General features: G+C 38.0%; 1 protein-coding gene and 1 pseudogene across 3 annotated transcripts; both read left to right on the top strand.

The window, feature by feature from the left end:
- Window positions 1-41,838: 41,838 nt before the first annotated feature.
- Window positions 41,839-43,343, top strand: LOC147340679 (E3 ubiquitin-protein ligase MARCHF5 pseudogene; annotated as a pseudogene). The gene has a single exon (XR_015159498.1). The product of XR_015159498.1 is annotated as an E3 ubiquitin-protein ligase MARCHF5 pseudogene (transcript).
- A 37,342-nt stretch (window positions 43,344-80,685) lies between these two features.
- On the top strand, window positions 80,686-140,102 carry CYSLTR1 (cysteinyl leukotriene receptor 1). 2 transcript variants are annotated; one of them, XM_086388523.1, is made up of 4 exons: window positions 80,686-80,804; window positions 81,048-81,195; window positions 132,942-133,027; window positions 137,937-140,102. In XM_086388523.1, exon 4 carries the CDS (start codon window positions 137,964-137,966, stop codon window positions 138,984-138,986), a length of 1,023 nt encoding a protein of 340 aa, XP_086244649.1. In that variant the 5' UTR covers window positions 80,686-80,804; window positions 81,048-81,195; window positions 132,942-133,027; window positions 137,937-137,963; the 3' UTR covers window positions 138,987-140,102. The 2 variants fall into 2 exon arrangements, 1 of the variants encoding a protein (XP_086244649.1); XR_015159269.1 differs by lacking the exons at window positions 80,686-80,804; window positions 132,942-133,027; window positions 137,937-140,102 and adding an exon at window positions 103,676-103,788 and having other exon boundaries at window positions 80,915-81,195.
- Window positions 140,103-144,179: the final 4,077 nt, after the last annotated feature.

The following is a 144,179-nucleotide window of genomic DNA, read 5'->3' as shown; positions in this document are numbered from 1 at the left end:
CTATAAAACTCTTAGAGGAGAACATAGGCAAAACACTCTCCGACATACATCACAGCAAGATCCTCTATGACCCACCTCCCAGAATATTGGAAATAAAGCAAAAATAAACAAATGGGATCTAATTAAAATTAAAACCTTCTGCACAACAAAAGAAACTATAAGCAAGGTGAAAAGACAGCCTTCAGAATGGGAGAAAATAATAGCAAATGAAGCAACTGACAAACAACTAATTTCAAAAATAGATGCAATTCCTGCAGCTCAATTCCAGAAAAATAAATGGCCCAATCAAAAAATGGGCCAAAGAACTAAATAGACATTTCTCCAAAGAAGACATACAGATGGCTAAGAAACACATGAAAAGATGCTCAACATCACTCATTATCAGAGAAATGCAAATCAAAACCACAATGAGATACCATCTCACGCCAGTCAGAATGGCTGCTATCCAAAAGTCTACAAGCAGTAAATGTTGGAGAGGGTGTGGAGAAAAGGGAACCCTCTTACACTGTTGGTGGGAATGCAAACTAGTACAGCCACTATGGAGAACAGTGTGCCTATGCACTAGCAATGAAAAATCAAAAAGACAAATTAAGGAAATATTCACCATTGCAACCAAAAGAATAAAATACTTAGGAATAAATTTGCCTTAGGAGACAAAAGACCTGTGTGCAGAAAACTATCAGACACCGATGAAAGAAACCAAAATGACACAAACGGATGGAGAGATATACCGAGTCCTTGGATTGAAAAAATCAATATTGTGAAAATGACTATAGCACCAAAGTGATGCCTTAGGAAGCATCACTATGAACAAAGCTAGTGAGGGTGATGGAATTCCATCTGAGCTACTTCAAATCCTAAAAGATGATGCTGTGAAAGGGCTGCACTCAATATGCCAGAAAATTTGGAAAACTCAGCAATGGCCTCAAGACTGGAAAATGTCAGTTTTCATTCCAATCCCAAGGAAAGGCAATGCCAAAGAATGCTCAAACTACAGCACAATTGCACTCATCTCACATGCTAGCAAAGTAATGCTCAAAATTATCCAAGCCAGGCTTCAACAGTACGTGAACCTTGAACTTCTCAAGCTGGATATAGAAAAGACAGAGGAAACAGAGACCAAATTGCCAACATCTGCTGGATCGAGAAAGCAAGAGAGTTCCAGAAAAATACCTAATTCTGCTTTATTGACTACGCCAAAGCCTTTGACTATGTGGATCACAACAAGCTGGAAAATTCTTAAAGAGATGGGAATACCAGACCACCTTACCTGCCTCCTGAAAAATCTGCATGCAGGTCACGAAGCAAAAGTCAGAACTGGACATGGAACAATGGACTGACTCCACATTGGGAAAGGAGTACAAGTCTGTATATTGTCACCCTGCTTATTTAATGTATATGCAGATTACATCATGAGAAATGCCGAGCTGGATGAAACACAAGCCTGGAATCAAGATTGCTGGGGGAAGTATCAATAACCTCAGTATGCAGATGACACCACCCTTTATGGCAGAAAGCAAAGAAGCACTAAAGAGCCTCCTGATGAAAGTGAAAGAGGAGGTGAAAAAGCTGGCTTAAAACTCAACATTCAAAAAATGAAGATCATGGCATCCTGTCCCATCACTTCATGGCAAATAGATGGGGGAAACAATGGAAACAGTGAGAGACTTTATTTTCTTGAGCTCCAAAATCACTGCAGATGGTGACTGCAGCCACAAAATTAAAAGAGGCTTGTTCCTTGGAAGAAAAGTTATGACCAGCCTAGACAGCATATTAAAAAGCAGAGACATTGCTTTGCCGACAAAGGTCAGTCTAGTCAAAGTTATGGTTTTTCCAGTAGTCATGTATGGATGCCAGAGTTGGACTATAAAGAAAGCTGAGCACAAAGGAATTTATGCTTTTGAACTGTGGTGTTGGAAAATACTCTTGAGAGTCCCTTGGACTGCAAGGAGATCCAACCTGTCAATCCTAAAGGAAATCATTCCTGAATATTCATTGCAAGAACTGATGCTGAAACTGAAACTCCAATACTTTGGCCATCTGATGTGAAGAGCCGTGTCACTGGAAAAGACCCTGATATTGGAAAAGATTGAAGGCAGGAGGAAAAGGGGATGAAAGTGGATAAGATGGTTGGATGGCATCACCGACTAGATGGACATGAGTTTGAGCAGGCTCCAGGAGTTGGTGATGGACAGGGAAGGCTGGCACGCTCCAGTCCATGGGGTCACAAAGCGTCGGACCCGACTGAGCAACTGGACTGTACTGAACCCAGAGCAATTTACAGATTCAGTGCAATCCTTATGAAACAACCAAAGGTATTTTCCACAGACCTGGAACAAAAGAAAAATCTCACAATTTGTGTGGAAACACAAACGACCCTGAATAGCCAAAACAATCTTGAGAAAGAAGAATGGAGCTGGAGGAATCATCATTCCTGATGTCACACTATACTAAAAGCTACATCATCAAGACAGTATGATACAGCCACAAAAACAGACATATAGACCAATGGAATGAGGTAGAAAACCCAGATATAAATCCACACACCTATGGACACCTTATTTTTGACAATGGCAAAAATTACAATGGAGAAAAGACAGTCTCTTCAACAAGTGGTGCTGGGAAAACTACCTGCCACATGTAAAAGAATGAAATTAGAAAGCTTCCTAACACCATACACAAAAATAAACTCAATCTGGATTAAAGACCTAAAAGATCAGAAACTATAAAACTCTGACAGGAAGACACAGGCAGAACACTGAATGACTTAAATCACAGCAAGATCCTCTATGACCCACCTCCTAGAGTAATGGAAATAAAAACAAAAACAAACAAATGGAACTTGCTGTGCTATGTCGCTTAAGTCATGTCTGACTCTTTGTGACCCTATGGACTGTAGCCCATCATGCTCCTCTGCCCATGGGATTCTCCAGACAAGAATACTGTCATGGGTTTTCATGCCCTCCTCCAGGGTATCTTCCTGACCCAGTGATCGAACCAGCGACTCTTGCATCTCCTGCATTGGCAGGCAGGTTCTTTACCACTAGTGCCACCTGGGAAGAATGGGACCTAATTAAACTTAAAACTTTTGCACAACAAAGGAAACTAAGCAAGATGAAAAGACTACCCTCAGAATGGGAAAAAATAATAGAAAATGAAATAACTGACAAAGGATTAACCTCCAAAATATACAAGCTGCTCATGCAGCTCAATACCAGAAAAACAAACAACCCAATCAAAATGTGGACAGAAGACCTAAACAGACATTTCTCCAAAGAAGACACACAGATGGCTAATAAACACATGAAAAGATACTCTCAACTTCACTAATTATTAGAGAAATGCAAATCTAAACTACAATTAGGTATGATCTCACACAGATTAGAATGGCCATCATTAAAATGTCTACTAAGAGTGAATGCTGGAGAGATTGTGGAGAAAAGGAAACCCTCTTGTACTGTTGGTGGAAATGCAAATTGATAGAGCCACTATGGAGAACAGTATGAAAATTCCTTTTAAAACTAGGAGTAAAACTACCATATGACCCTGCAATCCTGTTACTGGGCATATACCCTGAGAAAGCCATAATAAAAAAAAAGACGTATGTACCCCAGTGTTAATTGCAGCACTATTTGCAATAGCTAGAACATGGAAACAACCTAGACACCCATTGACAGATGAATGGATAAGGAAGTTTTGGTAGATATACACAATGAAATATTACTCAACTATAAAGAGTAATGCATTTGAGCCAGTTCTAATGCGGTGGATGAAGCTAGACCCTACTATACAGAGTGAAGTAAGTCAGAAAGAGAAAGACAACTATTGTATATTAATGCATTTATATTTAATCTAGGAAGATAGTACTGATGATGCTACTTGCAGGCCAGAAAATGAGACACAGACATAAAGAACAGACTTTTGGGCACAGTGGGGAAAGAGAGGTTAGGATTACTTGAGAAAATATCATTGAAACATATACATTACCATATGTAAAATATATAGCCAGTGGGAGTCTGCTATATGACACAGGAAAACCAAAGCCAATTCTCTGTGACAACCTAAAGGGGTGGTACGAGAAGTGAGTTGAGAGGTGGTTCTAGAGGGAAGGGACATATGTATACCTATGGCTGAATCATGTTGATGTATGGCAGAGACCATTGCAATAGTGTAAAATAATTATCCTCTAACTAAAAAATAAATGTGGTAGTTCCATTTCTAATTTTTAAAGGAATCTCCATAATGTTCTCCATAGTGATTGTATCCATTCCCATCAACAGTGCAAAATGCCTCCCTTTTCTCAATATCCTCTCCAGCATTTATTGTTTGTATACTTTTTGATGATAGCCATTCTGACTGGTGTGAGAGGACACTTGATTATAGTCCTGATTTGCATTTCTCTAATAATAAGCGTGAGGGCTTCCTTGGTAGCTCAGACAGTAAAATGTCTGCCTGCAATGCTGGAGACCCAAGGCAAATTGGAAGTGGTCAAACAGGAGATGGCAAGAGTGAACATCGACATGCTAGGAATCAGCAAACTAAAATGGACTGGAATGGGTGAGTTTAACTCAGATGACCATTATATTCCTGCGGGCAGGAATCCCTTAGAAGAAATGGAGTAGCCATCATGGTCAACAAAAGAGTCCGAAATACAGTACTTGGATGCAATCTCAAAAACTTCATTTCCAAGGCAAACCATTCAATATCACAGTAATCCAAGTCTATGCCCCAACCGGTAACGCTGAAGAAACTGAAGTTGAACGGTTCTATGAAGACCTACAAGACCTTTTAGAACTAATACCCAAAAAAGATGTCTTTTTCATTATAGGGGACTGGAATGCAAAAGTAGGAAGTCAAGAAACACCTGGAGTAACAGGCAAATTTGGCCTTGGAATACAGAATGAAGCAGGGCAAAGACTAAGAGCGTTTTGCAAAGAAAATGCACTGGTCATAGAAAACACCTTCTTCCAACAACACAAGAGAAGACTCTACACATGGACATCACCAGATGGCCAACACCAAAATCAGACTGATTATATTCTTTGCAGCCAAAGATGGAGAAGCTCTATACAGTCAACAACAACAACAACAAAAAGACCAGGAGCTCACTGTGGCTCAGATCATGAACTCCTTATTGCCAAATTCAGACTTAAATTGAAGAAAGTAGAGAAAACCAGTAGACCATTCAGGCATGACCTAAATCAAACCCCTTATGATTATACAGTGGAAGTGAGAAATAGACTTAAGGGACTAGATCTGATAGATAGAATGCCTAATGAACTATGGACAGAGGTTCATGACACTGTACAGAAGACAGGGATCAAGACCATCCCCATGGAATAGAAATGCAAAAATGCAAGATGGCTGTCTGAGGAGGCCTTTCAAAGAGCTGTGAAAAGAAGAGAAGTAAAAAGCAAAGGAGTAAAGGAAAGATATAAGCATCTGATTGCAGAGTTCCAAAGAATACCAAGAAGAGGTAACAAAGCCTTCCTCAGTGATCAATGCAAAGAAATAGAGGAAAACAACAGAATGGGAAAGACTAGAGATCTCTTGAAGAAAATTAGAGATACCAAGGGAACATTTCCTGCAAAGATGGACTCGAAAAAGGACAGAAATGGTATGGACCTAACAGAAGAAGATATTAAGAAAAGGTGGCAGGAATACACAGAAGAACTGTACAAAAAAGATCTTCACGACCAAGATAATCACGATAATGTGATCACTCACCTAGAGCCAGACATCCAGGAATGTGAAGTCAAGTGGGCCTTAGAAAGCATCACTAAGAACAAAGCTAGTGGAGGTGATGGAATTCCCGTTGAGCTCTTTCAAATCCTGGAAGATGATGCTGTGAAAGTGCTGCACTCAATACACCAGCAAATTTGGAAAACTCAGCAGTGGCCATGGGACTGGAAAAGGTCAGTTTTCATTCCAATCCCAAAGAAAAGCAATGCCAAAGAACGCTCAAACTACTGCACAATTGCACTCATCTCACATGCTAGTAAAGTAATGCTCAAAATTCTCCAAGCCAGGCTTTAGCAATATGTGAACCGTGAACATCCAGAAGTTCAAGCTGGTTTTAGAAAAGGCAGAGGAACCAGAGATCAAATTGCCAACATCCACTGGATAATGGAAAAAGCAAGAGAGTTCCAGAAAATAAACATCTATTTCTGCTTTATTGACTATTCCAAAGCCTTTGACTGTGTGGATCACAATAAACTGTGGAAAATTCTGAAAGAGATGGGAATACTGGACCACCTGACCTGCCACTTGAGAAACCTATATGCAGGTCAGGAAGCAACAGTCAGAACTGGACATGGAACAACAGACTGCTTCCAAATAGGAAAAGCAGTACGTCAAGGCTGTATATTGTCACCCTGCTTATTTAACTTATATGCAGAGTACATCATGAGAAACGCTGGGCTGGAAGAAGCACAAGCTGGAATCAAGATTGCTGGGAGGAATATCATTAACTTCAGATATGCAGATGACACCACCCTTATGGCAGAAATTGAAGAGGAACTAAAAAGCCTCTTGATGAAAGTGAAAGAGGAGAGTGAAAAAGTTGGCTTAAAGCTCAACATTCAGAAAACGAAGATCATGGCATCTGGTCCCATCATTTCATGGGAAATAGATGGGGAAACAGTGGACACAGTGTCAGACTTTATTTTTCTGGGCTCCAAAATTACTGCAGATGGTGACTGCAGCCATGAAATTAAAAGACACTTACTCCTTGGAAGGAAAGTTATGGCCAACCTAGATAGCATACTGAAAAGCAGAGATATTACTTTGCCAACAAAGGCTCGTCTAGTCAAGGCTATGGTTTTTCTTGTGGTCATGTATGGATGTGAGAGTTGGACTGTGAAGAAAGATGAGGGCCAAAGAATTGATGCTTTTGAACTGTGGTGATGGAGAAGCTTCTTGAGAGTCCCTTGGACTGCAAGGAGATCCAACCAGTCCATTCTGAAGGAGATCAGCCCTGGGATTTCTTTGGAAGGAATGATGCTAAGGCTGAAACTCCAGTACTTTGCCCATCTCATGCAAAGAGCTGACTCTTTGGAAAAGACTCTGATGCTGGGAGGGGCTAGGGGTGGGAGGAGAAGGGGACGAGAAAGGATGAGATGGCTGGATGGCATCACTGATTTGATGGACGTGAGTCTGAGTGAACTCTGGGAGTTGGTGATGGACAGGGAGGCCTGGTGTGCTGTGATTCATGGGGTCGCAAAGAGTCGGACACGACTGAGCGACTGCACCGAACTGAACTGAATAATAAGCGATGTTGAATATCTTTTTATGTTTTTCTTTGTCATCTGTACGTCTTCTTTGGAGAAATGTCTGTTTAGATCTTCTGCCCGCTTTTTGATTGGGTTGTTTGTTATTCTGGTATTGAGCTACATGAGCTGCTTTTATATTTTGGAGATCCAACAATCCTACTACTGGGCATATACCCTGAGAATACCGTAATTGAAACAGATACATGTACCCCAATGTTCATTACAAAACTTTTAATAAAAACTAGGACATGGAAACAACCTAGATGTCCACTGACAGATGAATGGATACAGAAATTGTGGAACATATATACAATAGAATGTTACTCAGCTTTAAAAAAGAAGGCATTTGAGTCAGTCCTAATGAGGTGGATGGTCCTAGAGCCTATTGTACAGAGTTAAGTAAGTCAGAAAGAGAAAGACAAATATTGTATATTAACACATGTGCATGGAATCTAGAAAAATGGTATTGATGGACATATTTGCAGGGCAGCAGTGGAAACCCAGACATAGAAAACAGACTTGTGGATATAGTGTGGGAGGGAGAGGGTGGGACAAACTGAGAGAGTAGCACTGAAACATATACTTTACCATATGTAAAACAGATAGCCAGTGGGTATTTGCTGTGTGACAAAGGGAGCTCAACCCAGTGCTCTGTGACAACCTGGGGGAGGGGTGGATGGGGTGGGAGATGGGAGAGAGTTTTGCAAAGGAAGAGACATATGTATACCTGTGACTGATTCATGTTGATGTATGGCAGAAACCAGCATGACACTGTAAAGTAAATATCCTCCAACACAAATTTTTAAAATAAATATATAATTTAAAAAAAAAGACTATTCACCAACTTAATCTGATGTTTATAGAACATGCTACTCAATGAGAGAGAAATACAAATTCTTTTCGAGTGTACATGAAATATTTACCCCCAAATGAACCATGTTCTCTGTCATGAAACAAAGTTTAACCAATTTAAGAGTATTGAAGTCATATAACAAATGCTGTCTAACCAAAATGGAATCAAGCTAAAAATCTATTGCAAAAAGATATCTGTATCATGAGTATGGATGTCCTCAGAAAATTAAAGTTGGGACAACCATATGATCCAGCAATCCCACTTCTGGGAATGTATCCGAAAGAACTGAAATCAGAATCTCAAAATGATTCCCAAATATGTATTCCCATATTCATTGAAATGTTATTTACAATAGTCAAGATAGAAAGACAACCCAAGCATCACAGGTGAATGGATAAACAAAATGTGATGTATACATACAATGGAACATTATTCCACTTAAAAAAGAAGAAATTCTGCCATTTCAAACAATATGGATGAACTCTGAGGACACTATGCTAAGTGAAATAAGCCAGTCACAGAAGTACTAACACAGAAGGACATTTAAGTGACAAATCTCACTTATATGCGGTTTCTAAAATAGTAAAGTTCATACAGGCAAAGATTATGATATGGATTGCTGGGGGCTAAGGGTTAGGGAAAATGGGTGATAATTTTTCAAAGGGTATTAAAGAACTGGTTGTGCAGGATGGATAAACTTTGGAGATCTGCTGTATAACATAGTACCCCTGGTTAACAGTATGGGATTGTACACTTCAAAGTTTCTTAAAAAGGTAGATCTCAGGCTAAGTCTTCCTACTTCAAAAAGCAAAAAGAGATAAAAGAACACAAGAACACTTCAGAAGTCTTGGATATGTCTATTACCTTGATTGTAGTGATGACATCACAGGTGTTTGCATGTGTCCAAACATATCAAACTGCATACAATAAATATATGCAGGTCTTTGTATATGAATTATACCTCAATAAAGCTGTTAAAACACACCCAAAATATAGTCAAAGAGAAAAAGGGAAAGGTTTTCACTAATTACAACATCCGGAATGAAATAGGAGACAACAATGTAGACTCAAGAGAAATTAAAAATATGACAAGGGAATATTATGAAAATTTGCACGCAAAAATTTGAAAACTTAGGTGAAACAGATGAATCCTATGATAGCAAGGCACAAGCTATCATTGCCAATACAAAAAGAAACAGATAAAATGAATAGCCATGTGTCTCTTCAAGAAATTTAATTCATAATTAGAAACATTCCTAAAAAGCACAGAGGAATAGATTTAGAAGATACAAGAAATGTTTAATAAGGAGCTAGAAGATTTAAAGAACAAACAAACACAGATGAACAATACAATGACTGAAGTGAAAAATACACTGGAAGAAATCAATAGCAGAGAAACGTAGGCAGAGGAACAAATGAGTGAGCTGGAAGACAGAGTGATGAAAATCACTGCCACAGGACAAAATAAAGAAAAAAGAATGAAAAGAAATGAGGACAACTTCAGAGACATCTGGGACAATACTAAATGCACAAACATTCACATTATAGAAGTCCCAGAAGGAGAAGAGAAAGAGAAAGGGCCTGAGAAAATATGTGAAGATATTATAGCTGAAAAATACCTTAATATGAGAAAGGAAACACTCAAATCCAGGAAGCACAAAGAACCCCATACAGGATAAACTCAAGGAGGAACATGCAGAGACACATAATAATCAAACTGACAAAAGTAAAGACAAAGAAAAAAATTAAAACAACAAGAGAAAAACAACAAATAACATACAAAATACTCCCTATAAGATTGTCAGCTGATTTTTCAGAAGAAAGTCTTTGGGCCAGAAGTCAGTAACATGATATGTTTAAAGTGATGAAAGGCAAGAATCTACAACCAAGGATATTCTACCCAGCAAGGCTCTCACTCAAATTTGAGGGAGAAATGAAAACCTTTACAGACAAACAATAGCTAAGAGAATTCGGGACAACCAAACAAGCTCTAAAACAAAAGCTAAAGGAACTTTTCTAGGCAAGAAAGTGACCAGCAATGTAAAACAACCTTGTACACATATAAACTTCTCTAACAAAAAATTCATGGGACCAGCAAACCAAAAAAAAAAAAAAAAACCAGATACACAAAAGAAAAAGAAAAGGCAATCTAAACACAAAACCAAAGGTACTAGTCAAATCACGAGAAGATAACAAAAGAAGAAGGGGAGATAAAAGACCTACAAACACAAATTCAAAACAAGTAACAAAGTGGCAATAAGAACATATATTTTTGGTTGAAGCATTAAATCCATTTACATTTAAGATAATTATCACTATATATTAAATAATAACATATAATAAACATATACTGAAAATTACCTGAAGTTTAAATAGATTAAATGCTGCAACCAACAGACATAGACAGGCTAAAGGACACAAAAACAAGAGCTGTATATATGCTGTCTACAACGGACCCACTTCAGATCTAGGGACACATATAGACTGAAGGAAAGGGGAAGGAAAAAGGTATTCCATGCAAATGAGAATAAGGAGAAAGCTGGTGTAGCAATACTCATATGAGACAAAAGTGACTTTAAGATAAAGACTGTTACAAGAGATGAGGAAGGACACTACATAATGATCAAGGGACCAATACAGTAAGATATAAAAATTGTAAACATATATGAGCCTCAATGTATAAGAAAAAAGCTAACAGCCATAAAAGGGGAAATCAACAATAATAGTGGTAACTTTAACACCCCACAGAAACCAATAGACAGATCATCCGGACAGAAAAATCAACAAACACAAGCCTTAAATGACACAATAATCAGATATAATTACTTAATATTTATTGACATTCCACCTCCATGGATCACAACCTTGTTGTGGTGAAGGGGCTTGCATAACTCAATGAAGCTATGAGACATGCCATGCAGGGACACCCAAGATGGACAGGACATAGTGAAGAGTTCTGACAAAATGTGATTCCCTAGAGAAGAAAATGGTAACCTGCTGTAGTACTCTTGACTGGAGAACCCTCATGGACAGTAACAAAACCCCAAAAGATATGATGCCAGAAGATGAGACCCCTAGTATGGAAGGTGTCAAATATGCTACTGGAGACAAGAAGAGGGCAATCACAAGTAGCTTGAGAAATAATGAAGTAGATGGGACAAAGCAGAAACAATGCTCAGCTGTGGATGTGTCTGATGATGAAAGTCTGATGCTGTAAGAACAGTATTGCATAGCAATCTGGAACGTTAAGTCCTTGAATCAAAGGAAATTGGATGTGGTCAAGCAAGAGATGGCAAGAGTGAACATTGACATCTTAGGAATCAGTGAACTGAAATGGACAAAAATGGAAGAATTTAGTTTAGATGACCATCATATGTACTATGCCCATAGTACTATGGGAAAAAATTCCTTAGAAGAACTGCAGTAGCCCTCATTGTCAACAAAAGAGCCTGAAAGGCAGTATTTGGGTGCAATCTCAGAAAAAAACAGAATGATCAGTTAGTTTCCAACACAAACCATTCAACATCACATTAATCCAAGTCTATGCTACAACCACTGATGCTGAAGAGCTGAATTTGACTGGTTCAATAAAGACTTACAATACCTTCTATCAGCTCAGTTCAGTTCAGTCACTCAACCATGTCTGATTCCTTGCGACCCCATGAACCGCAGCACGCCAGGCCTCCCTGTCCATCACCAGCTCTCGGAGTCCACCCAAACCCATGTCCATTGAGTCGGTGATGCCATTGAACCATCTCATCCTCTGTCGTCCCCTTCTCCTCCTGCCCTCAATCTTTCCCAGCATCAGGGTCTTTTCCAATGAGTCAGCTCTTCGCATCAGGTGACCAAAGTATTGGAGTGTCAGCTTCAACATCAGTCCTTCCAATGAACACCTAGGACTGATCTCCTTTAGGATAGACTGCATGGTGCTCCTCACAGTCCAAGAGACTCTCAAGAGTCTTCTCCAACACTACAGTTCAAAAGCTTTGGCGCTCAGCTTTCTTTACAATCCAACTCTCACATCCATACATGACCACTGGAAAAACCGTAGCCTTGACTAGACGGACCTTTGTTGGGAAAGTAATGTCTCTGCATTTTAATATGCTGCCTAGGTTGGTCATAACTTTCCTTCCAAGGAGTAAGCGTCTTTTAATTTCATGGCTGCAATCACCATCTGCAGTGGTTTTGGAGCCCAGAAACATAAAGTCAGCCACTGTTTCCACTGTTTCCCCATCTATTTGCCATAAAGAGATGGGACCAGAGGCCATGATCTTAGTTTTCTGAATGTTGAGCTTTAAGCCAACTTTTTCACTCTCCACTTTCACTTTCATCAAGAGGCTCTTTAGTTCTTCTTCACTTTCTGCCATAAGGGTGGTGTCGTTTGCATATCTGAGGTTATTGATATTTCTCCTGGCAATCTTGATTCCAGCTTGTGCTTCTTCCAGTCCAACGTTTCTCATGATGTACTCCGCATAGAAGTTAAATAAGCAGGGTGACAATATACAGCCTTGACCTACTCCTGTTCCTGTTTGGAAGCAGTCTGTTGTTCCATGTCCAGTTCTAACTGTTGCTTCCTGACCTGTGTACAAATTTCTCAAGAGGCAGGTCAGGTGGTCTGGTATAGATGACTATAGATGTCTTCAAAAGAATTGGAGATATCAAGAGAATATTTCATATAAGGATGGGCATGATAAAGAATAGAAATGGTGAAGACATAACAGAAACAGAAGAGGTTAAGAAGAAGTAGCAAGAATACACAGAAGAACTACCAAAAAAAAAAAAAAACAAAACTGTCTTAATGACCCAGATAACCATGATGGTGTGGTCACTCATCTAGAGCCAGACATCCTGGAGTGTGAAGTCAAGTGGGCCTTATGAAGCATTACTAAGAACAAAGCTATTGGAGGTGATGGAATTGCAGCTGAGCTGTTTCAAATTCTAAAAGATAATGCTGTTAAAGTGCTGCACTCAATATGCCAGCAAATTTGAGGAACTCAGCAGTGACCACACCACTGGGTAATGTCAGTTTTCATTCCAATCCCAAATAAAGGAAATTCTAAAGAATGTTCAAATTACTACACAATTGCACTCATCTCACAGGCTAGCAAAGTAATGCTCAAAATTCTCCAAGCCAGGCTTCAACAGTACATGAACTGAGAACTTCCAGATGTTCAGGCTGGATTTCAAAAAGGCAGAGGAATCAGAAATCAAACTGTCAACCTCCACTGGATCATAGGCAAAGCAATCTACTCTGCTTCATTGACTATGCTAAAGATTTTGACATTTTGTGTCACAACAAACTGGAAAATTCTTAAAGGGATGGGAATGCCAGACCACCTTACCTGCCTCCTGAGAAACCTGTTTGCAGGTCAGGAAGCAACAGGTAGAACCGTACATGGAACAACTAACTGGTTCCAAATTGGGAAAGGAGTACAACAAGCCTGTATGTTATCACCCTGCTTATTTAACTTATATGCAGAGTACATCATGCAAAATGCCAGGCTGGTTGAAGCACAAGCTGGAATCAAGATTGCCAGGAGAAATATCAACAAGCTGATATGCAAACGATACCACTCTAATGGCCAAAAATGAAGAGGAACTAAAGGATCTACTGATGAGGGTGAAAGAGGAGAGTGAAAAGACTGGCTTGAAATGCAACACTCAAAAAAGTAAGATCTCGGCATCTGGTTCCATCAGTTCATGGCAACTAGAAGGGCAAAATGTGGAAGCAGTGACAAATTTTATTTTCTTTGGCTCCAAAATCATTGCAGACGTTGACTGCAGCCATGAAGTTAAAAAAACACTTGTTCCTTGGAAGGAAAGCTTTGTCACTACAATAAAAAAAAAAAGAGAGAGACATCACTTTGCTGACAAAGGTCAGTATAGTCAAAACTATGATTTTTCCATTGTCATGTATAGATGTGACAGTTGGTCCATAAAGAAGTCTGAGTGCTGAAGAATTGATGCTTCTGATTCTGCTGAGAGGCCCTTGGACTGCAAGGAGATCAAAATGGTCAATCCTAAAGGAAATCAACTCTGACAGTTTATTGAATGGATTGATACTGAAGCTGAAGCTCCATTATTTTGGCCACCTGATGAGAAGAGCTGATTCATTGGAAAGGCCCCGATACTAGAAAGATTGAAGACAAAAGGAGAAGGAGGTAGCAGAGGATGAGATGGTTGGATAGCATCAAAGACTCAGTGGACATGAGTTTGAGCAAACTACAGGAGATAGTGAAGGACAGAAAAGCCTGGCATGCTACAGTTCATGGGGTCACAAAGAGACTGGCATAGTGACTAATAATAACAGCAACTGGACATTCCATCAAACCACCACAATATTGTAAAGTAATTAGCCTCCAATTAAAACAAATAAATTAATTTTTAAAAATAAATAACAGTCTAAGTAAACAAGTAATAAATTTATATTATCTCAAATTTTACTTTACAATATTATATTGGCTTTGCTATACATCAACTGAATACACTTTATTCTAAGGTGCACATGGAATATTCTCCACTTATCAGGATAGATCACATCTTAGTCCACAAAGAAAGATTCAGTAAATGTAGGAAAATTGAAACCATATCAAGCATCTTTTCTGATGACAATGTTATAATGTTGAAAATCAATTACAGGGGGAAAAGTTTAAAAGCACAAGCATACAAATTGGGAAATTATTTGTTCTAGTTCTGTGAAAAATCCCATTGGTAATTTGATAGGGACTGCTTTGAATCTGTAGATTGCTTTGGGTAGTATAGTCATTTTCACAGTATTGATTTTCCAATTCAAAAACGTGATATATTTCTCCATCCGTTGGGGTTGCCTTTGCTTTGTTTCACGAAGGCCTTAACAATTTTTTACTTACAGGTCTTCTGTCCTCTTAGGTAGGTTTATTCCTAGGAATTTTATTCTTTTTCTTTCAATTGTGAATAGGATTGCTTTCTTAATTTCTCTAAAAGATTTTTTTGTTGTTAGTTTATAGGAATGCAAGGGATTTCTGTGTGTTAATTTTGTATCCCATGATTTTACTAAATTCATTGATTAGCTCTAGTAATTTTCTGGTGGCATTTTTAAGGTTTTCAACATGATACCTGCAAACAGTGAGAATCTTTACTTCTTTTCCAATCTGAATTCCTTTCGTTCTTTTCCTTCTCTGATTGTCATGGCAAAGAATTCCAAAACTATGTTGAATAATAGTGGCAAGAGAGGGCACCCTTGTCTTGATTCTGATTTTAGAGATAATACTTCCCATTTTTCACCAAGGAGAATAGTGTTTGCTGTGGGTTTGTTGTATATGAACTTTATTGTGTGAGATAGGTTCCTTCTATGCCCATTTTTTACAGTTTTTATCATAAATAGATGTTGAACTTTGTCAAAAGTTTTTCTGCATCTTTTAAGATGATCACATGGTTTTTATCTTTCACTTTGTTGATATGGTGTATCACATTTATTGATTTGCATATATTGAAAAATCCATGATTTCCTGGGATAAATCCCACTTGATTAGAGTGTATGGGTCTTTTAATGTTGTGTTTGATTCTGTTTGCTAGTATTCTGTTTAAAATTTTTGTATCTATATTCATCAGTGATATTGGCGTATAATTTTATTTTTTTGTGATATTGTCATCTGGTTGTGGTATCAGGGTGAAGGTAGCCTGGTACAATGAGTTTGGAACTTCTTGGAAGAGTTTGAGAAAGACAGGTGTTAGCTCTTCTTTAAGTGTTTGATAGAATTCACCTGTGAAACCATCCGGCCCTGGGCTTCTGCTCGTTGGAATATTTTTTAATCTCAGTTTTGTTTTCTGTGTTTGTGATTGGTCTGCTCCAGCTTCCTATTTCTACATCACTCATTATTGGAATGTTGTACTTATCTAAGGATTTATCCATTTCTTCCAAGTTTTCCATTTTAGAGGCATATGGATTCTTGTAGTAGTCTCTTATGGTCTTTGTATTTTTCCATTATTCTATAATAACTTCTCCCTTTCCATTTCTAATTTTATTAATTTAAGTATTCTCCCTTTTTTTCTCATGAGTCTAGCTAATGGCTTTTGTTTATCTTCTCAAAGAACCAGCTTTTCCTTTTATTTACCTTTCCTACTACTTTCTTTTTTTTTTTTCATTTATTTATGCTCTGATGTTTATGATTTCCTTCCTTCTACTAAGTGTATGGGGAGGGCTTTGTTCATCTTTTCCTAGTTGCTTGAGTTGTAAAGTTAGGTAGTTTATTTGATGTTTTTCTTATTTTGTGAGGTAGGATTGTATTGCTATAAACTTCCATTTTAGAATTGCTTTTGCTATATCCCATAGGTTTTAGGTCATCGTGTTTTCACAGAACTGGAATAAAAAATTTTACAATTTTTATGGAAACACAAAAGACCCCAGATAGCCAAAGCAATCATGAGAGAAAAAATAGAATCAACCTTCTTGGTGGCAGACTATACTAAAAGCCACAGTCATCAAGATAGTATGGTACTAGCACAAAAGCATAAATATAGATCAATGGAATGAGACAGAAAGCCCAGAGATATACCCACACACCTACGGGCACTTTGACAGAGGCAAGAATATACAATGGAGAAAAGAGAGCCTCAATAAGTGGTGCTAGGAAAACTGGACAACTACAGGTAAAGAAATGAAATTAGAACACTTCTGAACAAAACACACAAAAATAAGCTCGAAATGGATCAAAGACTTAAATGTAAGACAAGAAACTGTAAAACTCATAGAGATAAACATAGGCAGAATACCCTTTGACATGAACTGTAACAAGAGTCTCTTTGATCCACCTTATAGAGTCAGAGTAATAAAAGAAAATTTTTAAAATTAAAATTTTAAAACTTTTTTAAATAGCTAAACTTAAAAACCTTGAACAGGAAAGAAAAATATGGACAGGATGAAATGATAATCCTCAGAATGGAAGAAAATAATTGCAAATGGAGTGATTGACAAAGGATTAATCTCACGTAGTGCAACATCAGAAAAACAAACAACCCAATCAAAAAATTGGCCAAGGATCTAAACAGACATTTCTCCAAAGACATACAGATAGCCAATAAACACATGAAAAGATGCTCAACATCACTCATTATTGTGTTCTTCAGTTGCCCAGTTGTGTCCAACTCTTTGCCACCCCATGGACTGCAGCATGACAGGCCTCCCTGTCCCTCACTATCTCCCAAAGTTTGCCCAAGTTCATGCCCATTACATTAGTGATGCCATCCAGCCATCTCATTCTCTGACACTTTCTTCTCCTTCTGTCCTCAATCTTTCCCAGCATCAGGGACTTTTCCAATGAGTCATCTGTTCACGTCAGATGACCAAAATACTGGAGCTTCAGCTTCAGCATCAGCAACAGTCCTTCCAGGGAATATTCAGGGTTGATCTTCCTTAAGATTTGACTGGTTTGATCTCCTTGCTGTCCAAGGGACTCTCAGGTGTCTTCTCCAGCACCACAATTTGTAATAATCAATTCTTCAGTGTTCTGCCTTCTTTATGGTCTAATTCACACAACCATACGTGACCACTGGGAAGACCATAACCTTGACTATATGGGCCTTTGTCAGCAGAGTAATGTTTCTGATTTTCAACACACTGTTTAGGTTTGTCATAGATTTCCTGCCAAGAAGCAATTGTATTCTGATTTCATGGTTGCACTCACCATCTACAGTGATTTTAGAGCCCAAGAGGAGGAAATTTGTCACTACTTTTCCCCTTCTACGTGCATGAGTAATGGGACTGGATGCCATTATCTTAGTTTTTTTTTTTTTTTTAATATTTAGTTTTAAACTGGCTCTTTCACTCTCCTCCTTCACCCTCATCAAGAGGCTCTTTAGTTCCTCTTCACTTTCTGCCATTAGAGTAGTATCATCTGCATACCTGAGGTTGTTGATGTTCCTCCTGCCTATCTTGATTCCAGCTTGTAACTCATCCAACCCAGCATTTCTCATGATGTACTCAGCATATAGTTTAAACAAACAAGGTGACAGCAGACAGCCCTGTCGTACTCCTTTCTCAACCATGAACCAATCAGTTGTTTCTTACAAGGTTCTAACTGTTGCTTCTTGACCCGCATACAGGTTTCTCAGGAGACAGGTAAGATAACCTGGTATTCCCATCTCTTTAAGAGCTTTCCACAGTTTGTTATGATCCACACAGTCAAAGGCTTTAGTGTAGTCGATGAAACAGAAGTAGGTGTTTTTCTGGAATTCCCTAGCTTTTGCTATGATCCAGCAAATGTTGGCAATTTGATCTCTAGTTCCTCTTCCTTTTCTAAACCCATCTTGGACATCTGGACATGCTTGGTTTGCATAATGCTGAAGCCTAGCATGCAAGATTGTAAGCATGTCTTTACTATCATGGGAGATGAGTGCAATTGTCTGATGGTTAGCACATTCTTTGGAAACTGGGATGAGGATTGACCTTTTCCAGTCCTGTGGCCACTGCTGGGTCTCCAGATTTGTTGACATATTGAATGCAGCACCTTGATGGCATCATCCTTTAGGGTTCTGAATAGTTATACTGGAATTCCACCGCATCTACTAGCTTTATTAACAGCAGTGCTTCCTAAGGCCCACTTGACTTTGCTCTCCAGAATGTCTGGCTCTGGGTGACTGATCACACCATCATAGTAATCTGGTTCATTAAGATCTTTTCTGTACCGTCCTTCCATGTATTCTTTCCATCCCTTCTTGATCTCTTTAGCGTCTACTAGGTCCCTACTGTTGCTGTACTTTATTATGTCCACCTTTGTGTGAAATGTTCCCTTGATATCTCCAATTTTTCTGAATAGATCTCTAGTCTTTCCCCTTCCATTGTTTTCTTCTAGTTTTATGCTCTATTCACTGAAGAAGGCCTTCTTGTCTCTCTTTGCTGTTTTTTGGAACTCTGCTTTTAGTTGGATGTAGCTTTCCCTTTCTCCCTTGCTTTTCATGTCTCTTCTTTCTTCAGCTATTTATGAAGTCTCCTCAGATAACCACTTTGCCTTCTTGCTTTTCTTTTTCATTGGGATGGTTTTGTTCACCATGTCCTGTACAGTATCATGGACCTCCATCCACAGTTTTTCAGGCACACTGTTAACTAGGTCTAATCCCTTGAATCTACTCATTATCTCCACTGCATATTTATAGGGGGTTTGATCTAAGTTGTACCTGGCTGGCTTAGTGGTTTTCCCAACTTTCTTTAGTTTAAGCCTGAATTTTGCTATGAGACGCTGATGATCTGAGCCATAGTCAGCTCCAGGTCCTGTTCTGGCTGACTGTATACAGTTTCTCCATCTTCAGCTACAAAGAATGTAATCAATTTGATTTCGGTATTGACCACTTGGTGAAGTCCATGTGTAAAGTCATCTCTCGTGTTATTGAAAAAGGATATTTGCTAATACCAGTGCGTTCTCTTTGGAGAATTCAGTTAGCCTTTGCCATGCTTCATTTTGTTCTCCAAGGCCAATCTTGCCGATTACTCCAGGTATCTCTTGACTTCCTACTTTTGTATTCCAATCCCAAGTGATGAACATAACAGTTTTTTTTTGTTTGTTTTTTGTTTTGGTGTTAGTTCTAGAAGGTCTTCTAGGACTTCATAAAACTGATCAACTTCAACTTCTTCAGCATCTGTGGTAGGGGCATAGACTGTGATGTTGAATGACTTGCCTTGGAAATGAACTGAGCTCATTCTGTATTTTTGAGGTTGCATCCAAGTGCTGCATTTCAGACTCTTTTGTTGATTATGAGGGCTACTACATTTCTTCCATGGAATTCTTGCCCACAATAGTAGATATAATGGTCATCTGAATTAAATTTGCCCATTCCCATCCATTTCAGTTCACTGATTCCTTAGATGTTGGTGTTTATTCTACCATTTCCTGCTTGACCAGTTCCGATTTACCTTGATACATGGACCTAACATTCCAGGTTCCTATGTAATACTGTTCTTTGAAGCCCTGGATTTTACTTTCATCACCAGACACATCTACAACTCAGTGTCATTTCTGCTTTAGCCCAGCTGCTTCATTCTTTCTGGGGCTATTAGTAGTTGTCCTCTGCTCTTCCCCAGTAGCATACTGGACAGCTTCAGATCTGGGGGACTCATTTTTCAGTGCTGTATATTTTTCTCCTTTTATGCAGTTCATGAGGATCTCATGGCAAGTATACTAGGGTGGTTTCCCATTCCCTCCTGCAGTAGATCATGTTTTGTCAGAACTCTCTGTTATGACCCATCCATCTTGGGTGGCCCTACATGGCATGGCTCATAGCTTCATTGAGTTACACAAGCCCCTTCTCCCTGACAAGACAGTGAACTGTGAAAGGGATCCTTGTAGCAAGATCCTCTTTGACCCACCTCATAGAGTAATGGTAATAAAAACAAAATTTAAAAAATGGGACCTAACTAAACTTAAAAGCTTAGAACAAGAAATAAAACTATGAACAAGATGAAAAGACAATCCTCAGAATGGAAGAAAATAATTACAAATGGAGCAATTGACAAAGGATTAATCTCCAAAATATACAAGCAGCTCATTCAGCACAATATCAGAAAAACAACCCAATCAAAAAATTGGGAGAGGATCTAAACAGACATTTCTCCAAAGAAGACATACAGATGGCAAATAAACACTTGAAAAGATGCTCAACACCATTCATTGTTAGAGAAATGCAAATTAAAACTATAATGAGGTATCACCTCACACAAGTCAGAATGGTCATCATCAAAAAACCTACAAACAATAAATTCTGGAGAGAATATGAAGAAAAGGGAATCCTCTTTCACTGTTTGGGATGTAAACTGATAAACCCATTATGGAAAACAGTATAAAGATTCCTTTAAAATCTAGGGATAAAACTACCACATGACCCAGAAATCCCACGACTGGGCATATGCCCTGAGAAAATCATAATTCAAAAAGACACATGTACCCCAATATCCATTGCTGCACAAATTACAATAGCCAGGACATGAAAGCAATCAAGAAGTCCACCAATACATGAATGATTAAAGAAGTTGTGATACATGCATAGAATGGATATTCTGGCATGCTGCGATTCATGGGGTCGCAAAGAGTTGAACACGACTGAGTGGCTGATCTGATCTGATCTGATCTGATGGAAAGGAAAGAATTTGAATCAAGTTTAGAGAGGTGGATGAACCTAAAGCCTGTTATACAGAGTGAAGTAAGCCAGAAAGAGAAAATCAAATATTATATATTAACACATATATATGGAATCTACAAAAATGTTACTGATGAACCTATTTGCAGAGGATAAACAGAGACACAGGTGTAGAAAACTGACTTGTGGACACAGTGGAAGAAGGAGAAGGTTGGACAAATTGAGAGAATAGCATTAACATATACACAATACCAAGTGTGAAACAGATTGCTCGTGGTAAGCGGCTGTATTATACAGGGAGATCATCCCAGTACTCTGTGTTGACCTAGAGAGGTGGGGGTGGGGGTGGGAGGGAGGTTCAAGAAGGAGAGTATATATATGTACTTATACTTAATTCACACAGTTCTACAGCAGAATCCAAAACAACATTGTAAAGCGATTATCTTCCAATTAAAAAAAAATTTAAGTGCACATACAAAAAAGCTAAACTATATGTAACAAAACATCCAATGAATCACTGAAGAAATCAAACAAGAATCAAAAAACACCTAGAGGAAAACAACAGTGAAAACACAATGATCCAAAACCTATCAAATAAAGCAAAAACAGTTCTAAGAGGAATCTTACGGCAATATAATCTTACATCAGGAAACAAGAAAAATCTCAAATAAACAAAGCTAATCTTATACCTAAAGCAACTAGACAAAGAAGCATAACTAAAACCCAAAGTTAGTAGAAGGAAAGCAATCATAAAGGTGAGAACAAAAATAAGTGAAATAGAGATAAGGAAAACAATAGCAAAGATCAATGAAACTAAAAGCTGGTCCTTTGAGAAGATAAGTAAAATTGACAAACCTTTAGTCAGACTCGTCAAGAGAACACATAGAGGGATAAATTCAATAAAATCAGAAAAGTAAAAGAAGTTACAATGGACACCACAGGAATACAAAGGATGATAAAAGGCTACTAGAAGAAACTATATGCCAATAAAATGGACAGCATAGAAGAAATGGACAAATTCTTAGAAAGGCAAAACATTCTAAGACTGAAACAGGAATAAAGAGAAAACATGAACAGTTCAGTTCAGTTTAGTCGCCCAGTCATGTCCAACTCTTTGTGACCCCATGAACCGCAACACGACAGTCCTCCCTGTCCATCACCACTGCCAGAGTCTACCCAAAGCCATGTCCATTGAGTCGGTGATGCCATCCAACCATCTTATCCTCTGTCATTCCCTTCTCCTGCCCTCAATCTTCCTAGCTTCAGGGTCTTTTCAAATGAGTCAGCTTTTTGCTTCAGGTGGCCAAAGTATTGGAGTTTCAGCTTCAACATCAATCCTTCCAATGAACACCCAGGACTGATCTCCTTTAGGATGGACTGGTTGGATCTCCTTGCAGTCCAAGGGACTCTCAAGAGTCTTCTCCAACACCACAGTTCAAAAGCATCAATTAAATTCCTTTTAGAGTTTATAAAATCCCTTTTTTTTTTTTTTTTACTTTTCCAATTTTATTGAGGTATAATTGACATATATCACTGTGTAGATTTAAGATGTACAGCAGAATGTTTTGACTCACATATATTGTGAAATGATTACCATAATAAGTTTAATCAGCATCCATTACCTCTGGGAGTGGAAATAAGGAGTAAGGAGATGCCTTAGGAAGAGAAAAGGCATGTGCCAGAATTCAGTTAAGCATGTTTGTTCAAGTAAAACGCGGGTATACCTGTGGCGGATTCATTTCAATATTTGGCAAAACTAATACAATATTGTAAAGTTTAAAAATAAAATAAAATTTTTAAAAAAGTAAAAAAAAAATCGATACCACGTACAACATTTAATTACTTATGTACAAAGTTCCCCCAAATTAAATAAATCTAAGAAAACATCAAAAAAAAAAAAGAAAGAAAATCCTATTGCACAATACCTAAAATATCTCCAAATCAAATAAAGCCCATCATTGGAAATTAAAAAAAAAAAAAAAAGCATCAATTATTCGGTGCTCAGCTTTCTTCACAGTCCAACTCTCACATCCATACATGACCACTGGAAAAACCATAGCCTTGACTAGACGGACTTTGTTGGCAAAATAATGTCTATGCTTTTCAATATGCTGTCTAGGTTGGTCATAACTTTCCTTCCAAGGAGTAAGCGTCTTTTAATTTCATGGCTGCAATCACCATCTGCAGTGATTTTAAACATAAAGTCAGCCACTGTTTCCACTGTTTCCCCATCTATTTCCCATGAAGTTATGGGACTGGATGCCATGATCTTAGTTTTCTGAATGTTGCGCTTTAAGCCAACCTTTCATTCCTCTCTTTCACTTTCATCAATAGGCTCTTTAGTTCCTCTTCACTTTCTGCCATAAGGGTGGTGACATCTGCATACCTGAGGTTATTGGTATTTCTCCTGGCAATTTTGATTCCAGCTTGTGCTTCCTCCATCCCAGCGTTTCTCATGATGTACTCTGCATAGAAGTTAAATAAGCAAGATGACAATATACAGCCTTGACGTACTCCTTTTCCTGTTTGGAACCAGTCTGTTGTTCCATGTCCAGTTCTAACTGTTGCTTCCTGACCTGCATATAGGTTTCTTAAGAGGCAGGTCAGGTGGTCTGGTATTCCCATCTCTTTCAGAATTTTCCATAGTTTATTGTGATCCATACAGTCAAAGGCTTTGGCGTAGTCAATAAAGCAGAAATAGATGTTTTTCTGGAACTCTCTTGCTTTTTAATGATCCAGCAGATGTTGGCAATTTGATCTTTGTTCCTCTGCCTTTTCTAAAACCAGCTTGAATATCTGGAAGTTCATGGTTCACGTATTGCTGAATCCTGGCTTGGAGAATTTTGAGCATTACTTTGCTATTGTGTGAGATGAGTGCAATTGTGTGGTAGTTTGAGCAATCTTTGGCATTGCCTTTCTTTGAGATTGGAATGAAAATTGACCTTTTCCAGTCCTGTGGCCACTGCTGAGTTTTCCAAATTTGCTGACATATTGAGTGCATCGCTTTCATAGCATCATCTTTTAGAATTTGAAGTAGCTCAACTGGAATTCCATCACCTCCACTAGCTTTGATAGTAGTGATGCTTCCTAAGGACCACTTGACTTCACATTCCAGGATGTCTGGCTCTAGGTGAGTGTGAGTGATCACACCATCATGAATATCTGGGTCATGAAGATCTTTTTCGTATAGTTCTTATGTGTATTCTTGCCACCTCTTCTTAATATCTTCTGCTTTTGTTAGGTCCATAGCATTTATGTCCTTTATTTAGCCCATCTTTGCATGAAATGTTCCCTTGGTATCTCTTATTTTCTTGAAGAGATCTCTAGTCTTTCCCATTCTATTGTTTTCCTCTATTTCTTTGCATTGATCGCTGAGTAAGGCTTTCTTATCTCTCCTTGCTATTCTTTGGGACTCTGTATTCAAATGGGTATATCTTTCCTTTTCCCCTTTGCTTTTCGCTTCTCTTCTTTTCTTGGCTATTTGTAAGGTCTCCTCAGACAGCCATTTCGCTTTTTTGCATTTCTTCTTCTTGGGGATGGTCTTCATTCCTTCTCCTGTACAATGTCACGAACCTCCATCCATAGTTAATCAAGCACTCTATCAGATCTCGTCCCTTAAATCTATTTGTCACTTCCACTGTATAGTCATAAAGAATTTGATTTAAGTCATACCTGAATGGTCTAGTGGTTTTCACCATTTTCTTCAATTTAAACATGTACAGACAAACAGCAAATACTGAAATTGAACCTGTAATTAATAAACTTCCAACAAACAAAAGTCCAGGACCTGATGGCTTCACAGCCAAATTCTGTGAAACATTTAGAGAAGAGTTAACATCTATATATTTCTGAAATTTAAATTTCAGAGGAATAAACATCACAAGCTCATTCTATGAGGCCAACATCACCCTGATACCAAAACTAGATGATGATATCACAGAAATTTATAAGCTAATATCGCTGATGAACATAGATGCAAAAATCCTCAACAAAATACTAGCAAACAGGATCCAACAACACATTAAAAGGATCATACACCGTGATCTAGTGGGATTTACCCCGGTGATGAAAGATTCTTCAGTATATGGAAATCAATTAATATGATATATTAAGAAATTGATGAGTAAAACCCATAGGATCATCTCAATAGATGCAGAGAAGGGTTTTTACAAAATTCAGCACCCACCTATGATAAAAACTTTCTTGAAAGTGGCCATAAAGGGAACTCCAACATAATAAAGGCCATATGCAATAAACCCACAATAAAGATTATTCTCAGTGATGAAAACCTGAAAGCACTTCTTTAGTATCAAAAACAAGACAAGGATGTCCACTCTCATCACTATTATTCAACATAGTTTTGGAAGTCCTACTCATTCAATTAAAGAAGAAAAGAAGCATTCAAATTGGAAAAGAAGTACTACTCTCCCAGTTTGCAGATGACATGATACTATACATTGAAAATCCCAAAGATGCTACCAGGACACTACTAGATCATATCAAAAAATTTGGTAAAGGTGCACGATACAAAATTAATACACAGAAATCTAATCAATATAGGGAAAATGAGTATACTACCCAAAGAAATCTATAGATTCAATGCAATCCCTATCAAGCCACCAATGGTATTTTTCATAGGACTAGAACAAATAATTTCACAATATGCATGGAAATACAAAAAACTTCCAATAGGCAAAGCAATCTTGAGAAAGAAGAATGGAACTGGAGGAATCAACCTGCTTGACTTCAGGTTCTACTACAAAGACACAGTCATCAGGACAGTATGGTACTGGCACAAAGACAGAAATATAGATCAATGGAACAAAATAGAAAGCCCAGAGATAAATCCCTGCACCTATGGACACCTTATCTTTGAAAAAGGAGGCAAGAATATACAATGGAGAAAAGATAATCTCATTAACAAGTGGTGCTAGGAAAACTGGTCAACCACTTGTAAAAGAATGAAACTAGAACACTTTCTAACACCATACACAAAAGTAAGCTCAAAATGGATTAAAGATCTCAACGTAAGACCAGAAACTATAAAATTCCTAGAGGAGAACATAGGCAAAACACTCTCCGACATACATCACAGCAGGATCCTCTATGACCCACCTCCCAGAATATTGGAAATAAAAGCAAAATTAAACACATGAGACTTATTTAAAATTAAAAGCTTCTGCACAACAAAAGAAACTATAAGCAAGGTGAAAAGATAGCCTTCAGAATGGGAGAATATAATAGCAAACAAAGCAACTGACAAAGGATTAATCTCAAAAATATACAAGCAACTCCTTCAGCTTAATTCCAGAAAAATAAACGACCCAATCAAAAAATGGGCCAAAGAACTAAACAGACATTTCTCCAAAGAAGACATACAGATGGCTAACAAACACATGAAAAGATGCTCAACATCACTCATTATCACAGAAATGCAAATCAAAACCACAATGAGGTACCATTTCACGCCAGTCAGAATGGCTGCTATCCAAAAGTCTACAAGCAATAAATGCTGGAGAGGGTGTGGAGAAAAGGGAACCCTCTTATACCGTTGGTGGGAATGCAAACTCGTACAGCCACTGTGGAGAACAGTGTGGAGATTCCTTTAAAAAATGGAAATAGAACTGCCATACGACCCAACAATCCCACTGCTGGGCATACACACCGAGAAAAAAAACAGCAGGATCCTCTATGACCCACCTCCCAGAATATTGGAAATAAAAGCAAAAATAAACAAATGGGACCTAATTAACCTTAAAAGCTTCTGCACATCAAAGGAAACTATTAGCAAGGTGAAAAGACAGCCTTCAGAATGGGAGAAAATAATAGCAAATGAAGCAACCGACAAACAACTAATCTCAAAAATATACAAGCAACTCCTACAGCTCAACTCCAGAAAAATAAACGACCCAATCAAAAAATGGGCCAAAGAACTAAATAGACATTTCTCCAAAGAAGACATACAGATGGCTAACAAACACATGAAAAGATGCTCAACATCACTCATTATCAGAGAAATGCAAATCAAAACCACTATGAGGTACCATTTCACACCAGTCAGAATGGCTGCGATCCAAAAGTCTACAAATAATAAATGCTGGAGAGGGTGTGGAGAAAAGGGAACCCTCTTACACTGTTGGTGGGAATGCAAACTAGTACAGCCACTATGGAGAACAGTGTGGAGATTCCTTAAAAAACTGGAAATAGAACTGCCTTATGATCCAGCAATCCCACTGCTGGGCATACACACTGAGGAAACCAGAAGGGAAAGAGACACGTGTACCCCAATGTTCATCGCAGCACTGTTTATAATAGCCAGGACATGGAAGCAACCTAGATGTCCATCAGCAGATGAATGGATAAGAAAGCCGTGGTACATATACACAATGGAGTATTACTCAGCCATTAAAAAGAATACATTTGAATCAGTTCTAATGAGGTGGATGAAACTGGAGCCTATTATACAGAGTGAAGTAAGCCAGAAGGAAGAACATAAATACAGTATACTAACGCATATATATGGAATTTAGAAAGATGGTAACAGTAACCCAGTGTACGAGACAGCAAAAGAGACACTGATGTATAGAACAGTCTTATGGACTCTGTGGGAGAGGGAGAGGGTGGGAAGATTTGGGAGAATGGCAATGAAACATGTAAAATATCATGTAGGAAACGAGTTGCCAGTCCAGATTCAATGCACGATGCTGGATGCTTGGGGCTGGTGCACTGGGACGGCCCAGAGGGATGGTATGGGGAGGGAGGAGGGAGGAGGGTTCGGGATGGGGAACACATGTATACCTGTGGTGGATTCATTTTGATATTTGGCAAAACTAATACAATTATGTAAAGTTTAAAAATAAAATAAAATTAGAAAAAAAAAAGACAAAAAAAAAAAAAACAGAATTGAAAGAGACATGTGTACCCCAATGTTCATCACAGCACTGTTTACAATAGCCAGGGCATGGAAGCAACCTAGATGTCCATCAGCAGATGAATGGATAAGAAAGCTGTGGTACATATACAGAATGGAATATTGCTCAGCTATTAAAAAGAATACGTTTTAATCAGTTCTAATGAGGTGGATGAAACTGGAGCCTATTATACAGAATGAAGTAAACTAGAAAGAAAAACACCAATACAGTATACTAACACATATATATGGAATTTAGAAATATGGTAATGATAACCCTGTATGTGAGACAGCAAAAGAGACACAGATGTATAGAACAGTCTTTTGGACTCTGTGGGAGAGGACGAGGGTGGGATGATATGGGAGAATGGCACTGACACATGTATAATATCATATATGAAATGAATTGCCAGTCCAGGTTTGATGCAGGATACAGGATGCTTGGGGCTGGTGCACCTGTGGCAGATTCATGTTGATGTATGGCAAAACCAATACAGTATTGTAAAGTAATTAGACTCCAATTAAAATAAATAAATTTATATTAAAAAAAATTAATACACAGAAATCTATTGCATTCCTATACACTATCAATGAAAGAGGAGAGAGTAAGAAAATAATCCCATTCACCATTGCATCAAAAAAGCCAAATACCTAGGAATAAACCTCCCTAAGGAGACAAAATATCTGTGCTTCAAAAACTATAAGATGCTGGTGAAAGAAACTGAAGTAGACACAAATAGATGGAATGATATATCATGTTCATGAATTGGAAGAATCAATATTGTCAAAATGACCATACTATCCAAAGCAATTTACAGATTCAATGTCATCCCTATATGATTACCAATAGCATTTTTCACAGAACTGAAGCAAAAAAAAAACTGTACAGTTCATATGAAAACACAAAAGATCCCAAATAGCCAAAGCATTATTAAGGAAAAAACCTGGAGTTGGATGTATTATGTGCTCTGGCTTCAGACTATATTAGAAAGCTACAGTTAGCAAAACAGTATGGTACTGGTACAAAAGAGAAATATAATTCAATGGAACAGATAGAATGTCCAGAGATAAACTGACAGACCTATGAACAACTCATCTATGACAAAGGAGGCAAGCATTAAAAATGGAGAAACTATAGTCTCTTCAATAAGTAGAGCTGGAAAAACTGGACAGCTACCCGCAAAATAATGAAATTAGAACACTCAAACTCAAAATAGATTAAAGACCTAAATATAAAGCCAGACACTATAAAACCCTTAGAGAAAAACATAGGCGGAACACTCTTTGACATAACTCTCAACATCTTTTTTGATCCACCTCCTTGAATAATGGAAATAATTTAAAAAATAAACAAATGAGATCTAATTACACTTAAAAGCTTTTGCACAGCAAATGAAACAATAAAAAAAGATAATAACCCTCAGAATGGAATAAAATATTTGCGAATGACAATGGATTAATCTCCAATATGCATAAACAGTTCGTGCAGCTCAATATCAAGAAAACAAACAACACAAATCAAAAACTGGACAGAAGATCTAAATGCATATTTCTCCAAAGAAGACATACAGATAGCCAAGAAGCATATGAAAAGATGCTCAACCTCACTAATTATTAGAGAAATACAAATCAAAACTTCAGAGAAAATTCCAGGCCCAGATGGTTTCACTTGTGAATTCTACTGAACATCTAAGGAAGAAATAATACCAATTCTACACAAAACTTCCAGAAAATTTAAGAGAGGAAAGGACTCTTTCCAACTGATTTCATGAGTTTAGAATTACTCTAATAGGGAAACTAGACATAGATATTACAAAAAAGAAAACCATAGACCAGTATCTTTCATGAACATAGTCACAGAAACTTGTAATAAAATTTTAGCGAAGTGAATTTAGCAATATATAAAAATAATAATATATCATATATCATGTCTTATCAAGGCTTGTCATCTTGGGAATGTGAGACTTATTCAACATTTGAAAATCAATGTAATTCTCTATGCCAATAGACTAAAAAAGTTGTATTTATGATATTATCAAAGATGCATAAGAAGCATTTCACAAAATTCATCCACTCATAATTTTAAAATACCTCTTTCAAGAAAGCAGTTCAAGGAAACTTTCCTGTTCTGATAAAAGTGAAGTCATTCAGTCATGTCCAACTCTTTGCGACCGCATGGACTGTACACTACCAGGTTTCTCCAGCCATGGAATTTTCCATGCAAGAGTACTGGAGTGGGTTGCTATTTCCTTCTCCAGGGGATCACCATGAACCAGGGATCGATACCAGGTTTCCTGCATTACAAGCAAATGCTTTACCATCTAGTGGAATTAATAACGCAGTTTAGCAAGATTTCAGGATGCAAGATCAATATACAAAAATCAATTGTATTTCCACACACTATCAATGAAAGCATAATTTATTAAATTTTTATTGGAATATAGTTGATTTTCAGTGTTGTGTTAGTTTCTCCTGTATAGCAAAGTGAATCAGTTATACATTTACATATATTCACTATTTTTTAGTTTTTTCCAATACTGATCATTATAGAGTATTGAGAAGATATCCCTGTGCTATGCTTGTTCATGCATGCTTGACTCTCTGTGACCTCCATGAACTGTAGCCCACCAGGCTCCTCTGTCCATGGAATTTTTCAGGCAAGAATACTGGAGCAGGTTGCCATTTTCTACTGCAAGGGATCTTCCCAGCCCAGGGATTGAACCCGTGTTTCTTGCATCTCCTGTATTGGCAAGCAGATTCTTTACCAGTAGTGCCACAGGGAAACCCAGGTTCTAGCTTTGTACTACACACTAGGTACTTATTAATCACCTATTTCATACTATATAATGTGTACATGACAATCCTAATTGCCCAATTTATCCTTTACATTAAAAAAGTATAAATTTAAATGCTATCTATAACATGAAAATGTAGAATACTTAAGTGAAAATCTCACAGAATATATGCTGAATCTGTATGCTAAAAAAAAGAAATACTTCTGACAGAGATAAGCCCAAATAAATGGAGGGGAAAGAAGTGTCAAAGGATTAGAAAACTACATTTTCAACACATCACATGTCCCCAGATCTGTCTATAATATTCAATATAAGATTAAATCAAAATCTCAGCAGGACTGTTTTGTTGTTGTTGTTGTTGTTGTTGTTTTGGTAGCATTCAACAAACTGGTTTTAAAATTTATGTGTAATGGTGGTTTAGTCACTAAGTTATGTCTGACTGTTGCGAGCCCAGGGAGTATAGCCTGCTAGGCTCCTCTGTCCATGAGATTTTCCAGGCAAGAATACTGGAGTGGATTGCCATTTCTTTCTCCAGGAATCTTCCCAATCTGGGAATCGAACCCAGGTCTCCTGTATTGCAGGCAGATTCTTTACCAACTGAGCTATGAGGGAAGCCAAAAAAATATATGTGTAAAGGTAAAGAAATTAAAATACCAAATGCAGTTTCAAAATAGAAAACAACAGCTGAGAGATTCACAATACTTGATTTCAAGATTTACAGTACAGCTATATTAATCATAACAGTGTTGTGTTAGATACAATTAGATCAGATTGTATTAGATACAATTAGATCAGATTGTATATTGATCAATAAAACAAAATAGAGTCCAGGAATACATCCACACATACAGTCACTTGAATTTTCGCAAAGGTTAAAGGCAATGAAATGGAGAAGGATAATTTTTCAATAATTGGTATTTGAATTATCAATGCATTCTTCACACCTTATTAAAAACTGAAAGTGGATTGTAGACCTAAATTTTAAACATAATCATCTAGAAGAAAACATAAGAGAAAATGTTATGACCTTTGTTAGGCAAAGATATTAGATGCAACACCAAAAGAGTATTGTATTAAATTTTTTATATGTTGTTGCTATTGCTAAGTCACTTCAGTCATGTCCGACTCTGTGTGACCCCATAGACGGCAGCCCACCAGGCTCCCCCGTCCCTGGGATTCTCCAGGCAAGACCACTGGAGTAGACTGCCATTTCCTTCTCCAATGCATGAAAGTGAAAAGTGAAAGGGAAGTTGCTCAGTCGTGTCTGACTCTTCACAACCCCTTGGACTGCAGCCTACCAGGCTCCTCCGTCCGTGGGATTTTCCAGGCAAGAGTACTGGAGTGGAGTGCCATCGCCTTCTCCGTTTTATATGTTGCTGCTGCTGCTAAGTCACTTCAGTCGTGTCCGACTCTGTGTGACCCCATAGACGGCAGCCCACCAGGCTCCCCCATCCCTAGGATTCTCCAGGCAAGAACACTGTTTTATATGTTATATTTCATCAAATGTTAAAACTCCTGGTCTCTGAAAGTTACTACTTAGAAAATAAAAACACAATATCTCAGAATAACATATTTACCAATTACTTATCTGACACCTTTCAGTATCATATCTTTTTGCCTTTTCATACTGTTCATGGGGTTCTCAAGGCAAGATTACTGAAGTAGTATGCCATTCCCTTCTCCAGTGTACCATGTTTTGTCAGAACTCTCTACCATAACCCATCCATCTTGGGTGGCCCTACAAGGCATGGCTCATAGTTTCATTGAGTTAGACAAGGCTGTGGTCCATGTGATCATTTTGATTAGTTTTCTGTGACTGTGGTTTTCATTCTGTCTGCCCTCTGACTGATAAGGATAACAGGCTTATGGAAGCTTCCTGTTGGGTGACACTGACTGTGGGGAGCGCATGTGCACTCATCTCACATGCTAGCAAAATAATGCACAACATTCTCCAAGCCAGGCTTCAACAGTACATGAACTGTGAACTTCCAGATGTTCAAGTTGGATTTAGAAAAGGCAGAGGAAACAGAGATCAAACTGCCAACATCTGTTGGATCATCAAAAAATCAAGAGAATACCAGAAAAACATCTGCTTCTGCTTTATTGATTATGTCAAAGACTTTGACTGTGTAGATCACAATAAACTGTGGAAAATTCTTCAAGAGAGTTGGGAATACCAGACCACCTTACCTGCTTCCTGAGAAATCTGTATGCAGGCAAAGAAGCAACAGTTAGAACCAGATATGGAAAAATAGACTGGTTCCAAATTGGGAAAGGAGTATGTATATTGTCACCCTGCTTATTTAACTTCTATGCAGAGTACATCATGCAAAAATGCCAGACTGGATGAAGCACAAGCTGGAATCAAGATTCCTGGGAGAAATATCAATAACCTCAGACATGCAGATGACACCATCCTTATAGCAGAAATCAAAGAAGAACTAAAGAGCCTCTTGATGAAAGTGAAAGAGGAGAGTGAAAAAGCTGGCTTAAAACTCAACATTCAAAAAAACAAAGATCATGCATCCAGTCCCATCACTTCATGGCAAATAGATGGGGAACAATGGAAACACAGTGAGAGACTTTATTTTCTTGGGCTCCAAAATCACTCCAGATGGTGACTGCAGCCATGAAACTACTTTGCTGACAAAGGTCCGTCTAGTCAAAGCTATGATTTTTCCAGTAGTCATGTATGGATGTGAGAGTTGGACTATAAAGAAAGCTGAGCACCGAAGAATTGATGCTTTTGAACTGTGGTGTTGGAGAAAACTCTTGAGGGTCCCTTGGACTGCAAGGAGATCCAACCAGTCCATCCTAAAGGAAATCAGTCCTGAATATCCATTGGAAGGACTGATGTTGAAGCTGAAACTCCAATACTTTGGTCACCTGATGCAAAGAATGGGCTCCTTGGAAAAGACTCTGATGCTGGGAAAGGTTGAAAGCAGGAGGAGAAGAGGACAACAGAGGATGAGACGGTTGCATGGCATCACCGACTCAATGGACATGAGTTTGAGCAAGCTGTGGGAGTTGGTGATGGACAGGGAAGCCTGGCATGCTGCAGTCCAACGGGTAGCAAAGAGTCAGACACAACAGAGTGACTGAACTGAACTGAACTATCTGACACAGGACTTGTATCCTAGAAATAAAAGGAACTCTTAAAACTCAATAATGCTGACAAAGATACAGAGCTATAGGAAGTCTCATTCTTTTCTAGTAGGAATGCAAATGATACAACCACTTCAGAAGATAGTTTAGGAATCACTTACAAAATTATATATACTCTTACCATACAATCCAACAATTATGCTCCTTGGTATTTATCCAAAGGAGTTGAAAACTTATGTCCATACAAAACCTCCACACCAATGTTTATAAGCAGCTTTACTCATCATTGCCCAAGCTTGTAAGCAACCAAGATGTCTTTCAAATAGGTAAATAAACTGATACATCCAGACAATGTACTATTATTCAGCACCAAAAAGAAATGAGCTTTGAAGAGCTATTAAAATGAGCATTAAAAGAAATGGAAGAACTGTAAATGAAAGAAGTGAAAAGACATGGAAAAACTTTAAGTGAAAAAAAAGCCAATCTGTAAAGTGTATAGACTGCATGATTTCAACTATAAGACATCTTAGAAAAGGCAAAACTATAGAAACAGTAAAAATATGAGTGGTTTCCAGCGATTAGGGAAGAGGAAGGGATGAATAGATGGAGTAGAGAGCATTTTTTTGAGCACTGAAACTATTGTGTATGATACATAGTGGTATTCACAAATCATTATACTTTTCCCAAATCTATGGAATATACAAACCAAGAGTGAACTCTAAATGTAAACTATGGACTTTGCCTAATAATTACACACTAGTGTAAGTTTAAGAATTGCATTATTCTTGTGTAAAATGTTAATAATCAGAGATGTTATGCATATTTGCAGGCAAAGAGGTACATGGAAAATTTCTGTACCTCTTAATTTTTCTATGAACCTAAAACTGCTCTAAAAAAGTCTATTTTTAAAAACACATTAATATAAAAACAAACCAATTTGCATTGTCAGCAAAAAACTTGAACAGATACTTCATCAAAGACAACATATGGATGGCAAGTGAGATTATGAAAATATGCTCAAAATCATCAGTCACTGGGGAAATGCAGATTAAAATAATGAGATATACCACTACACATATTTTAGAATGGCCAAACTTGAAAAATCTGACAATACCAAATGATAGCAAAGACTGGAACAACTGAAATGATTATATATTGCTAATGAGAATGCAAAGTCTAGGGTCACTTTAGAAAACAGTTTAGCAGTTTCTTATAAAGCTAAACATACACAGACTCAATGACCTAGCCAACTTCCTCCTAGGTATTTACCCAAGAGAAATGAAAATACATATTTACACATAAAGTACATGAGCGTTAATAGTGGCTTTCTCCAAAGTCACACAAAAAAAGAAAACCGAAAAACTGGAAACAACTTAAATCTCTTTCACCTGATAAATGGGTGAACAAATGATAGCCACACAGTAAAATACTACAGGGATTTCCCTGATGGTTCAGTGGTAAAGAATCTGCCTGCAGTGCAGGAGACAGATGCATGTTCAGTTCCTGGCTGGGGAAGATTCCCTTGAGGAGGGCATGGCAACCCGCTCCAGTATTATTGCCTGGAGAATCCCAAGGACTGAGGAACTTGGCAGGCTACAGTCCATAAAGTCGCAAAGGGTCGGACACTACTGAAGCAATTGAGCACGCATGCATACAAAATACTACAGAACAATAAAAAGTATGAACTATTGAACAACATGCAACAATATGGGTGAATCTCAAAATAGTTATGTAAGGTACAGCTGGAGAGGAGGCAATGAAGAAAGGAAGACGACCTCAACTGAGACAGGTTACCTTTATTCAGGCAAGGAGGGGCGACAGTCGGTCTAACCACCAGGCTGACCGCGAGCGGGATCAGGGAGGCTTCATATTTAAGGGGAGGTTTTTCAGAAGCTATATAGGAAGATTTAGTTAGGCGGGGCGTTCTGGGTAATCTTTAGCTGAGATGGCAGTTTGCGGATGAACGGAGAGGGGTGGCGGGGTGAGGGAGGGGCGGGGAGTGGTCCCTAGCAGGGGATTGAAAGCTCCGGCTGATGCAATCTGCTCTGAGTATCTGGGTGGGACTTGAAGTTCAGTCTTGTTTTCCCCAAGTCAGGTGGTTCAACAAGGGCCTTTGAGGTGTTTATCTCCTTTATCTAGGCCCGAGGTCTTTGAGGGCATTACCTCCTTTTTCCAGGCCCGAGGACTCCTTCAAGTTATATTAAGTGAAAGAAGCCATGTTAAAAAGGGTATATACTCTATGTTTCTGTTTACATAACATTATGGAAAAGGAAATATTGACAATATTGACCAAAAAAAAATCAGTATTTGCCAGGAACTGCAAAGGAGGGCAGCACAAAGGAATTTGGGAAGGGAGTATAGGATGGAACTGTTCTGAATCTCAAGTTTCATGTTTACATGATTGTATGACTTTTCAAAATGCACTCATAAAATTTTGCAGTATTTAATCTATGTAAATTATGCCTCAAATATTAAAAGTTTTAAATGTCAATTAGATTTTTTCAGTCTTAGGAAGTGCAGCCTAAATGCCAAAGTTAGATGTTTGGAATTTAAACATTACAAAAACAAAGGAATACAAAATCTAAGTTAAGGATCAGATTAGATCAGATCAGATCAGTCACTCAGTCGTGTCCGACTCTTTGCGACCCCATGAATCACAGCACGCCAGGCCTCCCTGTCCATCACCAACTCCCGGAGTTCACTCAGACTCATGTCCATCGAGTTAGTGATTCCATCCAGCCATCTCATCCTCCGTTGTCCCCTTCTCCTGCCCCCAATCCCTCCCAGCATCAGAGTCTTTTCCAATGAGTCAACTCTTTGCATGAGGTGGCCAAAGTACTGGAGTTTCAGCTTTAGCATCATTCCTTCCAAAGAAATCCCAGGGCTGATCTCCTTCAGAATGGACTGGTTGGATCTCCTTGCAGGCCAAGGGACTCTCAAGAGTCTTCTCCAACACCACAGTTCAAAAGCATCAATTCTTTGGCTCTCAGCCTTCTTCGCAGTCCAACTCTCACATCCATACATGACCACAGGAAAAACCATAGCTAAGGAGGTAAATCCTAAATAGAGAACTCCGTTTCATATCTATTTTCTTGTCCAAGTCCAGTCAATTCTCATACACAGGTATTTTTGCTTGTTTAGTTCCCCTTTATTTCTCCCTTGATTCAAACTGAACTATCTCTGAATTCCCATAACCACCAAGGATACAGTGGATCTTTATCTTTTCCCTAAGTCAAACAGAGAGAAATAAATGCCTATATACGCAGACATAAGCACACACAAACGCTGAGCTTCAGACTCAGTATCCAGCATAGTATCTTGTTCCAGTAGATATTAATATTCTTGGTGATGTTTTTGGGTACCACCAGCTCTTCTATCCTTTCCTTACAAAAAAGTATGCTGTCTTCTGACTCTTCATTTTTGATCCTGTTTTAGCTAGTACATACACTCTACTTTCTCTCTGTCCAAACCTACTATGCTGCTGCTGCTGCTAAGTTACTTCAGTCGTGTCTGACCCTGTGCGACCCCATAAACAGCAACCCACCAGGCTCCTCTGTCCCTGGGATTCTCCAGGCAAGAATACTGGAGTGGGTTGCCATTTCCTTCTCCAATGCATGAAAGTGAATAGTGAAAGTGAAGTCACTCAGTCATATCCAACTCGTAGCGACCCCAAGGACTGCAGCCTACCAGGCTCCTCCGTCAATGGGATTTTCCAGGCAAGAGTACTGGAGTGGAGTGCCATTGCCTTCTCTGAAACCTACTATACTTTGCTCTTAATATTTAAGACTAATCACGAACATGTGTAAACTCCAAATCAGTATACTGCCAGCAAAGTTCACCAGAATACAACCTAGGAAAATATGAAAGAAAAAAGAAAGATTTTTTCCTGCTACAAAAAATGCGAGATTTAGTTGTCAGTGTTTGTTCACATTTTTGTTTTGTTTTCTTTTGCTTTGTTATATATACCTCTATGGCTTCCTGTGAACTAGATAGCAGCTGTGGGTACACATCAAAGATACCATCTGTCTTAATAAGGCAATTATCACTTGAATCACCCTGATGCCTTACTGCTAGTGAGCAATGCTGAAATGTCAAGAAAACTGAAAAACTGTCAAGCAAATGAGACATTTTTTACATGATATTTACATATCAGGAAGTGATAAGATCTCCCTTTTTAGCCACTATGACTTGCCAACAAACATGTTAAAGAGAATAAAGAAGATTTAGAAGAATGGCTTAATTTTTAAATTAAATTAGAATTTAAAATAATAGATTAACCTTGCATTTAAGCTACAATAACACATATTCTGATTTCAGTGCTCTCAGTGGAACAGGATCCAAAAATAATCAAATTAATCCAGAATATATATACCCCTCTGGAAAATCAAATTAAAAGAGGAGTAGCAACAAGGGCTAAGATAACGTCTTTTTATTTTTACTACTCTCTCCTGTACTGGAAGCATTTGTTTGCAAATCTGACAAAAGAAAATAACAAAGAAAGAAATAACTGCAAAGAAGAGTTGTAAAACTATTTGTTAAAATGCAAATTGACAGGAAAATGAAGTTTAATCTTCACTCCATCCAAAATCTCTTGAGAGTGTTAGGTAATGAAAAACTGTAATACAAAACCAGCATAAGATAAAACAAAGAGGGAATATAAATGCTGAAGCTCAGCTTGCTTACTTGAACATGTGAGGGTCAGTACAGTCTACAGTAAAGACTGCATCTTGACAGTCAAGACAATGTGTGGTACTTATTAGTCCAAATTAAGAGTATTGTGAGCATCAAATGAGATACAAATATGAAAGAACTATAAACTTAAAGTAGTATGTCAATAATATATCGAGACTAATGATTATTATTAGTTTATACTGGAGTCCCAAAATTCTATTTCTCTAAAATTACCAAACAAAATCAGAAATTATAATAAATACAAAAGGAAAAAAAAAAAAGAAACTAAGTACCCTTTAGAGTTACCTTTTTTTCTAGGTAACAGAGAATTCTTTATCTTATTTTCATTTCATTTTCATTTGTTCTATAAAATAGAGTAGGAGTTACCACTTATATTTTACTAGTACACTAGCATCTGTCATCTACTGGGTCAAGACCCTAGACTAATTTGTTATACTTTGTGATTCTAATACTCGGAATATTTTATCTCTGAGAACAATTTACAACTCTGTTTGAGGTGAGTAAATGTCTCTACCTTTTGATTAGTAGAGTGAGACCCAAGAGACTCAAGCAGTTCCCATACAGTGAATTCAGAGAAAAACTTAATGAAAAAATAACCCACAGTGGTAAAAGAAACTGAGACTCTTTGAGCCTTAACTATCTTTCATTAGTGGGTTTAGATTTCCATGAAGACCTGATAATGGCTCAGTTCAACACTTCAGACTCAATTGTCAGATTGGACATAGTCTAGAAAGGAGGCTGGCCTGAAGAAAGTCCTAACCCTTACTCTACCCCTTATAAGCTGAATTACTTTAGGGAAATCAAATTTCCTTCTGGGTTTTTCTCCCTTTAATCTATAAACAAAGGGACACAAAGTCATTTTAAGCTCTAAAATTCTACCTTTTGACTGGATTGGTGAGTGTCCGTTTCCTTCTCCCACTCTGTGTGTCTTCTCCTGAAATAATGCTCTTAGCAAACATGTGTGACTTTTCCCTGACAGAGAAGGACTGCTTTTCTATTGTGAATATATAATTCCCATAAGAAAAGAGAAAGCCATGTAGAGAAAATGAAGTACCCTTGTGCATGTCTTAGATAAATAAACATTTGACTTACAAAAGAGTATTAGATACAAAACCTTGAAAAGCACACATAATATTTCTAGAAGACAGCAGTTCTTAGGAGAAAAAAAAAAAAACTAACAAACTTGCCTTCAGTTCAGTTCAATCACTCAGTTGTGTCCGACTTTTTGTGACCCCATGGACTGCAGCACTGCCAGGCTTCCCTGTCCATCACCAACTCCCAGAGCTTGCTCAAACTCACGTCCATCAAGTTGGTGATGCCATCCAACCATCTCATCCTCTGTCTTCCCCTTCTCCTCCAGCCTTGAAACTTTCCCAGCATCAGGGTCTTTTCCAATGAGTCAGTTCTTCGCATCAGGTGGCCAAAGTATTGGAGTTTCAGCTTCAGCATCAGTCGTTCCAATGGATGTTCAGGACTGATTTCCTTTAGGATGGACTGGTTGGATCTCCTTGTAGTCCAAGGGACTCTCAAGAGTCTTTTCCAACACCACAATTCAAGAGCATCAATTCTTTGGTGCTCAGCTTTCTGTATGGTCCAGCTTTCACATCCATACATGGCTACAGTTTCCCAACTAACTGATCTTGGGAAGCTGTAAAATTTATTTGGTTTTCTTGCATTGGTTTTTATATCACAAGAAGGTAACACAGTACTCCTGTAGCCAAAGAAGGATTACTGCAGTAGCAATAACGTCATTTTTCAATTTTTAAACTCAGTTACACCTCTTAAGAGAGCCAACCACCTACCTGATATATAGGTGACTATGTGCTGTGCGACTACAGTAACAATGGAAAGGGCACATACAAACTCTCATTCTCTCTCATCAAACTTCCTTATTGGTTTAATGCCCAAAAATGCCTGTATGCCGCAAGTGGTTCCAAAATTTTAACCTTCATTTGATCAGTAAAAGTTCCAGAGAAAAAATTTAGATGGAAGTAGGGTCTAATTATAGGCAGCCAGATTTTTATTTTACCAAGTAAACATAAAAATCAGCTGCCATTTACTGTTTGCCATCATTTCATTAAGATTAGCACCAAAAAGGTAAAGAGTACATTTTTATTTTATTTTTTTTATTTTATTTTATTTTTTTAGTTTACAATATTGTATTGGTTTTGCCATAGATCAACATGCATCTGCCACAGGTGTACATGTGTTTCCCATCCTGAGCCCCCCTTCCATGACCCTCCCCATACCATCCCTCTGGGTCATCCCAGTGCACCAGCCCCAAGCTTCCTGTATCCCACATCGAACCTGGACTGGCGATTCATTTCTTATATGGTATTATACATGTTTTAATGCCATTCTCCCAAATCATCCCCACCTCCCTCTCCCACAGAGTCCAAAAGACTGTTCTATACATCTATGTCTCTTTTGCTGTCTCGCGTACAGGGTTGTCATTACCATGTTTCTAAATTTCATATATTTTCTTTAGTAAACTGTATTGGTGATTTACTTTCTGGCTTACTTCACTCTGTATAATAGGCTCCAGTTTCATCTACCTCATTAGAACTGATTCAAATGTATTCTTTTTAATGGCTGAGTAATACTCCATTGTGTATATGTACCACAGCTTTCTTATCTACTCATCTGCTGATGGACATCTAGGTTGCTTCCATGTCCTGGCTATTATAAACAGTGCTGCGATGAACATTGGGGTACATGTGTCTCTTTCAATTCTGGTTTCCTCGGTGTGTATGCCCAGCAGTGCATTTTTAAATTAATTTCTTTAACTGGAGGTTAATTACTTTACAATATTGTGATGGTTTTGCCATACATCAACATGAATTGGCCATGGGTATACATGTGTTTCCCCCCATTCTGAACCCCTCCTCCCACTTCCTTTCCCACCCTGAATTTTTAAAATAAATACATTTATCTGGGGATGCCCTCAGCTGCGCACCGCCACCGCCGGGCTCACGGAGCTGCCCCGGGAGGCTGGGTGGCGGGTTTGCGGCTGCCACCGGACTGAGGCCTACTCTGCCACCTCTCAGTGCTATTGTCGAGGGCCCGGCCCTGACCAGGCACACCGGAGAGGCGAGTGCACCAGCTCCGCCGAAGATGCCGGACTAAGCCCTACAGCAGATGCTGGACAGAAGTTGCTGGGTGTGTTTTGCCACTGATGAAGATGATAAAACAGCTGAATGGGTGAGACCATGCAGATGCAGAGGATCTACAAAATGGGTTCACCAGGCTTGTCTACAGCGCTGGGTGGATGAAAAACAAAGAGGAAACAGTACAGCCAGAGTGGCATGTCCTCAGTGCAATGCTGAATACTTAATAGTTTTTCCAAAGTTGGGTCCAGTTGTTTACATCTTGGATCTTGCAGATAGACTGATCTCAAAAGCCTGTCCATTTGCTGCAGCAGGAATAATGGTTGGCTCCATCTATTGGACAGCTGTGACTTACGGACCGGTGACAGTGATGCAGGTTGTAGGCCATAAAGAAGGTCTGGATGTTATGGAGAGAGTTGATCCTTTATTCCTTTTAATTGGACTTCCTACTATTCCTGTCATGCTGATACTAGGCAAGATGATTCGCTGGGAGGACTATGTGCTTAGACTCTGGCGCAAATACTCAAATAAACTACAAATTTTGAACAGTATATTCCCAGGGATTGGTTGTCCTGTTCCTCGAATTCCAGCTGAGGCTAATCCTTTAGCAGATCATGTCTCTGCCACCCGAATTTTGTGTGGAGCCCTTGTTTTTCCTACTATTGTGACAATAGTTGGTAAACTAATGTTCAGTAGTGTTAACTCTAATTTACAAAGGACAATCTTGGGTGGAATTGCTTTTGTTGCCATTAAAGGAGCATTCAAGGTTTACTTCAAACAGCAGCAATATTTACGTCAGGCACATCGCAAAATCCTAAATTACCCAGAGCAAGAAGAAGCATAAAACTGCGACTTCTTGTTGTTCTGCAGTCCTCCCATTCTTAGGAGTCTGTTGTGTCGTTCTGATTCCATCATTGATGCACAGTAATTGAGACTTTTAATAAGCTGCTGCTCTCATATTTTTAAGAAATATAATAAAGCACTTAGGGCAGGGGAAACCCTCTCAGTAATCACGGAACCTAAGGATGTGATTTGTTTTCCTTGTTTTGTATGTACTTCTTTCATGGCGGTCATCTGAACCATTATCTTAGCATGGTGAACCTGAGTTTTGTTCATATTTTCCTCAAGACAGAAATGTAAAGATCAAACTGTGCAAATATTTAAAAATACACATGCTATTTTATTCAAATGCCTCTTTTGTACATGTTCATGTTCAGTGTTTTCTTAGAATTAGCAACTCAATGAAGGTACTGTGAGGATTTTTCTCACTGGCATAATTTGATTACAGGCTAAGCAGAAGTATATGTTAATATGAGGAAATGTAAATTAGTTATAAATAATTAACAAACCAAAAATGTGTGTAAACATTCAAATGATTATCTGAACAAATGCAATTTTGTTGTGTTTTTCTTAACCCATGTGATGTCCTCCAAAATGTGTAGGGTAAAAATTCACAGGGCTTCCAGATCACTTTTTCACTATTAAATTTTATTTATATAATGTTGACATCTCATAGTTCATGATGTAATTTTGACTCATGCAGTCTTAATTACTGTGTGCGTGTGTGTGTGTGTGTGTGAGAGAGAGAGACAGACAGACAAACTGACACAGAGACACTGACATCAGGTCCTTCCATCACTGGAGAAAGTTTTTTAATTCATATTTCTAGAAAATAGAACTGACAGTTTATAGTAGTTTGAGCACAGAGAACGATTTGCAGAAAATCAATAGTTATTTTACTCTCCTCTCTCATCGATTCAGTTATTCAGGTATTTGTTGGTCACCTCCTGCTTGCCCAGGCATTATGCAAAGTGCTGTGTGGGATACAGTGGTGAACACAACAGACTTGGTTCCTGCTTTTATGTAGTTTACAGTCTAATTTCAACAGACAGAAAACCAGCAGTGAGTAAACCAAGGTGAGGCCTTGAGCTCTTTGTTTTTATACCAGTCAGTGAGGAATAATTATGAAAATAAGAAGTCTTGAGCAAATATTAAGGTCATTGTTTTGTGAGATTATTATGAGGAAAAAAAAATACTAATGTTTTTAAGTTTAAATTGCTTGTCATATTGAGGAGGCTAGCACCTTAATAATCACTGTATAACTAGTTTTATATTCATTTTTCAAAAGCAGTTATTTAAGCTGTTCAGTAGTGGCCCTTTTAATGTTCAGCAATCTGAATGGTCTTGGAGTTATTTTCAGGAATTAATATTAAATTTTTTAAAGATAGTTCCAAAAACCCTATTTATTTTCTAATTCACAGTATCTAATGCATGACAATATGAATGTTCCCCCTTACCGATTAAGTGGCCACTTTTCTTTAGGATTGTAGCAAATATAGATTGAGCTTTGTTAGATTGCAATGATGTATGCTAATTTAGTAATTTAAGACTGGTACCTTTCTATAGTGTGAATGTCTTAATTTTGAGTAATAACATGAAATTTATGTGAATGACTATTGAACATTCAAAGTTGTATTTATTTAGGAAGGGGATATTTGAATGACAGCCTTATTAAGAACCCTGCTATAGTTCTGAAGGGGAAATATAAAAATCTGTGATTATATATAAAAATAGCAGATTATTAGCTATAATTATAAAATATATTGGCTTTTCTTTAATTTTTGGTATGAAAAGACTGGATATTTCCTGCATAATTTTGTTATATAGAACAGCTTTTAGCAGACTTTACTAAAGTTATACAAGCACATAGTTCTCCATTTAATACTATATGCCCAAAATGGGGGAGTAACTGCTTGGGTTTGTTTGGCATCAGGGCTTGTGAGGCCAGAGGAGCAACTCTAATCCTTTGGGGGTAGGGAGAAGAAGTTTCTAGGGCTCTGGGGGGAATTGCAAGTGCCTGGGGACTGGAGGAGCCTCAGCCTCAGGATGGAAAATTTGGAAATCTAAAGAGCCTTAGCTCAAGAAGTACCATGTACCAGCCTCTTGAGAAAGTGGCCTACACCACCCTGAAGCAACAAAATCGTAGGCTAACTAAAGTTGGGTGGACCTGGGTGGAAATCCTAATTCTGCTTTTAATAATTATTGGTATGACTTTGATCAAGCAACTTACGTCTTAGCCACGGTGTTCTTCGTCTCTGAAATATGAGTAATACTTTATTTCAGAAGACTGTTTCTAGGATTAACTGAGAAATTAAAGGAATAGAGGCACTTTAAGCTCAGAATAGCCCCTGCAGAGTAGCAGTGTCTCAGTTGCTGAACTCTAGGAAGAGGGAATGAGGTGGTAAGAGAAACACCAGGGGACAGACTAAAGGAATGCTCTAGACTTTGGGGATGGGTGGGTATATTTGTGTTTTCCAATTTATTTTCACATTGCTTTACTGTGTTATTTCTATAAATGTTAATGTTTTAAACCTCTTTTATAAAATTCAGTGACAAGTAGCAGAATTCTCTTGTTTGCAGAAATTAACTTATCTCAAAAGTGACAGAAAATATTGTTCATCATTACATGATTATCAAATGACTGTGAAGAATATAAAATTAAACTGAGTGACTTAATTAGTCACTGCCTTGCTAAAAAAAATAAATAAATAAATACATTTATCTATATTGAAAAACTCAGAACAGTATCCTTAGTTTTCTCTATTAATGTATATTCATATTGAAGAATTTTTGTAGTAGGGAACATCTCTTATAACAAATATAGCATTCAGAATATGAATAAATACTTGGGAATAAATAAGATTAGGACTTCAGATCATACAGGGAGGTAAGGTTCTACCAGCAGAGCCTTTCTTGAAAGCAGATTTGGACAGGGAGGAAAACAAGCACCTGAAGGAAAAGGACAGAGAGACAAAGTGTCTCAGAGAGGTAGAGTTTCCATAAAATGAAAGCCACAGACCACAGAAGCAAACTTTAGCTTCTTCTCAGATTTGCAAAGTTGCAGAAAGTCTCTTTTACTTGGTCATAAGACACTCAGCAAGTGTAAGACACAGGAAGCTGACTCCAACAACGGGTTTCTAATGAAGCTATATTACAAAAAGAATAAGAAAAAGTTTTAAAAGATTATGAGTTCAAGATGCTCTAGTTTAATACTTTATATCAGGTATGGAAAGATGGGTAAGATATAAATGAAAAAAAAAAGTATATATATGGAATTTAGAAAGATGGTAATGATAACCCTATATGCAAGATGCAAAAGAGACACAGATGTAAAGAACAGACTTTTGGACTCTGTGGGAGAAGGCGAGGGTGGGGTGATTTGAGGGAATAACATTGAAACATGTATATTACCATATGTGAAATAGATTGCCAGTCCAGGTTCAATGCATGAGACAGGGTGCTCAGGGCCAGTGCACTGGGATGACCCTGAGGGATGGGATGGGGAGGGAGATGGAAGGGGGGTTCAGGATTTGGAACACATATACACCCATGTCTGATTCATGTCAATGAATGGCAAAAATCACTACAATATTGTAAAGTAATTAGCCTCCAATTAAAATAAACTAAAAACAATCCTGAAGGCGTTAATAAAGACAACATAATCACTACTTCAACCTAAAAATAGCACTGTTTCTAATTAATTAAAATAGAGCATCCTGGGGGTCCAAAACGAAAAAGAAAAAAAGTACATACTGTGTCTGAAGTATGGTCTCATTTGTTAAAAACAGACACAGAGGTACACACGTGCTTACACGTGCTTCCATATGCATAGACTATTTCTGGAAGGACTCAAAAACTTAATAGCAGGGTTGAAGTGAGGAGAGATTTTGCTTTTCATTTAAGGCTCTTTTATGTAGTTTGAACTATTTGTCTAACATGTCCATCAACTACTTTTGTGACCATAGTGCCTAAGGAGTCTGCACTATGTATTATATATTAATTACACTATATATTAATTACACAAAAATAGTTGCATTTCAATACCAGTAATTTATAACTAACACAAAACCATTTTGTTTGGCCTAACAAAAAGAAACCATACGATTCTATATAGGTATGCCTAGCATATTTGTTGCAAGCTCTGAAGACATACAGCCTGGCTTCAAATCCTGGCTACATCACTCACTCACTGTGTAAGCTTAATTAAGTTACTCAATTTCTCCATACTTCAGTTTCCTCAACTGTAAAATAAGGGTAATGATTGTACTTTAGATTGTTGTGAATATTGAATGAGTTAATACATGTAAACTACTTAGCATTCAGTTCAGTTCAGTTCAGTCGCTCAGTCGTGTCCAACTCTTTGCGACCCCATGAATCACAGCACGCCGGGCCTCCCTGTCCATCACCAACTCCCAGAGTTCACTCAAGTGCTAAGTATATATTAATTACTTACTAAGCATTAAGCTAGTGTAACAAGATGCTAAATATGGTTTTGCTGTTGTTCCAGTTTAAGAAAAAGCCTCAACACCAAAAACAATGCAATAAGATCATCTAGAAAGTCTTGCATGTGGAGTGAGTGACCAAAGCTCAATTTTGCCAGCATTAGTCCTTCAGCAATGCCCAGGTTACATAAGAGAAGTCTAAGAATTCATTAAGAGTATAATAGCATAGCAGTCTAAAATTTTTATTGTTTGCCTTTTTCAAGATTTATTGAGGTATAACTGATATTTAGTACTATATAAGTTTAAGATGTACAGCATAATGATTTGACTTACATATACTGTGAAATTATTACCACAATAAGTTTAGTTAACGTTCATTATCTTATATGGATACAACAAAAAGGGAAAAAGTTTATTCTTTGTAATGAGAACTCTATTTTTAACTTTTTATTTTATATTGGAGTATAGCCGGTTAACAATGTTGTGATAGTTTCAGGGAGACAGCAGAAGGACTCAGAAATACATATACATGTATCCATTCTCCCCCAGAACTCTTTTAAGATTTACTCCTTTAACAACTTTCATATTATATAGCACTTTTAACTATGGTCCTCATATTTTACATTACATCACCCAGTACTTATCTTTTAACTGGAAATTTTTACCCTTTGATCACCTTCATCCAATTCCTTTACCACCACCTCCCCAACTCCCACCTCTGGTAATCCCAAATTTGATCTGTTTTTCTATAAGTTTGTTTTGTCTTATTTCAGATTCTGCATATGTTAGATCATACAGTATTTGTCTTTCTTACATATTTCCCTTGGGATAAGGCCCTCAAGATCCATCCAGATTGTCACAAATGGCAGAATTTCCTACATTTTTACAGTTAAATAGTATTCCTCTCTGTGTGTGTGCATGTGTGTATCACAACTTCATTATTCATTCATCCATCAGTAGACACTTAGATTGTTTTCATGCCTTAGCTATTGTAAATAATGCCACTGTGAACTCTTCAATGTAATGGTTTTGTTCTTTCAGGTATACACTCCCAGAAGTAGAATTGTTATATCATTTGAGAAACCACCATACTATTTTCCATAGCGGTTGTAACACCAACAATGCACAAGGGTTCCCTATTCTCCACATCCTCACTCAGTTCAGTTCAGTTCAGTTCAGTTGCTCAGTCATGTCCGACTCTTTGCGACCCCATGAATCGCAGCACACCAGGCCTCCCTGTCCATCACCAACTCCCGGAGTTCACTCAGACTCATGTCCATCGAGTCAGTGATGCCATCTGGCCATCTCATCCTCCATCGTCCCCTTCTCCTGCCCCCAATCCCTCCCAGCATCAGAGTCTTTTCCAATGAGTCAACTCTTCACATGAGGTGGCCAAAGTACTGGAGTTTCAGCTTCAGCATCATTCCTTCCAAAGAAATCCCAGAGCTAATCTCCTTCAGAATGGACTGGTTGGATCTCCTTGCAGTCCAAGGGACTCTCAAGAGTCTTCTCCAACACCACAGTTCAAAAGCATCAATTCTTCGGCTCTCAGCCTTCTTCACAATCCAACTCTCACATGCATACATGACCACAGGAACAACCATATCCTTGACTAGACCGTCCTCACTAGCATTTGTTAAATCTTATTTTTTTGATGATAGTGATTCTAATAAGAGTGAGGTTTTGACTTGCATTTCCCCAATGATTAGTGGTTTTGATTTGCATTTCCCTAAAGGATTAGCTATGTTGAGCACTTTTTCATAGACCTGTTGGCCATTCATATATCTTCTTTGGAAAAATGTCTATTCAGGTTCTTTGCCCATTTTTAAAACTGGGTTATTTCAGGATTTTTGCAATTAAGCTCCATGAGTTCCCTGTGTATTTTTTATATTAACCTCCTATCAGATGTATCACTTGCATTACATTCTTCCTATTTCATGGAATGTCTTTTCCCTTCGTTGATCATTTCTTTTGCTGTGCAGAAGCATTTTAGTTTGATGTAGTCCCACTCATTTCTTTTATTCTGTTACTTGTGCTTCAGCTGTCATATCCAAAAAGTCATTGCCAAGACCCATGTCAAAAACGTCTATCCTAGTTATCTTCTAGGAGTTCCATGGTTTCTGGCCATATATTTAAGTGTTTATTCCATTTTGAGTTAATTTTTGTGAAAGATATATGATAGGGGTCTAGTTTTATTCTTTCACATGTGAATATCCAATTATTCCAGCACTACTTATTGAAGAGACTTTATTTTCTCCATTGAGTATTTTTGGCTCATTTGTCAAATATCACCAACTCAATGGACATGAGTTTGAGTAAACCCCGGGAGTTGGCAATGGACAGGGAGGCCTGGCATGCTGCAGTCCATGAGGTCACAAGGAGTTGGACACTTGAGAGTCCCTTGGACTGCAAGGAGATCCAACCAGTCCATTCTGAAGGAGATCAGCCCTGGGATTTCTTTGGAAGGAATGATGCTAAAGCTGAAACTCCAGTACTTTGGCCACCTCATGGGAAGAGTTGGTTCATTAGAAAAGACTCTGATGCTGGGAGGGATTGGGGGCAAGAGGAGAAGGGGACGACAGAGAATAAGATGGCTGGATGGCATCACTGACTCGATGGACGTGAGTCTGAGTGAACTCCGGGAGTTGGTGATGGACAGGGAGGCCTGGCGTGCTGCAATTCATGGGGTCGCAGAGTCAGACATGACTGAGCGACTGATCTGATCTGAGTGACTGAACTGAACTGAACTATCAAATATTAGTTGACTGTATATGCATAGGTTTAATTTGAGGCTTTTGAGTCTATTCCATTGTGTCAATTTTTATACCAAGACTGTACTGTTCAGATTACGATACCTTTTTAGAAGTGTGGTGCCTCCTGCTTTGCTCTTTCTGCAGATTGCTTTCTGCAGATCTTTTGTTGCTTCATATAAATTTTAGGGCTGTTTTTTTTTTTAGTTTTGAAAAAGATGTCATTATAATCTTGATAGGGATTTGATTGAATTCATAGATATCTTTGGGTAGTATGGAAATGCTAACAATATTAAATCTTCCAATTCATGAACATGGGATATCTCTCCATTAATCCTTCCTTAAATATTTTGTAAAATTCACCAATGAAGCTCTCTGGTCCTGGGCTTTTCTTCATTGAGATTGTATTTATTACTTATTCAATTTTCTTGCTAATAATTGGTCTGTTCATATTTCCTACTTCTTCCTTGATTCATTCCTGGTAGATTGTATGTTTCTATGAATTTTTCCAATTCTTCTAGGTTGTCCAGTTTGTTGGCATATGATTCTTAGTAGCTTCTCTCTCTCTCTCTCTCTTTTTTTTTTTTTTTTTCTTTTTTTTAGCTTCCCATGTGGTGCTAGAGGTAAAGAATCCACCTGTCCAATACAGGAGATTCTAGACACGTGGGTTCAATCTCTGGGTCAGGAAGATTCCCTGGAGTAGGAAATGACAACCCACTCCAATATTCCTAAATGGAAAAATTCCATGGACAGAGGAGCCTGGCGTGCTATAGTCCATGGGGTCACACAGAATCTAACATGACTGAGCACAACAAAGTAGTTTTTTATGATTCTATTTCTGTGGTACCAGTTGTAATATCTCCTCTTTCATTTCTACTTTTGTTCATTTCAGTCCTCTCTTTTTTCCTTGCTTAGTTTGAAGTGTTAGTTGCTCAGTCGTGCCCGCTCTTGGTGACCCCATGGACTGCAGTCCACCAGGCTCCTCTGTCCATGGGATTTTCCAGGCAAGAATACTGGAGTGGGTTGCCATTTCCTTCTCCAGGGGATCTTCCCAACCCAGGAATCAAACTCGGGTCTCCTGCACTGCAGGCAAATTTTTTACTGACTAAGCTATGAAATGTCAGTTTTCTTTATCTTTTCAAGAAAACAACACTGTTTTGTTTTCTTGCTATTTTATTTGTTTTTGCTCTAATATTTATTATTCCTTCTTTCTGAAAACTTTGGAATCAATTTTTATTCTTTTTCTAGTTATTTGAGGCACTGGGTTAGGTTGTTTATTTGAAATATTTTCTGTTTCATAATGTCGGTGTTATTGTTATGAACTTACCTCTTGGAACTGCTTTTTCTGCATCCCTAAATCTTGATATGTTGTGTTTCCATTTTCATTTGACTCGATACTTTTTTATTTTCCCTTTAATTTCTTCTCTCATCTGTGTTTCCATTTTCATTTGACCCGAAATACTTTTTTTATTCCCCCTTAATTTCTCCTCTCATAAATTTGTTGCTGAAGAGAGTGTTGATTTCCATGCATTCATGAGTTTTCCAATTTTCCTCGGGTTATTGATTTCTACTTTTATACTATTGTAGTCAGAGAAGATACTGGATATGATTTCAACTTCTTGGATTTGCTAAGTCTTGGTTTATGGTCCAACATATGATCTATCCCAGAAAATGTTCCATGTGTGCTTGAGAAAAAATGTGCATTCAATTGTTGTCAGATAAAATGTATATGTCTAATTAGAACTATTTGATCTATGTGTGTGCGTGCTATGTGGCTTCAGTCATGTCTGACTCTCTGTGACTCTATGGATTGTAGCCCACCAGCCTCCTCTAGTGTTGTTCAAATCCAATGTCTCCCTACTCATTCTCTGTCCGGATGACCTATCTATAATTGACAATGGGGTACTAAAGTCCTCAACTATTATTGCATTGCTGTTTATTTCTCAATTTAGCTCTGTTTATGTTTGCTTTACATAATTACGTGTTCTAATATTGGGTGTATAAATATTTTAAATTGTGTTATTTTCTTGATGTATAGACAACCTTACATTGTACAATGATACATTATTTGTCTCTTTTAACCATTTTTAGTTTAATCTATTTTAATCTACAAGTTTAATATATTTTCTCTGATATAAGTGAGGTTTACCCCTGCCCTTTTGTTTGTTTCCATGTTTATTATTTGGTTGAAACATATTTTTCCATCCCTTATTCTCAGACTGTGCCTTTAAGACTAAGGTGAGTCTCTCAGAGGCAGCATACTGTTTTTGTTTTGTTTTGTTTTTTCTACATTCAGCCATTCTATACATTTTGATTGGAGAATTTAGTCTATTTATGTTTGAATTATTGGTAGTAAAGGACTAATTATTGTCACTTTGTTTATTGTTTTCTCGGAGATTTGTAGATCTATATTTCCTTGTTTCTTTCTTATCTTGCATTTTTTATTGGTTTTGATATCTTTTTGTATTAGCAAGCTTTGACTTTTTTATTGTTTCCTTTTGTGTATTTGCTACAGCATTTTCCACTGTGATTAATATGAGGTTTACATAAAATATCTAAAATTATGATACTTATTTTATTTTTAATATAAATTTATTTATTTTGATTGGAGGCTAATTACTTTACAATATTGTATTGGTTTTGCCATACATCAACATGAATCCTCCACGGGTGTACATGTGTTTCCCATCCGGAACCTCCCTCCCACCTCCCTCCCCATACCATCCCTCTGGGTCATCCCAGTGCACCAGCCCCGAGCAGTCTGTATCATGCATCAAACCTAGACTGGCAATTTGTTTCAGATATGATATTATACATGTTTCAATGCCATTCTACCAAATCATCCCACTCTCGCCCTGTCCCACAGAGTCCAAAAGACTGTTCTATACATTTATGTCTCTTTTGCTGTCTCGTATACAGGGTTATCATTACCATCATTCTAAATTTCATATATATGCATTAGTATACTGTATTGCTGTTTTTCTTTCTGGTTTACTTCACTCTGTATAATACTCTCGAGTTTCATTCACCTCATTAGAACTGATTCAAATGTATTCTTTTGGGGAGATGGGTCATAGAGGATCCTGCTGTGATGTATGTCAGAGAGTGTTTTGCCTATGTTCTCCTCTAGGAGTTTTATAGTTTCTGGTCTTACGTTGAGATCTTTAATCCATTTTGAGTTTATTTTTGTGTATGGTGTTAGAAAGTGTTCTAGTTTCATTCTTTTACAAGTGGTTGACCAGTTTTCCCAGCACCACTTGTTAAAGAGATTGTCTTTAATCCATTGTATATTCTTTCCTCCTTTGTCAAAGATAAGGTGTCCATAGGTGCGTGGATTTATCTCTGGGCCTTCTATTTTGTTCCATTGATCTATATTTCTGTCTTTGTGCCAGTACCATACTGTCCTGATGACTGTGGCTTTGTAGTAGAGCCTGAAGTCAGGAAGGTTGATTCCTCCAGTTCCATTTTTCTTTCTCAAGATTGCTTTGGCTATTCGAGGTTTTTTGTATTTCCATACAAATTGTGAAATTATTTGTTCTAACTCTGTGAAGAATATCGTTGGTAGCTTGATAGGGGTTGCATTGAATCTATAAATTGCTTTGGGTGGTATACTCATTTTCACTATATTGATTCTTCCAATCCATAAACATGGTATATTTCTCCATCTATTAGTGTCCTCTTTAATTTCTTTCACCAGTGTTTTATAGTTTTCTATATATAGGTCTTTAGTTTCTTTGGGTATATATATTCCTAAGTATTTTATTCTTTCCATTGCAATGGTGAATGGAACTCTTCCTTAATTTCTCTTTCTGTTTTCTCATTATTAGTGTATAGGAATGCAACGGATTTCTGTGTGTTGATTTTATAGCCTGCCACTTTACTATAATCATTGATTAGCTCTAGTAATTTTCTGGTGGAGTCTTTAGGGTTTTCTATGTAGAGGATCATGTCATCTGCAAATAGTGAGAGATTTATTTCTTCTTTTCCAATCTGGATTCCTTTTATTTCCTTTTCTGCTCTGATTGCTGTGGCCAAAACTATGTTGAATAGTAGTGGTGAAAGTGGGCAGCCTTGTCCTGTTCCTGACTTTAGGGGAAATGCTTTCAATTTTTCACATTGAGGATAATGTTTGTTTGTCATATATAGCTTTTATTATGTTGAGGTATGTTCCTTCTATTCCTGCTTTCTGGAAGGTTTTTATCATAAATGGATGTTGAATTTTATCAAAGGCTTTCTCCTCATCTACTGAGATGATCATATCACTTTGATTTTTCAATTTGTTAATGTGGTGTATTACACTGATTGATTTGCAGATATTGAAGAATCCTTGCATCCCTGGGATAAAGCCCACTTGGTCATGGTGTATGATCTTTTTAATGTGCTGTTGGATTCTGATGGCTAGAATTTTCGTAACAATTTTTTCATCTATGTTCATCAATGATATTGGCCTGTAGTTTTCTTTTTTGTGGCATCTTTGTCGGGTTTTGGTATTAGGGTGATGGTGGCCTCATAGAATGAGTTTGGAAGTTTACCTTCTTCTGCAATTTCCTGGAAGAGTTTGAGTAGGATAGGTGTTAGCTCTTCTCTAAATTTTTGGTTGAATTCAGCTGTGAAGCCGTCTGGACCTGGGCGTTTATTTGCTGGAAGATTTCTGATTACAGTTTCGATTTCCTTGCTTGTGATGGGTCTGTTAAGATTTTCTATTTCTTCCTGGTCCAGTTTTGGAAAGTTGTGCTTTTCTAAGAATTTGTCCATTTCTTCCCCGTTGTCCATTTTATTGGCATATAATTGCTGATAGTAATCTCTTAAGATCCTTTGTATTTCTGTGTTGTCTGTTGTGATCTCTCCATTTTCATTTCTAATTTTATTGATTTGATTTTTCTCCCTTTGATTCTTGATGAGTCTGGCTAATGGTTTGTCAATTTTTTTTATCCTCTCAAAAGAACCAGCTTTTGGCTTTGTTGATTTTTGATATGGTCTCTTTTGTTTCTTTTGCATTTATTTCTGCCCTAATTTTTATGATTTCTTTCCTTCTACTAACCCTGGGATTCTTCATTTCTTCCTTTTCTAGTTGCTTTAGGTGTAGAGTTAGGTTATTTATTTGACTTTTTTCTTGTTTCTTAAGATATGCCTGTATTGCTATGAACCTTCCCCTTAGCACTGCTTTTACAGTGTCCCACAGGTTTTGGGTTGTTGTGTTTTCACTTTCATTCCTTTCTATGCATATTTTGATTTCTTTTTTGATTTCTTCTGTGATTTGTTGGTTATTCAGCAGCGTGTTTTTCAGCCTCCATATGTTGGAATTTTTAATAGTTTTTCTCCCGTAATTGAGATCTAATCCTACTTCATTGTGGTCAGAAAAGATGCTTGGAATGATTTCAATTTTTTTGAATTTACCAAGCCTAGATTTATGGCCCAGGATGTGATCTATCCTGGAGAAGGTTCCATGTGCAGTTGAGAAAAAAGTGAAATTCGTTGTTTGAGGGTGAAATGTCCTATAGATAACAATTAGGTCTAACTGGTCTATTGTATCATTTAAAGTGTGTGTTTCCTTGTTAATTTTCTGTTTAGTTGATCTACCCATATGTGTGAGTGGGGTATTAAAGTCTCCCACTATTATTGTGTTAATGTTAATTTCCCTTTTCATTCTTGTTAGCATTTGTCTTCCATATTGCAGTGCTCCTATGTTGGGTGCATATATATTTATAATTGTTTTATCTTCTTCTTGGATTGATCATTTGATCATTATGTAGTGTCCTTCTTTGTCTCTTTTCACAGCCTTTGTTTTAAAACTTATTTTCTCTGATATGAGTATTGCTACTCCTGCTTTCTTTTGGTCTCTATTTGGGTGGAATATCTTTTGCCAGCCCTTCATTTTCAGACTGCATATGTCCCTTGTTTTGAGGTCAGTCTCTTGTAGACAACATGTATAGGGGTCTTGTTTTTGTATCCATTCAGCCAGACTTTGTCTTTTGGTTGGGGTATTCAACAAATTTACATTTAAGGTAATTATTGATAAGTATGATCCCGTTGCCATTTACTTTATTGTTCTGGGTTCAAGTTTATACACACATTCTGTGTTTCCTGTCTAGAGAAGATCCTTTAGCATTTGTTGGCGAGCTGGTTTGGTGGTGCTGAATTCTCTTAGCTTTTTCTCATCTGTAAAGCTTTTTTTTTTTTTTTTAAATTTACTTATTTTAATTGGAGGCTAATTACCTTACAATATTTTATTGGTTTTGCCATACATCAATAGGAATCTGCCATGGGTGTACACGTGTTCCTCATCCTGAACCCCCTCCCACCTCCCTACCTGTACCATCCCTCTGGGTCATCCCAGTGCACCAGCCCCAAGCATCCTGTTTCCTGCCTCGAACCTGGACTGGCGATTCGTTTCTTATATGATATTATACATGTTTCAATGTCATTCTCCCAAATCATCCCACCCTCTCCTTCTCCCATTCTCCTTCATATTTGAATGAGATCCTTGTGGTACAGTAATATGGGCTGTAATTTATATTCTTCCATCATTTTAAGAATGCCCTGCCATTCCCTCCTGGCCTGAAGAGTTTCTATTGAAAGATCAGCTGTTATCCTTATGGGAATCCCCTTCTATGTTATTTGTTGTTTTTCCCTTGCTGCTTTTAATATTTGTTCTTTGTGTTTGGTCTTCGTTAATTTGATTAATATGTGTCTTGGGGTGTTTTGCCTTGGATTTATCCTGTTTGGGATTCTCTGGGTTTCTTGGACTTAAGTGATTATTTCCTTCCCCATTTCAGGGAAATATTCAACTATTATTTCCTCAAGTATTTTCTCGTGGTCTTTCTTTTTGTCTTCTTCTTCTGGGACTCCAATGATTCGAATGTTGGGGCTTTTAACATTGTCCTGGAGGTCTCTGAGATTGTCTTCATTTCTTTTAATTCGTTTTTTCTTTTTCCTCTCTATTCATTTATTTCTACCATTCTATCTTCTACCTCACTAATCCTATCTTCTGCCTCTGTTATTCTACTATTTGGTCACTCCAGAGTGTTTTTGATCTCATTTATTACATTATTCATTATATATTGACTCTTTTTTATTTCTTCTAGGTCCTTGCTAAACCTTTATTGTATCTTCTCATCCTTGTCTCCAGGCTATTTATCTGTGGTTCCATTTTGTTTTCAAGATTTTGTAGCATTTTCACTATCGTTATTTGGAATTCTTTATCAGGTAGATTCCCTATCTTTTCCTCTTTTGTTTGGTTTAGTGGGCAATTATCCTGTTCCTTTACCTGCTAGTTATTCCTCAGTCTCTTCATCTTGTTTATATTGGTGTGTTTGGGGTGGCCTTTCTGTATTCTGGCAGTTTGTGGAGTTCTCTTTATTGTGGAGTTTCCTCAATGTGGGTGGGATTGGATTGGTGGCTTGTCAAGGTTTCCTGGTAAGGGAAGCTTGTGTAGGTGTTCTGGTGGGTGGAGCTGGATTTCTTCTCTCTGGAGTGCAATGAAGTGTCCAGTAATGAGTTATGAGATGTCAATGGCTTTGGAGTGACTTTGGGCAGTCTGTATTTTGAAGCTCAGGGCTGTGTTCCTGGAGAATTTGTGTGATATGTCTTGCTCTGGAACTTGTTGGCCCTTGGGTAATGCTTGGTTTCAGTGTAGGTATGGAGGCGTTTGATGAGCTCCTGTTGATTAATGTTCCCTGGAGTCAGGAGTTCTCTGGTGTTCTCAGGATTTGGACTTAAGCCTCCTGCTTCTGGTTTTCAGTCTTATTTTTATGATAACCTCAAGACTTCTCCATCTATACACCACCATTGATAAAACATCTAGGTTAAAGATGAAAAGTTTCTCCACAGTGAGGGACACCCAGAGAGGTTCATAGAGTTACATGTAGGAGAGAAAAGGGAGGAGGGAGATAGAGATGATCCAAATGAGATGAGTTGGAATCAAAAGAGGAGAGAGCAAGCTAGCCAGTAATCACTTCCTTATGTGCACTCCACAGTGTGGACCACTCAGAGATGTTTACGGAGTTACACAGAGAAGAGAAGAGGGAGGAAGGAGACAGAGGTGGCCAGTAGAATAAAGGGGGTATCAAAAGGAGAGAGACAGATCCTGCCAGTAATCAGTTCCCTAAGTGTTCTCCACCATCCAGAACACACAAAGAGAGTCACAAAGTTGGGTAGAGAAGAGAAGGGGAAGGGAGGAGATAGAGGTGACCTGGTGGAGAAAAAAGAGAGTCCAAAGGGGGAGAGAGCACTCGAGCCAGTAATCTCGCTCCCAAGTAAAAATGGATACTGTAGATTGGGTTCTTAAAGTTACAAAATTTATAACAAATAGCAAAAAGCAAAGATTAAAAATCTGGAGGTTGGATTTTCAAAAATACAGTATTAAAGAAAAAAGTCATAAAAATTATTATATATATATATATGAAGTTTGCTTTAAAAAATAGGGTCTCTTTTTTTTGCAAAGTAATCATAGGTTATAAAAATGAAAATTAAAGGAGTAATAGAAGACTTAAAATTTTTTAAAAATTTTAAAAATTAAAGAATGATAGTAAAAATATATCTAGGACTTTCTCTGGTGTTGTTGTGGGCAGTGTCAGGTCAGTTCATTTTCAGATACTTCCTTGATCCGGCTTATATTTTTCAATATCTATATGCTCCTTCCTATGTAGTCAGTACTAACTACAGGGTTTTAATCTATTGCACCTGTCACTTCCAAGGCGGTTCCCTCTGTTTTAGCTTCTTCTGTTTGCTGGTCTCTTCAGTGTCTAATTTCTGCCCTGACGCAAGGGGGCGGTGGTGGACACTTTTTTAGGCTCACTTGTTCAGTTGTGCTGTGGGGAGGGAGGGACGCTGCAAACAAATAACACTGGCGTGTGCTCACAGTGTCTCAGCCACACTGGCTTTGCCCCTGCTCATGGCGTGTGTGCTTTCCCTGTCCACACTGCTTAGGCTCCAGGTTGCTCTACCGGGAACTGTCTGAGGCCAGCCCTGTGTTGTATGCACTTCCCAGGTCTAAGCTGCTCAGGTTCAGGTACTCAGGTAGTCCTCAGAGGCACAGATTCTGTTGGGCCTGTGTTTTATGCCCTTCCCAGGTCCGAGCAGCTCAGGTAGGTGATCAGATGTTTGGTGAGGGAGGTTGCTGTGACTTATTGCCTCCCCCATCCCTGCCGCTCGGTTTTCTGGGTGTACAACTGGCGCACCTTCTCAGGCGGATGTTGACCGTCCAGAATCCCAAGAAGTCTTAGTTAGCAACGAAGCCTGCTTGCAGTTTGGTAGATAATGCCTCTCTGAGGCCACGATTGCCCCCTTCCGGCTCTGTCTGCCTGTCACAGGAGGGGGATGGTCTGCAGCCAACGAGCTCTGTTCAGTCCTCTGTTCTGTGAGCGGGCCTGGTGGTGTCTTAGGTTAGGGTTTTTCGCATGGTAGCTATCCCACAGTCAGGTTTGCTAGCCCAAATTAGTTCCCTCAGATTGCCCTTGGGGCCTTCAGCCCCGGTCCTTACTCTAAGCAATGCAGCCCTCGCCTCCCTGCCCAACCCCTGCTTGCTAGTGGCAGATGCAGGCATCTGCACTGCTTCTCCACTGGGGGAGTTACCATTGGGCACATAATCTGTGGTGTTTATTTATTTATTTATTTGTCTTCCTGGTTATGTTGCCCTCTGTGGTTCCAAGGCTTGCCACAGACTCGGCAGTGAGAGTGTTTCCTGGTGTTTGGAAAGTTCTCTTTAAGACTCCCTTCCCAGGATGGAGCTCCATCCCTACCTCTTTTGTTTCTCTTTTTGTCTTTTATATTTTTTCCTACCTCCTTTTGAAGACAATGGGCTGCTTTTCTGGGTGTCTGATGTCCTCTGATGGCATTCAGAAGTTGTTTTGTGGGATTTACTCAGCGTTTAAATGTTCTTTTGATGAATTTGTGGGGGAGAAAGTGGTCTCCCCAACCTATTCCTCTGCCATCTTAAGACTGCCTCCTAAAATTATGATATTTTATTTTAAACTGATACCAACTGAACTTTGATAGCATACCTAAATCTTACTTTTACTTCTTCTTCCCCTCACTTTTTAGGTTATTGATGTTACAGTTTGCACATTTCTTTTACTGTGTAACCAATAACAAATAATTGTGGCTATGGTTGTGTTTAATAAATTTGTTCTTTGATTTTTAAAATAGAATTGTTAGTAAATTACACATCACCATTACCATATTATAGAATCTAACTTTGATTATATATTTTCATTACCAGTGAGTTTTATGCAACTTTTTTTTTTTGCTGTTCATTAGTATCCTTTTATTTCAACTCAAAAAAACTCCCTATATTTCTTGTTATAAGACAGATCTAATGGCATGAACACCCTAAGCTTATGTTTGTTTAAGAAAGTTTTTATCCCTGCTTCATTTCTGAAGAATAGTTTTGCCACGTATAGAATTCTTAGTTGACAGGGATTTTTTTCTTTAAATGCTTTGAATATTTTATCCCACTCTCTCCTGAAAAGTTTTTATTAAGAAATACATCTCTAGTCTTTTGGGAGTTCCACTGAATGTAACGTCTCTCTTTTCTCTTACTGCTTTCAAAATTCTCTTTTTCTTTGATTTTTTTAATAAATTATAATATGAAGTTGTGTAGTCCAATTCAAGTTCAACTTATTTGGGGTCCTTTGGGCCTCAAGGATCTGGATCTCCTCTTCTTTCCCCAGGTTTGGGAAATTTTCATACATTACTGGTTTAAATATACTTTCTATCCCTTTCTCTTTCTGTCCTCCTTCTGGACTATCCATAAAAAAGGTATTTCTTTTGATTGTGTTCCATAGGTTCTAGAGGTTGTCTTTTTTTCTCTAGGCTGTCTTCATTCTTTTTTTTTTTTTTCATTTTGTTCCTCTGACTGGATGATTTCAAATGTCCTGTGTTCTAGGTCACTGATTGTTCTGCATAATTGAGTCTACTGTTGAAGCTTTCTGTTGAATTACTTAGCTAAGTCATTCTGTTTTTTAGCTCTAGGATTTTTTAATTTCTGTTTCTTTGTTAAAGTTCTTGGTTTGTTCTTGCATTGTTTTCTTAATTTTATGTGTCTATCTGTGTGTTCTTGTAGTTCACTAAACATGTTTAAGGGGACTATTTTGATTACTTTGTCTGATAGTTCAAAGATCTTCATGTCTTTAGGGTCAGTTTTTGGAACTTTGTTTCCTTTGGTGGTGCCATGTTAACCTGATTTTTTTTTTTTTTTTTTTTTTTTTTTTTAGGGAGAAAAATTAATTGCTTTATTTTGTTCACAAATTTACACTTTACCAAATTGCTCCAAGTCATAGTTAAGAGAAATAAAAAAACATTTTCTTAAATCTAGGGGAAAAAATTAAAGAACCATCAGTTTTGTCCAAAATGTTATAAAAATTATAGTCATCCTCGTCAGTTCATTCAGTCTCATGTTATTATTTCTTATTTTGCTTGAATCCAGTTTTTCCATTTGTTCTGGAAACTCTTAACCAGTTTAGTTTTAAAATCTTAAAGTTAACTGAAACCTGTACTTGCCAGAGTCTTTTCCATCTCCTTGAAGATGAAGTGTATTTTCAAAAGCATCAAACGATAACTGTAAATGACAAAAGACTCAAAAATTAACCTGATGTTTTATGATCTTTGATTCCTTATATTGGTATCTGCACATATGAGTAAGTGTTATTCTTTTCCAGACTTTCCAGGTTTGCTTTGGCAGAAACAGCTCTTCACCAGTCATCTCAATTTGGGCTCCTGTATGCATCTGCTTGTAACATCCTTGGGTAGGAGGGGCTTGCTATCAGGGTCTGCTTTGGGATGAGACCACTGCCTGAGCTCTGAAGTTAGGGAGAGGCCATTGGCTTAGAACAGTTAGATAGGACTGTTGGCTTGGTTCTCTGCCCAAGTGAAGCTGTAGTTTGGTTCCATAGTTGTCTGTATTTTCTGATCAGGTTTCTTAGGTGATTGTGGCTGGGTACTATACTCAGCAGTAGGTGAGGTTATGAATTATTTGCCCTGCCCAAGTAGAGCAGGTGGGCTAGCTCCTAGCAAGATACCAGAAGTTCCAGGGTGCAGCCCCAGGAGCTACACTCAGCAGTGGGTGGGCTATAAGTTTTTGCACTGCCTGGGCAGAACTGGCTCCCTCCTCCCCACCCGCCACAATACTGTTTGTAATCCTGACTCAAGCCTATCTATACCCTAAGTTCTTTGACTGAACAGAGTCACTGGCTTTGCTTTGTGGACAGTTTGCTCTATCTGCTATATTCTCCATCCTGAGCATGTTGCAGCTTCCAGATGTCCCAGGCAGGCCTTCTGGTTGGGTGGGGCTTGGAGCTACACTCAGCAATTGGCAGGGCTATGGTTCAGCTGTCCTGCTGGATGATTGGGGAGGTGGACCAATCTACAGGACTAGCAAGGCTCTTCATTTCAGGACTCAAATCAAGCAGAACTATGCCTTACCAACTTTCCTGACCAGACTGTGCCACGGCCATGGCTATGCAGATAAACAAAGCCACTGGTTGGGACTCTTACTTGGGAGCTGAAAGCAGGAATTCAGTAATGCTAGGATCCCAGTGCTGGTTGTTGCAAGCTCCTCTCCCTTTCATCATAATCATATTTCCAGTGGGTAAACCTTGTAGATTTTCCCACAATCTCCATTTGGCAAAACTGGAGTGGGGACTCCCAAGAAGCTACACATGGTTCTGGGAGAGCTCTTTGTCCACCCTGGACTCTCTTTCCACTGGAGGAGCTATGGACTCAAAGCAGACTGGTATGGTGCTGTGCTGATCTTGGGGAGGACAAGGCTGTCAGTGTGTAGCTGTTCCTCCTACTCCTCTAATGTATTCTGTCTTGGTCTCTGTGATACAGAAGAATGATTCACCCTCACCCCCATATTATAGGATTTTCTCAGTAGTGTCTTATCAATAAATAGCTGTTAATTGTTTTTCTTGTGAAGGGAAGTAAAGCTGGGAACAATCTATGTTTCTATCTTGGTGACATCATTCTCCAGTAAAAATCTAGCTAGAGAAAGTTTTCAATGTACCTTGCATATTCCCCCTAAACCCAAAGAGAAGTGGGGAGTTTGTTTCCCCTTATTTCAAACTATGTTAGGGAGGCTTCAGTGGAATAATTTGGAAATTTTATATGTATCCCATTGAATGAGGTGGGGGGGGGGGTGGTAAAGATAGGCATCTGTCCCTTGCCTAGGAAACGTAAAGATAGGAATTTGTGGGGACTTGAGTTTCATCCCTTAGATAGCAGAAATGCTTTGCAGAATGGCTTAAACTTGTAGAATTTAGCAGATAAAGGTTCATGCTTGTTTCCTGAAGACCAGAACTGATATCAGGGAATGGATTTGGACTTGAGTTTTCTTTAATCAAAGAAAGGTCTACTTAGAATAGCAAGGTTACCTGAGTAGAGAAAAGAACTGCTAGTAACCATAGGACTAAAAGCAACATTATAAGTGGTCAAACAAAGGAAGAACTGTATGTATCAAGAGAACAGTAGATGAGACAGGCAGTGATGAATAACTTCTCAAGAATATTCAACATTTGAAATCTGCTCCAACACAAGCATAACATAATATCTACAACTGTATCAGTCAAGTAAGGCCCTCTTCTCTTTATCTCTTCCCTCTACTTCATACACACATTCCACCACAAACTTCAACCCTGAAGAAGGTAGATGCAGCTTAGAGATTATAGAAGAAGGAATAGTAGTACAGAAAACAGTAGTACAGAAAAATAAAGAAGCTGGCTGTGCCTTTCCAAGTACCATTTGGAATAGATCCATACTGGAGACAGGGAGAAGCTTTAAATTTTGTGAGAGTTTAGAGCTGAGTGGTTATTATATTAAATTTAACATTTAGGGACTGAACAACAACAATAAACATGTAAGAGTATATCACATCCATTCAAGATTTCATCAAGGAGCAAAAGCTATTCCACAAAGAGAGTTTAATGAATAGTGAGAATGAATAAAATTGCTTTCTCCTTAAGTCACAATTAACGCAGCTCTTTAATTATATTGATTATACCATTATTTTTATAATAATTTTTATTATTAAGTAAAACAAAACTAGAAAGCTATATACCAAATTGTTAATCACAATTATTTTTGTGTGATAATTCTACAAGTGATTTTTGTGTTCTTCTTTTCACTTGTTGGTACATGTAAATTTTTCGGTTATTTTTTATGTAACAAAAAAACAATGTTACTTTAAAGTCATTAAAAATGTCATAGAATAACTTTTTATGCCTTATAGTATCTATTTTATCCTTTGTTGCCTTTTTTGTCTCCAGCTTTCTTTTAAGTCTGTTTAGACTCCTAATTTATCTCCAGACTATGTTCATAAACATTTTTGTTCTCAAAGATCTAAAAGTTATTTAGAAGTTTAAAATTTACACATTTACTTAAGTACATGTATTTTATAATCATAAATAGTTATAAAATTCTTAACCGTTGTGAATGATTCAGGAAAACAACTCATAGTTACATAAAATTTTGGACAAACTCACTGTTATAATGTGACCAAAAGAAACTTTCTTCTGCATCTAACCTGGTTTTTAAAACAAAATTGAGCCATTCTTTATCCTTCTTATAGGCCTTTTTTCAGGCATATTATGCTGGGCAAATGACCTTTGATTAAGTATTAAACTATATTGTCTAGAGCATTCTATACTCACTATATATTAAACATTTTGGTAGCTTTGTTCACTTAAGCTACACATCGAGAACCCACTCTCTACCAAACACTGAATGGGGCAATGAGGATACAAAAATGAAGCCATAGCTCTTGCCCTGAAATTCACAACTACTGAGGAAGAAAGACAAAAATATTAGTAATTTAAAACCCATGTAACAAATGTTGTAATGAATAATGCAAAGATTTCTTTGCCATGTCATGTGATTTTACTACATTTTAGTTGGAAGGGTAGACGTGTGGATATAAATTGTAAATGAACACAGATATGACAACCAAAATGGAGAGGAGGCATTGAGAACCATTAAGGAGGTGAGCTCTTCCCAGATGAGCTGATTATTGAATATAAGCCCACCAGAACAATCCCACAGACTGAAATAGGCAAAGAACCACTGGCCTGATGAAAGGATACTATCTTAGGAGTCAACCTCCCCAGAGTTAAAATCAACTGTTCTCAAACCAAATAGTGTAGCAATCATCAAAAATCATAAATGGGTAAACAGTAAACATTGAGAAGATTAGAAGAGAAATGGGAGAGACACAGTATGTAGCTGAGATGAGTGTAATTGGATTCCACTGGTATAAAAAAAAACAAAAATGATTTCAGACCCTCAAAAATAAATACTTTTCTCTACACTTATCTCATCAGTCAGCAACACTTATAAGTGCTAAAACTTTCTCATCATTTTTCTAGGAAAATAGCAGGGTTGTCTTCAGCCTTTTCATGGGACTGCTAGCTCAGGAGATGTATAATATGTGAAAGTGCTGGTACTCAGATCACCCTGTTGAGCCTACGTTCATGATTGTTAAAGACATAAGTTTTTTTTTTCATTTCTAGTGATCTAATAATGTTATCCTTTTACTGTACATCTAGTATGCATTAGAGTATGGCTTTTCTCAGAATATTCAACAGTTGGGTTATACAGTAATAACACTGGTAGAATATTAAATATTCCAATGGTGTGTGTTAAGTAGCTTCAGTCATGTATGACTCTTTGCAACCCCATAGCCCTCCAAGGCACCTCTGTCCATGGGATTCTCCAGGCAAGAATACTTGAATGGATTGCCGTGCCCTCCTCCAGGATCTTCCTGACCCAGGGATCGAACCCATATCTCTTACATCTCCTGCATTGGCGGATGGGTTCTTTACCATTAGCAGCACCACCTGGGAAGTGGAAGAATCCTACTTCATGCCTGACAGATATGTCGCTGAAACCTGTAATGGGAAATTCAATTCAGTAATCTTAAGGCAGCCAACTCCACTACTGGACATTTGTTGTTGTTCTTTTTCAGTCACTCAATCATGTCTGACTCTTTGCGACCCCATGGACTGCAGCAGCTCAGGCTTCCCTGTCCTTCACTGTCTCCCAGAGTTTGCTCAAACTCATGTCCATTGAGTCAGTGATGCCATCTAATCATTTCATCCTCTGTTTCCCCATTCTCCCCATTCTTCCCATGCCCTCAGTCATTCCCAACATCAAGGTATTTTCCAAAGACTCAACCGTTTGCATTAGGTGGCCAAAGTATTGGAGCTTTGGCTTCAGCGTCAGTCCTTCCAATGAATATTCAGGGTTGATTTCCTTTACGATTGACTGGTTTGATGTCCTTGCTGTCCAAGGGACTCTCAAGAGTCACCCCCAGCAAGACAGTTTGAAAACATCAATTCTTTGGTGCTCGTCTTTCTTTATGGTCCAACTATCATATCCATACATGACTACTGGAAAAAACACAGCTTTGGCTATATGGGCCTTTGTCGGCAAAGTGATATCTCTGCATTTTAATATGCTGTCCTGGTTTGTGATAGCCTTTCTTCCATGGAGCAAGTATTTTTTAATTTCATGGTTGTGGTCACCATCTGTAGTGATTTGGGAGCCAAAGAAAATAAAGTCTGTCACCATATCCACTTTATCCCCATCTATTTGCCATGAAGTGATGGCACCAGATGACATAAGCTTCATTTTATGAATGTTGAATTTTAAGCCAGCTTTTTCACTCCTGTCTTTCACCTTCATCAAGAAGCACTTTTGATACATACAGGTGGCTAAGAAACACATGAAAAAACTCTCAACATCATTCATTATTAGAGAAATGCAAATCAAAACTACAGTGTGATACCACCTCACAACAGTCAGAATGTCCATCATTAAAATGTCTACAAACAGGGATGGTGCGGGGAGGGGAGAGGGAGGAGGGTTCAGGATGGGGAACACGTGTGTACCTGTGGTGGATTCATGTTGATGTATGGCAAAACCAATAAAATATTTTTAAAAAAAGAAAAAAAAATGTCTACAAACAATAAATGATGGAAAGGATGTGGAGAAAAGGGGAACCCTCTTGCATTACTGGTGAGAATGTAAATTTATACACTTACTGTGGAAAATAGTATTTCTTTTTAAAAAATGGGAATAAAACTACCATATGACCCAGCAATCCCACTCTTAGGCATACACCCTAGGGAAACCAAAATTGAAAAAAGATGCATGTACCCCAATATTAACAGATTAGCTCTGAGAGGCAGAGTGCCTGAAAAACTATGGGCAGAGGTGACATTGTACAGGAAGTGGTGATCAAAATGATCCCAAGAAGAAAAAAGGCAAAAAGCCAAAATACCTGCCTAAGGAGGCCTTACAAATAGCTGAGAAAAGAAGAGAAGCATAAGGCAAAGGAGAAAAGGAAAGAAATCCCTGTATGAATGCAGAGTTCCAAAGAATAGCAAGGAAATATAAGAAAGGCTTCCTAAGTGAACAATGCGAAGAGATAGATAAAAACAGTAGAATAGGAAAGACTAGAGATCTCTTCAAGAAAATTAGAGATACCAAGGGAACATTTCATGCAAAAATAGGCACAATAAATGAAAGAAATGGGATGAACCTAACAGAAGCAGAAGATATTAAGAAGAGGTGGCGAGAATACACAGAAGAACTATACAAAAAAGATCTTAACGACCCAGATAATCATGATGGTGTGATCATTCACCTAGAGCCAGACATTCTGGAGTGTGAAGTCAAGTGGTCCTGAGGAAGCATAGCTACAAACAAAGCTAGTGGAAGTGATGGTATTGCAGCTGAGCTCTTTCAAATCCTGAAAGATGATGTTGTGAAAGTGCTGCACTCAATATGCAAGCAAATTTGGAAAACTCAGCAGTGGCCACAGGACTGGGAAAGATCAGTTTTCATTCCAGTGTCAAAGAAGAGAAATGCCAAAGAATGTTCAAACTATTGCACAATTGCACTCATTTCACATGCTCGCAAAGTAATGCTCAAAATTCTCTAAGCCAGGCTTCAACAGTATGTGAACCAAGAACCTCCAGGTGTACAGGCTGCATTTAGAAAAGGCAGAGGAAACAGATCAAATTTCCAGCATCGTGTGGATCATAGAAAAAGAAAGAGAATTACAGAAAAACATCTACTTCTGCTTCATTGACTATGCTAAAACCTTTGATTGTGTGGATCACAACAAACTGTGGGAAATTCTTCAAGTGATGGGAATACCAGAATACCTTACCTGCCTCCTGAGAAATCTATATGCATATCAAGAAGCAATAGTTAAAACCAGACAGGAATATTGGACTGGTTCAAAATTGGGACAGGAGTACATCAATGCTGTATATTGTCACCCTGCTTATTTAACTTATATGCAGAGTACATCATGAGAAATGCCGAGCTGGATGAAGCACAAGCTGGCATCAAGATTGCTGGGGAAAATATCAATAACCTCAGATATGCAGATGACACCACCCTTATGACAGAAAGCTAAGAGGAGCTAAAGAGCCTCTTAATGAAAGTGAAAGAAGAGAGTGAAAAAGCTGGCTTAAAACTCAACATTCAAAAAACAAGAATCACTCCCAGAATATTGGAAATAAAAGCAAAAATAAACAAATGGGACCTAATTAACCTTAAAAGCTTCTGCACATCAAAGGAAACTATTAGCAAGGTGAAAAGACAGCCTTCAGAATGGGAGAAAATAATAGCAAATGAAGCAACTGACAAACAACTAATCTCAAAAATATACAAGCAACTCCTACAGCTCAACTCCAGAAAAATAAATGACCCAATCAAAAAATGGGCCAAAGAACTAAATAGACATTTCTCCAAAGAAGACATACAGATGGCTAACAAACACATGAAAGGATGCTCAACATCACTCATTATCAGAGAAATGCAAATCAAAATCACTATGAGGTACCATTTCACACCAGTCAGAATGGCTGCGATCCAAAAGTCTACAAATAATAAATGCTGGAGAGGGTGAGGAGAAAAGGGAACCCTCTTACACTGTTGGTGGGAAGGCAAACTAGTACAGCCACTATGGAGAACAGTGTGGAGATTCCTTAAAAAACTGGAAATAGAACTGCCTTATGATCCAGCAATCCCACTCCTGGGCATACACACTGAGGAAACCAGAAGGGAAAGACACACGTGTACCCCAATGTTCATCGCAGCACTGTTTATAATAGCCAGGACATGGAAGCAACCTAGATGTCCATCAGCAGATGAATGGATAAGAAAGCCGTGGTACATATACACAATGGAGTATTACTCAGCCATTAAAAAGAATACATTTGAATCAGTTCTAATGAGGTGGATGAAACTGGAGCCTATTATACAGAGTGAAGTAAGCCAGAAGGAAAAACACCATTACAGTATACTAACCCATATATATGGAATTTAGAAAGATGGTAACAATAACCCTGTGTACGAGACAGCAAAAGAGACACTGATGTATAAAACAGTCTTATGGACTCTGTGGGAGAGGGAGAGGGTGGGAAGATTTGGGAGAATGGCATTGAAACATGTAAAATATCATGTATGAAACGAGATGCCAGTCCAGGTTCGATGCACGATACTGGGTGCTTGGGGCTAGAGCACTGGGACGACCCAGAGGGATGGTATGGGGAGGGAGGAGGGAGGAGGGTTCAGGATGGGGAACACATGTGTACCTGTGGCGGATTCATTTTGATATTTGGCAAAACTAATACAATTATGCAAAGTTTAAAAATAAAATAAAATTTAAAAAAATAAATTAAAAAAAAAAAAAAACACAAGGATCATGGCATCCAGTCCCACCACCTCATGACAAATAAATGGGGAAACAATGGAAATAGTGGTGGACTTTATTTTTGTGGGCTCCAAAATCACTGCAGATGGTGACTGCAGCCATGAAATTAAAAGACCCTTGCTCCTTGAAAGAAAAGTTATGACCAACCTAGACAGCATATTCAAAAGCAGAGACATTGTGGACAAAGGTCTGTCTAGTCAAACCTATGGTTTTTCCAGGAGTCATGTATGGATGTGAGAGTTTGACCATAGAGAATGCTGATGCTTTTGAACTGTGGTGTTGGAGAAGACTCTTGAGAGTCGCTTGGACTGCAAGGAGATCCAACCAGTCAATCCTAAAGGAAATCAGTTCTGAATATTCATTGGAAGGACTGATGTTGAAGCTGAAACTCCAGTACTTTGGCCACCTGATGCAAAGAACTAACTCATTGGAAAAGATCCTGATGCTTGAAAAGATTGAAGGTGGGAGGAGAAGGGGTCAACAGAGGATAAGATGGTTGGATTGCATCACCAACTCGATGGACATGAGTTTGAGCAAGCTCCAAGAGTTGGTGTTTGACTGGGAAGCCTGGCATGCGGCAGTCCATGGGGTCATAAAGAGTCAGACACGACTGAATGACTGAACTGAACTGAAGTCTTATTCTATTATTTATATGGAGAGGCATGGGACCTGGAATAGTTAAGACAGTATGTAAAAAGAAGAATAGAAATGGAGTAATTACTCTATTCAATGTTAAGAATTACTATAGAGGGTGGCTGGGACAAGATGGCAGATTAGAAGGACCTTGAGTTCGTCTCCTCTCAATATCGCACCCAAATCACAACTAACTGCTGAACAAACATCAATAGAAACAATTTCAACATACCAAAAAACATTTATTCTACATCCAATGATATAAAGAAGAAACCACAATGATATGGTAGAAGGGGCACACTCACAATATAATCAAATCTCATACTACCCACATGGGTGACCAACAAACTGCAGATTATCAAAGAAGTTCTTCAGATTTTAAGATCTTTTTCCTTCTACTAACCCTGGGGTTCTTCATTTCTTCCTTTTCTAGTTGCTTTAGGTGTAGAGTTAGATTATTTATCTGACTTTTTTCTTGTAAAACAAATAAATAAATTTTAAAAAAAGAAAAGAAAACAAACTTACGGTTACCAAAGGAGAAAAAAGAGGGAGGGATAAATAGGGAATTTAGGATTAACTGATACAGAACCTACTGAACCTACAGAACCAACAAGAACCTACTGTATAGCACAGGGAACTATACTCAATATTTTGTAATAAATCATAATGGAGAAGAATATGTGTGTGTGTGTGTACAATTGTATCACTCTGCTGTACACCAGAAACTAACACTAAATTGTAAATGCACTATATTTCAATAAAGTTGTTTTGAATTTTTTATTAAAAAAAAGAATTTCTTTAGAAATAATGACTATGGAATTGGCATAGAAATAGAAACATAAATTAATGGAACAGAATAAATAACCTAGAAATAGACTAATATAAATATTCCCAACTATATTTGACAAAGATACAAAAGCAATTCAGTGGAGGAAAGCCTCTTCAACAAATGGTGCTAGAACAATTGGATATCAATAGATTAAAAAATTAATCTCCACCAAAGTCTCACACTTTGTACAAAACTTAACTCTCAATGGATTACAGACTTAAATGTAAAACATACCTATGGCTGATTCGTGTTGCTGCTTGGCTGAAACCAATACAATACTATGAAGCAATTATCCTTCAATTAAAAATAAATAATTTTTTAAAAAACTGTAAAACTTTCAGAAAAATTAATAGGAAATTATCTTCAGAATCTTGGGAAAAGCAAAGAGTTTTGACATCAATAGCATGATCAATAAAGAGAAAAACTGACAAATTTGACCTCATTAAATTAAGAACTTTTGCTTTACAAAAAAGAAAAAAAAAACCTATTAAGAGGTTGAAAATGCAAGCTATAGATTCGGACAAAATTCTTTCAAAAGACATATCTGACAATGGAATAGTGTAAAGAATATATAAATGAGTCTCCAAGAGCAAAAAAATAAATTTTTTTAATAATTAGAAAATGAGCATGAAAATTAGAAAAGGCATGAACAGACACTTCACTGAAGAATATGTACAAATGGTAAATAAATACTTTTAAGATATTCAATTTATTAGTTCTTAGAGAAATACAGATTTAAATAATGAAATATCTCTATGCACTATTAGAATGGATTTTTTTAAGTGACACCAATCCTGTGAGGTTGTAGGAAACATCATTCATGCATTGGTTTTGGAAAGTAAAATTGTTCAGCCACTCTGGAAAGCAATTTGTCACTTTCTTACTAAGCTAAACATGCAACTGCCATTCAGTCAAACAATTGGACTCTTAGGCATTTTCACCAGAAGTAAAAAATTTTGTACACACAGAAGCCTGTCCAGAAGTGTTCATAGAAGTTTTGTTCATAAGAACAAATAACTGGACACAACCAAAATGTCCCCCAATAAGCATGCAGTTAAACAAACTGTGGCATATGCATACCATGGAATACTACACAGCAATAAAATATGATCAACCTATTGATACACACAAAAACTTAGGATGAAGTTCCAGAGAACTATGCTGAGTGCTAAAAAGCCAATCCTATAAAAGGGTGACATGAATCTTTGTTGTGATGGAAATGTTCTGTATTTGATTATATCAGTGTCAGCCTCCTGATTGTGATATTGTGCTATAGATTTTTTTTAAAGAAGCTACCATTGGGGGAAATGGGTCAAAAAGTGCACAACGTCTCTCTGTTATTTCTTAGAACTGCATGTGAATATCCAGTTATCATAGCATAATATTTTAATTTAAAAAATTTAGCACCAGGTTCCCCACCAACTTGTGTTGCATGACTGGCAAGTGAATAGGCTTTCTTTCCAGGACATCACCATCTGTGACAGGTCTGGGTGCCAGACCCTGTCTTGGTACACAGTGGGAACATGTTGAGTGACATAAGGGGTAAGAGGATAGGCTATCTGATGCCAATCTAAGCTCTGTAGCACTGACACGTCATTCCTCCCGAGTAGGATTCTGACTCAGAAGCATTTAACTATAATTCCACAAATAGTAGCTTTACCCCCATTGGCTCCTCAGCCAATTACATGCACCATTTTTTAAGTTGTTTTTTTTTTTTAATTTCTTTTATGAGTGTGTGTTTCTACCTCATCTTTTTTTACAAACCCTGTGTTGAGGGCTGACTTTGTTTAAATAACAACAAAGAAACTGCTTTGTAAATGATCTATAAGCAGATTGCCTGTGAAGAGAGAGAATATGTTTAATATTATAGAAATAAATTCATAATATAATGCTAAGTAAAAATCACAAGTTGATAAGCAATATATATAGTGTAAGGCTGCACTCGCCCTCTGTGATGGCCCATACTCTGTCTGTGGAGTGTGCTTCTCTCTGAATCTGAATAAATCCATTTCTTAGCTATCACTTTGTCTCTCACTGAATTCCTTCTGTGATGAGACATCTAGAACCTAACTTCATTAGGTCCTGAAATCAGGTAAAAAGGGTTTTAACTGGGTTTGAGTCCCAGCCATGTGGGTGCAAGTCCCAAGCAGAGTTTTGGCTGGGTTTGAGTCCCAAGCAAGCTTTTGGCTGGGTTTGAGTCCCAGCTAATTTGGAACCAGTCTGTTGTTCCATGTCTGGTTCTAGCTGTTGCTTCTTGACCTGCATACAGATTTCTCAGGAGGCAGGTAAGATGGTCTGGTATTCCCATCTCCTGAAGAATTTTCCACAGTTTATTGTGATCTACACAGTCAAAGGCTTTGGTGTAATCAATAAAGCAGGAGTAGGTGTTTTTCTGGAGAAGGCAATGGCAACCCACTCCAGTACTCTTGCCTGGAAAATCCCATGGACAGAGGAGCCTGGGAGGCTGCAGTCCATGGGGTCGCTGAGTTGGACATGACTGGCAACTTCACTTTCACTTTTCACTTTCATGCATTGGAGAAGGAAATGGCAACCCACTCCAGTGTTCTTGCCTGGAGACTCCCAGGGACGGCGGAGCCTGGTAGGCTGCCTTCTATGGGGTCGCACAGAGTCGGACATGACTGATGCAACTTAGCAGCAGCAACATGTATAGTGTAATCCCATTTTGATGACTATATTTATATATAGATAGATAGATAGATAGATAAATAAAAAGCAAAAAAGGCTATACATATAAATATTAAGAGCGGGTTACTTTAACATGATGGGATCATGTATGATTTTTAATTGATTTTATTTCTGCTTAGTGATATTTTACACTTTTATATAACTAAAATAAAATGAAATCATTTCAGAAAAAAGAACAACTTAAATTTATTTACACTGAAATGTTAGAGATTTCACAGATCTACTTTCCTTCAAGCAGTTGGAACTCCATCAGCATAAGAAGATATCTGGACCACACAAGAGATAAAAAAGAGAAAAGAGAGCTCCAGGAAGGTCTGAGTCCTAATTTATTCCCTAATTTATTTATTCCCTAATTTTTCTCAGGGCTGACCCAGCAAGACTGAGAAGTTTTGAGTTAATTTCATGTGTTTCACATGGTAGATAAGCCATGCCCCCAAGAAGACACATACACAGCGTGTAAGAGAGATTTCAAGATTTCTAGCTTCTTTTCTTCTTTGTTTAAAATGTTCATATGACTGGTTCTCTTAAGTATATACTAAGTACAACATGACTTTCTGACACTCTTAAAGTCTTAAAGGAGGCAACAGTTGTGCAACATGGGGTGCTTATTTATATATAATACTATCAGCACTTCCTCCTTAAAACAGGAAGGAAGAGAAGGACTGACAGTTGTAAACCCAAAATTAGTGAAATGAGGAGGCCTCTTTATCTCAGGAACAAAAGACAGACCATTACACTTACCATTTTGAGTGCTTCTGATAATTGCTTGTTTGTTCATTTGTTTAAATGATATTGGACTCAAGACAGCCTGGAGATGGAATAGTCATGAGATTCAAGAATATATCTTATTTAGAAATCAAGTGGACATTAGAACTATTTCAATGGAGTGAGGGTACCAATAATATTTTAATGCAAAAAAGAAAGTTCAGCATTACCTAACAAATGCATTTCACAAGCAACACTAAGTTAATAACAAAAAATAATCTCAGAATTTTATAATACATTCCAATTTTCAAAGTGCTTTAACAGACTTCATTTTATCAACAGTGAGAAACTGAAAAACGATAGCTCTGGCTCTATCTTAAGAGATGTGACAAAAGCTATTGGTTTGAGTGCCTGAACACCAGATAAACCTTTACTCTTCATCCTAAAAGTGTATTTTCCTGCTATACAGAAAGTGTTCAACCAACCAGTAACCTCACATATGTCCCTTTCCCACAACTTTGTCCACTAATTTTCTCTATGCGTGAGAAATAAATGCAACTCTAAAATGCCAAGGGCAATCTATAAACTGACAAGTAAAATCGAGGTCGATCCATAAAAGTATGTTCCAAATTAAAAATCATGAAATTAAACTAAGCACTTTGTTCCATAGTCATATATATTCCACTTTAAGGATTCAACTTAGCCCTGTGACACAGGAAAAAATCTTCTATTTTGTTATTTTTTTAGCCAAGGTCAAAACCTCAGCAAGCTAATCCAAGCACCAACTATCCAGTGGTGAGAGGCCTTTGGATAGAACAGGAAAGAACATAGTTAATAGGAGACAAATCAATGTCAAGTAAAGAACTTCTGATCATATGAAAGCAAAAGTAAAAAGAAAAGTCATCTAAAATGCAAATTGGAAAGTCTGTGAAAATGTTATTTTTTTAAAAAAACCAAGATTCTATTTTATATTCTGATTTGTGCCCCATATTGCCTGAGAATTCACTTATACAAACCACAAAACCAGCAAAGCTAAGATATGGGAAAGTTTTTAATGCTCCAAACCAGAAATCATTCTTTGAAACAGTGTTACATTCCTGGCTGGTAACTTTAAATAACTCTGAGTGAGTAAAACCATAATGTTAATAAAAATAAATCTATATGTATTAGAAGCATAATTTGTGCCAGACACTATGCACTTAAGTCCCATAATAACTGCATAAGGTAGTGTAATTATTGGCCCCATGTTACAGACCAGGAATCTAAGGATACAAGAGTTTGGATAACTTGCCTAAGATCACAATTAGTAAATGGTGGAACCAAAATTCATCCCAGATCTGTCCACCTCCAGAGTTTATATTATTAAACCCTAGTGCTACAACCTCTCAGAATGTAGTTTCTTCCACTACCTTCTACTCCCTCGGGGGCGGGGGGGAGGGGTACTGAAAGGAAAAATGAAAAAAGAAAGTAATTGAAAACGTGCTTTATTTGCTTCAAAATGTTTGTTCAAGTCTAGTCTTGCTTGTATTTTTTGAAAGGGAAGTTATCTTGGTAAGAGAGGCGAAGCTAGTTAAGAGCTAGGCCCCAAAATCAAATATTTAAGCCAATTTCCCTTCTTGGCTTAGACAGTTGTTTGGTCCCTGGTGAGATAAAGGAAACATGCCAAACATAGCTTCTGAGCACATCCCTGGGGGACTTCCCCCAATACTAGGAAATAACTAAGAGGTTGTTTATATAGCTATTTACAGTTCACAAGCACTTTCACATGTGTTAGCTCACTCTGATTCCCAGTAAAGTGACAGAGTGGTGGTTATTAACCCTTTACCATTATTAATTACAAATGGGAAAAACTGAAGCTCAGAAAATTCAAGTGACTTGCTCCCTCTCAGGTCACACCAAAAGTGATGAAGCCCCAATAAACCCAGGCCATGGAATTCCATTTTCAAGTTAAACTAATGTTTTCCCTTCAGGGGCTAAGGCAGTTTTACAAATAGTACTTTATTAACCCATACACACAGTAAAACACATACAAATACTCCTGAGAGATGAAGCGATTTAGCAGCAGCAGCAGCTCCAAATATAAAAATAAACCTTTGCCCTTTCATGGCTCTCCTTTTCTGTGAAATAAATGCTGTGAAATAAGCAGAGCTGATATTATCATCACTTTTCTAATAAGAACACTTAGACTCCCCATTTATAATGGGTGACCTCTCCTATAAAAGTCAGTTCTTGAGCGACTTCTTAATTTACAGAAATCTAATAGACGATATTCACTCAACTATACTTAAAGGTATTTCCGGCTAGGCTAGCAAGTTTGGAGTAGCAGGAGCTTTGAGGATCTGCGGACTTCTTGCTGCTGCTGCTGCTGCTGCTGCTGCTGCTAAGTCGCTTCAGTCGTGTCCGACTCTGTGCGACCCCATAGACAGCAGCCCACCAGGCTCCTCTGTCCCTGGGATTCTCCAGGCAAGAACACTGGAGTGGGTTGCCACTTCCTTCTCCAATGCATGAAAGTGAAAAGTGAAAGTGAAGTCGCTCAGTCGCGTCCAACTCTTAGCGACCCCATGGACTGCAGGCTACCAGACTCCTCCATCCATATGATTTTCCAGGCAAGAGTACTGGAGTGGGGTGCCATTGCCTTCTCCTTGTGGACTTCTTAGACACTCCTAAAATAATTCTTAGTACACTAGTCTCTACACTGATGCTGAAGTTGAAACTCAGGTATTTTGGTCATCTGATGTGAACAGCTGACTCATTAGAAAAGTCCCTGATGCTGGGAAAGATTGAGGGCAGAAGGAGAAGAGGGCATCAGAGAATGACATGGTTTGATGGCATCACCAAAGCAATGGACATGAAATTGAGCAAACTTCAGGAGATGATGAGAGACAGGGAGGCCTGGCTTGCTACAGTTCATGGGATCACAAAGAATCGGACACCACTGGGCAACTGAACAACAACAGCATTAGTCTCTAGATACAGCAACACTTTCACCAGGAATTTACAGTACAATGATTACTCAGAAAGTTTTCTTTCATTTTCTTAGAAAAAAACTAAACTTGACACACTTTTCAGTAGTTGCACAATCCCTTCAATTAACAGAAGGTCTAGTTCTCACTGAAAGTTTTTGTCTAATTCTCCCATTATTGATCTTCTTTAGAAGTAAAGTCTGAGGTAGGGGCAAATCCAACCAGCCCCAGTTCCTAGGTTTGCAGGCTATATACCAGGTTCCCTGATCACATGCACACAGCAGACTGTCTCTCACATCAGTTGCCAAATGACTCACCAATACAGCCCATTTTCCTACTCACACCCATCTACAGCTGGACTCAGGGGCACATACTAAGTAGGAAAAAATAAAGTTGGAGTTTATCATCATTACTACAACTTCCATTTGTATAACTTTTTTTTTTTCCTTTTCATAGCACCTTTCTATATATTCTCTTTTTTGGTCCTGTCAGGGAGAAAGGCAGGAACTCTACAAATCCATGCAAATGAACTTTCTCATCCATGCTAACCAGATGGCATCCTCCTCAAACTTGAAAGCCCATACATGAAATTACACACACTAGTGTGCCTCAACTATGCCCATAGACCCACACTGAGATATAAATAAATACAAAGGAAGTGGAAATAAATCTACTTACTCTTAATTAGGAATCCAGAAACTTGGCTTCTTTCCCAACTTTGGCACTTAATTATATGACCTTGTACTGATGATATGCTTTACTCCAAACTAAGTATTAATTTTAAAATCTATTCTAAATCTGTGCAGTTCAAAGCAGTAGCCACTGTCTATATGTTGGCTATCGAGCATCTGAAATGTGACTAGTGTAATTGAAGGACAGAATTTTCTATTTAATTTAATATAATTTAATGTATTTACATTTAAGTTTAAATAAGCACATAGTACTAGTGACTACGGCATTGGGCAGCACAGAATAATGTAGGGATTTGGGGCTTAAATAATCTGTACCAGCTCTCCTTAAGTGGTCTATACCATTCTGTCCTACAGGGCTTATTCAAACTTATTCAAATTTTTCATTTATTGTGTCATGGCCTCACCAGAAATGACAACTCAAAATTGATTTATATCATGAGGTAAGCCCTGGGGCAGAAATAGGGAGAGTGATGAGCGTCATATTTCCACAACTAGATTGATACTTTTCATTGTCTCTGATTTTCTTTAAGCTGGAACTAAAGCATGAATCATGGTATCCAAGGTTCTTTGAGTGAATGTATGTCTGTATAGAACTGGGCTGTAAGTATAGTAACACTCTTTATCTACCTTTTCAAAGTGTTGTGAGTATTAATTGTGGAACAGTTTCAGTTCTGAAAGAAAATAAGTGATGTTTCTTGATTTTTGTGGTAAAATAAACATCTTTAGAAAATCTCTTTCTCTTATGGCCTCAGTTACCTTATCTATAATATAAGAGAGTTGAACTAGATTTATTTAACAAACCAAACAAGGCAATCAGCTAACATCTAGGAACACAATGATTAACCAGATGTGTCATACCCTCAGGAACTCAATTTTTTAAAAAGTCTAAACAAAATGATTTTTCAAGGCCTTTTCAGCTCTATGAGTAAGCTATGAATCCTGCAGCACAAAGTTAATATATGAATGCTGTCTTACTGAAAATCTTTTAACCTTCTACCCAAGTTTTACTCCATTAAGACAGAGTCCCCATCCAACTACACATTATTCACCTTCTTCCTCACCATTCCCTTCTTGGTCCTCTCCACCTCAATAAAAAATTAAGAACTGAAAGAGTCTGGGGAAAATGAGAAAGAATAGAGAGATGACAGCAAAGAGATAACACTGTGATACTTCATCATTTCCTAAAATAATAGAAAATGTAAGGACAAGTAGGTAATGAAGACAGAATTGAAAAGAAAGGATAGAGAGATGAGGAAAGGAGATTAGGAATCTGCTGTCAGTTATAACAAACATGGCATAAATTGATATAGCTAAAGAAGGCAAAAACACAATTGGGGATGAGTGGAGCACTGCTTTTTTCCATCCCAGAGGCAGAGAAACAGCTAAGGACAGACAACTGGGGGAGTACACAGAGGCACCACAGGACATCCTGTCTCTGCCACAGTTATTGTGATGTCCTCTTGAAAGATTTTGCCTCTTTCTTTTTCCTTCCTTTCCTGAGTATGTACTACGCTTCCACCATAGTTGAAAATGGCTGTAACAGTCCAGATCAGAGGCAAAGTGGTAATTTATCCTCTGTCTCTCCTACAAACTTTCCCCTAGATCTCTGAGGATCCAAATTCAGTTGAAGAAATTCTATTTCTAATATCACTTCAGTTAGTAAAACTTTCCAGGAAAGGATTAGAGTATGATCTTGAATCCAAATGTTATCTCCTTCTTTAATTTGGTTGAATGACTTTTCCCCCCAACTAATAGCACAACCAAGAATACTATGAAAGGAGATGAATATTTAAGAAACCTTAAAGCTCTGACCCCAGGTTGGCTATGAGATAATTCTGTTACCTACAGATGCAAAGTTCAAGCCTTTGTTTCTGCAGCAGGTAGCATGCCAGAGGGCTGTTGCTAGTGTCCTGATTTACTGAGTACACAAATTCGTTATTAGTTATAGGGCTATGTTTTAAAAGTGTTAATATGAACATATTTATGCCATCCCAAGATGAAATATCTTAATATATAACTCAATATAATTGCAGTAACCAATTCACATTTGGGTATTATTATCCATTTGGTTTATAACATCAAGGTGCTGCCCCAAGTTCCAGTCAACACATAACAGACTGTTATATCCCTTTATCCAGAAACAGACAGAGCATCCCAAAGCTCCAATATCCCAGAGCCTAGCCACACACAAATTCCTAGCCAAAGACAAATTCTTTCTAAATTCCCATAACAGGCCCACAGACAGAAAACCCAGTCATTCCAGACCACTCTTAGTGTGAGAGAAAGAAAAAAAATCATTTTTAATTCAACGGAGGTAATGTATTGCTGTGGGGATTTTGAGAAACCAAATTCAACCTAAGACATTTATTTTTCAGGGCATAAGTCACCAGAAAGGAGAAGGAGTCTTAGAATACAGATAGAGCCATAATTGTCAGTGAGAGAGAGATGTAAAATTTATCTTGCCTAAGATCAGGTTTCACATGTTGACAGTTATATTAGCATATACTGGTATATATTTCTCCACCTACAAATAGTCTAACCACTCCCCCAAATCATAAAAATCAGAGAGAACTAAACTGGACAGAGTATACTCCTTCCTGCTTCCAATCTCAAAACATTTGTGTGATTTCCTGAGGATTCCGTTACTGGAGCTAGGGATAAAAGTTCATTTATACACACAACAACCTGTAAGTCCAGTTTCTGTTCTTCTCTCCTTCTGCCTTCCCCTTCCCCCACTTTGAACCAGGGTAGCCAAATTGAGGCGTGCTTTAAACAGCTTGAGGACTGATCTGAAAGAGGAAGAAGAATTTGTATACATTGGCTAGCATATTTCCCCTGCCCTCCTCTCCTCTTGAAAACAGCAACAACTCATCTTTTCAAAGAAGTTTGCCTAAAAGAGCAGGCATAGTGTGAATGGTGTTTACTTTCAGGACCTCCAGGGTATTCAAATTTACTGTACAGCTGACCAGCAATGATTAGCTTTCCAAGGGACTGATAGATTGGATTTACTGAAGACCTGGAGCTTACTTCTGAGAGTGAATGCAAAAGACCCTAAATTGTCAACCTTGAAGTTAACAGGTAAGCAGATTCAATGTTTTTTTCAGTGCTAGAACCAGGCATTCTGCTGATGGTAGATTTTAGCAAATTCCCAGGAGTTTGAGGATAAATAATTTGCCTTGTCTGCTTTAAATTGGGCTGCTGGTATGATTCTTTCTGCTTTATTTATTAGACAGAGATTAAATAATCTAATCGGTCAGTCAACAAGTATTGCTCAGTGCTTCTGTTAGGGGTTCAACATGGCAAAATACCGAGGGGACACTCCCCAAGCCTCCAGCACCTTTGCAATCAAGTGAAAAAAGTAAGGGATATTTTTAAATTCTTTATTAAGGGCTCAGTGGAGTTTCTCTGAACTGTAATAGCAGTTTCCTTTAACATACAAATAAAATATACAGTGATGGCTGAAGGTAAACCCACTAGTGAAGACTGATTTGGTATCTTCACAAGGTAGTTTCATATTCATTATCCTACTTGAATCTATCAATATTCTGCAATTTAAACAGGTAAGTGTTCTTATTTCTGTTTTGCAAAAAAAAATAAATTCAAAGGGGTTAAGAAATTTTCTGGAAACTTGCCACACAACTAGAATTGGCAAGTTCTGACTAGAAACTGAAAATAGAAAGCTCTCACAATTATAAATGAATATAAGGAAATTAGATGATTTAGTAGCTTGGACATATCTGACTTATACCAGGTTTAAACAGGCCTACTGCTTCATATATTTTAATCAAAATCTTTGGCCAGGAGCATCCTTCTACTTAGAAGCAAGGAGTTGTTTTCAAAAGTAAACAAATGGGTTGGTGGATTCCATCTATAGCTAAAAAACAAAAATAAAAAAATAACCTGAATTCAGTGGTTCTGCCTTCCAATCCTCTGATTATTTTGAAATCTAGAAAAAGGATTTTTAAGGCTATTATTTAAAAAAAAATGTAACTAAACTTAGAGTTGAGATTACATTGCATTTCAAATATGTTGGTGAAATTTGTTTCCAGATAATTTTAAATTTATAATCTCTACTACAACAAGATCAAGTTTATGGTATCTATTTAAATTATTCAGAAAACTTTCAGTTGCTGTTTTATTATTAATTATTCAATCAGAACTAAAAGCAGTCTGTGTTTACACTGTAAGTAAACAACCTGAGATACTATATTTATATCTATCCCTTTAATAAAAACTGTTCCCCAGGTCCCCATGATATTTAAATGATTATACTAGCAAATCCCTTCCTGCAAATGAAATAAATCAGCCCATGAACCCAAATAGAATGGTGAAGTGAAGAGAAGTGAGTTGTATCCAACTCTTTGCGACCCCATGGACTATAGAGTCCATGGAGTTCTCTAGGCCAGAATACTAGAATGGATAGCCTTTCCCTTCTCCAGGGGATCTTTCCAACCCAGGGATCAAACCCAGGTCTCCCACATTGGTAAAGAAACCCAGGCAGATTCTTTACCAGCTGAGCCACAAGGGAAGCAATAGAATGGTAGGTTAAAGAAAGTTTGCAGGTTGAGTCCAGTGCGAAGTCAGCATTTAGGTGAATTTGCCATACATCAACATGAATCAGCCATAGGTATACATGTGAGCCCCCCATCCTGAACCCCCCTCCCACCTCCTCCCTCATTCAGCCCTCTGGGTTGTCCCAGAGCACCGGCTTTGAGTGCCCTGCTTCATGCATTGAATTTGCACTGGTCATCTATTTTACATGTGGCAATGTACATGTTTCAGTGCTCTTCTCTCAAACCATCCCACCCTCACCTTCTGCCACTGAGTCCAAAAGTCTCTTCTTTACATCTGTGTCTCCTTTGCTGCCCTGCATGTAGGATTGTTGGTGCCGTCTTTCTAAATTCCATATATCTCCCCACCAACATGGTAATTCCCCAAAAGGCAGGAACTACATCTAACTTTACTTTGTGGTACATGTTATATTGAGCTTAATTGAAGATTGTTTAACTGAATTATAAGAGATTTGAGCTATTTTAATAAGAACATAAAAATAATGAAATAGATCAGAATAGCAGTCCATGCAGAGGTGTTTAATAGAATGATAGGTTAAAGAAAGTTTGCAGGTTGAGTCCAGTGCGAATTCAGCATTTATGTTTCTTCCTAGCCCAGAATCATCAGTTTCATTTTCTACTATCTTTTCTCTCCTATCCTTAGTCAAGCTTTTGATTTTTTAGGAACTATTTGTCTGGGATAAAAGCAAAATTCTCCCATAGTGCTGAAAATTATAAATTTTCTTTTTCAGTACTACTTATTAATAATAAGAGATTAAAGGAACAGCACTGATCCTTAAGATACGTATCAAACCTTGTGGATTTGATGCCATGGAGCGTATCTATCATAATCTCCCCAGTAACACAGATAGCTCTGCATGGACCAGTATATATATCACAGTCCGGTTTTCCCAGCAGCATTTGTTAAAGAGACTATCTTTCCAACATTTTATAGTCTTGCCTTCTCTGTCATAGATTAATTGGCCATAAGTGTGTGGGCTTATTCATGGGTTTTCTGTCCTGATTCATTGATCTATATTTCTATTTTTGCATCAGTACCATACTGTTCTGATGCAGAAGTAATTGTGATTTTGGATAGGGAATTTTAAATCATTATAACTAGGCTCAAACACATCTTTATTAATCAATTACAATCAACACATTTTTGACAACAAGAAATGTTTGGTTTATCCCTGTAGTATAAAAATCTGTGCTTCAGGATTTGACAAACTCTTGGAAAGCATTTTCTGTCTCCTGCTAGTTCTGAAGGTGTACTCCATGAAAAAAGTTGTCAAAATGGTTGAAGAAGTGGTAGTGGTTTGGCAAGAGGTCAGATGAATATGGTCGATGAGGCAAAACTTTGCAGCCCAATTCATTCAACTTTTGAAGTGTTGGTTGTGCAAAATGTGGTTGAGCATTGTCACGGAGAAGAATTGGGCCCTTTCTGTTAACCAATGCCAACTGAAGACACTGCAGTTTTTGCTGTATCTCATCAATTTGCTGAGCATACTTCTCAGGTGTAATGGTTTTTCTGGGATTCAGAAAGCTGTAGTGGGTCAGACTGGCAGCATACCACCAAACAGTGACCATGACCTTTTTTGGTGCGAGTTTGACTTTGGAAGGGGCATCCCTGGTGGCTCAGATGATAAAGAATCTGCCTGCAATGCAGGATACCTGGATTCTATCCCTGGGTTGGGAAGATCCCCTGGAGAAGGAAATGGCTACCTACTCCAGTATTCTTCGCTGGGGAATTCCATGGACAGAGGAGCCTAAAAACTAACACTTTCACTACTTTTCATTTGGCTTTGGGAAGTGCTTTGGAGCTTCTTCTCGATCCAACCACTGAGCTGGTTGTCACCAGTTGTATAAAATCCACTTTTCATCACATGTCACAATCTGATCAAGAAATGGCTCCTTGTTGCATAAGAGAAGATGAAACTTAATAACGAAGATTTTTTTATTTTCAGTCAGTTCATGAGGCATCCACTTACTGAGCTTTTTCACCTTTCCAATTTGCTTCAAATGCTGAGTAACCATAGAATGGTCAATGTTGAGTTCTTCAGCAACATAGTGTATAGTTGTAAGAGGATCAGCTTCAGTGACTGCTTTAAGTTGGTCATTTTCAACTTCTAATGGCCGGCCACTAAGCTCCTCATCTTCAAGGATCTCATCTCCTTTCCAAAGCTTCTTTAACAACCACTGAACTATATGTTCATTAGCAGTTCCTGGGCCAAATGTTGATGTTCCAAGTTGTTTCCACTGCTTACAACCCATTTTGAACTGGAATAAGAGAATCACTCAAATTTGATTTTTTTCTAACTTCATTTCCATAGTCTAAAATAAAGATAAAATAAGCAGAAGGTAATGTCATTAGCAAAAAAAAAAAAAAAAAAAACCGTAAATTGAGAAGTGCACATTAAGAATGATGTATAACGTAGCCACATTTATTTAAGAATGTATTCCAATATCAAACAGCAAACTTCAACAATACAAAAACTGCAATTACTTTTTCACCAACATATATAGTGTAGTCTGAAGTCAAGGAGCCTGATTTCTCCAGCTCTGTTTTTCTTTCTCAAAATTGCTTCGACTATTCGTGATCTTTTGTATCTCCATGCAATTTTAGATTTTTTGTTCTAGTTCTGTGATAAATTCCATTGGTATTTTGATAGGGATTGCATTGAATCTGTAGATTGCCTTGGGTAGTGTAGTCATTTTGATAGTATTGATTCTTCTAATCCACAAACATGGTATATCTTCCCACTGGTTTATGTCTTCTTCAATTTCTTTCATTAGCATCTTATAGTTTTAAGAGTACAGGTCTTTTGTATCTTTAGTTATGTTTATTCCTAGATATTTTATTGGTTTTGATGTGATGGTAAATGGAATTGTTTCTTGAATTTCTCTTTCTGATCTTTCATTGTTAGTGCATAGAGATGCAATAGATTTCTGTGTATTAATTTTGTAACCTGCAGCTTAACCAAGTTCATTGATGAGTTCTAGTAATTTTCTGGTAGCATTTTTAGGATCTTTCACCTAAAGTATCATGTCTTCTGCAAACAGTGACGGTTTTATTTCTTCTTTTCCAATATGGATTCCCTTTACTTTTTTTTCTTCTCTGATTGCTATAACCTATGACTTTCAAAACTATGTTAAACAAAAGTGGCAAGAGTGGACATCCTTGTCTTGTTCCTGATCTTAGAGGGAATGTTTTCAGATTTTCACCATTGAGTATGATGCTAGCTGCAAGTTTATCTTATATGGCCTTTATTATTTTGAGGTGTTTTCGCTCTTTGCCCACTTTCTGGAGAGTTTTTTTTTTTTTTTAATCATAAACAGGTGCTGAATTTTGTCAAAAGATTTTTCTGCATCTGCATAAAAATCTGCATAAAAATCATCATATGATTTTTATTCTTCAGTTTGTTGATGTGGTGTATCACATTGATTGATGTTTGGATATTGAAAAATCCTTCCATCCCTAGGATGAATCCCACTTGATCATTGTGTATGATCTTTTTAATGTATTGTTGTATATGGATTGCTAAGTATTTTGTTGAGGATTTTTGCCTCTCTATGTTCATCAGTGATATTGGACTGTAATTTTCTTCATTTGTCATATCTTTGTCTGGTTTTGGTATCAGGGTGATGGTGGCCTCATAAAATGAGTTAAGAAGTTTTTTTTCCTCTGCAATTTTTGGAACAGATTCAACAGAATAGATGTTAACTCTTCTCTAAATGTATCATAAAATTTGCCTGTGACACTGTCAGGTCCTGGACTTTGATTTGTTGGGAGGTTTTCAATCACACTTTCAATTTCAGTGCTTATGATTTATCTGTTAATATTTTCTATTTCTTCTTGGTTCAGTCTTGTACCTTTCTAAGAATTTGTCCACTTCTTCCAGGTTGTCCTTTTTTTTTTGGTCTGCATTTGCTCATAGTATTGGTACTGTGATCTTGGTATTTCTGTAGTGTCAGTTGCAACTTCTTTTTCATTTCTGATTTTATTGATTTGGGTCCTCTCCCTTTTTCTCTTGATGAGTCTGGCTAAAGGTTTACGTATTTTGTTTATCTTTTCAAAGAACCAGCTTTTATTTTCATTGATCTTTGCAGTTTTTTGCTTTGCCTCTATTTCATTTGTTTCTGCTGGATCTTTATGACTTCTCTCCTGTTAACTTTAGGTTTTGTTCTTTTTTCTCTAGTTCTTTTAGGTATAAGGTTAGGTTGTTTATTTGAGTTTTTCTTTTTTTGTTACTTGAGGAAAGATTGTAGTGCTATAAACTTCCCTCTTAGAACTGCTTTTGCTGCACCCCATATGTTTTGGACTTGTGCTTTCATGTTCATTTGTCAGTAGGTTTTTTTTTGTTGTTTTTTGTTTGTTTGTTTGTTTTGTTTTTTTAACTTCCTCTTTGATTTCTTCAGTGATCCATTGGTTGTTTAGTAGTTTAGTGTTTAGCCACCACATGTTTGTGTTTTTATGGGTTTCTTTTTCTTGTAGTTCATTTCTAAACTCATAGCATTGTGATCAGAGAAGATGCTTGATATGATTTCAATTTTATTAAATTTATCAAGGCTAGTTTTGTGGCCCAGCATGTGGTCAATCCTAGATAATGTTTTGTGGGCACTTGAAAGGAGTGTGTAGTCTGCTGCTTTTGGATGGAATGCTCTATAAATATCAGTTAAGTCCAAGTCATCTGAAGTGTCATTTAAGGCCAGTGTTTCCTTATTAATTTTCTGTTGAAAGGATTAAAATATTTAAGAGTAATATTTAAGAAGTATTTCTGTGAAAATGCTATTTACCTTTTCTCTACATATTACTTCCATTAAGTCCATTGATTCCTAGGATCAAATGCTGAGAATCAAAATAATTTTTTACACTGATTTCTGAATGTAACACAATATTCTACTACTCTGTTATCAAGCCATTTGTCCAAACACAGATTTAGTTATAATACAAATGATGTTCCAGAAAATATAAGTAGGTATAGTGCATGTATCTCTCCCTAAAATACAAAGACCTAAAGTCATTTTTATCCCTCATACCAATGATATTTATGTTTCGGGCTACATGGTTACCAAGCATGGTATAATTTGAGAGCCAGTAAGAAACAGCTTCCCCTGTTCAATCAGGTGTGAGAAAATTCCTGGAAGTTAGATTCCTATTAATCAATCCTATGAAAGAGATTCTTGAATCAGATTGTCAATTTGTTTATTTGTATTGAAGAAATACAACTTTCAATAAGTATGGTAGACTCATAGCTGGTAGTGGCACGTCTTCATTCTTATAGAAAAAGCAACAAAGGAAGCCAATTAACCTGATTAGATAAATCCAGACATCTTAGGTCAATTAATTCATGTTACAATACTGGTGCTAAAACACTGTCAACTGACAATTACTTTTGCCTTTGACTGAGAATTCTTCATGGGTTGGTAGGAAAGACCACCGTTTAAACATAAGTTGTAAACCACAAAACTCCTATCCTACTTCTTCTTCCCAGCCTATCCCACTTCATCCCATCATGATCCCTCTTTTCTTTGTGCCTTCCAAGCTTTTCTTCTTTATTTAGGGGGTAGTACATATGAGACAGGAGCTTCCTAGGTGGTAAAGAACCCACCTGTCAATGCAGGTTAGATGTAAGAGATGCAGATTTGATCCCTGGATAGGGAAAATCCCCTGGAGGGGGGAACAGCTACCCATCCCAATATTCTTGCCTGGAGTATCCCATAGACAGAGGAGTTCAGCAGGCTGCAGTCCATGGTGTCCCACAGAGTCAGACATGACTGAAGCAACTTAGCACACACATGCACACATTTGAGAGAAAAGAGAAAGAAAAATCTTTACATGTTTGGAAAATATAGGTTAAGGAGGGGCCTTGGCAGAAATAGGGGAAACAAGGCAAAATAGAAGAGTAAACATAAACCCTTTAGCACTTAAATACAGAGTTGGTTTTCTTTTTGAAGAATAAAATGCCATTATCTTATTTAGAGTGTTTGTGGAATCATATCACAGACATTTGAGCTCCTACTTAAGTGTCACTAATGAAAGAGGAAAGGGGACTGAGATCTAGACTTAGAGTTCTCTGGCATATCAGGCTTTGATTTACTTTTCATCAATCTCTTTACTCTAAAAAGGAACGGAAAATCCAGTTTGGAATAACATTTTGAGATGACTGACATATAAGAGTTGCCAAGATTTCTCATCTATTTCAGATTAATAGCCTTTATTTTTACATAGGGCTGTCTGTGTTGTCATGGGTTCTACATGATAAGTGGAATTAAGTTAGCAGTAACAATACTCAAACACCTCTGACACATCTTGTTTACTTATTCCAAAGTTTCTAAGAAGTTCAGGCCTTACAAAATATTAAAAGCTTCTTTTCATTCTGAATCGGTTTACCCAGTTCAGGTAAACATTTGGTTTATGAAATTGAATTCTTGTTTGTGACAAAGTCCTTCCATAAAAAGCAATCTCTTAAAGAACAATTATCTTGCTTCCAAAGTCCAGGCATCTAAAATACCAAGAAGTTAGAGGCAGGCCTTGGAGCCAGGTCTGAGGAATGACCTCAGAACTTAGGAGGATTTCAGATTGCTAGTAATTAGATAGGGACTCATACAGGTATCCCTGAAAGGTCAGCCCTCTAGTTAGTGCTTTACAAAAAGTTCAAAAGTATGTAAGCTGTCTGTAACATATTTTGACCATCTAGACTAAGAGTAGAAATATCCTCCCACTGTCCTCTCTCACACACACTCATGCACTCCTCAAGATTTCTATTGCCATTTTGTGACTCATATTTCCCCTGAGGTCTGCTCTTATGCATTGCTTCATTCTGGTCATACAAGATAAAATATTTGTATCATGGTACTATGCCTCCCTGGTGGCTCAATTGGTAAAGCGTCTGCCTGCAATGCAGGAGACCTGGGTTCGATCCCTGGGTTGGGAAGATCCCCTGGAGAAGGAAATGGTGACCCACTCCAGTACTCTTGCCTGGAAAATTCCATGGACAGAGGAGCCTGGTAGGCTACAGTCCATGGGGTTGCAAAGAGTTGGACACGACTGAGTGACTTCACTATGCAGAGGACACATAGTGACATTAACTTTGAATGTCATAGTCTGACTTCCATTTGGACTTGACAGTGTCCCATATTTGGAACCCAACTGTTTGACAATAGAGTGACCTGATTTGATGAACATGATGATCTCTTCTTAAGAATGAATTTACTGGAGAAGAGAGGTCATAGAACTGTCAGCAATGCAGTATCAATTCCTCCTGTAATTTTTAATACTAGTGAGAATGCTACTAAGCATATCCCTGGAAATGCCAAGGAAAATACTACTTATTGTAATAATAAAGTGACAGTAATGATGGGGGAGGGGGTCTTTCTACTTTCCTCCTCAAGATCTTTTACTCTCATGGAGGAAAGCCACTGGGATCATTAGTACAATCCTGGTCATTTATAGATTAAAACTCCATGGGGGATGTGTAGCTTTGCTCCAGTTAAGCAATAACCAATCATTTAATAAACATTTTTCTATGTGCAAAATGTTGTAGCAGGTTAGGCTTTGGGTTCACAGAGCTTAGGGGAAAAAAAGGCTGGACTTTCTCCTGCTCTAGGGGAGTTCACAATCTACCTAGGGAGACAAGTTTCCTACACACTAAAAGATACAATACAAAGCAATAGAATACTGGTTGTCATACTATTGGTACAGACAATAAACATAATACAAGTTCAAAAAGGAGAAACTTTGAGTGTAGGATGCAACAGTCAAAGTAGGTGTCAGGAAGTGAAACCTGAGCTAAGTCTGATGTGAGTAGGAAAGAAAATCATCAAAATTTACATTCATATAGTGTTTTACAGTTTACAAAACACTCTTATTTATTGATCCTATTATTCATTCATATATTTATTCAACAAACACCTTCTATATCAAAAGGTGAATAAAACATTGTCCTGATAATTAACTTGTTGGGGGGAATCCCTTCACAATGTAAACATATATCAAATCATCACATTGTACACTTTAAATATGTAATTTTATTTGTCAAATATACCTCAATAAAGTTGAAGGGGAAGCATTGTCCTTCACCTTCCTGAGCTCAGCTTTAAAATGATAGATAGCACAACTAAATTTTTTCATTTGTCAATAATAGGATACATGGAGAATAGGAAAGACGGTATTGGGGAGCTGGCCAAATAAAAGCATGGACCATTGAGCTGTACCTTCATGCAAACTAAGTTTCCTGCATGTTTTCACTACTCAGCAGAAGTCGAGGAAGTATCTGTCTTAGAAGCCGAGCCCTGAGTCTCCCCACTTCCCCTTCTGCTTTCGCCTCATCACCCCACCCCTGCTGGCAGTCCCCCTTCTGCTTTCGCCTCATCACCCCACCCCTGCTGGCAGTCCTCCAACATATTCAGACAATCCGGTGCATGCTAACTTTTACTAGAAAGGTAAAGAAAGTCTTGGGGAGGCAGTCGACTAAATAGAATCATAAAACTACATCCAAATGCTGATTTAATCTTTCAGTCTCTCTTGTTGACTGAATTATGTGTTACCCAGAACTTATGGTCAGACACAGCTTTGGATCTTTGGATTCTCAACAATCTCTGTCCTCAGCCACTTTGAACTCTCCTACAGCCCCATCACACCACTTTAGCTGTGTTTTTTTTTGTTTGTTTTTTTTGGTTTTTTTTTTTAAGCTCTGCCTTCTATTTCTTCCCAAATGTGTGGATACAACTGTGCTACCACTTTTCCTTTCTTCTCTACTAATTCATACATGTGGACATGGATGTGGGTTGGGGAGAGGGAGGGTGGGTGAGTCGTGATACCCTACACTCTGATTTTTCAAATTTCTTTTTAAAAGACTCTATCATTCTAAAAGAGTACACATTTCACTTCCACTTTACACCATTATCTAGATTCCTGCACAATAGCACCTATGTTTCCACACTAAAAACATGCTCCCCTCAGGACACTCACCCTGGAGAGTCAAATTACTCAAAATCTCCTGTACCACACAGTTACTCTTCAAAAGTTGCTCAACTAGGAGAGGAAGAGAGAAAAAATGGATAAAACAGACTCATGGCCATTAATGGGCTTACTGTCTAGGTGGGTATGACAGACATGTAAGCAAAAAGAGTAATTAAATCACTGTAATAAATGGAATAATAAAGCCATGAGAAAAGGAGTATTTGTAGAGAATGACGGCTTATTTTACTCTTGAACTATAAGTAGAAATTTGCCAAGTTCACCTCTTTGACTATGTAAAGGGTAAAAGACGCATAGTTCAGGTATCTTCAAGTAGCCCAGACATGATGCTATCAGGATTCTGAACTACATTGGTGGAAGAAAGAGGGTCAGGGGATACTGCAGAATAAGAATTAACAAAACTCAGAGTTTACATATGAGGGAAGAAGTCAGGGTTGGTTGGGGTCAAATATGACTACCAGATTCTGTGCTTGAGTGACTGAAAGACTATTAGGTCAATGGGACAAAAACAGAAAAGTTAGTTGGAGAATTTGACTTGGGAAGGAAGATGATATTTGTCTTTAAACATGTCAAAACTGAGGGAAACATATGAAGTCCAAGAAGAATAACATAATAGGTAGACGAAAATGAGAGACTAAAGTTCAGGTTTGTGGCTGAGACAGAAATTTGAATCATCTATTAATACATAAGTGATCTTTTTGAGCCATGTAAATTGGTAGCTTCTCCAAGGGAAAGAGAGAAGCACAGAACAAAGCACCAAAATTTGTGTTTCACAGATCTTGGCTACACCGATTGCCACAATTGGCTATCTGAAAACTCTGTCACTGATGAAGTGAGACAAAAATAAAATAAAATAATAAAAGAAAAGAATTTCCAGAGGAAAAAAATAATAAAAAAAAAAGAAAGAAAGAAAGAGTGGCTATTGGGGCAGCACTGAGGTAGCAGAACTAGGCTGGTGGTTGCAATACCTGGGTTCTAGTCCCAGCCCTGTCCCTAGCTATGTGCTGTTGAGCAAGTCATCAGTCCATTGAAACAGGATATTTCATTGTTCCTATACCAGTTCTCCTTGTTGTTGTTTAGTCACTAAGTCTGATTCTTTGTGATCCCATGGACTGTAGCCCACCATGTTCCTCTGTCCATGGAATTTTCCAGGCAAGAATACTGGAGTGGGTTGCTATTTCCTACTGTAAGGGATCTTCCCCACCCAGAGGTCAAACCTGCATCTCAAACCCACATCTCCTGCATTGGCAGGTGGATTCTTTACCACTGAGCCACCAAGGAAGCCCTATACCAGTCCTTAAATCTCAGTTAAATCTTTGCACCCCTTGGTTCCTCCCTTTTTTCCTAATCTGTTAAACTTCTTCATTGTTTCACTTTTTACTACTCTTTTTGTAGCATTTTCAACTTTCTTATCCCATTGTCCTTCCACAGCACTTGCTCTATGATCCCAACCTTATATCAATTTAAGCATTTGCATTTTTTTTCTCTTACACACAGGTTTTTCAACACTCCTAAAACAAATGGCACAATTTTGCAGCTGGGTCCACTAAAAATTCATACTCTCCAACCTCAACTGGGCCTTCAATTTCTTCTTGGTCATATTTCCCTCCCAATCCCCAGAGTCACCATACAAACCTTCACCAATTTTCAAAAGACCTGAACCCAAGTTTAGTCCTCTTTTTCTCAACAGACAACATTGTTTCTTATTTCACCAAGAAAGTTAAGCCTCTCAGGGATAAGCAATCTCTATCTTTGTTTCTCCACTTCCACTTTCCCTTGCTGTTGCTATTTTAGTTGCTAGGCTGTGTTCAACTCTTTGTAACCCCATATACTGTAGCCCACCAGGCTCCTCTGTCCATGGAATTCTCCAGGCAAGAGCACTGGAGTGGGTCCACATCCAGGGGATCTTCCAACCCAGGGATTGAACCCACATCTCCTGCTTGGCAGATGGATTCTTTACCACCGAGCCACCTGAGATTCCCTCCACTTTCCATTACCTGTTAGTATTTTTTTCTTCCCCTGCACATTCTAGTAGTTTTCCATTCCCTAAAGGATAAACTTTAATTCTCTAAAACAGTATACTAGACCACTGTGATCTAGTTTCTGCATTTTTTGCCAACCTATTTTCTTATGTTTCAACTCAATAGTGCAAACATACACAGATACATACACCTAAATAGGCACATCTGCACACATATACAACCTTCATCTTATATTTCATCCCTGTCATACTGCTAGCTATTCCCTAAACATGCCATGCTATTTCACATCTCCAAATCTTTGCTCATTCTACCTTCTGTGCTCTACTGTGCTTAGTCACTCAATTATGTCCAACTTTTTGTGACCCCATGGACTGTAGCCCTCCAGCGTCCTCTGTCCATGGGGATTCTCCAGGTAAGAATACTGGTCTGGGTTGCCATACCCTCCTCCAAGGGATCTTCCCTATGGATCGAACCTATGGATCAAACCCAGGTCTCCCTCACTGCAGGTGAATTCTTTAACATCTGAGCCACCAGGGAAGCCCAAGAATACTGGAATGGGTAGCCTTTCCCTTCGCTGGAGGATCTTCCTGACCGAGGAATCGAACCAGAGTCTCCTGAATTGCAGGCAGACCTTTACCAGCTGAGCTACCAGGGAAGCCCATTCTACCTTCTACCCTTGCCTAGAATGCTCTTCTCCACCTATCATATCCCTCTATCTTTTGTAAAGCTTTTACTAACATATGCAAACCATTCTTTGTGTTCTTTATATACTTCTATTGCAGCAACTGTAATTGTGCAGTAAATGAATTTTTTAACATATCTATGCCTTATTCTAGTAGAGTGTAAGCCTTCATGGGCAGGCAGGGTCTGTGTCTTATTTTCCAAAGGATTGACGCATAATAAGTAGCTAATTGCTGTTGCTGTTGCTAAGTCGCTTCAGTCGTGTTCGACTCTGTGTGACTCCATAGACGGCAGCCCACCAGGCTCCCCCGTCCCTGGGATTCTCCAGGCAAGAACACTGGAGTGGGTTGCCATTTCCTCTCCAATGCATGAAAGTGAAAAGTGAAAGTGATGTCGCTCAGTCGTGTCTGACTCTTAGCGACCCCATGGACTGCAGCCTACCAGGCTCCTCCGTCCATGGGATTTTCCAGGCTAATACATCCCTTTTAATATAATAAACATATCACAGTAGTACCAAAGATTAGGAAATTTTTTATAGAGGAAGTGATGTAAGAGATGGTCTTAAAAGTGGTCAGAATTATATCAAATAACAATGAAGGAAAAGAACGTTTCAGATGGCAAAATGGCCTGAGCAAAAGACTAAGTAAAGGATGGAGCTATTCATAAGACCACAGTTCTATTATGTATATAGTAAACCATATAAAATGACTCTATAAAGTTAAGATAGAATATTATTGTAGTCTTGAATGGTGCTTCAAGCTTAATAAGTCATCAGAGAACTCTGAAACGGATGTGAAATTATTATAACTGTGCTTTAAGATGAATAATTTGTTATAAGTGATAAAGACCAACTAAACAGAAGAGAAATAAGAAAATTAAAAGGAAAGTTGTAATTTCTAGCATTCAGTAAACAGTTCTCCCATATTATAACCAAAGAGAGAGCAAAGTAATGGATCAGTCCTGGGCTTTTGTGCAGTCCTCTCCACAACAGTTTGTTAAATTGTCATGATTTATACCAGTATATGGGGCTTCCCTGGTGGCTCAGATGGTAAAGAATCTGCCTGGAATGCAGGAGAGCCGGGTTCAATCCCTGGGTCAGGAAGATCCCCTGGGGAAGGGAATGGCTACCGACCCCAGTGTTCTTGCCTCAAGAATTCCACGGACAGAGGAGCTTGGTGGACCCCAGTCCATGGGGTCATGAAGAGTCAGACACGACTTAGCGATTAGCACTCTCACTTTCACACCAATACACAAGTTTATCTTATGTCATTGTTTAGTAACAGGCCTTGTGGAATTTGAAACTTAATAGTGTGGTGTAATGAAAATAGCCTTGGACTGTGAGCCAGTGGTTCTGCCACTAATTTTGTGAGTTACTTTCAATAATCATTTTATCTTTCTGGGTCATGAAGTGGGATGGATTAGATGTTTTCTAAGTGCTCTTCTGTATCTAATATTCCATCAAAATAGGTCATTCAACAAAGAGAGACTGTATAGCCACTTCTGGAAGTTTCCTTCAGGAATAGCTTTGTATAAGAATTGTTTTCAGTATTCTGATACATACTTCCTTTTTATTTATCTGACACATACCTCCTTGTTCACAGTGACCTGATTCAGCTAACAGTTATATGGGAACATAGCCTTCATCCCTTCTCATAGAACTTGCTCTGTGATCATGTCTAGTCTTTAATCTTCATGAAAGCCTGACCACCAGGACACTACTAGGTTATTCTTTGTTCTGCCATTTCTTGCTGTAGAGTGCCAAAGTGTGCACTGGTAGAATTTTTCAAATAATTGAATATACCTTAAAGAAGTAAATTTGACATTAAGCTAGCAGATTTATAGTAAGAGAAAGAACTCTGAGAAGTAATTTAGTACAATTTAGTGGGATACAATTTATGCTTTCTCCTGTAAGCAACCAGGAGATTCTAAGGAGATAGAAGGCATGATCAAGGTGGTGATCACCCAGAATTACCTCTTCACTGCTGATTAATGAACAAGTTGAAGCTTGCTTTCCACACTTATGCCTAATTCATTCTCTTTTTTTATCTTGCTTTCTTTTCTTTTTTCTATTTCTTTCTTCCCTCCCCTTCCTTCCTTATTTTCTTTCTTTCTAGCTTTACTTGCAACAATACAGTACATTTCCTAACTGGTATTTAACAAACTACTCAAACTTACAGAGTGTTCACCTTAGTTACATTTCCCAACTCATTTGATTTTTCAGAGTTATTAACAATTTTACCCCAACCCACTAGTTGAAAACATCTGCACAAAATAATGATGCTTTCTTTAACGGCATTATGTGCCTTTAACAGCTTCTTTCAACACTATAAAATCCTTACTTCATCTCAAAACTTTCATCTGAATTCCCAGATTTTGCTATAATTTATCCAGGAGACCTCATCTGGACTCATAGCAAAGATTTCTGACAATGCCATTCTGTTGGAGCACTTATATGCAGACTACAGTGATTCACTCCCACCTTACCAGAAAAAAAAATATGTTTTACATGAAATGAACTTTAACCAATCTTCATCATGTTTCTATATACAAATCTATACTTCCATAGCTGTCACTCTTTTCAGATTTATCTAGCTTAGCTTTGAACCACATCTTTCTCCCTAGAAAATCTCCCCTAGACATTTTTCTTTGGTAAGCAGAATTCAAAGATAGATCTCAGGATTCTTACCCATTGGTGTACAAACTTGATATAATCTCCTTCTCTTTAATATATGTAGGACCTGTGAACAGGATATTTTATTCCTGTGTTAGAGTACAATCCATTGGTTTTCAGTTAACCAAACTGGAGATTATCCTGGGTTGGACTACTTAATTAGGTGAGCCCTATATCAAGTGAAAAGTTGGTAAGTTCGAGAAAGAAGTCAGAAAGATTTAAAGAGATTTCTTTTCCAATGGCCTGGAAGAAAACAAACATCCATGTTGTGAGAGAAGTGGTTCAAGAGCCTAAGAATGCCCTTCAAGAACTGAGAGTGGTTCATGGCCACTAAGAAAGACAGTGAGAAAACAGGACCTCAATAGCAAGGAATGAATTCTGCCAATAACCAGTGATCTTGGAAGAGAACGCTTAGCCTCAAATGAGATCTCAATTCTGGCTGAAAACTTGATTGCAGCCCTATGAGACCCTAAGCAGAGGACCCAGCTAACCTGTATCTGAGCTCCTGATCCACAGAAACAATGAGGAAATAAGTGGGTGTTGTTTCAAGTTTGTGATAATTTGTTAAACCAATAGAAAAATAATATACTTTTATTCATTCTTTTTCTCTTTTTGCTGATGATGACTACCAAAGTGGAGATCAAGAAGTCTGATTAAAACCTTTATTTTGGTTCTAAACTCAACACTGTATTGAAAATATTTTCTCCAAGGTCTGCAAGGCTTCCTAAGTACCAAATGCAATTGCTATTTTATGAACTTCATTCTCTTTGGTCTTTTGGAAATATTTTTAATAAATGACCATATTATTTCTTAAAATTGCCCTTTTGACTTGTTGTATTCTTTGGATCTCTCCCCTCCTTTACTATCTTCACTTTACAGATGAGAAAACTGAGTATCACTGAGGTTAAGTAAATTGCCAAAGTTCAAACAGTAAGTGGAGAAACTATGATTCAAACTCAGATCTATACTGGTTCAAAAGCCTTTATGTTTTCCCCATTGTATCCACATTGACCTTGTCTCAGTAGAAAATTAAGCTGAGTTTTTCTCCTTTTTTAAAAAAGATGTGTTTTTGCATAATGAAAAAATCTTTATCGATAAAACAGAGAACTTACTATAAGTAAAATATGACATAGAATAAAACCAAAATTAATCTCAAAGTGAAATACAGGGGTGATGGGTCCATCAGGGAGGGCAGAGTCATTTGGCTTCATCCATCACCAAGTCCTTCTACTCCATATAAGGTGATTTTTAAATTGTCTCTGTAACCACTCAGTATGTCTGAATTCAGGGAGCCCGACTCCTCCAGTGCCATTTCTCTCAAGACCCCTTTCCTATTCAGGGTCTTTTGTGTCTTCAGACAAATTTTAAGATTTTGTTCTAGTTCTCTGTAAAGTGTGATTGGTAATTTGATAGAGAGTGCATTGAATCTGTAGATTGCTTTGGGTACTATAGCAATTTTCACCATATTGACTCTTCCATTCTAAGAACATGGTATATCTATCCATCTTTTTGTAAAGTTGTCTTTTATTTCTTTCATCAGTACCTTATAGTTTTCTAGTATAGGTATTTTGGTTCCTTAAGTAGGTTGATTACTAGGTATTTTATTCTTTTTGTTGCAATGGTAAATGGGAGAGTTTCCTTAATTTCTCTTTCTGATATTTTGTTGTTAGTATATAGGAATTCAAGGGATTTCTGTGTATTAATTTTGTATCCAGAACTTTACCAAATTCACTGATTAGCTCTAGTAATTTACTAGTGGCCTCTTTAGTATTTTCTATGTATAATATCATGTAACCTGCAAACAGTGAGAGTTTCACTTCTTTTCCAATTTGGATTCCTTTTTTTCTTTTTCTTCAATCATTGTCATGCCTAGGACTTCCAAAACTATGTAGATAAAAGTGGCAAGAGTGGACATCCATATCTTGTTCCTGATCATAGAGGAAATGCTTTAATTTTTTCACCATTGAGAATGACGCTTGCTGTTTTATGTTGAAGTATGTTCCCTCTATGCCCACTTGCTGAAGAGTTTTATCATACATCATTGTTGAATTTTGCCAAAAATTATTTTCTTACATCTGTTGAAAAGGTCATATTTTTATTTATATATTTTATTGAAGAAACTGAGCTATGAGGGGATCCCCAAAGTATAGTTGGCTTACAATATTTCAGGTGCACTACAAGGTGATTCACTTATACATATACACATATATTATCTTTCAGATTATTTTCCATCATAGGTTATTGCAAGATATCGACTATAATTCCCTATGCTATACAGAAAACCTTTGTTGTTTATTGCTTATCTATTTTTAAATTAATTATTTTAACTAGAGAATGATTACTTTACAACATTGTCATGGTTTTTGCCATACATCAATATAAATCTGCCATAGGTATACATGTGTTGCCCCCATCCTGAATCCCCCTCCTACCCCATTCCCCACCCTATCTCTCTATGTTGTCCCAGAGCACTGACTTTGGGTGCCCTGCTTCATGTATCAAACTCACATTGGTCATCTATTTTACATATGGCAATGTATATGTTTCATGAGAAAACTAGCATTCTGTTTATATTAAGTCAAATACATGGAATCAAAATGTTATAAATTTTTTAGTTAGGCAAAAATTCATGTTTCTAAAATATGTATATTATTGCTGCTGTTCAGTCATCAAGTTGTGTCTGACTCTTAGCGACTCCATGCTTTTAGAGTTCTCACAGCAAATATACTGGGGTAACGGTTTGCCATTCCCTCCTCCAGTGGATCACATATTGTCAGAACTTTCCACTATGACCTGCACAGCTTGGATATCCCTGCATGGCATGGCTCATAGCTTCATTGAGTTATGCAAGCCCCTTCACCACAACAAGGCAGTGATCTATGAAGAGGGATCACATATATTATACACACACACTATATATATATATATATATATATACACACACACACACACACACACACAAGCTTTTCTACTACACTTGATGAAGACTTGAAAAAGAGCATCAAAAAAAAAAAAGATGGAGAAATTAGAAAACATAAACAAGATAAAATGTGAGGGCTGAATATGAAATAGAAAAAATGAAGCAAACTTGATAAAAGTAAAAGATCATCATATAACCCAGTTGTTTTAAAACAAGGGATGACCCAGAGGGATGGTACGGGGAGGGAGATGGGAGGAGGGTTCAGGATGGGGAACACATGTATACCTGTGGAGGATTCATGTTAATATATGGCAAAACCAATACAATATTGTAAAGTTAAAAAATAAAATAAAACAAGGCTGCTTATTAGAAAAACATATGGAGCTTTGAAGAAACAAAAATACCTAAGCATTTGTATTTTTAAAAAAAATTCCAAGATAATTCTATTATGCATCTAGATTTTTTTAAGTGATTACAGGTTTTTCTATTAAATGATAGTTTTGGTGATATTGTTGTTGTTGTTCAGTTGCTCAGTCATGTCCAATTCTTTGCAACCCCATGGACTGCAGCCCGCCAGTCTTTGGTGATATAAAATTCTATTATTTTCTGTTGACCAATCATGATACAATGGTATTAAAATGAATACTAGTTACATAATCACAATAGTAAAAGATGTTTATCAGTTTTCACAATCAATAGCCAGACAAAAAATAAAAGATAATTACAATTGCAAGCTATAATGAAAACATGATTAACCTAACAATATAAAATAATTGCATACAATTTGGGTGGTTAAATAGAGTGATGAGGTAAGTGGAAGTGTGCATGCACATGTTTTCATATACCTAGCTGGTCTATGTCTTTTGGTTGGTGCATTTAATCCATTTACAGTTAAGGTAATTATTGATATGTATGATCCTATTACCATTTCCCTAATTGTTTTGGGTTTATTTTCTGTAAGTCTTTTCCTTCTCTTGTTTCCTGCCTAGAGAAGTTCCTTTAGCATTTGTTGTAAAGCTAATCTGATGGTGCTAAATTCTCCTTTGCTGGTCTGGAAAGCTTTGATTTCTCCATCAAATCTGAATGAGAGTCTTGCAGGGTAGAGTATTCTTGGTTGCAGGCACCTCTGGCTTGTAGAGTTTCTGTTGAAAAATCAGCAGACAGCCTTATGGGCATTCCCTTGTATTTTATTTCTCATTTTTTCCTTGTTGCTTTTAATATTTTATCTTTGTCTTTAATTTTTTCAGTTTGATTATTATTTGTCTTGGTGTGTTCCTCCTTGGGTTTAACCTGCCTGAGACTCTCTGTGCTTCCTGGACTTGGTTGACTATGTCTTTTCCCATGTCAGGGAAGTTTTCAGCTATTGTCTCTTCAAGTATTTTCTCAAGTCCTTTCTCTCAATCTTCTACTTAGGGGACCCCTATAATGCAAATATTGGTGTGTTTAATATTGTCCCAGAGGACTCTTGGGCTATATTCATCTTTTTTCATCCTTTTTTCTATATTCTGTTCTGAAGCAGTGTTTTCCACCATTCTTTCCCCCAGGTCACTTGTCTATTCTGCCTCAGTTATTCTGCTACTGATTCCTTCTAGTGTATTGTTTGTTCTATTTTTTCTTTAGTTCTTCTAGGCCTTTAGTAAACATTTCTTGCATCTTCTCCATTATTTCCCAAGATTCTGGATCATTTTCACTATCATTATTCTGAATTCTTTAGGTGGGAGGTTGTCTATCTCCACTTCTTTTAGTTGTTTCTGGGTTTTATCTTGTCCCTTCATCTGGGACATAACTCTCTGCTTTTTCATCCTAATTAACTTCCTGTAATGTGGTTTTTGTTCTAGCCAGGCTGTGGGATTATAGTTCTTCTTGCTTCTATCTGTCCTCTGGTGAATGAGGCTAAGAGGCTTGTATAAGCTTCCTGATGAGAGGGACTGATGGTGGGGGAAACTGGGTCTTTCTCTGGTAGGCAGGGCCTTGTTCAGTAAATCTTTAATCCAATTAGCTGTTGATAGGTGGGATTGTGCTCCCTCTCTATTAGTTGTTTGGCCTGAGGTGGCCCAGCCATGGGGTCTACAGACTCTATGGTAGGGTTAATGGCAACCTCCAAGAGAACTAAGGGGCATCTTCTAGGACTGCTGCTGCCAGTGCCCCTGTCCCTGTGATAATCCCCTGCTGACTCATGCTTCCACAGGTGACCCTCCAACACTAGTAGTTAGGTCTGTCTTGGTCTCCTGTGGGATCACTGCTCCTTTCCCCTGGGTCTTGGCATGCACAAGATTTTGTTTGTGCCCTCAAAGAGTGGAGTCTTTGTTTCCCCCAGTCCTGTGGAAGTCCTGTAAGTAAATCCTGCTGGCCTTCAACGTCAGATTCCCTGGGAATTCCCAGCCCTGATGTAGGGCTCAGAACCTTCACAACAGTGAGAGAACTTCCTGGTATTATTGTTCTCCACTTTATGTTTCACCCACCTAGCAGGTATAGGATTTGATTTTATTATGATTGTGCTCTTCCTACCATCTTGCTGTGGTTGGATGTGGAGCATCTTTTTTGTGTGTGTGGGGGTTCTAGCATCCTCTTGTCGATGGTTGTTCAACAGCTAGTTGTGGTTTTCGTGCTCTTAAAGGAGGAGATGAGCACATGCTCTTCTGCTTCACCATCTTGAACCAGAAGACCAAATTATTTTCATTCTTCAACTTGCTGATGTGGTGTATCGCACTGATTGATTCACAAATCCTCAAGTTCCTTTTGATCATGGCGTGTGATCCTTTTAAAATATCTTTGTATTTGATTTGCTTGTATTTTGTTGAGGAAGTTTGCTTCTATGTTCATCAGTGATATTGGCCTGAAATTTTCTCTTTTTTGTGGTATCTTTACTGGTTTTGGTACCAGGGTGATGGTCATCTCATAGAATGAGTTTGGGAATATTCTTTTCTCTGCAATTTTTTGAAAGAGTTTCAGAAGGATAGGTGTTAACTCTAAAAATTAGGTAAAATTTACATGTGGAGTCATCTGGTCCTGGACGTTTATTTGTTGGGAGATCTTTAATCACATTTTCAATTTTAGGCCTTGTGATTGATCTATTTATAATGTCTATTTCTTCCTTGTCCATTCTTTGGAGATTGTCGCTTCCTAAGAATTTATCCCTTTCTTCCAGGTTGTCCATTTTATTGGCATATAGTTGCTTGTAGTAGTCTCTTGTGATCTACTGTATTTTTGTGGCATTTTATGTTGTAACTTATCCTTTTTCATTTCTAATTTTATTGATTTGAGCCTTATCCTCTTTTACTTTTTGAGGCTGGATAATGGTTTACCAATTTTGTTTATCTTTTCAAAGAACCAGCTTTTACTTTCACTGATCTCTTTCATCGTGTACTTCATTTCTATCTCATTTATTTCTGCTCTTATCTTTATGATTTCTTTCCTTCTATTGACTTTGAGTTTGTTTGTTCTTCTTTCTTTTTTTTTTTTAGGTGTAAGATTGAGTTGTTTATGAGATATTTCCCTTGTTTCCTGTGGAAGGTTGCATGCTATAAACTTTCCTCATAGAAGTGCTTTTGCTGCATCCCACAGGTTTTGGAAGACCATGTTTTAGTTTTCATTTTCTGTATTTTTTATCTCCTGTTTGATTTCTTCAGTGATCTATTCATTGTTTTTTAACCCATTGTTTAGCCTCTAAGTATTTTTAACAGTTCTTTTCTTGTAGTTTATTTCTAATCTCATAGCATTATTGTCAGAAAAGATCCTTGATACAATTTCAATTTTCTTGCATTTTCCAAGGCTCACCTTGTGGCCCAGCATGTGAATCCTGGAGAATGTTCCAAGTCCACTTGGGAAGACTGTGTATTCTGTTGCTTTCAGAAGGAATGCTCTATAAATATCAGTTAAGTCTATCTGGTCTAATATGTCATTTAAGGCCTGTTTTTTATTGATCTTCTGTCTGGATGATATGTCCATTGATAAAATTGGAGTATTACAGTTACCCAGTATTATTGAGTCACTGTATATTTCTCCTTTCATGGCTGTTAATATTTGCCTTATATATTGGGTTGATGCTATATTGAGTTCATACATATTTACAATTGTTATACCTTCCTCTTGGATCAATCCCCTTAATGTTTATATAGTGTCCTTCCTTCTCTCTTTTAACAGTCTTTATTTTAAAGTTTATTTTGTCTGATATGAGTATTGCTACTGCAGTGCTCTTTTGATATCCATTTGATTGAAATACCTAATTGCATCTCCTCACTTTCAGTCTGTATGTTCCCCAAGATCTGAATTGGATCTACATTAGACAGGATATATATGTCTTTTTTTATATTATTTTATTTTTAAACTTTACAATATTGTATTAGTTTTGTCAAATATCGAAATGAATCCGCCACAGGTATACCCGCGTTCCCCATCCTGAACCCACCTCAGTCCATGTCTTTTGGTTGCAGCATTTAATCCATTTACATTTAAGGAAATTGTCAATATGTATGTTCCTATTGCCATTTTCTTAAATTTTTTTTTTTTGGATTTTTTTTTTGTAGGTCCTTTTTCTTCCCTTCCTCTTTTGTTCTCTTGCGATTTAAAGACTAACTTTTTTTTGTGTCACCACATTTTTATTAATTTATTTTAATTGGAAGATAATTACTTTACAATATTGTGATGTCTTGTTATACATCAACATGAATCGGCCATAGGGATACATGTGTTCCCCCATCTTGAACCTCCCTCCCTGCTCCCGCCCCACCCTATCCCTCTGGGTTGTCCCAGAGTATGGGCTTTGGGTGCTTACTCCATGCATGGAACTTGTACTGAGCATCTATTTTACATATGGTAATATACATGTTTCTTTTTGTTTTGTTTTGTTTTGTTTACTTTACAATATTGTATTGGTTTTGCCATACATCAACATGAATCCACCATTGGTGTACACGTGTTCCCCATCCTGAACGCCCCTCCTACTTCCCTCCCCATACCATCCCTCTGGATCATCCCAGTGCACCAGCCCCGAGCAGCCTGTATCATGCAGAGAACCTGGACAGGCGATTCATTTCACATATGATATTATACATGTTTCAATGCCATTCTCCCAAATCATCTCACCCTCCTCCTCTCACACAGAGTCCAAAATACTGTTCTATAGATCTATGTCTTTTTGCTGTCTCGCATACAGGGTGATCATTACCATCTTTGTAAATTCCATATATATGTGTTAGTATACTGTATTAGAAAGCATCATATGAACAAAGCTACTGGAGGTGATGGAATTCCAGTTGAGCTATTTCAAATCCTGAAAGATGATGCTGTGAAAATGCTGCACTCAATATACAGGCAAATTTGGAAAACTCAACAGTGGCCACAGGACTGGAAAAGGTCAGTTTTCATTCCAATCCCAAAAAAGGTACTGCCAAAGAATGCTCAAACTACCACACAATTGCACTCATCTCACAAGGTAGTAAAGTAATGCTCAAAATTCTCCAAGCCAGGTTTCAGCAATACGTGAACCGTGAACTTCCAGATGTTCAAGCTGGTTTTAGAAAAGGCAGAGGAACCAGAGATCAAATTGCCAACATCTGCTGGATCATCGAAAAAGCAAGAGAGTTCCAGAAAAACATATATTTCTGCTTTACTGACTATGCCAAATCCTTTGACTGTGTGGATCACAATAAACTGCGGAAAATTCTGAAAGAGATGGGAAAACCAGACCACCTGATCTGCCTATTGAGAAATTTGTATGCAGGTCAGGAAGCAACAGTGAGAACTGGACATGGAACAACAGACTGGTTCCAAACAGGAAAAGGAGTACGTCAAGGCTGTATATTGTCACCCTGCTTATTTAACTTATATGCAGAGTACATCATGAGAAACGCTGGGCTGGAAGAAGCACAAGCTGGAATCAAGGTTGACAGGAGAAATATCAATAGCCTCAGATATGCAGATGGCACGACCCTTATGGCAGAAAGTGAAGAGGAACTAAAAAGACTCTTGATGAAAGTGAAAGAGGAGAGTGAAAACTTTGGCTTAAAGTCAACATTCGGAAAATGAAGATCATGGCATCCGGTCCCACCACTTCATGGGAAATAGATGGGGAAACAGTGAAAACAGTGTCAGACTTTATTTTTGGGGGGCTCAAAAATCACTGCAGATGGTGATTGCAGCCATGAAATTAAAAGATGCTTACTCCTTGGAAGAAAAGTTATGACCAACCTAGATAGCATATTGAAAAGCAGAGACATTACTTTGCCAACAAAGGTCTGTCTAGTCAAGGCTATGGTTTTTCCAGTGGTCATGTATGGATGTGAGAGTTGGGCTGTGAAGACAGCTGAGGGCCAAAGAATTGATGCTTTTGAACTGTGGTGTTGGAATAGACTCTTGAGAGTCTCTTGGACTGCAAGGAGATCCAACCAGTCCATTCTAAAGATCAGTCCTGGGTATTCTTTGGAAGGAATGATGCTAAAACTGAAAGTCTAGTACTTTGGCCACCTCATGTGAAGAGTTGACTCATTGGAAAAGACTCTGATGCTGGGAGGAATTGGGGGCAGGAGGAGGAGGGGACAACAGAGGATGAGATGGCTGGATGGCATCACCAACTCGATGGACGTGAATTTAAGTGAACTCCAGGAATTGGTGATGGACAGGGAGGCCTGGCATGCTGCAGTTCATGGGGTCGCAACGAGTCGGACACGACTGAGCAACTGAACTGAACTAAACTGATTCTGTATTGGTGTTCTTCTTTCTGGCTTACTTCATTCTGTATAATAGGCTCCAGTTTCATCCAGTCAAGATTCAAAGGTATTCTTTTTAATGGCTGAGTAATACTCCATTGTGTGTATGTACCACGGCTTTCTTATCCATTCATCTGCTGATGGACATCTAGGTTGCTTCCATGTCCTGGCTATTATAAACAGTGCTGCGATGAACATTGGAGTACACGTGTCTCTTTCAACTCTGGTTTCCTCGGTGTGTATGCCTAGCAGTGGGATTGCTGGGTCATAAGGCAGTTCTATTTCCAGTTTTTTAAGGAATCTCCACACTGTTCTCCATAGTGGCTGTACTAGTTTGCATTCCCACCAACAGTGTAAGAGGGTTCCCTTTTCTCCTCACCCTCTCCAGCATTTATTGCTTGTAGACTTTAGTATAGCAGCCATTCTGAGTGGCGTGAGACGATACCTCACTGTGGTTTTGATTTGCATTTCTCTGATAATGAGTGATGTTCAGCATCTTTTCATGTGTTTGTTAGCCATCTGTATGTCTTCTTTGGAGAAATGTCTGCTTAGTTCTTTGACCCATTTTTTGATTGGGTCATTTAGTTTCTGGAATTGAGCTACAGGGTTTGCTTATATATTTTTGAGATTAATTCTTTGTCAGTTGCTTCATTTGCTATTATTTTCTCTCATTCTGAAGGCTGTCTTTTCACCTTGCTTATAGTTTCCTTTGTTGTGCAGAAGCTTTTAATTGTAATTAGGTCCCACTTGTTCATATTTGCTTTTATTTCCAATATTCTGTGAGGTGGGTCATTAGGGTCCTTCTGTGATTTATGTCGGTGAGTGTTTTGCTTATGTTCTCCTCTAGCACTTTTATAGTTTCTTATTTTAAGTTTAGATCTTTAATTCATTTTGAGTTTATTTTTGTGTATGGTGTTAGAAAGTGTTCTAGTTTCATTCTTTACAAGTGGTTGACCAGTTTTCCCAGAACCACTTGTTAAAGAGATTGTCCTTTCTCCATTGTATATTCTTGCCTCCTTTGTCAAAGATAAGGTGTCAATAGGTGCATGGGTTTATTTCTGGGCTTTCTATTTTGTTCCATTGATCTATATTTCTGTCTTTGTGCCAGTACCATACTGTCTTGATGACTGTGGCTTTGTAGTAGAGCCTGAAGTCAGGCAGGCTGATTCCTCCAGTTCCATTCTCCTTTCTCAAGATTGCTTTGGCTATTCAAAGTTTTTTGTATTTCCATACAAATTGTGAAATTATTTGTTCTAGTTCTCTGAAAAGTACCATTGATAGCTTGATAGGGTTGCACTGAATCTATAGATTGCTTTGGGTAGTATACTCATTTTCAATATATTGATGCTTCCAATCCATGAACACAGTATACTTCTCCATCTATTAATGTCCTCTTTGATTTCTTTCACCAGTGTTTTATAGTTTTCTATATACAGGTCTTTAGTTTCTTTAGGTAGATATATTCCTAAGTATTTTATTCTTTTCATTGCAATGGTGAATGGAATTGTTTCCTTAATTTCTCTTTCTGTTTTCTCCTTATTAGTGTATAGGAATGCAAGGGATTTCTGTGTGTTAATTTTATATCCTGCAACTTTACTATATTCATTGATTAGCTCTAGTAATTTTCTTGTGGAGTCTTTAGGGTTTTCTATGTAGAGGATCATGTCATCTGCAAACAGTGAGAGTTTTACTTCTTCTTTTCCAATTTGGGTTCCTTTTATTTCTTTTTATGCTCTGATTGCTGTGGCCCAAACTTCCAAAACTATGTTGAAGAGCAGTGGTGAAAGTGGACACCCTTGTCTTTTTCCTGACTTTAGGGGAAATGCTTTCAATTTTTCACCATTGAGGATAATGTTTGCTGTGGGTTTGTCATATATACCTTTATTATCTTGAGGTATGTTCCATCTATTCCTTCTTTCTGGAGGGTTTTTTTTCATAAATGGGTGTTGAACTTTGTCAAAGGCTTTCTCTGCATCTATTGAGATAATCATATGGCTTTTATTTTTCAATTTTTTAATGTGGTGAATTACACTGATTGATTTGCAGATATTGAAGAATCCTTGCATCCCTGGCATAAAGCCCACTTGGTCATGATGTATGATCTTTTTAACGTGTTGTTAGATTCTGATTGCTAGAATTTTGTTAATGATATTTGCATGTATGTTCATCAGTGATATTGGCCTGTAGTTTTCTTTTTTGTGTCATCTTTGTCAGGTTTTGGTATTAGGGCGATGGTAGCCTCATAGAATGAGTTTGGAAGTTTACCTTCCTCTGCCATTTTCTGGAAGAGTTTGAGTAGGATAGGTGTTAGCTCTTCTCTAAATTTTTGGTAGAATTCAGCTGTGAAGCCATCTGGACCTGGGCTTTTGTTTGAAGATTTCTAATTATAGTTTCAATTTCTGTGCTTGTGATGGATCTGTTTAGATTTTCTATTTCTTCCTGGTTCCGTTTTGGAAAGTTGTACTTTTCAAAGAATTTGTCCATTTCTTCCCAGTTGCCCATTTTGTTGACATATAATTACTAATAGTAGTCTCTTATGATCCTTTGAATTTCTGTGTTGTCTGTTGTGATCTCTCCATTTTCATTTACAATTTTATTGATTTGATTTTTCTCCCTTTGATTCTTGTTGAGTCTGGCTAATGGTTTGTCAATTTTTTTTTTATCCTCTCAAAGAACCAGCTTTTGGCTTTGTTGATTTTTGCTATGGTCTCTTTTGTTTCTTTTGCATTTATTTCTGCCCTAATTTTTAAGAGTTCTTTCCTTCTACTAACCCTGGGGTCCTTCATTTCTTCCTTTTCTAGTTGCTTTAGGTGTAGAGCTAGGTTATTTATTTGACTTTTTTCTTGTTTCTTGAGGTATGCCTGTATTGCTATGAACCTTCCCCTTTGCACTGCTTTTACAGTGTCCCACAGGTTTTGGGTTGTTGTGTTTTCATTTTCACTCACTTCTATGCATATTTTGATTTCTTTTTTTATTTCTTCTGTGATTTGTTGGTTATCCAGCAGCGTGTTGTTCAGCCTCCATATGTTGGAATTTTTAGTGTTTTTTTTTTTCTCCTGTAATTAAGATCTAATCTTACTTCATTGCGGTCAGAAAAGATGCTTGGAATGATTTCAATTTTTTTGAATTTACCAAGGCTAGATTTACGGCCCAGGATGTGATCTATCCTGGAGATGGCTCCGTGTGTGCTTGAGAAAAAGATGAAATTCACTGTTTTGTGGTGAAATGTCCTATAGATATCATTACATCTTACTGGTCTATTGTATCATTTAAAGTTTGTGTTTCCTTGTTAATTTTCTGTTTAGTTGATCTATCCATATGTGTGAGTGGAGTATTAAAGTCTCCCACTATTATTGTGTTATTGTTAGTTTCCCCTTTCAAACATGTTACCATTTTTCTTACATATTGCGGTGCTCCTATTTTGTGTGAATATATGTTTATAATTGTTAAATATCTTCTTCTTGTATTGATCCTTTGATCATTATGTAGTGTCCTTCTTTGTCTCTTTTCACAGCCTTTGTTTTAAAGTCTATTTTATCTGATATGAGTATTGCTACTCCTGCTTTCTTTTGGTCTCTATTTGCGTGGAATATCTTTTTCCATCCCTTCAGTTTCAGTCTGTATGTGTCCCTTGCATTGAGGTGGGTCTCTTATAGACAACATATATAAGGGGTCTTGTTTTTTGTCCACTCAGCCAGTCTTTGTCTTTTGGTTGGGGCATTCAACACATTTACATTTAAGGTAATTATTGATAAGTATGATTCCATTGCAATTTACTTTATTGTTTTGGGTTCAAGTTTATACACCCTTTCTGTGTTTCCTGTCTAGAGAAGATCCTTTAACATTTGTTGGAGAGCTGGTTTGGTGGTGCTGAATTCTCTCAGGTTTTGCTTGTCTGTAAAGCTTTTGATGTCTCCTTCATATGTGAATGAGATCCTTGCTGGGTACAGTAATCTGGGCTGTAGGTTATTTTCTTTTGTCACTTTAAGTATGTCCTGCCATTCCCTCCTGGCCTGAAGAGTTTCTATTGAAAGATCAGCTGTTATCCTTATGGGAATCCCCTTGTTTGTTATTTGTTGTTTTTCCCTTGCTGTTTTTAATATTTGTTCTTTGTGTTTGATCTTTGTTAATTTCATTAATATGTGTCTTGGGGTGTTTCACCTTGGGCTTTTCCTGTTTGGGACTCTCTGGGTTTCTTGGACTTGGGTGATTATTTCCTTCCCCATTTTAGGCAAGTTTTCAACTATTATCTCCTCAAGTATTTTCTTATGGTCTTTCTTTCTGTCTTCTTCTGGGACTCCTATGATTCGAATGTTGGGACATTTAACATTGTCCTGGAGGTCTCTGAGATTGTCCTCACTTCTTTTAATTCGTTTTTTCTTTTTTCCTCTCTGATTCATTTATTTCTACCATTCTATCTTCTACCTCACTAATCCTATCTTGTGCCTCTGTTATTCTACTGTTGGTTCCCTCCAGAGTGTTTTTGATATCATTTGTTTCATTATTCATTATATATTGACTCTTTTTTATTTCATCTAGGTCCTTGTTAAAACCTTTCTTCTCAATCCTTGTCTCCAGGCTATTTATCTCTGATTCCATTTTGTTTTCAAGATTTTGGATAATTTTCAATATCATTGTTCAGAATTCTTTATCAGGTAGATTCCCTGTCTCTTCCTCTTTTGTTTGGTTTGGTGGGCATTTATCCTGTTCTTTTACCTGCTGGGTATTCCTCTGTCTCTTCGTCTTGTTTATATTGGTGTTTTGGGGGTGGCCTTTCTGTATTCTGGCAGTTTGTGGAGTTCTCTTTATTGTGGACTTTCCTCACTGTGGGTGGGGTCCTACGTGTAGCTTGACAAGGTTTCCTGGTTAGGGAAGCTTGTGTCGGTGTTCTGGTGGGTGGAGCTGGATTTCTTCTCTCTGGAGTGCAATGAAGTGTCCAGTAATGAGTTGTGAGATGTCAGTGTGTTTTGAGTGACTTTGGGAAGCCTGCATATTGAAGCTCAGGGCTATGTTCCTGTGTTGCTGGAGAACTTGTGTGGTATGTCTTGCTCTGGAACTTGTTGGCCCTTGGGTGGTGCTTGGTTTCAGTGTAGGTATGGAGGCGATTGATGACCTCCTGTCGATTAATGTTCCCTGGAGTCAGGAGTTCTCTGGTGTTCTCAGGATTTGGACCTAAACCTCCTGCTTCTGGTTTTCAGTCTTATTTTTACCATAGTCTCAAGATTTCTCCATCTATACAGCACCTTTGATAAAATATCTAGGTTAAAGATGAAAAGTTTCTCCACAGTGAGGAACACCCAGAGAGGTTCACAGAGTTAGAGAAGAGAAGAGGGAGTAGGGAGATAGAGGTGACCAGGATGAGATGAGTTGGAATCAAAAGAGGAGAGAGCAAGCTAGCCAGTAATCAATTCCCTATGTACTCTCCACAGTCGGGAACACTCAGAGAGGTTTACTGAGTTACATAGAGAAGAGAAGAGGAAGGAAGGAGACATTGGTGGCTGGGAGGATAAAGGGGGGAATCAAAAGGAGAGAGACAGATCCAGCCAGTAATCAGTTTCCTAAGTGTTCTCCACCATCTGGAACACATAAGGAGATTCACAGATTTGGGTAGAGAAGAGAAGGGGGAGGAAGTAGATAGAGGCGACCTGATGGAGAAAAAAGGAGAGTGTAAAGGGGGAGAGAGCAGTCAAGCCAGTAATCTTGCTTCCAAGTTAAAATGGGTACTTAAGACTGTGTTCTTAAAGGTACAAAATTCATAACAAATACCAAAAAGAAGACAGGGAGGCCTGACGTGCTGTGATTCATGGGGTCACAAAGAGTCAGACACTACTGAGAGACTGAACTGAACTGAACCAAAAAGCAAAGATTAAATATCCAGAGTAGAGGTTGGATTTTCAAAAATACAGTATTAAAGAAAAAAAAATAACAAAGTCACAAAAATTATGAAATATATATATATATGAAGTTTGCTTTAAAAATAGGGTATTTTTTGCAAAAAAAATTTTGTAGGTTATAAAAATGAAAATTAAAGGAGTAATAGAAGACTTAAAAATTGAAAAAAATGTTTTTTTTTTAATTAAAGAATGATAGTAAAAATATATCTAGGACTTTCTCTGGTGTTGTGGGCAGTGTGGGGTCAATTCATTTTTGGATAGTTCCTTGATCTGGCTTATATTTCTCATATCTATAGGCCCCTTTCTATGTAGTCGGTACTAACTGCAGGGTTTTTATCTGTTGCTCCTGTCACTTCTACGGAGGTTCAGTCTGGTTTATCTTCTTCTGTTTGCTGGTCTCTTCAGTGTCTAATTTCCGCCCTGACACAAAGGGGGGAGGTGGTGGACAATTTTTTTAGGCTCGCTTGTTCAGTCGTGCTGTCGGGAGGGAGGGACGCTGCAAACAAATAACACTGGCATGTGCTCTCAGTGTCTTGGCCTCACTGGGTTTGCCCCCGACTCACGGTGTGTGTGCTTTTCCTGTCTACACTGCTTAGGCTCTAGGTTGCTCTGCCAGGAACTGTCTGAGGCCAGCCCTGGGTTGTATGCACTTCCCAGGTCTAAGCCACTCGGGTTCAGGTACTCGGGTAGTCCTCAGTGGTGCAGACTCAGTTGGGCCTGCGTTTTATGTCCTTCCCAGGTCCAAGCAGGTCAGGTGACCAGGTGTTTGGTGAGCACAGTTGCTGCGACTTATTGCCTCCCCAGTCCCTGCCACTTGGTTTTCTGGGTGTACAACTGGCACACCTTCTCAAGCGGATGTTGACCATTCAGAATGCCAAGAAGTCTTGGTTAGCAATGAAGCCTGCTTGCAATTTGGTAGATAATGCCTCTGTGGGGCCGCAATTGCCCCCTTCCGGCTCTGGCTGCCCTCGCCTGCCTGTCACGGGGGAGGGGAGGTAGGGGGTGGGCCTGTCTGCACCCAGCTAGCTCTGCTTAGTCCTTTGTTCTGTGAGCAGTCTTGACAGTGTCTTAGGTTAGGGCTTTTCGCATAGCTCTAGTCAGTCCTTTGTTCTGTGAGTGGGCCTGGCGGTGTCTTAAGTTAGTGCTTTTCACGTGGTAGCTATCCCACAATCTAGTTTGCTATCCCAAGTTAGTTCCCTCAGATTGCCCTCAGGGCATTCAGGCCCAGTCCTTACTCGAAGCAATGCAGCCCGCGCCTCCCTGCTCAACCCCCACTTGCTAGTGGGGGATGCGGGTGTCTGTGCTGCTTCTCCGCTGGGGGAGTTACCATTGGGCTCGTAATCTGTGGGGTTTAATTATTTATTTATTTTTCCTCCCAGCTTTGTTGCCCTCTGTGGTTCCAAGGCTCGCCCAGACTGGTCAGTGAGAGTGTTTCCTGGTGTTTGGAAACGTCTCTCTCTTTCAATAATCCCTTCCCAGGACAGAGCTCCGTCCCTACCTCTTTTGTCTCTCTTTTTGTCTTTTATATTTTTTCCTACCTCCTTTCGCAGACAATGGGCTGCTTTTCTTGGTGCCTGATGACCTCTGCCAGCATTCAGAAGTTGTTTTGTGGAATTTACTCAGCATTCAAATGTTCTCTTGACGAATTTGTGGGAGAGAAAGTGGTCTCCCTGTCCTATTCCTCCACCCTCTTAGGACCGCCTCTAAAGACTAACGTTAGTGTAGCATTTGCTTTCCTTTTTCTTTTTTGTTTGTGTATCAATTGTAGATTTTTGGTTTATGATTACCATGAGAATTTTATATAGCAGTCTATATATAAACAAAACTATTTTAAGTTACTGGTATTTTAATTTCAATTCAATTCAATTTCTTTAAATTCAATGCAATTCTTATTTCCTGCATTTGTGTTCTCCTCTTCTCATGGTTTTTGGTTTTGATATCATACTTGTGTGTGGATGATTTCTTAATCTTACTATATGTTTACCTTTATCTGTGAGCTCTTCAATTTGTTATGTTCTTGTTTCTAATAATGGCCTTTTCTTTGTTGCTTAGGGAAATTCCTTTAGCATTTGTTGCAAAACAGGTCTAGTGATTAGCTTTTGCTTGTCCATAACATTTTTATTTCTCCATTACATCTGAAGGAGATCCTTACTGGATGAAGCATTCCTGGTTATAGGTTCTTTCCTGTCATCATTTTAAATATATTTTGCACTGCCTCCTGATAAGAAATGAGCTGATAAACTTATGGTACTTCCCTTGTATGTTATTTGTTGCTTTCCCCTTGTTCTCTCTAATATTGTTTCTTTGTCTTTAATTTTTATCAATTCAATCACTATGTGTCTCATAGTGTTTCTCCTTGGGTTTATCCTGCCTGGGACTCTCTACATTTTCTAGACTTAGGTGATTGTTTTCTTTCCCATGTTAGGGAAGTTTTCAACTATTATCTCTTTCACTGTTTTCTCAGGTCTTTTCTATATATATTCTCCTCCTCTGCTGCTGCTAAGTCACATCAGTCATGTCTGACTCTGTGTGACCCCAGAGACGGCAGCCCACCAGGCTCCCCCGTCCCCAGGATTCTCCAGGCAAGAACACTGGAGTGGGTTGCCATTTCCTTCTGTAATGCATTTAGGTGAAAAGTGAAGTCACTCAGTCGTGTCCGACTCTAGCGACCCCATGGACTGCAGCCTACCAGGCTCCTCCGTCCATGGGATTTTCTAGGCAAAAGTACTGGAGTGGGATGCCATTGCCTTCTCCGATTCTCCTCTGGGACCTCTATAATGTAAATGTTGGTGCATTTGACATTGTACCAGAGATCTCTCTGTCTTTCCTCATATCTTTTCCTTCTTTTTTCTTTATTCTATTCCATGGCAGTGATTTCCACCAGTCTGTCTTCCAATTCACTTCTCTATTCTTATGCTTCAGCTATTCTGCTATTGATTCCTTCTAGTATATTTCTCATTTCAGTTATTATATTATTCATTTCTGTTTGTTTGTTCTTTAGCACTTCTGGAAAAGTGAAAGTGTTAGTTGCTCAGTCGTGTCTGACTCTCTGTGATCCCATAGACTGTAGCCTGCCAGGCTCCTATGTCCATTGAATTACCCAGGCAAGAATACTGGAGTGGGTAGCCATTCCCTTCTCCAGGGTATGTTCCCGATCCAGAGATTGAACCTGGATCTCCCACATTTGCAGGTTGATTCTTTGCTGTCTGAGCCACCAGGGAAGCCCTTAGTTCTTACAAGTCTTTGTTAAACATGTCTTGTATCTTCTCAGTCTGTGCCTCCATTATTTTTTTTGAGAACTTGGATCGTCTTCACTACCATTACTCTGAATTTCTTTTCCAGTAGATTGCCTATCTTTGCTTCATTTAGTTTTTCTTCTGAGGTTTATTCTTGATCTTCTCTCTAGGACATACTCCTCTGCCATCTCATCTAACTTTCTGTGATAGCAGTTTCTTTTCTGCAGGATGCAGGGTTATATTTCTTCTTGCTTCTTCTATCTGTCCTCTGCTGGATGAAGCTGGTAAGAGGCTTGTGTAGGCTTCCTGTGGGAGGACCTGGTTTCTGCCCAGTGATGAGTGCAGCTGGGTCTTGTCCCTCTGTTGAGCAGAGCTGTGCTCAGGAAGATTTTATTTAAGTGGCCTGTCTGCTGATGAATGGGGCTGTGTACCTGTTCTGTTGGTTGTTTGGCCTGAAACATCCCAGCACTAAAGCCTACTGGCTATTGGGTAGGACTAGTTCTTGTGGGAGAATGGAGGCCTCCAGGAGGGCTCATGCCAATGAGTGCTCACCAGAGCTGCTGCTGCCAGTGTCATTTTCCCTGCAGTGAGCCACATCCACTCCCTACCTCCAAAGAAGACCCTCTAGTACTAGCAGGTAGGTCTTTCTCAATCTCTTATGAGGTCACTGCTTTTTTCTTGGTGCACGCTAGACCTTGTGGATGCCCTCCAAGAATGGAGTTTCTGTTTCTCCAGTCCTGTGGAATTCCTGCACTCAAACCCTGCTGTCCTTCAAAATCAGAATCTCTGGGGGATCCTCCTACCATTGATAGGCCCCAAGTCTGTGAAGCCTGACATGGAGATCAGGACTTTCACTCCTATGGGAGAACTTCTATGGTATCAATATTTTCCAGTTTGTGAGTCACCCACCTAGCAGGTGTGGGATTTTATTTTATCATGATCACACCTCTCCTACTGTCTTATTGTGGCTTCTTCTTTGTCTTGGATAAAGGAAATCTTTTATTTTTTTTTTCAGGTACCAACAGTTTTTTGTCAATGGTTGTTCAGCAGTTAGTTGTCATTTTGGTGTTTTTATGAGAAAGGGCGAGCTCCCATCCTACTCTGTCATCTTGCTGGCAAGTCCTAACTTCCTATGTTTTGGAAAACAAAATAGACTCATTATACATTTCCACCTATATCCTTAGTCCTTATAGAAAGCATATCTATCCCCTAATTCAGACTATTTTGATTTCTTGGATCCTTAACAACCCAAATAAGTGAGTTCTTCTTCACAATTAAAATGATTTGCAATTTGTTTACTCCAACAAAATGCTATCAGTAATGTGAAGTCCCCAAATTTAGATTAACATAGATGCTCTTCTTTGTATATCTTCAAAAATGTTCCCACACTCTTCTGGGAAACAAATTCCAGAATTAAGTTCATCTCCTAAGATGATTTTAGTTCCAAATGCCATAAAGTAAACAAACTCTAACTTCTCACCCGGCTGATCAAAGTTGGCCCTAGCATCTCCTTTGATTAGAATTGTTAGAAATACTAAGTATACCTGACTACCCCCCAAGATATTACTTATAAAAATGTTTGTGATTTGTTCAGATAGGACAAATAACAAAGTAAAAATAAATGTTTCATTTCTCAAGAGATTATCCAAGTGGTGTACAGCTGGAGGTGGGCCCAACAAGGAAAAGGTTGGGTGGAAACCACGGATACTTGTAAATGATGACTGGATAACCTAAAAAGAAGCTAAACTTAAGCAAGTTATTGACCTATTTTGGTGATTCACTATAATATACAAAATTGATATGCCTGTCAAGATCAGAATTTTAAACTGGCATATCAAGGTAACCTTGTCCTTAAACCTAATTTTCCCAAGAGTCACTGTTTCAATAATTAAGCTGTCATTTTAATTCTACAGAATATCTTAGCTTGAGATAACTGCATATCCAAAAATATGCCACAGATTGTTTCAAGGCTCTCTTTCTAAGAGCCCTAAGCTCTCCTTAGTACTTACTGGTGGCTTTATTCTTTCTCCAGATTCTTTCTTTGGCCTCTGCCATTATTACCTTTCTCTGTGAAACAGAAGATTCACTGGATAGGAGGCTAGTGCTAGATTGTGGATGGAACTGCCTGGAATTTAGGGTGGGGTCTTGATTATAGTTACTTACAGACTCTTGAGAAATCAAACAACAAGGTCTAAAATGAGTAGTTCAATACAGATCACCAACAGGCACATGAAAAGGTACTCAACATCATTCATTATTACAGAAATTAAAATCAAAACTACAAGGAGGTATCATCTTGCACCAGTCAGAATGGCCATCATCAAAAAATCTACAAACAATAAATGCTGGAGAGGATGTAGAGAAAAGGGAACACTCCTACACTGTTGATGGAAATTTAAATTGATACAGCCACTATGGAGAACAGTATGAAGGTTCCTTTAAAAACTAAAAATAGAGTTACCATATGTATGGTGTGTAATCCATACCAATCCTCAGCATACATCCAGAGTTACCATATGTATGGTGTGTAATCCATCCCAATCCTCAGCATACATCCAGAAAAAACACTAATTTGAAAAACATATATGCACCCCAATGTCATAGCAGCACTATTTACAATAACCAAGAAGCACAGAAGCAGCCTAAATGTCCATCAACAGATGATGGATAAAGAAAATCTGGGGTATGCATGTACACACACGCATAGAAACACAATGGAATATTACTCAGTCATAAAAATCTTGAAATAATGTCATTTTCAGCAACATGGATGGACATAGAGATTATCATACTAAGTGAAGTCAGACAGAGAAAGACAAATATCATGTTACCACTTATATGTGGGATCTTTAAAAAATGATACAAATGAACTTATTTACAAAACAGAAATAGACTCACAGATGTAGAAAACAAACCTATGGTTATCAAATAGGAAAGGAGGGGAGGAATAAATTATGAGTTTGGGATTAACAGATACCCACTACTATATACAAATAGATAAACAATAAGGACCTACTGTATAGCACAGGGAATTATATTCTCTATCTATAATAACTAAAATGGAAAATAATCTGAAAATAAATATATATTATATCCATATATATACATATGTATATGTATATATAAAACAATCACTGTGCTATACATCTGAAATTAACATAACATTGTAAGTCAACTGTATTTCAATTTTAAAAATGACTGGTTGGGCAGTGGTGTGTAAGATGATGTTGAAAAGAAAGAGCCTGAAATTAAGGACGCATGAAAGACATCTCCAGGAATTACAAACAGTTCAGCATGGTTGAAATACAAAGTACATGTGAAAGGTAGGAGATTATTGTTAAGTCATCTACATCTGAGGTAATTAGAGTCAGGATAGAAGAAGCAGCAGTAGGAAAGAAAAGGAATTGAGTGGAAAAAGACCAAGACTTGGTGTCAGATTGTATAAATGTTAGCTGGAACTGGAGCAAAATTGCAAAGCCACATCCTTTCTCTCTTCACCCCCAGCTTCCCACATTTGTGCTGTTTTCCCTATATTTAATTTTAACTTCAGTGTCATCAGATCTCAGATTTCTATTACCTTCCTCTCTTTTTCTCTTTCCCCATGAGTTTTAGCAAAACCCTCCCAGACTTCTACCATCTAACTAGATGACACGGTCTGATAAATTTGTCATTTTAACAGAAGTAAAAGCCTCTTAAAAATTCTGAAGAGTAGATTCTGGCCCTCAGCTAAGATATGGACAGATGAATTGTTGGTCCTGGAACTTTAAAGCCATATGATCGAGCTGGATGAGCATCACATATGAGATGATTTTTTTTAAAGGGACCAACAGGAGGAGGTCCTAAGATGGCAGAGGAATAGGATGGGGAGACCACTTTCTCCCCCACAAATTAATCAAAAGAACATTTGAAAGCTGAGTAAATTCCACAAAACAACTTCTGAATGCTGGCAGAGGACATCAGGCACCCAGAAAAGCAGTCCATTATCTTCATACTGCTACTGCTAAGTCACTTCAGTCATGTCTGACTCTGTGCGACCCCATAGACGGCAGCCCACCAGGCTCCCCCGTCCCTGGGATTCTGCAGACAATAACACTGGAGTGGGTTGCCATTTCCTTCTCCAATGCATGAAAGTGAAAAATGAAAGTGAAGTCGCTCAGTTGTGTCCGACCCTCAGTGACCCCATGGACTGCAGCCTTCCAGGCTCCTCCATCCATGGGATTTTCCAGGCAAGAGTACTGGAGTGGGGTGCCATTGCTTTCTCCGTTGTCTTCAAAAGGAGGTAGGAAAAATATAAAAGATAAAAAGAGACAAAAGAGGTAGAGATGGGGCTCCAACCTGGGAAAGGAGTTTTTAAAAAGAGAGAAGTTTCCAAACACCAGGAAACACTCTCACTGCTGAGTCTGTGGCGAGCCTTGGAACCACAGAGGGCAACATAGCCGAGAGGAAAAATAAATAATTAAAATGCACAGATTACGTGCCCAACGGTAATTCCCCCAGCAGAGAAGCAGCGCAGACACATGCATCCGCCACTAGCAAGCGGGGGTTGGGCAGGGAGGCCTGGGCTGCATTGCTTAGAGTGAGGACCAAGCCTGAATGCCCCAAGGGCAATCTGAGGGAACTACCTTGGATAGCAAACCAGACTGTAGGATAGCCACCACGCAAAAAGCCCTAACGTAAGACACTGTTGGAACTGCTCACAGAACAAAGGACTGAGCAGAGCTAGCCCAGCCCAGCCCCCTTCCTGCTGACATGCAGGCAAGGGCAGCCACAGCCAGAAGGGGGCAATCACGGCCCCAGAGAGGGATTATCTATGAAACTGCAAGTAGGCTTCGTTGCTAACCAAGACTTCTTGGGATTCTAGACAGTCAATATCTGCCTGAGAAGGTGTGCTGGTTGTACACCCAGAAAACCAAGCAGCAGGGACAGGGGAGGCAATAAGTCGCAGCAACTGTGCTCGCTAAACACCTGGTCACCTCAGCTGCTCGGACCTAGGAAGGGCATAAAACACAGGCCCAACCGAGTCTGTGCCTCTGAGGACTACCCGAGTACCTGAATTCAGCAGCTTAGACCTGGGAAATGCATACAACCTAGGGCTGGGCTCAGTTCCCGGCAGAGCAGTCTAGAGCCTAAGCAGTATAGACAGGGAAAGCACACACACTGTGAGCAGGGGGCCAACTTAGTGTGGCTGAGACACTGCGAGCACCTGCCAGTGTTATTCGTTTGCAGTGTCCCTCCCTCCCCACAGAATGACTGAACAAGTGAGCCTAAAAAAGTGTCCACCACCGCCCCCTTGTGTCAGGGCTGAAATTAGACACTGAAGAGACCAGCAAACAGAAGAAGCTAAAACAGAGGGAACCTCCCTGGAAGTGACAGGTGCAATAGATTAAAACCCTGTAGTTAGTACTGACTACATAGGAAGGGGCATATAGATATTGAGAAATATAAGCCAGATCAAGGAACTATCCAAAAATAAACCGACCCCACACTGCCCACAACAACACCAGAGAAAGTCCTAGATATATTTTTACTATTTTTACTATCATTCTTTAATTTTTTTAATTTTTTTTATTTTAAGTCCTCTACTACTCCTTTAATTTTCATTTTTATAACCTACTATGACTTTGCAAAAAAAAAAAAGAGACCCTATTTTTTAAAGCAAACTTCATATATATATATATATATATATATATTATAATTCTTGTGACTTTGTTGTTTTTTGTTTGTTTGTTTGTTTAATATTGTATTTTTGAAAATCCAACCTCTACTCTAGATTTTTAATCTTTGCTTTTTGGTATTTGTTATCAATTTTGTACTTTTAAGAACCCATTCTTCATTAATCATTTTTGCTTGGGAGTGAGATCACTGGCCTGATTGCTCACTTCCCCTTTGGATTCTTTTTTTTCTCCACCAGGTAGCCTCTATCTCCTCCCTCCCTCTTCTCTTCTCTACCCAACTCTATGAATCACTTTGTGTGTTCCAGACTGTGGAGAACACTTAGGGAACTGATTACTGACTCTGTCCTTTTGATTCCCCCATTTTATCCTTCTGACCATCTCTATCTCCTTCCTCCCTCTTCTCTTCTCTGTATAATTGCTTGAACATCTCTGAGTAGTCCAGACTGTGGAGGGCACATAGGGAAGTGATTACTGGCTAGCTTGCTCTCTCCTCTTTTGATTCCAACTCATCTCATCCTGGTCACCTTTATCTCCCTACTCCCTCTTCTCTTCTCCATGTAACTCTGTGTACCTCTCCGGGTGTCCCTCACTGTGGAGAAAATTTCATCTTTAACCTAGATGTTTTATCAAAGGTGCTGTATAGATGGAGAAATCTTGAGACTATGGTAAAAATAAGACTGAAAACCAGAAGCAGGAGGTTTAGGTCCAAATCCTGAGAACACCAGAGAACTTCTGACTCCAGGGAACATTAATCAACAGGAGGTCATCAATCGCCTCCATACCTACACTGAAACCAAGCACCACCCAAGGGCCAACAAGTTCCAGAGCAAGACATACCACACAAATTCTCCAGCAACACAGGAACATAGCCCTGAACTTCAATATGCAGATTGCCCAAAGTCACTCAAAACCCATTGACATCTCACAACTCATTACTGGACACTTCATTGTACTCCAGAGAGAAGAAATCCAGCCCCACTCACCAGAACACCGACACAAGCTTCCCTAACCAGGAAACCTTGTCAAGCCACCCATAGGACCCCACCCACAGTAAGGAAACTCCACAATAAAGAGAACTCCACAAACTGCCAGAATACAGAAAGGACACCCCAAGCACACCAATATAAACAAGACGAAGAGACAGAGGAATACCCAGCAGGTAAAAGAACAGGATAAATGCCCACCAAACCAAACAAAAGAGGAAGAGACAGGGAATCTACCTGATAAAGAATTCTGAACAATGATAGTGAAAATTATCCAAAATCTTGAAAACAAAATGGAGTCACAGATAAATAGCCTGGAGACAAGGACTGAGAAGAAAAGTCTAACAAGGACCTAGACGAAATAAAAAAGAGTCAATATATAATGAATAATGAAATAAATGATATCAAAAACACTCTGGAGGGAACCAACAGTAGAATAACAGAGGCACAAGATAGGATTAGTGAGGTAGTAGCCTGGAGACAAGGATTGAGAAGAAAAGTCTAACAAGGACCTAGACGAAATAAAAAAGAGTCAATATATAATGAATAATGAAATAAATGATATCAAAAACACTCTGGAGGGAACCAACAGTAGAATAACAGAGGCACAAGATAGGATTAGTGAGGTAGAAGATAGAATGGTAAGAAATAAATGAATCAGAGAGGAAAAAAGAAAAACGAATTAAAAGAAATGAGGACAATCTCAGAGACCTCTGGAACAATGTTAAATGCCCCAACATTCGAATCATAGGAGTCCCAGAAGAAGACAGAAAGAAAGACCATGAGAAAATACTTAAGGAGATAATAGTTGAAAACTTGCCTAAAATGAGGAAGGAAATAATCACCCAAATCCAAGAAACCCGGAGAGTCCCAAACAGGAAAAACCCAAGGTGAAACACCCCAAGACACATATTAATGAAATTAACAAAGATCAAACACAAAGAACAAATATTAAAAGCAGCAAGGGAAAAACAACAAATAACACACAAGAGGATTCCCGTAAAGATAACAGCTGGTCTTTCAATAGAAACTCTTCAGGCCAGGAGGGAATGGCAGGACATACTTAAAGTGACAAAAGAAAATAGCCTACAGCCCAGATTACTGTACCCAGCAAGGATCTCATTCACATATGAAGGAGACATCAAAAGCTTTACAGATTAGCAAAAGCTGAGAGAATTCAGCACCACCAAACCAGCTCTCCAACATAAGCTAAAGGATCTTCTCTAGACAGGAAACACAAAAAGGGTGTATAAACATGAATCCAAAACAATAAAGTAAATGGCAATGGGGTCATACTTATCAATAATTACCTTAAGCGTAAATGTGTTGAATGCCCTAAGCAAAAGACAAAGACTGGCTGAATGGATAAAAAAAACAAGACCCATAAATATGTTGTCTACAAGAGACCCACCTCAAAACAAGGGACACATACAGACTGAAAGTGAAGGGTTGGAAAAAGATATTCCAAGCAAATAGAGACTAAAAGAAAGCAGGAGTTGCAATATTCATATCAGATAAAATAGACTTTAAAACAAAGGCTGTGAAAAGAGACAAAGAAGGACACTACATAATGATCAAAGGATCAATACAAGAAGAAGATATAACAATTATAAATATATATGCACCCAACATAGGAGCACCACAATATGTAAGACAAATGTTAACATGTATAAAAGGGGAAATTAACAATAACACAATAATAGTGGGAGACTTCTCCAGGATAGATCACATCTTGGGCCATAAATCTAGCCTTAGTAAATTCAAAAAAAATGACATCATTTCAAGCATCTTTTCTGACCACAATGCAGTAAGCTTAAATCTCAATTACAGGAGAAAAACTACTAAAAATTCCAACATACGGAGGCTGAAAAACACACTGCTGAATAACGAACAAATCACAGGAGAAACCAAAAAAGAAATCAAAATTTGCATAGAAACTAATGAAAATGAAAACACAACAACCCAAAACCTGTGGGACACTGTAAAAGCAGTGCAAAGGGGAAGGTTCATAGCAATACAGGCATACTAAAGAAACGAGAAAAAAGTCAAATAAATAACCTAACTCTACACCTAAAGCAACTAGAAAAGGAAGAAATGAAGAACCCCAGGGTTAGTAGAAGGAAAGAAATCGTAAAAATTAGGGCAGAAATAAATGCAAAAGAAACAAAAGAGACCAGCAAAAATCAACAAAGCCAAAATCTGGTTCTTTGAGAGGATAAATAAAATTGACAAACCATTAGCCAGACTCATCAATAAACAAAGGGAGAAGAATCAAATCAATAAAATTGGAAACGAAAATGGAAAGATCACAACAGACAACACAGAAATTCAAAGGATCATAAGAGACTACTATCAGCAATTATATGCCAATAAAATGGACAACGGGGAAGAAATGGACAAATTCTTTGAAAAGTACAACTTTCCAAAATTGAACCAGGAAGAAATAGAAATCTTAACAGACCCATCAGAAGCATGGAAATTGAAACTAAAATCAGAAATCTTCCAGCAAACAAAAGCCCAGGTCCAGATGGCTTCACAGCTGAATTCTACCAAAAATTTAGAGAAGAGCTAAAATCTATCCCACTCAAACTCTTCCAGAAAATGGCAAAGGAAGGTAAACTTCCAAACTCATTCTATGAGGCCACCATCACCCTAATAACAAGACCTGACAAAGATGCCACAAAAAAAGAAAACTACAGGCCAATATCACTGATGAATATAGATGCAAATATCATTAACAAAATTCAGAATCCAACAACACATTAAAAAGATCATACATCATGACCACGTGGGCTTTATGCCAGGGATGCAAGGATTCTTCAATATCTGCAAATCAATCAGTGTAATACACCACATTAAAAAATTGAAAACTAAAAGCCATATGATTATCTAAATAGATTCAGAGAAAGCCTTTGACAAAGTTCAACATCCATTTTTTATTAAAAAAAAATCTCCAGAAAGCAGGAATAGATGGAACATACCTCAAGATAATAAAAGCTATATATGACAAACCCACAGCAAACATTATCTTCACTGGTGAAAAATTGAAAGCATTTCCCCTAAAGTCAGGAACAAGACAAGGGTGCCCACTTTCACCACTACTATTCAACATAGTTTTGGAAGTTTGGGCCACAACAATCAGAGCATAAAAAGAAATAAAAGGAATACAGATTGGAAAAGAAGAAGTAAAACTCTCACTGTTTGCAGATGACATGATCCTCTACATAGAAAACCCTAAAGACTCCACAAGAAAATTACTAGAGCTAATCAATGAATATAGTAAAGTTGCAGGATATAAAATCAACACAGAGAAATCCCTTGCATTCCTATACACTAATAATAAGAAAATAGAAAGAGAAATTAAGGAAACAATTCCATTCACCAATGCAATGAAAAGAACAAAATACTTAAGAATATATCTACCTCCTTTGTCAAAGATAAGGTGTCCATATGTGCGTGGATTTATCTCTGGGCTTTCTATTTTGTCCCATTGATCTATATTTCTGTCTTTGTGCCAGTACCATACTGTCTTGATAACTGTGGCTTTATAGTAGAGCCTGAAGTCAGGTAGGTTGATTCCTCCAGTTCCATTTTTCTTTCTCAAGATCGCTTTGGCTATTCGAGGTTTTTTGTATTTCCATACAAATTGTGAAATTATTTGTTCTAGCTCTGTGAAGAATACTGTTGGTAGCTTGATAGGGATTGCATTGAATCTATAAATTGCTTTGGGTAGTATACTCATTTTCACTATATTGATTCTTCCAATCCATGAACATGGTATATTTGTCCATCTATTAATGTCCTCTTTGATTTCTTTCACCAGTGTTTTATAGTTTTCTATATATTGGTCTTTAGTTTCTTTAGGTAGATATACTCCTAAGTATTTTATTCTTTTCGTTGCAATGGTGAATGGAATTGTTTCCTTAATTTCTCTGTCTGTTTTCTTATTATTAGTGTATAGGAATGCAAGGGATTTCTGTGTGTTGATTTTATATCCTGCAACTTTACTATAATCATTGATTAGTTCTAGTAATTTTCTTGTGGAGTCTTTAGGGTTTTCTATGTAGAGGATCATGTCATCTGCAAATAGTGAGAGTTTTTCATCGCAGCACTGTTTATAATAGCCAGGACATGGAAGCAACCTAGATGTCCATCAGCAGATGAATGGATAAGAAAGCTGTGGTACATATACACAATGGAGTATTACTCAGCCATTAAAAAGAATACATTTGAATCAGTTCTAATGAGGTGGATGAAACTGGAGCCTATTATACAGAGTGAAGTAAGCCAGAAGGAAAAACACCAATACAGTACACTAACGCATATATATGGAATTTAGAAAGATGGTAACGATAACCCTGTATACGAGACAGCAAAAGAGACACTGATGTATAGAACAGGCTTATGGACTCTGTGGGAGAGGGAGAAGGTGGGAAGATTTGGGAGAATGGCATTGAAACATGTGAAATGTCATGTATGAAATGAGATGCCAGTCCAGGTTCAATGCACGATGCTGGATGCTTGGGGCTGGTGCACTGGGACGACCCAGAGGGATGGTATGGGGAGGGAGGAGGAAGGAGGGTTCAGGATGGGGAACACATGAGAAATAAAGGAATAAAAATTTAAAAACATACTGGGAAAAAAAAAGAATATATCTACCTAAAGAAACTAAAGACCTATATATAGAAAACTATAAAACACTGGTGAAAGAAATCAAAGAGGACACTAATAGATGGAGAAATATACCATGTTCATGGATCAGAAAAATCAATATAGTGAAAATGAGTATACTATCCAAAGCAATCTATAGATTCAATGCAATCCCTATCAAGCTACCAACAGTATTTGTCACAGAGCTAGAACAAATAATTTCACAATTTGTATGGAAATACAAAAAACCTCGAATAGCCAAAGCAAACTTGAGAAAGAAGAATGGAACTGGAGGAATCAACCTTGCTGACATCAGGCTCTACTACAAAGCCACAGTCATCAAGACAGTATGGTACTGGCACAAAGACAGAAATATAGATCAATGGAACAAAATAGAAAGCCCAGAGATAAATCCACACACCTATGGACACCTTATCTTTGACAAAGGAGGCAAGAATATACAATGGATTAAAGACAATCTCTTTAACAAGTGGTGCTGGGAAAACTTGTCAACCACATGTAAAAGAATGAAACAAGAACACTTTCTAACACCATACACAAAAATAAACTCAAAATGGATTAAAGATCTCAAAGTAAGACCAGAAACTATAAAACTCCTAGAGGAGAACATAGGCAAAACACTCTCCGACATACATCACAGCAGCATCCTCTATGACCCACCTCCCAGAATATTGGAAATAAAAGCAAAAATAAACAAATGGGACCTAATTAAACTTAAAAACTTCTGCACAACAAAGGAAACTCTAAGCAAGGTGAAAAGACAGCCTTCAGAATGGGAGAAAATAATAGCAAATGAAGCAACTGACAAACAACTAATGTCAAAAATACACAAGCAACTCCTACAGCTCAACTCCAGAAAAATAAATGACCCAATCAAAAAATGGGCCAAAGAACTAAATAGACATTTCTCCAAAAAAGACATACAGATGGCTAACAAACACATGAAAAGATGCTCAATATCACTCATTATCAGAGAAATGCAAATCAAAACCACAATGAGGTACCATTTCACACCAGTCAGAATGTCTGTGATCCAAAAGTCTACACGCAATAAATGCTGGAGAGGGTGTGGAGAAAAGGGAACCCTCTTACACTGTTGGTGGGAATGCAAACTAGTACAGCCACTATGGAGAACAGTGTGGAGATTCCTTAAAAAACTGGAAATAGAACTGCCTTATGATCCAGCAATCCCACTGCTGGGCATACACACTGAGGAAACCAGAATTGAAAGAGACATGTGTACCCCAATGTTCATCGCAGCACTGTTTATAATAGCCAGGACATGGAAGCAACCTAGATGTCCATCAGCAGATGAATGGATAAGAAAGCTGTGGTACATATACACAATGGAGTATTACTCAGCCATTAAAAAGAAATCATTTGAATCAGCTTTGATGAGGTGGATGAAACTGGAGCCAATTATACAGAGTGAAGTAAGCCAGAAAGAAAAACACCAATACAGTATGCTGCTGCTGCTGCTGCTAAGTCGCTTCAGTCGTGTCCGACTCTGTGCAACCCCATAGATGGCAGCCCAAAAGGCTCCACCACCCCTGGGATTCTCCAGTCAAGAACACTGGAGTGGGTTGCCATTTCCTTCCCCAATGCATGGAAGTGAAAAGTGAAAGTCAAGTCGCTCAGTCATGTCCCACTCTTCGTGACCCCATGGACTGCAGCCCACCAGGCTCCTCCATCCATGGGATTCTCCAGGCAAGAGTAATGGAGTTGGGTGCCATTGCCTTCTCCGCCAATACAGTATACTAATGCATATATATGGAATTTAGAAAGATGGTAACGATAACCTTGTATGCGAGACAGCAAGTGACACAGATGTATAGAACAGTCTTTTGGACTCTGTGAGAGAGGGCGAAGGTGGGATGATTTGGGAGAATGGCACTGAAATATGTATAATATCATATGTGAAACGAATCGCCAATCCAGGTTTGATGTATGATACAGAATGCTCAGGGCTGGTGCACTGGGATGTCCCAGAGGGATGGTATGAGGAGGGAGGTGGGAGGGGGGTTCAGGATGGGGAACATATGTCCACCAGTGGAGGATTCATGTTAGTGTGTGGCAAAACCAATACAATATTGTAAAGTAATTAGCCTCCAATTAAAATGAATACATTTGTATTTAAAAAAAAAATAAAATAAAAGGGACCAACAAAGAAGACTTAAGCAGTTTCTCCCTTGCAGGCTATGAAGAATGGTGACCATACTGCCAGAATATGTTGTTATTTGTTAGAAAACAAAGCGGGTAAGGTCAAGAGAAAAAAAAAAGACCTTTGAGCCCTAGAAAGTCCAGTAACTTTACACTGCAAAATTAGCACTTAGTTTAGAAACCACTATCAAAGTTAAAACTGTTGTGCTACCTTTAGAGGGCCTGAAGAAACCTGTATCCTGAGCACAGCTGATATATTCAAAGAGGAATGAAGTGATACTTTCTCTCAGATGTTCACCTGAGAGAAACTCAGGGAACACCTAGAAGTCTTAAATCAAGTTCACAAACAACTTATGTCTGGTTCCTCTTTATTGAAGCTGTAAATCTCTTAACTTATTTGCTCTTTTTTTCTAAGATGAAAAATAAAGAATACTTGGTTTTTGCCCTTTAAGGCTAGTGGGACTGCCCAGTAGAAAGAACAGTGAAGTTTAAATTGGATAACCACAGAGATGAGTATGACATGAAACAATCAGTAAAAATTATCAAGGAAAGTACAAACAAAATAATGTAGGACTTCAAAGGAAAGAAATATTAAATTGGATCAGGAATGGCTTTTTTTTTAATATAAGCAAAAAAGAGGCACGGTTACTATTTTCATTTAATAGAAGATACTAGCCTGGGGACTATCTGAGGATGCTACGGATCACTAGCTCTACCTGGGCCACACTTAGAAGGCACAACAGTATATAAGTCATACTCATTCATAAATAGTTTTATTGCAGCAAAAATAAAGGGTATGGTATATGAATCGGGACCTTATATTCTCAGGTTTTTCCAGTGGTTATATATGGATGTGAGAGTTGGACTGTGAAGAAAGCTGAGTGCCGAAGAATTGATGCTTTTGAACTGTGGTGTTGGAGAAGACTCTTGACAGTCCCTTGGACTGCAGGGAGATCCAACCAGTCCATTCTGAAGGAGATCAGTCCTGGGTGTTCTTTGGAAGGAATGATGCTAAAGCTGAAACTCCAGTACTTTGGCCACCTCATGTGAAGAGTTGACTCACTGGAAAAGACTCTGGTGCTGGGAGGGATTGGGGGCAGGAGGAGAAGGGGATGACAGAGGATGAGATGGCTGGATGGCATCACTGACTCGATGCACATGAGTCTGTGTGAACTCCGGGAGTTGGTGATGGACAGGGAGGCCTGGAGTGCTGCGATTCATGGGGTCGCAAAGAGTCGGACACGACTGAGCGACTGAACTGAACTGAACTGATTCTCGGGTTATCTTTGGGAACTCCTACTTACTTGTTCACTGAAGCTTGACCAGGTTACAGATCAATGGAGGCTAAGGGCTGATGCAAGGAGAGTAGATAGATGATGATGATAATGAAGATAGATAGATAAACTGATAGACAGATAGATAGATAGATATACATGTACTAGAGGAGCCAAATAAAAATTTGAGTACCTCCTGAAATAAATAATTGAACCCAAAAGTTATATATCCACACATTTACTTTATTGCCTCATCTTCCCTCACCCAATCACCCAGACAAGAATGGTAGAATCCAATTTTGGCAGAAGCTGATGTCAGAGACAAGAGTTCTCAAGTAAACAAAAAGAAAAGAGGGGCAAAGCATAAGAGTATTGAATGTCTACTATATGCAAACTCAGAATTTCTAAAGGAAATTTCTAAAGGAACCATGGAAGACACTTCAAAATCCCAAACTTCAGGAAACATTACATTGTTGCCCAGGCAATGTGACCTTTACTCACTTGTCCATGTACAGAGAGAAGGCTAAATTGTAGTTGTACAGCTACCATAAACTTGGACAATTAGTACATTAGCCTGGTAAAAGTACACTTCTCATAGATGGGTCTTAGAAATTCAAAAACTTTCTCTTTCCACACTGGGGAGAAATATAAGCTTTGTCTAAACACAAAACTGTGACAGAGCCAAAGTTAATTTTCACCTAAAGAAAATTACTGGAATCATATAATTCCTGGATTAGAAAGGTTATTTTTATTAAATAGTCAGTCAGTATCTTTATTGATTAAAGAGCCCCAGGATAAGCTAAATCCCCAAAGAAGTTTTAATGCCTGAATAACAAAATATAAAAGCCAACTCTGTTTGAGTAACTTCCCACCTGCAATGCTTACTTCCTCCAGACTGCTAGTAGAAGCTTACTTATGTCAACTCCTTGCCTGGGGATGAAAGGAAAATTCTGCGAGAGAGAAGAAATTGGAGAATATTTGAAAAATGATTATCTGAATATGTGGTGGACTCAAACATCAATATCATAGCTGTGGGTTCAGATTCCTACTTTTTAAACTGTTTCATATTTTGCATTTTCTTTATTTTCATTTTGATTTTCCTGTTTTTCAGTAGAGTTCCTTTGGAAAGTTCCAACCTATTTTAAACTTGCTAAGGTCCATCTAGTCAAAGCTGTGGTTTTTCCAGTAGTCACGTATGAATGTGAGGGTTGGACTATAAAGAAAGCTGAGAGCCAAAGAATTTATGCTTTTGAACTGTGGTGTTGGCAAAGACTCTTGAGAGTCCCTTGGACTGTAAGGAGATCCAACCAGTGAATTCTAAAGGAAATCAGTCTTGAATATTCATTGGAAGGACTGATGCTGTAGCCAATAGTTTAGCCACCTGATAAGAAGAACTGACTCACTGGAAAAGACCCTGATGCTGGTAAAGATTGAAGGTGGGAGGAGAAGGAGATGACAGAGAATGAGATAGTTGGATGGCATCACCAACATGATAGACATGAGTTTGAGTAGGCTCCGGGAGTTGGTGATGGACAGGGAGGCCTGGCATGCTGCAGTCCATGGGGTCACAGAGAGTCGGACATGACTGAGCAACTGAACTGAACTGGACTGAAGGATTAATTGGAGAAATATGTTTATTTTGTTGACAGGCCACAAAGAAAAGAAAAATGGCCAGCCTCTGGGGTCCTTGCATATAGGGATGAAAGTTGCCATAGGGCAACACAAATTTAGGAAACAAGTATTCAGGCTGCTACGGTTTTAAGAAAGCCCTTCTTTGTTCATTTCTTGGAGATTTTCTATACTTTCTTAGATTTTCTGATAGTTTAGTTGAAGATACATACACTCATGAAAAGTTAACTATACAAACTATAAAACAGTTGATATCCAAAGGTATATAATATATGCCAAATTGATGATTGTCCATAACTATTATGAATTTTTAGGGAAAAGAGCCCAAAGTCTTATAAATCATCATTCATCCCAGGAAAACTGTCCCTAAGCCATCACAGGCAGACATACTTGATATTTTTCAAGTCCTAATTTCTCTTCCTAGCAGACTAGATGCTTGGATATGAAGTTCAAAGTTATTTCTCCTTGGAACTTTATAAAGAGCTATTTAGAAGAGAAAATAGGGAAAATACCATGGTTTCATAGAAGAGAATTTTTATAATACTGTGTTCATCTCTAGATACAGAAACTATTAATAGAGCAGCAGACATATGTAATCAGCCCTGGTCTTTATTTTAAATTTTCCCCTAAGGATGTAAAAATGAGTGGAGTGGAAACGAGGATACATGGAATCCAATAACTAGCTCTAAATCTGTCAGTAAAGCTATGATGTCCCATCACACACCCTGTGATTAAGGCTGCTAAGCTCCCATGACCCTCTGGACTGCTTCTAAAGTCATTAACTTACTTTTCAATCTTATGATTTCAGCTTAGGCTTCATCTGATATTATATCATAAGAAGTGCTGACCACTAGCCAAGAACATTTGTGAAGGGTACTGCAGTGCCAGAAAGAGGTATGGCTCTATTTTCTAAATAAATCTTGTTTTTCAATTCACTACTTATCTTAACAAAGTAACTTCCTTCATCATCTGCACTAAATATTAATTTCATTTATGTTTATTGCCTGTATATGTTTGCATACGTGCTCAGTCATGTCTGACTCTTTGCAACCCCATGAACTGTAGCCTACCAGGCTCCTCTGTCCATGGATTTTCCATGCAAGAATACTGGAGTGGGTTACCATTTCTTACTCCAGGAGATCATCCCAGCTCAGGGATCAAACCTGCATCTCTGGTATTGGCAGGCAGATTCTTTACCACTAAGCACTTGGGAAGTCCCTATTGTTTGTATATATGAATCAACTAATAGCCCATTCGCTTTGTGCTAAGACAGTTCTTACCATACTGTACTATAACTTGTTCATACTTCTGAGCTATCACTCCTCTCCCCCAGCATTCTATGAGCTGCTCAAATGCAGAGATGCATCCTTAAGCATCCCTGTTTCCATATAGTGTGGATATCATTATTAGGAGATCACAGTAAATTCTATAAAAATTAATCAAATGTTGTTTAAGATAAGTAAAACCATCATCTGCAAAATGAGTAGCTTGAACTAAATTATCTCTAACCTTCTAGGATTCATTACTTGTTTGAAAGTTTTAAAATTTTCTTTTTTTGACCTAATATAAGTCAATAGCTTGACTTAGTTATAAATAAGCAGTCAAATCTAAATATCAAAAGTACAAGGAAAGCTTTTTTAGTAATGACCAATAAATTTATTAATGGTACTAGAGTGACCTATTTCTTTTTTTTTATTAATTTATCCATTTTATTTGGCATCTTTCATTCAAACACCTGAGAATTTCAAAATTATTTATAATGTTTAACAGACAAGTAAAACAAATGATTAATCTCTGTAAAGATAATATTTAACAGACAAGTAAAACAAATAATTAATCTCTGTAAAGATATGTGTGTTTTAATATTATAGTTAACCTTATGATTTAGTGCCTTTCTTAGTACTTTAGGAAGCAACTTAACAGATTCACTCTGAGGTTGGGAAAGTTTTAAATAATATTGGAGTGAAAAGATAACTTTCAGTGATTTAGAATGATAAACAATACTTTCAAATGATAAATTTACTCTGTCATTCATTTACTCATTCATTTTATTAATATTTGTGAGCAAAGTACATATATTTTGGCCCTGTGTGAGCCCTTTATATATCAATCAGAAAGTCTATGAGGGAAGATAACAAACACATACACACTACTGATCTGAAAGACAGATTTTAAGTTCCCTAGAAGAGGAAAGATAGAAATTACCTTGGAAGGAGGCTAAAGGAAGGCTTTGTCATGAAGGTCAAGAAGAGCTGAAAGATGGGTACCTTTTGCACACACATAGATGGAGAAAAGGTCATTTCATGAAAAAGAAATACCATGAAAAAAGACAGATAGGCGGGAAAACATATAGCTCATGTCCCTGATATAGTAAAGTAGTTGTTTATTGAAATATAGGGTGAACAAAAAGGGAGAAGTAGAAAGAAGCTAGGAAAGTTCAATTGCAACCAGACTCTGTGTGTGTGTGTGTGTGCACGCACGCACGTGCGCACACGTGCGCACTAAGTCATTTCAGTCGTATCTGACTCTGCGACCATATGGACTGTAGCCCGCCAGGCTCCTCTCTCTATCAGATTCTACAGGCAAGAATACTGGCGTGGGCTTCCATGCCCTCCTCCAGGGGTTCTTCCAAGAGGCTTAAATATCAGGCCAAGAAGTCTGGATTTTATTTTGAAGGCACTGAAAGACCATTGAAGATTTTTAGAGAAGTAATATGAAATAATTGGAAGCTATAATGTATAGAGAATTATTTTGGAAAGAGTTTGTAGTAGAATATAGTGAGTGTTAGTGGTGGTAGAAAGGACAGATGGTAATTATTTGATACCTTTCAAATGTGGTTATTTTTTAAAAAGGCAGATGACACCACCCTTATGGCAGAAAGTGAAGAGGAACTAAAAAGCCTCTTGATGAAGGTGAAAGAGGAGAGTGAAAAAGTTGGCTTAAAGCTCAACATTCAGAAAACGAAGATCATGGCATCTGGTCCCATCACTTCATGGGAAATAGATGGGGAAACAGTGGAAACAGTGTCAGACTTTATTTTGGGGGGTCCAAAATCACTGCAGATGGTGACTGCAGCCATGTAATTAAAAGACGCTTACTCCTTGGAAGAAAAGTTATGACCAACCTAGATAGCATGTTGAAAAGCAGAGACATTACTTTGCCAACAAAGGTCCGTCTAGTCAAGGCTATGGTTTTTCCAGTGTCATGTATGGATGTGAGAGTTGGACTGTGAAGAAAGCTGAGCGCTGAAGAACTGATGCTTTTGAACTGTGGTGTTGGAGAAGACTCTTGAGAGTTCCTTGGACTGCAAGGAGATCCAACCAGTCCATTCTGAAGGAGATCAGCCCTGGGATTTCTTTCGAAGGAATGATGCTAAAGCTGAAACTCCAGTACTTTGGCCACCTCATGCGAAGGGTTGACTCATTGGAAAAGACTCTGATGCTGGGAGGGATTGGGGGCAGGAGGAGAAGGGGACGACAGAGGATGAGATGGCTGGATGGCATCACTGACTCAATGGACATGAGTCTGAGTGAACTCCGGGAGTTGGTGATGGACAGGGAGGCCTGGAGTGCTGAGATTCATGGGGTCACAAAGAGTAGGACATGACTGAGTGACTGAACTGAACTGAATTGATATCAAAAATCTCAACAGCACCATCTAGTGCCTCACAGGCTAACACTGCCTGATTTGGAGAAAACCCAATACAGGGCTAGCTAGAATAAGTTTACAGAGATTCTCTTTCTTCCACAATTGCACCTGAATTCAGAAAATTGATGGTGAAAGAGGCAGGTTAAGTGGAAAGCAAACTGAGAAATAATGCATAGGTTGAGAATAATGAACTAATTTTTCTCTGTGATCTTAGTTATATACCCTCAGAATGATTCACCTTCAATTTTTTTTACTGTATATCAACATTGCTTGGTGGAAAATAATGACTTTTTTTGGCCACACTGCAAAGCTTGTGGGATCTCAGTTCTCCAACCAGGGATTGCACCCAGGCCACCTCAGTGAAAGCCTGGAATACTAACCACTAGGAAACCAGGGAACTCCCAAAATTGACATTTTGAATGAAAGGAAAAAATAGATGGACAAATGAATAGATGACATACCCTCACAGCAAGTATAATTGTTAGCAGTAGTAAACCTGAAAAGTTATATCCCACCTACAACCACAACCATAGCTCCCTGTATATGTATCCTTGACACAGAGACTAATTCAGTCTCTTTCATTGCCAGCAGTTCTTGCATGCTGAAGCAATCTTCCCACTTTACAAACCCTAACCCTTCTCTTACCAGGGAGAAAGAGCTGTGTAACAGGCCAACAAATCATATTTCAACCAAAGATTATCTACCATATTATAAATTGATGAGTTGTTCCCATCTCCTTAAAGAATAAAAGAGAAGACTATGGAGGAACATAGGAAATCACTACTTCTGCACTATCTCATCCCTATATCTTTCTGATTAGAGCTTATTTATTGCCCTGATAAAGCTGAACTAGGCCAGACCAAGCAACAGTCTCTTGCTATAAGAGAAATGACCATGTGTTGTTGAACAGTATGACTTTGAATGTGATTCTGAGAAGAGAACAAGGATGAGCGAGTACAACAATTTCCTCACCCAGAAAGGGAAAGGGAAGTCGCTCAGTCGTGTCTGACTCTTTGCGACCCCATGGACTGTAGCCCACCAGGCTCCTCCATCCATGGGATTTTCCAGGTGAGTGTACTGGAGTAGGTTGCCATTTCCTTCTCCAGGGGATCTTCCCCACCCAGGAATCAAACCGGGTCTCCTGCATCATAGGCAGACGCTTTACCGTCTGAGCCACCAGGGAAGTATATGCTGCAGTTCTCCTCAGAGCCTTAACTTAGGTGTGGATTTTGGAAACGTATTTCACCTTTTTTCCTCATTAAAATAACTAGATAGCTTATAAAGTTTCCCCAGCCTTGGTGTTCTGTGGTTCTAAATAGAGTCCACCATGTTCTAGACTAAGATTCTCCCCCAAGGAGTGAGTTCCACTGATAACAAATTTAATTATTTTCCTTAGGTACAAGCATCACCCAGAAGCTGTTACTTAGGAAGACTTCTTTGTGGGGAAACTAAGCATTTTCATCCAGATTTTATTCTCAGAAAGAATCTAGAGCTCTTCTAATAAAGAAAGAGATGATAGATAGATAGAAGATAGATACTTATACTTATGAAACTACTGTCTTTAAAACTTTTCTCTAAAAAACAAACCCTTTTAAAAGGAAGATTTATAGGATAGCACTGGAGTAATAAGGCTTAAAATAAGGCATAGCTCTTTTAGCTAGGTCTTAAAGATTAAGAAGTTCATCAGGCAAACATGGATAGGAAATGGGGGAAAGGAGATTTCTGGGTGCCCGTACTCTTGCCTGGAAAATCCCATGGATGGAGGAGCCTGGAAGGCTGCAGTCCATGGGGTCGCTGAGGGTCGGACACGACTGAGCGACTTCCCTTTCATTTTTCACTTTCATGCATTGGAGAAGGAAATGGCAACCCACTCCAGTGTTATTGTCTGGAGAATCCCAGGGACAGGAGAGCCTGGTGGGCTGCCGTCTATGGGGTCGCACAGAGTCAGACACGACTGAAGTGACTTAGCAGCATAAGACCCAAACCCTTCTCCTGGGGGCAAAGTCCAGAAGAATATCTTTTTATTCACCCACCACTCTTGCTTCCTGCTGTTTTCAAAAAATATATACATAGCAACACTATAAAATGAAACATTAGTACGTCCTATAATTTATGGAAGAGCAAAAATTGACAAGATCTTTTATATACATTGCAGGCACCAAGAAGACTCTCCTAGAGAAACATGGATGGAGTTGGAAATCTGACAGTATCTTCTTCCAGTAGTAATGCATGCAATGACACTATTGATGATTTCCGAAATCAAGTGTATTCCACCTTGTACTCTATGATCTCTGTTGTGGGCTTCTTTGGCAATGGCTTTGTGCTCTATATCCTCATAAAAACATATCATGAGAAGTCAGCCTACCAAGTATACATGATTAATTTAGCAGTAGCTGATCTACTGTGTGTGTGCACACTACCTCTCCGTGTGGTCTATTATGTTCACAAAGGCATTTGGCTCTTTGGTGACTTTTTGTGTCGCCTCAGCACCTATGCCTTGTATGTCAACCTCTATTGTAGCATCTTCTTTATGACAGCCATGAGCTTTTTCCGGTGCATTGCAATTGTTTTCCCAGTCCAAAATATTAATTTGGTTACACAGAAAAAAGCCAGGTTTGTGTGTGTTGGTATTTGGATTTTTGTGATTTTGACTAGTTCTCCATTTTTAATGTCCAAATCTTACAAAGATGCGAAAAATAATACCAAGTGCTTTGAGCCTCCACAGGACAACCAAGCTAAATATTATGTCTTGGTCTTGCATTATGTGTCATTATTTTTTGGATTTATCATTCCTTTCATTATTATAATTGTCTGTTACACAATGATCATTTTGACCTTACTAAAAAAATCAATGAAGAAAAATCTATCAAGTCGTAAAAAAGCGATAGGAATGATCATAGTTGTGACAGCTGCCTTTTTGATCAGCTTCATGCCGTATCATATTCAACGTACCATTCACCTTCATTTTTTACACAATGAAACAAAACCCTGTGATTCTGTCCTTAGAATGCAAAAGTCAGTGGTCATAACCTTGTCTCTGGCTGCATCAAATTGTTGCTTTGACCCTCTACTATATTTCTTTTCAGGGGGGAACTTTAGGAGAAGGCTGTCTACATTTAGAAAGCATTCGTTGTCCAGCATGACTTATGTACCCAAGAAGAAGACCTCCTTGCCAGAAAAAGGAGAAGAAATATATAAAGAATAGTTTAAGCCCATTTTTGATGATTCCCAAATCACTATTTTCTCAAAACATTCACAATAAAAATAAGGACTTCCATTAATAATTTACACTTATTTGACTTAATGTGTACCTATAAATTTATCTCATTTATGAATTCACATTATTAGAAGTCCTAAAGATATTTTTAGTGTTAAAATTCAATTCAAGTCTATAAACTAAATTATAAATGATTTTCTGAGCTTTCACCTAAAGATGGACAAAATTTGTATCTTGGCACTGTAAAAAATAGATCTGAGATTAAAGTTTTCCCTCTCAAATAAAAGTTTTACCAAGGGTAAGAACTAGTTTTTTAAGATACAAATTTAGCGAATAGTTCTCAGTGATCCTAACATATTTCTTTGCATGCATGCTAACAGATGAGAACTGGAGTGAGCCAGGAGCTACATAAAATGTACTATCACCCTCTTTCTTTGTAGCACTGATTGGCTAGGAAAGTATGGCCATTTCTTTCCCTCAAGAAGATGATCACATGTTAGAACAGTCTAGTCTTCAGCCAAATGGCCCTAAAATCTCCATTCAATGTATAATCTGGAAACTGAGGAAGGTAAACCTGATCAAAAGCTAGTTTGTCTCCAGTTTTCTTCTGCTTCTGCCTTAGGCTTCCAAAAGTGAATAGTGGGGTTTTTGTTGCTCATTGAGATTCTTTTAGGGTACTCTCTCCCTAAACAAGATGCCATCCTTCCTTAATAAAGCAGATGACTGGCACTACCATATAATAACAGAAATACTTTAAAATTTATCTAAAAAAGAGGAAAGGGAATCTATTTTCTACACACATTATTGGAACCACAATGAACTGCAATGAGTCTCTGAATAAAAATTTGAATGTTGATATTGCAAATTTTAAGAAGTACTTACATTTATGCATATTGTATAAACTATATGTAAGAAATTTTGTTGTATGCATTTATGAGTGGAAGTTTGTTATAAGCTTTGTTATATTTTATGCTTTTTACTTTTATTAGCATGTTGACAGGAATACCAAAGATATACTTACAGTGGTTTTTATGTTATAGTGGAAGCTTTCTTCTTAAAATAGCAACAGCTTGATTATGGCTGAAATATAATATTTATGAGCAAGTTTTTGTCGAAGTGTAGTCTGTTCCTTAATTCTGTGTTTCAAAAAGTGCATTATCTCAGAGGAAATGATAATGTTGAAAAAAAGAAAAGCTAGGATACAAGTTCTATCTGAATCTGCCACATGTATGTAATTTCTATATCACTTCTAATGTTGCAATCCCTTCAAAAACCTGAAAGATTTCTGCATGCATAAGTCTCTTCAGTCGTGTCCAACTCTTTACAACCCTATGGACTGTATCTGTCCATGGGATTCTCCAGGCAAGAATATTGGAGTGGATTGCAATGCCCTCCTCCAGGGGATCTTCCCAATCCATGAACTGAACCTGCATCTCATATGTCTCCTGCATTGGCAGGCAGGTTCTTTCGCACTAGCGCCACGTGGGAAGCCCATAGGATCTCAAAGGTATAGTAATAACTGATGCCCATTTATTTTTATCATACCTGAGGTTTGTACAAGTAAAAGTACCTGCACTTTTACCCTATATTTTTTTTCTTACTTGACAAAGATCAAATGTAACATGTGTCATAAAATCAGTCCTTATTTCTCATTTACTAAGCTTTCTGTTATTCAATGAGTATATTGTAGTAGAACAACATTACACTGAAAGCCAGAAGACCTGGATGCTAATCTGATCTCTATTACTTACTAGCAGTGAAACTTGAAGCAAGTAATACAAACTCTGATTCTCAGCTTCCTCACTTGTAAAGTGGGAATAATAATACATGTCCTGCTTTTCTTACAAGGCACATTTGAAACTCAAATGTAATCATAGTATACATACATATTTTGACACACATATGTTAAAATTTTACCTTAAAACATACAGTGTGGTACAATTTATCACACTAAATATAAGGTATTTAGAGATGGTTTTGTTACTTAAACATACCGAATCATATTTACTATTGGGTTGGCCAAAAAGTTCATTCAGGTTTCCTGCAACCACATATGCGAAATCCGAATGAACTTTTTGGCCAACCCAATACAGAGATTCTCAACTCTGAAAGAATTAGAACAAAATATGGCCATAGTTAAAATGTATTGCACATAAAATAATCTTGTTTATTTTTTCCTATTTTCAGGTTTTTGCTTGTGTTCTCATTTCCAACCACAGTCCAACTTCCTCCCACTCAGAAACACACCATGCTTCAATCACCTACAAACTCACCATGGATTTATTCTTCATACATGTGCTGTATGTATTATAACCTGCACCACACTGTTTTGCACTCAAATTTTTTGCTAATTTTTCCAAATATATTAGTATTTTCTCCCAAAGTGAAATAATTGCTTTGTGTAATTATCAATTCCTTGAAAATTATCCCTTTAAATCATGGTGCCTAACATTTAATGAGCATTTGCTCTGTTTTAATTACTTTATCTGTATCAGTTAATTTAATGTTTACAACTGCCCTGTGAGGTGGGTACCATTATTATCCTTGTTTTACTAATGTAAAAACAGAGGCACAAAGAGGTTAAGTAATTTATCTAATGTCAGATAGCTGGTAAGCATCAGAATCAGAGTTCAAATCTAGCCTGGTGCCCTGTGATGACCTAGAGGGGTGGGATGGGAGGATGGGAGGAAGGCTAAAGAGGGAAGATATGTATATATATGGTTGATTCATATGTGTGGCAGAAAGCCACACAACATTGTAAAGTAATTATTCTCTAATTTAAAAAATTAATTCCTGACTCACAAAATAATTAAATAAACAAATGAAGACCTTCTGAGAGAATTAAATATATCTCTCAGTAGCTACCTCCTATTGACACTTTAGTGATTCCAACCATGGGAAATTCAGAAGCTTGAAAGTTGAGATTAGATCTCAGAGCAATGTAAATTTGTAGACCCTTTCCAGTAGCAACATTACACTGCAGGTGAAAAAAAAAAAAGCTCACTTTTTCTATTCTACTTATGTGCACAAGCTAGGTAAGATTGTATTTCCTTAACTCTAAAATAGCACAATATTTCTGAGAGGCCAAATCCAGAACATTTTCTTTGACCTATCCTAGATCTCTGTTATCCTAGATAAAACACAAGACAAATTCTAACTCCTCATTCATTTGTTCATTGCTTCATTTTTCTCTGAACTATATAGAATCCCTTTATATAATTCCCTCTGTAATAATTCTACAAAAATCACAAGAATATATTTCTATTCTAAATTACAAAAACATAAATTTTATCAAACAGTTTTTTATAGAACACCTGCTCAATTGACATTTAAATTTGTATCCTCAAGCACCTGAGCTTTACAGTTTCTCTTGATAGCTAGTCATTTGATTTAGGAAACATTTTCTATGTCACAAGAACTATCTTGGAAATTAAGCACAACTAAATAAGCCTTATAGGAAAATTACCTTTTTGGCAAAGAAAGTTATATTATTCAAAGTGAAAAATAAAAGTTTCTGTGACCAAAAACAGAAGTTTTCACTTCAGTCTAAGTAGACAAAAATGACCATTTTCATTCTTCCTAGACACTCATAACTACTTTATTTTGGTGTAGTGGTTTTCTGTGACTTTGCTAACTTAAAAGATTAATGGTCACTTGAAGACACAGAGACACATGAACATTAAAATTTTAAAAATAATGTCTACCTGCTTATAAAAATCAGGTTCTTCTTTCGATACCTTTAGCAAAGAGTAATTCAAATCACTACCTATTATTAGTCTCCTTTAAAAAAAAAAATCAAACAACTGACAAAGAAAACCAAGAAAGTTTATTCCCTTTCACTCTTCCACATGGTTTTCATTTTTACTAGATAATGGATACCATAAGATTTGGTTCTTTTATCCATCCATAAGAAAAAATTAATTACTTAAAATAACACCATAACAACTTTTCGTGTATACCATTTTTATTTCAGTTCAGTTCAGTTGCTCAGACTTGTCTGACTATTTGCGACCCTATGAATCACAGTATGCCAGGCCTCCCTGTCCATCACCAACTCCCAGAGTTCACTCAGACTCACATCCATAGAGTCACTGATGCCATCCTGCCATCTCATCCTCTGTCATCCCCTTCTCCTCCTGCCCCCAATCCCTCCCAGCATCAGAGTCTTTTTCCAATGAGTCAACTCTTCGCATGAGGGGGCCAAAGTACTGAAGTTTCAGCTTTAGCATCATTCCTTCCAAAGAAAACCCAGGAAAGCATAATTATTAAATATAATATATTTAAATCTAATTATAAGAGCATTCCAAAGCAGATCCTATAGCTCTGTGGGATTTAATTTTTGTCTCTATTCCCACTATGCCACAATAAGTACTCACATAACTAAGATCTTGACAATCTAAGCTTTCTTCCTCTGGCTTAGAAGAATCCTATCAACAATATATATTCAAATTTTGTCATAATACTGGAAGAAGCCTGAAACTCCTTGATTCAACAAAATTAGAAACTAGCTTATCAACAGAAAAAAAATGGGCTTTCCTCGGGGTGAAATAATTTGGGACATTTAAAGTGAGTATTCATATCATTAGAAAACCTCAAGAAGCAACTTGGAATGCTTGAGAAAAGCACCTGGAGGTGATACTGGGACAGCATGTACCCAGGAACACTAAAGGAGGCTTCAGATGTATGACAGGAGATTCTGGATAGCTTGTGCAGTCTCCTCTTTAGTCAACTGTATTCTTCATCAATCCACCTTAAGGTATCCATATGGTTTCCTGGCTTACTCGTCAAATAAAAAGGTATTGACTGGCCAATAAGAATATCCATCTGTTTGGCTATTCTAGTTACACTGTAAAGTATTCAATTGACTTTCTAGCAAAAATTCTTTTCTGGTGAGTTTTGGCAATATGAGCCAGCTTTCCTGGGGTCTTATCTCCATACCCTCTCCTCTCAGCCTGAACTCAGCTTTGAACAAAATAAGTTGAACAATTATGGAGGTTTCTAGATCTAAAGCTTTGGAAGTCCCAACTCTGGAAAAGGGAAAAACTATAACCACAAAGTCTTGCTTATCAAACTATTCCTCAATGCTACAAGGGGCACTTTGGAAGCAGAAACCTATTATAATCACCTTGACTGTGTCTACAAATAATTTTTTCAATATTTGAAATAACAGCCTTAAAATCT

Source organism: Bos grunniens, chromosome X, assembly GCF_055505025.1.
Source record: "Bos grunniens cultivar Pamir isolate PY7600 chromosome X, Bosgru_T2T1.0, whole genome shotgun sequence".
Classification (NCBI taxonomy): Eukaryota; Metazoa; Chordata; class Mammalia; order Artiodactyla; family Bovidae; genus Bos; species Bos grunniens.
Note: the sequence above shows the minus strand (reverse complement) of the source record. Positions and strands in the feature narration are given on the sequence as shown.

Bases quoted from the DNA above. Each gene is read 5' to 3' on its own strand.
- CYSLTR1 (XM_086388523.1), top strand. From the start codon at position 137,964: ATGGATGGAGTTGGAAATCTGACAGTATCTTCTTCCAGTAGTAATGCA.